This window comes from Lepidochelys olivacea, assembly GCF_965140295.1.
Source record: "Lepidochelys olivacea isolate rLepOli2 genome assembly, chromosome: 1".
Classification (NCBI taxonomy): Eukaryota; Metazoa; Chordata; order Testudines; family Cheloniidae; genus Lepidochelys; species Lepidochelys olivacea.
Window position 1 is genome coordinate 353,511,786 of NC_140411.1, and position 142,379 is coordinate 353,654,164.

At 53.0% G+C, this 142,379-nt stretch overlaps 2 protein-coding genes and 1 long non-coding RNA gene across 3 annotated transcripts; all 3 read left to right on the top strand.

Annotated features, from left to right (window-relative positions):
• The first annotated feature begins 525 nt into the window (after positions 1 to 525).
• LOC311522363 lies at positions 526 to 5,456 on the top strand. Its single transcript, XR_014712105.1, has 2 exons — positions 526 to 662; positions 2,866 to 5,456. It is a non-coding gene; the product is annotated as an uncharacterized lncRNA (long non-coding RNA).
• Positions 5,457 to 7,211: 1,755 nt separating this feature from the next.
• On the top strand, positions 7,212 to 94,387 carry GARIN1A (golgi associated RAB2 interactor 1A; the record flags this gene model as incomplete). The annotated part of the gene is made up of 9 exons (XM_084637349.1): positions 7,212 to 7,373; positions 9,158 to 9,342; positions 10,562 to 10,817; positions 11,520 to 11,659; positions 50,935 to 51,014; positions 51,662 to 51,759; positions 54,643 to 54,795; positions 57,394 to 57,514; positions 94,332 to 94,387. 9 exons carry the CDS (start codon positions 7,212 to 7,214, stop codon positions 94,361 to 94,363), a joined length of 1,227 nt encoding a protein of 408 aa, XP_084493475.1. The 3' UTR covers positions 94,364 to 94,387.
• Positions 94,388 to 104,280: 9,893 nt separating this feature from the next.
• Positions 104,281 to 118,310, top strand: LOC311515035 (C-type lectin BpLec-like; the record flags this gene model as incomplete). The annotated part of the gene is made up of 5 exons (XM_084617868.1): positions 104,281 to 104,347; positions 112,063 to 112,157; positions 112,955 to 113,095; positions 115,350 to 115,461; positions 117,985 to 118,310. 5 exons carry the CDS (start codon positions 104,281 to 104,283, stop codon positions 118,050 to 118,052), a joined length of 483 nt encoding a protein of 160 aa, XP_084473994.1. The 3' UTR covers positions 118,053 to 118,310.
• Positions 118,311 to 142,379: the final 24,069 nt, after the last annotated feature.

The window sequence follows — 142,379 nt, forward strand, 5'->3', positions numbered from 1 at the left end:
ACAGGTGCCAGGCTGGGGGCCTGCCAGGGAGGAGTGTTTGCATGCCAGAGTGCCTAGGGGCCCCAGCCGGGGAGCGGCCCCGGGGGCCAGCAGGCGCCTGCGGGAGAACGTGGGAGCGGGAGGAAACTTGGCAAGGGGCAAATGTAACCGAGCAGCGCCCAGGGACCGGCCTGCGCCCTGGGGAGAGGGGCCCGGCGCCCACACGCCCTTGGCCGGCTCCCTTCTCTGGGACACCTGTGCTGGCCAGGTGGGGCTGGCACCGAGCTCGGTGCCAGCCACCTCCCTGCCTTGCGCCGGGGCCTGGGCCGGGGCCAGCCCCCGCTCGCCTGGGTGACCCCCCCGCCGCAGGGCGGACCTGGGGGCGGGGCGGAGCCCCCGCCTGGCCCCGCCCCCGAGGGAGAGCGAGGGGGCGGGGGGATAAAGCCGCGGCGCTCGGCGCTGGGACGGTGCGTGTTGCGCTCGGCGCTGCTGGACGCGCCGCGCTCGGGGCGCGCTGCGGGGGGACCCGCGTCGGGCCGGCGGGGGAGCGGCTGCCGAGCCTGGGGGGCCGCGGGCTGGGGGATCTGGCCCGTGGGGCCGCCTCGCCCCGAGCGCTTGCCCCGGGGGGGCCGGGCTGCCCGTGCTGCCCGGGGGCTGCCGAGCCGGAGCCGGAGCCGGAGCCGGTGAGTGGGGCGGCCGCTTGTCCGCGAGGCGACGGAGGCTCTGCGGGGCGCCCCGTGGCAGCCCCCCCGTTCTGTCCCGGGTGATGCTGCTGGGCTGGTCGCCTTGGTTCCTGCCACTCTCTGCATTGCAGGGCCCCTTCCTCTGCTCGCCCAGCCGTGGGGCCCTGCCCCGTGACTCGGGCTCCGGGCTGCTGCGGGGTACGCGGCGTGCAGGGGACCCCCCGCCCCAGCTGAGGGGCGGAAGGCTTCAAAGCTGCCCTGGGGGAGGGCGTCTCTCGCTCCTGCCTCCGCTGAGCGGAGATGCGCGGGGCGAGCTAATGGCGCGGTGCGGGGCAGGGCTGTCCCAGCCGCTGGGTCGCTCCGTGCCCTTGCGGGGGCAGACGTGACCGAAGACCAGCTCAGGTCTGACTGTAAATCCCCCCGGCTGGCAGGCTGGCAGGGCGGCCGCACCAGCCAGCTCTCCGGTTGTCCTGGGGAAAATGGGTCTTCACAGCCTGCATTTGTAATGGGGGTGGGAACCTCCAAAACGGAGAGAAACTGGTTACAAAAGCTTCCCAGGCTGAGCCCATTGTAAGGGGCCCACAAACATCCAAGGGGTCCTGGTCGGGCTCTCTGAAGATCTGTAGTGGCAGCTTGGCCCAGGCCAGCGGCTGCTGTTACCCTGGTGGGGGCTTATTGAAGTCCACAGCTGGAGACACTCTAGGTCCCTTCCAGCCCTACAATTCTAGGAGAGGTCCTGTCCATCCTCTGCCCTCCTGGCAGGACTAAGTATTAGCTAGACTGTCCCTGACAGGTGTTTTCCAACCTGCTCTTAAACATCTCCAATGAGGGAGATTCCACCACCTCCCTGGGCAATTTATCCCAGGGTGTAACCACCCTGACAGTCGGGACGTTTTTCCTAATGTCCAACCTAAACCGGCCTTGCTGCAATTTACGGCCATTGCTTCTTGTCCTGCCCTCTGGGGTTAAGGAGAACAATTTTCCTCCCTCTTCCTCGTAACCACCTTTTATGTACTTGAAAACTGTTCTCATGTCCCCTCTCCGTCTTCTCTTCTCCAGACTGAAAAAACTGGGTTTGTTTAATCTTCCCTCAGAGCTCATGTTTTCTAGCCCCTTAATCATTTTTGTTGCTCTTCTCTGGACTTTCTCCAGTTTGTCCATGTCTTTCCTGAAATGTGGCGCCCAGAACTGGACACAATGCTCCAGCTGAGGCCTGAGCAGAAGAATTACTTCTTGTGTCTCGCTTAAAACACTCCTGCTAATACAGCCCAGAATGATATTTGCTTGTTTTGTTACACTGACTCGTATTTAGCTTGTGATCCACTATGACCTCCCAGATCCCTTCCCGTGGTACTCCTTCCTGGGCAGTCATTTCCCATTGTGTATGTGTGCAACTGATTGCTCCTTCCTAAGGGGAGGACTTTGCATTTGTCCTTATTGAATTTTATCCTATTTACTTCAGACCATTGTATTTCACTGCATTGTTGTGCAGGCTAGCCCAGAGGGGAGCGGCCAGGCAGGAGGAAGGCATTGCTGTGGTCCTAGGACAAGATCCCTGATCTAACTTGCTGACTGTAAGAATATTTCCAGATGGCTCACAGGCTACCTTACGGACCTAGCAAAGCAGACCTGCACTGCTTGCTGTAGCAGATAAGAACCATGCTACTCAAAGCTCCATCCAAGGAGCAGGGTTATGTCTGCGTCAGTACAGAAGGCCACACTCCACTGATCAGCTGCAGTGTAGCAGGCCAGTGAAGTCTCTGCATTCCCTTATACCCAAGATAACCCCCTACTTTTATCAACACCCCCTCTGGCTTGTTCTGTAATTACTTAGGGGCAAATATGAAATTCCATGTTACACACTGGATTGTAGACCATGTTTATGTACTTATTAGCAACAACTCTAAAGCCTATTTGAATGGGACTTTCCTTGGTTATCCTGAGTATGCTCTAGCAAGTCACATCCCCTCTTCCTCTGCCCTGTAACCGAATCAGGGCCATTCCAAGAATGTAGTCACGGGGTATCTGGTAAGCCAGAAAGGCTTGGCTTGCACTCCCCCACGAAAGGGTCCCCTACATGAAGCCTAGGCCGAGTTTATATTGCTAGCTGATAACTGTGATCCACTGACTACACGTGGGTCCTTGCCATTGAACGTGCAGTGAGTTCACCTAGTCGCTTACACTGATCTCTCTGGCCTCCCAGGAGCAGACTGGTGGTGTTCCAGGGACTGGGAGCAGAGTCCTTCCCTCCCCCAAGAACCGCGCAGGCTCTCCTGGCTGTTCCTGCCCAGCCATGCAGTGGGTGGTGAAACTCTACTTGCTGGGTGCGTTGCTGTCCCTGCTGTCGGTTCTCTTTGGATTGATGGACTCCCTGGACAGCCTGATGGCCCCTCAGGGCCTGGAGCAGTGCCTCTCCAGCCCATGGATGGAACCGGGGGGCAGCCTTGCTGAGGGGCAGCCGAAGATCCTCCAAGGACAGGCAAAGCGAAGGACAAACAAAGCCTTTGGCTCGTACCTCTGAGCTCTGGGGGGGCACAGGGACTACTCCCTGAGGGCTCACCGTGGTGCTTGGACTCTGGCTTTGGCTCTTCGGGGCTGGGTTGCTGGTGTGGCCCTTCCTGTGAGACGGAGGGCACCAAGCTTCTGGCCTGGTGGTGGCTACTCAGATAACGTCCCTGCTAAAATTATGCAGATGGCAGGGCCACCATGAGGCACTGGGGGGGTGTCCTGTGCACAGATCCCTCTCCAGCTCTGCACCCCTACCATGCAGAATGTCCTGGGGCAGTGGGGAATGGGAGGCTCCGTGTCTCCCCTTGGAGTGAATTCTGAGCCGTGAGAGCGGTGGGGGCTGCTGCAGAGCAGGGGCCTGGCATGGGTTTGTGGGGAGGGAGCTTTGGGGGGGGGGGGGAGGGGAGGAATCTTGAGCTCTTTGAGGCGCTGGTATTGCCCTAATGAAAGGCCTCTCCAAGGGTGATGATCTTGATCTGCTGTTCTAGTCCTTCATCCCCAGCTGCAAAGCTAGCCAGTGCTCTCCAAGGCTGGAGACGCCTTGATCTGCTCCCCCTGTGGGCACTGGGCTGGGGCTGGAAGAGAGGAGTCTGCAGCTGGTGTGCGCTGTGCAGGGGAGATGGAACAAGCAGCCCTTGTTAATGTGCCTCCGACCTGGCCTGGGAGGCCTCCCCTCCCCCTGGGGCCTGCTGTGAGCCAGCAAGGGAGGGACAGCTGCACGAGGAACCTCCCACTCCCTGCCCGCCTGCCTCCTCTCTTAGCAGCGCTGTGCCCCACTGCCCAGCTGTGAGGGGTCAGCTCTCCTGTCTCTGGGGCAGTGGCCTTCTGGGACCTGGAGCCCTTGATCCATTTGCTCCAGATTCTCTTTTCAGAGGGAAGAGGGGCCCTATCCGCTTTCCGGGGGGTGGGATTTCTGTGCAAAGGTGTCTACCCCCTTGCCCCACTGGCCGGGGCGTGTGCTTGCCCCTCTCTGCCTGGAAGGATGTTGAGTCTCTTACTGCATGTGACCTCCAGAATGCTGCGGCCTGGGGTTGCTAGAGTCTGGGGCACGCCCAGAGCACGTCTGTCCCTGCTTGTTGGAAGGGCTGCGGCAAGTGACCGACCCAGATGCCCTGTATTCATGGTGTTTCCAGGTGCCACTGGACAGCCCGGCCCCTTCCCCACCACATGCTCTGTCCCTGTGCTCTGTACATGCTGGGGGGGGTTGCAGAAGCTTCCTGCCTGCCCACACTGGCTCAGCCCTGGGATGGGAGCCACAGCGAGAGCCCTGCTGTAGACAAGGCTGCGGGTTTCCCTCTGCTCATGTCTGCGAGCCCCGAGCTGGCTGTGCTTGGGAGCTTCCTGGCCTCGCTAGCCAGCAGCAAGAGGCCCAAGGCTGGGCTTTTGCTTCTGGAGGGTACCCAGAAGTCACCTGCTACAGGACAGGCCCAACAAAGAAAGTAGCCGTCACCTACAGCCCCCACCTAAAACCTCTCCAGTGCATCATCAGGGATCTACAACCTAGCCTGAAGGACGACCCATCACTCTCACAGCTCTTGGGAGACAGGCCAGTCCTTGCCTACGGACAGCCCCCCAACCTGAAGCAAATACTCACTAGCAACCACACAACAAAAACACTAACCCAGGAACCTAGCCCTGCAACAAACCCTGCTGCCAACTCGGTGTCCCTTGAATAGATATACAGACAATCATGGGACCTAACCACATTAGCCTCACCATCAGAGGCTCGTTCACCTGCACATCTACCAATGTGATATGTGCCAGCAGTGCCCCTCTGCCATGTACATTGGCCAAACTGGCCAGTCTCTATGCAAAACAATAAATGGACGCAAATCAGACACCAAGAATGGTAACATTCAAAAACCAGTAGGAGAACACTTCAATCTCCCTGGACACTCAGTAACAGACTTAAAAATGGCCATTCTTCACCAGAAGAACTTCAAAAACAGACTCCAACGAGAAACTGCAGAACTGGAATTAATTTGCAAACTGGACACCATCAAATTAGGCCTGAATAAAGACTGGGAGTGGCTGGGTCACTACAAAAAGTAATTTTCCCTCTGTTAATACTCACACCTTCTTGTCAACTGCTGGGAATGGGCCACATCCACCCTGATTGAATTGGCCTCATTAGCCCTGACCTCCCCACTTGGTAAAGCAACTCCCATCTTTTCATGTGCTGTGTTTTTATACCTGCATACTGTATTTTCCACTCCATGCATCTGATGAAGTGGTTTTGAGCCCAGGAAAGCTTATGCCCAAATACATTCGTTAATTTCTAAGGTGCCACAAGGACTCCTCGTTGTTTTCACCTCAGTGTGATCATTAAGTGCCAGCTCCCCTGTCTGAAAGGGCTGGCTGGAGCCCCTCCAGCTCTGCCTCTGGGCTGCCCTCCCGCTGGGGCCTGGCAGGGCTGGGCCTCCATTAGTGCAGCTCAGGGGATCTGCTCCACGAGAGCAAACGCTGACAGTTTTCATGGTTGGTTGGGGGGTGGGGTGGAAATGCCTTTGCTGCAGCACCCTTTCCCCATTCCTGTGCGGGATGGGGTGGGCAGGGCTGGCTGGCAGCGGGGGGCCCTGGCCCCATTCTGTCCCATTGACGTGGGGCAGGAGGACCCAGTCCAAGCCCTAGTGCCTAGGAATTCGGGCAGGGTTGGACTCTCAGCAGACTTGGGGGTGGTTCTTTGCTTTCTGAGTAGGGGGATAATGTGTGGTGGTTTCAGGCGGGGGTGGGGGTGGGGGGGGGAGGGAGGTTCCCAGTAGAGGGACCTTGGCCAAAGGTAAAACGGCTCGTGTCTGAATGCTGTACCAGCTGCTGCTCCAGAGCTTCCTGAAGCCGAGCTCCTGGCACCCGCCTGGGTGTGGGGAGGCTCCCCTGTGGGGGGACTCTCGGCAGGTGGTCAGCGCAGGGGAAGCCGGCCCGGATCCACTGATCGTTTGTCTCTTGCCCTGCAGGGCCTGTCATGGGCTGTGGCTGCAGCTGTCTGGTGCTGTCCCCGGCCCCTCTGTTCCCCCACCCTGTGCACTGGCTGAGTGCTGCTGGGGTCTGGGGGTCCCTGCCTCTAGTTCTGGGGAAGGCTTTTGAGACTTGTTTCCATTGCGGGGTGGGGGCTGTAACACGAGGTTTATACCCCAGGGTGGGGGTGGGACTTTGTGGCTCCCTCTAATGCACAGAGCTGGAGGACTCCCTAACAGCGGCTGGGGTCCCTGGGTCTGGCTGGGAGCTGTGCTCCTGGCCGTAGGTGTAGTGTGACTTCTGTATGGGGGGGGAACAGCTCCAGTCAGGCCAATGGGGCTGCATGTTGGGTGGGGGGAAGGAGGAATTCTGCACCTGCCTGAGGCTTGCAGTGTGGCAGGAGGCCAATGCTCCATGCCCCCCAAGCTGCACCCAGGCTCCTGGCCTCGCTGGCATGCAGCTGGCAGTGCCTATGCCCTGCTCTGTTCGCTGTGGGGCTCTGCACCCAGCCTGCTCCAGGCTCCTGACGCAGGAATGGCCCCACCTCGCGGTGAGCCCTGGAGCCAGCCCGGAGGCCGGGGCCCGCAGGTGCAGGTGCGGCCTGGTGCCCCGCCAGACTCCCTCCAGCAGCCTGGGAGTGGCTGTTAGTGGGTCTCTCCTGCCCCGTAGTGGATAAAGCTGCTGGCTAGACACACACACGCCTGTTCACACGCCTGTAGGGGGGCTTCCCCTTGCCCTGCTGCCCCTCGGTTCTCTTCCACCAGCCGCCTCATTGCTCAATCCAGTGGAGAGCGCTCCTGCCCCTTCTGGCCGGCCGGCCAAGCCACTCCCGGGCCCTGCAAATGTTCAGGCCGTTCCCAGGCCCTAGCCAGGGCAGTCACCTGGCAGTTATTGTGACATCACAAACTCGGCTGCCTGCAGGCTCCCAGGCAGGTTGCAGATGGGGCCTTGCCAGTCTCCAGACATGCTCAGTGTAGTCCTGTCCCCGGCTGTGGGGCAGAGGAGCACTAGGAAAGCCGGGGGGGGGGGGCCGTAGCAGACAGAAGCAGCATGCTGTCTCTCTAACGAGCTGCTCCCGAGGGCTGCATGGCCGGCGGCAGGCGCTTCCACGTGAGCACGTTCCTGGCCCATGACCCAGCCTCGGGCGTGCACCTCGGGGTGGAAGGTGGGATACTCTGCCAGCTCCTCCGATCTCCAGATTACAACCTTTTCCCCAAGTCGGCAGTGTTTGAAAGTAATTTCATCCAGGTACTTCCACCTGGCCCAGACGGCCTCCTGCTGCTTTAACCGCCTTTGCCGGGCTGCCCGGCCTGCTAGTGTGGCACTAGCCGTAAACTAATGGCAAGCCATCCCAGGCTCAAACTCCCCTTTCGGGGCTGGATGGTGTCCCCTGGTGGGAGCCAAACTCCTGCGCTCCAGCAGATGTTACCCCCCCCCGTTTGCATTATGGTCCCAGAGACTGGGGCAGAGCCAGGATCTGAACTCACTGGCCAGGTGTCCTGCTCTAGGGCCTTGTGCTTCCTTCGCCAGGCCTGGCAGAGTCCCTGGGGTGGGTGGCAGGAGCTCTGCTGTGGTGGCATTAGGAGTCCCCCTGGGCACAGCAGCTGTGTCTTCCCGGCCCTGCTTGGAGGAGGGTTGCAGCTGTCCCGGGGTGTTGTCTGCGCTCCGAGGGCAGTGGGGGAAATGCAGCCCAAGTACCCACTGGGGGAGCCCTCTGCCCACAGCACAGGGGATGGGGGGAGTAAAGGCCTTTTCTGGGCTGCACTGGGACTCTCCCCTGGGACGGAGGGGGCAGGCCCAGTTTCTGGGGGATTGGGTTCTTTGGGGGCAGTTGGGGGTGGTCAAAAACGGAATGTGACAGTGGTCTGTAGGAAGATCTGTCCATCCCCCTCCAGCAGCCCTCTGTATCTATCTCTGCGCCCCTGGACATAGCCAGCCCCAGCCCCAGGTGTTCGCGCTCTCCTCCCTCACACACGCTAGCTGGCTAGGGCAGGTCCAGGAGCTCACGCTGACCGGGGGGTGGAGGGTTCCCCTCTCTGGAGTGCAGCCCGCACACCTCCCCTTGTAACCCACCTAAATCCATTACACATGCATGGCAGGCAATGAAAACACAAGTTAGAAGGATGAGATCATCAGAACCGACTGTCATCGGCTAATTAGAGAGCCTTGGGGCCTGGTGAATTAACTTTTTCATGGGTATCACCTATGCGCCAAGTTTGGTGCTGGGGAACGGACATAGATGAAGATCTCCAGGGCTGCAAGGTGGCAGCAGCCGTGGGACACACCGAGGGCATGCATTAGCGTGCTGTCTTGTCCCTTTTAGCAGCCTAGATGAGGGGCCACGTCGGAAACCCAACTGGTAACCAAGTTCGGAGCCGGTTGCTGGGGCCGTTTGGTGGGAGGGACTCACAGCCCAGAGGTGCCCAGCGATCCTTTGAGAATGGCGCCGGGAGCAGTGGTGCTGCGGCGCGTCTAACATCCCTTTCTAGTGGCTGGCCCGCTAGAGGATAACAGCCTACTGCTGCTTGTGCTGTAGGGAGTGGAGTTACTCTTTGCACACAAGTGGCATAGGCCTGTGGTGTGGTGCTGAAGGTACGGGGTTCAAACCCCGGGTGTGGGGATGGGGATAAGTAACCAAAGCTTTATAAAAGCTCTGAACCTCCACTCCCCCCATGTCCCAGTCCCAGGGAGAGAGGAGCTGAGCCTCCACCTTCCCTGTCAGCAGGCCAAGGGGGCCGGTTAGTGCCAGGGCTGCCAGCGGCTTTGCGATGGGGATGGTTTTTCACTGGGCACTAGCCTCAGACCCAGGGGAGCAGCGAGCTCTTGGAGCCCGGGGAAGCACCTGGAGGAAAGGCACCCTGGCGCCGGTGATGGGCTCCGTTATGTGACCGAGCGAACCTTGTGGGCACGTCCCCTCCACCGGGGCTTGGCACCAGTGGCTTGGCAGGGAACGGAGGTGGGGGGGTCCTGCAGCGTCTCAATGAGGATACATTTCCGTCTCCTGCTGTTGACCCAGGGCCTTCTTGCTGCAGGTGACGAAGCAGGGGAACTGGGTGGATATCCACAATGCTCCCACACTGGTGACCCTGGGGGTGACGTCCTCGGACCCCTGCCTGCCCCTCCCCAATGTGCTTCTGATCGCCAGGCTCGCCGTGCTGGGAGAAACCCCCCCTGGGAGGGCAGGCCAGCCCCAGGAGCCCTCCATGTCCCTAAGCAGGTGAGGAACGGGGTGGGGCGGGGATGGGGAGCCAAGCAGGGAGCTCTCTGGTCCTGGGATTTAGCTGTTAGCCATCTCAGGTGGAAAAGCCCATTGGGTCCCACTGAATCCCAGCCCATTTGGGCCAGGGCAGGACGAGCCCCTCGAGTGTGATTGCCAGAGCGGGACCCCAAACAAGTCTTAGTGACATGAACAATAGACCCCCAGTTCTTCCCCCAGGGCTGAGCCCTGCCTGGATCCACCCCCTGTCAGGGAGTGACAGGCCCCTGGCCCTTCCCCAGGACAACTCTTGTTATGTTCATAGCTCCCAAGACCTTCATACACCCTCACTAATGTCTCCTCCCAGCCTGCGGCAGGTGGGTGAGCTGTACTCTTAGCCCTGTTGTGCAGGTGGGAAATGGAGGCACAGACAGGTTAAGGGCTAATTCTGGCTCAGTGCTGGGAGAAAGCTCCCCCAGGAGGGCAGGCCAGCCCAGGAGCCCTCCGTGGCCCTTAGCAGGTGAGGAACGGGGTTGGGATGGGGAGCCTAGCCGGGAGCTCTCAGGTGCTGGGATTTAGCTGCTAGACATCTGAGGTGGAAAAGCCCGTTGGGTCCCACCGAATCCCGCCCCACTGGGGCTAGGGCAGGGCGAGCCCCTGCCCCTCTCCCACGTGCAGCCTGCTGACTCCAGTGCCCTGGCAGAGTGCGTGAGTCTGGGGGCCTGGCGTGCCGAGCGCTGCCCTGGCCAGCAGCTCCGGCCATGGGGTCTGGGGGAGCATACACTGTGCCTGTCACCTGTGTCCCCCGAGACACTCTGTGGCTCCGGTCCCCCATGGCTGGGGGCGCTGCCACTGTGCTGCTAAATCCGGGGGGCCCCAGCACACCCTCATCCTGCTCCTGCAGAGAGGAAGCCCAGAACCCCCCTGCCAGGCACCAAGTTGGGTCACTGCCATGCTGATGGGGGGGTGGCGTTTCCGTTAACCCTTTGTAAGCCAGCCCCTGTCTGGCCATTCATGCCGTGTCCCCTCCCTCATTAGCCGGTCCCTGTGCGGGGGGACGGGGCTCTGCAGCCAGCCCCTTTGGGGCCCCCTTCCTCTGAGCTCTCTGTGGGGCAGGCGTGGCCCTCCCGCTGCCAGACCCTGTCCACACCCCAGAGCCCGCGCTGGGCCCCAGCCACCCTCCAGCCGCTAGCTCCTGTCCCTGGGGACTCGGGCAACCTGTGCTTTCCCTTGGCCCTAGGCTCCTCCCGTTGAGGTACGTCAGACTGTCGGTCCAGGACAGCGGCCGGCGCCTGCTGCGGGTGCAGGTGATGACGGGGAAGGTTTATTACCTGCGGCTGCACCAGGCGCACCCTGACGCCGTTTTCACGCTCTGGAGCCGGCTGGCAGACATCCTGCAGCGGGGGCTCTCCATCACCACCAAGGACCCCTCCATCCACGTCCCACACAGCCTGGTGCTGAGTGTGGGCAGCTCCTCCTCCAGCTCCCCCGCCCAGGTACGTCGCCCCAGGCCAGCGACGGGCCCGAGGGGTGCAGGTCATTCAACTGCCCTGCCTGGAGGCTGAGCCTGACGGCCAGGCACAGGGGGCATTGGCTTCATAACTCCTGGGCTGTGAGGGCAGCCCATCTGGGGCTCTGGGGCCAGGGAGAGGGACAGGAGGTCTTATGGCCCCTCTCCGTCCCCACGTGCCGGAGGCCGGGATGCCCTGGGGGTCCCTCTCCGTCCCCATGTGCCAGGGGCTGGGATGCCCTGGGGGTCCCTCTCCATCCCCACTTGCTGGGGGCTGAGATGCCCTGGGGGTCCCTCTCTGTCTCCACATGCCAAAGGCTGGGGTGCCCTGGGGGTCCCACTCTGCCCCCACGTGCTGGGGGCCGAGATGCCCTGGGGGTCCCTCTCTGTCCCCACGTGCCAGGGGCCGGGGTGCCCTGGGGGCCCCTCTCCATCCCCATGTTCTGTGGGACCTGTAGGGGATCTGGGGGTCGAGTCTGAAGTCGAAACTGGAGTTGGAGGCATCCCAGGACATCCCCTCGGGGACCCCCAGGGACAGGTGAGCACTGAGTGGCGAGCTCAGCCCTGCGGCTGGAGAGTGCTAATTTCTCTTGCTCCAAACCATATAGACTGTGCCCTGGCGGCACAGCGACGGCTGCCTTACAAACACACGTCATGGTAAGCGTTACCCCGTGGTCTCCCCCTGCAGCTGGTGCCTGATTCCCCGCTGCCCTTGGGAGCCAGTCGCAGCGTGGTGGCGAGGATGGGCAAGCATTTGTCGGGAACGCTCTCCCATCTCTCAGGAGCAGCCTTGGGGAAAACGGAGAAAGACAGTTCGGTCCAGAGAAGGTAAAGGGACTCCCATCAAATATCCCAAACTCCCCTCCCAGAGCCCCTCTCTCCAGCCAGCGAGTGAAGGAGCCGGTCGCGCCTCCTGAAAGCAACCTGGCCTGAGCTAGGTGGGAGGAACCGAGGCTGGCGGTTACAGGATGGGGCACGAAAGGGCCGAGATGGTCCGACCGCGTTGCCCCCCACCCAGTGCAGCCAGGGAGGCAAACAGGCCCTGGCACAGACACGAACCAATGTCATTTCCCTTTCCCGAGACTCTTCTCCTGGAATCTTACGGCTCGGAGCAAATCTCCTGCCAGGGAAGAGGATTCGGGTGCCCCAAGCTGGTCAGGAGGTAAGAGGTTCCCCCATTTCAGCCCTTTCTGCCAGGAGTGGGGCAGGTCATGCAGGGACGAAGCTTGAACGCAGACTCACAAATTGCCTGTCACAGGGAGGGGCCAAGCCCTGGCGCAGAATGTGACTGTCACGCCGCCCTTGAAATGGAGCGAAACCCCTGCAGCAGCCTTTGGCTGCGTTAAAAGCCAGCAGAGATCTGGAGGGTAAGAGGGTGATAAGTGAGAGCGAACGTGAATTTGTTAAGAGCAAATCGCACCGAACCAAACCTCTTTGGCTGGGTCACTGTCCTAGTGGATGGGCGGGGAGCAGCAGACAGGACTTATCTTGATTTGAGTGTAACCCTTCTGCCCGTCAGAGTTGGCAGCAACAAGGGCCGGGTTCAATAATTAGGGGTTCCATTCCAATAACACAATGCAAACCGGCTCGAGCCCCCACCCAGTGACCTGGGAAAAATATATACCACCCCCGCTGGGCGCCTCCAAGAGGCAATACTTCCCCTCTCGCAAGCACATAGTCTGAGTGTAGCAAAAGTCTTTTAATAACAGAGAGAAACAATGTGGCATTATGTTGGGGAAACACCCCCAACAGGATTCATAACACAACCCATGAGCAAAAACAACCCCACCCCAGGCAAATTGGGGCATGCCCTTTTCCCTTTGGTTCTTGAGTCCAGCAACCCCAAAAGTCCAATGCCCCAAAAGTCTCTGTCCCTGGTCAGGGCAGCCCCAGAGTTCGAAAGTTTATCGGCGGAGCTTTACCTCCCAACCTGGGTGGAAATGGGACGGGGGTAAGAGGCACCTTACGTGATCTGAAGCTGACCGCCCCATAGCTCCATAGCGGCGCTCCGCCAGCCACCCCACGAACTCCTTCGCTCAGCTGCGCTCCGCTCCGTCAGCCGCCCCACGAACTCCTTCGCTCAGCTGCCCCACGAACTCAGCTCCACGGCCCACAAGCAGCTCCTGCCATCCACACACTGCTCCGCGTCGAACTGCTTCACCAGCCGTCCCGCAAACTGCTCCACAATATATCTTCAGGCTCCCCCACTACTTAACACAACACTCAGTGATTTCAGCTCTTAGGTGAATTCAGCTTGTAGCAGGGGAGCCCCAGTGCTGGTGCACTGTCAGCCCAAAGTCAGCTCAGCAGCCTATAACTAGACTTCTAATGAAATCAAAATTAGCTCTGATATTCCACAGTGGAGAGAGGAGGAAGTGCAATCAGCATGTAAGGCCCTCACCAAGGGGCCCATGCCACCAAGTACTACTACTTGTCCCCAGCCTCTCTCCATTCACACAGTTTTGGAACCCATGACCCTTGCCTAGCGAGTGCTACTTAGTTGATGGTGAATCCCTCCATCATAACAAAAGGCCACGTACAGTTCCAAGCACAGTTCCCATAATCAGGGTAATAACAATTTATTCTTCCTGCCCCAATAACAGAGACACTGGGGATCCCACAGCAGCCAAAGTGACCATTTGGGCAGCTATGGTCTCATTCTAGGCGTGGTGGGTGTGCCTATGCAAATGAGATCGGCCCCTGAAGTTCTTTTCCACAACTTGCCACACCTCACCACCAGATGTCAGGGTGGAGCTCATCCTGACACTGCTTACATCCTCCCCCCAGCCGAGACTTTGTCGTCCCGACAAATCACACTCCCTTTATACCAACTCATTGGTTTCCTCCAAAGGGCCTCAGGAAGCCCACTTTAGCTTCCACAAGCCTGTGTGCTAAATGTATTGGCTCCTCACTAGTCACCCCAGGTGCATCATAAGTTAACCGTTTCACTGGTCTTATCACCCTGTCTCGTCTATTGAGAATCTCTGTTGCCGAGGTAGGGGGAACATCCTCTTGAGTGACGGATGGAGAGGCTTCCCTGGAGGGTCCCTCGGCTACTGGCGTAGGCCCCTGCACTCCTAGTTCTAACGCTGGAGGGTCCAAGGTGCCCAGGACATCCTCTACCTGTCTGTCCCCATTGTCCAATAACCTGTGTTTGTCATCACAGGGGGGTCTCATCAGCAGCACCGGGGTATCAGAAAGGGGCCTAAATAGTTCCGCCATTGGGTTTAGGGCGGAAGAGGGAAAACTCTCGTTTGGTTCAGCTGATCGAGACTGAAATCTTGTCTCCATCCCAGGATACACCAGGGTTGTGTCTTCCTCCTCAGACTCACTCTCAGATGTGCAGAATAGGGGTAAGTTAGTTGCAGGGGGCCCACTGTCTGTGTTGGATGGCGGCTTTGGTCTAGCACCTCTGTTCTGCCCGGCGGCCCTGCCGTGGCCCATCTCACAAGGGGTGCTTACCAATTCCCCCACAGGGAGCAAAAGGTTTCTATGCACCGTCTTTATTTGCCCTGGACCGTCTTCAGGTTTGATCTTGTAGACCGGCAGATCTCCCAGCTTTTCCATCACCAGGTAAGGTATTGCCTTCCATCTGTCAGCTATCTTGTGTTTGCCAGCAATACCCAAATTTCGCAGCAGGACTCTGTCCCCCGGCTGGAGCTCCTGCGAACGCACTCTAGCATCATATCGATGTTTGTTGCGGTCTGCGTTCTTCCGAGCCGCAGCGGTAGCTAAGCGATAAGCATCCCGCAGCTTTTCTCTTAGTCGGGATACATACTGCTGATGAGTTTCATAGCTATCTCCATCCTCTGATACACCAAAGCACAAGTCTATGGGTAATCTTGGTTCTCGCCCAAACATCAAGAGATATGGGGTGACTCCCGTAGCATCGTTCTTTGTGGCATTGTAGGCATGCACCAGAAATGCGACATGCTGGCTCCAGGTTGCCTTCTGCTCTGGTCGCAAAGTTCCCAACATATCTAATAGGGTTCGATTGAACCTCTCGGGCTGAGGATCACCTTGGGGGTGATAAGGCGTTGTCCTAGACTTTTTAATTCCTGCTATCTTCAGCACCTCCTTCAGAAGGTGACTCTCAAAATCCCGCCCCTGATCAGAGTGTATCCGAGCCGGGAATCCATAGACTGAGAAATATTTGTCCCACAATACTCGAGCAACGGTGGTGGCCCTCTGATCACGTGTGGGATATGCTTGTGCATACCGTGTAAAATGGTCAGTCACTACTAGAATGTTTCCAACATTCCTCTTGTCTACCTCCACAGACAAGAAATCAATGCATACCAACTCCAAAGGTTTGTTGCTGGTGATGTTCTTGAGATATGCAGCCCTCGTGGGCAGAGTTTTCCTTTGAACACATCGAGCGCAAGTCTCACATTTCCTGCGAACATCTTCAGCCATTCGGGGCCAATAGAACCTACTACGAATAAGTTCCAGGGTCCTCTCCATCCCTAAATGCCCAAAGTCATCATGCAGGGCCCTCATGGCCAGGGCTCTGTACTTTTTTGGCAGTACTAGTTGTGCTCGTTGTTTTTGTAAAGGGTCAGTGGTCATTCGGTGTAGCACTCCCTGAATCAGTTTTAGTTTGGTCCATTCTCTCAATAGTAGTTTACCCTCCGGGTTAGGTGGGACAACCGCAGCTGGGCTTCGCCCCTCCCTTTTGGCAAGTAGTGTATCACGAATGTCAATATCTTGCCGCTGGGCTTCTTGCCAGTCAGCCGCATTGAGCATGGGCAAAGGAGATTGGTCTAATGCAATATAGTTCACCGAAGCAGAAGGCATGCATTCAGGGGGCAGGCCCAAAGCTTCTGCAACACATCCCTGAAAGCCTTCACGGGCCTCTGGCTCTCGGCGACTCACACTGCAAATAGCTCTCACTCCATCTGTGGGTATCACAGCAACTTCTGGAGCCTGCGGACGCCTGGACAATGCATCTGCATCTACATTGCTTCTCCCTGATCGGTACTGAATGCTGAACTCATAGCTAGCCAAGGCGGCCACCCATCTCTGCCCTGTAGCATCCAGCTTAGCACTTGTTAACACATAAGTCAGTGGATTGTTATCTGTCCACACCTGGAACTGAGCACCATACAAGTAGTCTCGAAATTTCTCAGTGATGGCCCATTTCAAGGCCAAAAACTCCAGCTTGTGGGTGGGATAGCGAGTTTCACTATCAGACAATCCTCGGCTGGCAAAGGCTACAGGTTTACATTTGCCTTCCACTTCCTGGTACAGGACTGCTCCCAGACCCTCCAAACTGGCATCAGTATGCAGGATAAATGGTTTGCTTGGGTCAGCAAAAACTAGGACTGGAGCATGAGTTAGGCAAGTAATGATTTCTTGAAAAGCCCTTTCACATCTCTCATCCCACCGTGGCCCAAATGGTTCAAAGGGGCCATAGTGTCTCTGCACAGGAGGCTTTGGGGACCTCCCCTTATTCTTGGACTTAGATTTGTTCTTGCTGGACTGATGTCCCCTGGTAAGATCGTTCAGAGGCTTTACAATCGTAGCATAGTTTTTCACAAATCTGCGGTAGTAGCCACTAAATCCAAGGAAGGTCTTGAGTTCTCTGTAGTTACTTGGACGTGGCCATGTAGTGAGTGCTTCTATTTTATCAGGATCGGTACTCACACCTTCTTGGGACACAATGTGACCCACATACTTCACTGAGGTTCTGCAGAACTGGCATTTGTCAATTGAAAGCTTCAGACCATAATCCTCCAACCTATCAAGCACTTTAAGAAGTCTTTCTTCATGCTCCTCTAAGGTTCTTCCAAACACAATCAGGTCATCCAAATAAACTAACACTTGCAGTAAATTCATGTCTCCCACAACTTTCTCCATGAGACGTTGAAAGGTGGCAGGTGCTCCAGAAATCCCTTGGGGCATGCGTTCGAACTGATAAAACCCTAATGGGCAGATGAAGGCTGTCTTCTCCTTATCTTCTTCTCCCAGAGGGATCTGGTAGTATCCACTTCGAAGATCCAACACAGAGAACCACTGGCTTCCCAGCAAACAGTCTAAGGCGTCTTGCACTCGAGGCATAGTGTACTGGTCGACCACCGTACGGCTGTTTAGGGTGCGGTAGTCAATACACATCCGGATTTTCCCATTCTTTTTGCGGACTACCACAATGGGTGAGGCGTATGGGCTGCGGGACTCTGTAATGATGCCATTCGCAGCCAGCTCCTGAAGATGATGTCGCACATCTTCCATCTCAGAGAGAGCAATCTTCCTAGATCTCTCCCTGAAAGGTCGAGAGTCATGTAGTCTGATATTGTGCTCTACTCCTTTTGCACATCCCACATCCCACTCATGCAGTGAGAAGACCTTGGATCTTTCACAAAGTTTCTTCCTCAGGCGATCTTTCCAGTCCTCGGACACTGGTGAATCTCCAAAGTCAAACTTTGCTGGGTCTATTGCCGAAAGTGGAGTTTCATACTGGGGTTTTACAATCGACTCAGGCTCAAAGAGGTCTGCTATCTTTTGTCCTTGCTTCACAAAAATATCACGACTCGTTTCATTAGCAATCAGTATAGTCACCCTTTCCTGGGCTTCAGCAGGTAGGGTTATGACTCCACTGGGGACCAGCACTCCTTCAGGGAGCTCTCCTCCCATCGGCTGCTCTATCATTGCTAACGTCCCTTTACTGCCTTTCAGACAGGTACTCATGACAAGCACTTCTTGCTCCGTCCTTGCAGGCACTACTAAGGGGGTTGTGCCCGCGTACTTCAGTGCCCCAAGCGGTAGCTCAGATGTGTCCCTTTTAGCGCTCTCAATTTTCCTATAGGCTTCAGCACAAAGCGTATGGATCATCAGGGTATTCAGGTACTGGTCCCCAGCCCGCCTTCTGCAGTAATCCGCGAGTACCTTGAAGAGACTGGAGTTGGTCCCTATCAGCACAGACACATCAGAAGTCCCTTTAGGGTCAGGGCATATTAAGGCAGCTGTGTCTACCTCTTCTCTTACCCCAGCAACCTCCTCTGGGAATTCCAGGTGCACTATGACATACCCTTGATAGGGGTATTCATCCATGCTGAGGCCACATAGGCCAAGGCCAGTCAGTGGCTGTATAGGCAGGTGCCTAAGCATCTGTTGGTAGAATGACTGAAATATAATAGTCACTTGAGATCCAGTGTCAAGCACTGCTTTACACTCCACCCCTTCGATCCTCACCATGACCTCTGCTCGAGGCCCTATCAGTCCTGCAGGGATCCCAGCTGGACAGTCTTTTCTGGGGGAATCTTCAAATCCTGCAGACCTGGGGGGTCCCCGTCCCCAGACCCTCTGGCAGCTACCGGATCTCTCCCAACTGATCCTCAGCTTTCCATACACTAAGGAGGGGTTTTCTTCATTACGGCACTTGGCAGCACTGTGTCCATCCTGACCACATCGGTAGCAGAAGAATTGACCTTTCCCCCTTCGCCTGGGGGGGATGGTGGCTCTAAGTGCGGGCTTCTCAATCGCCACAGTTTGAGGCTTCTTATTCCTAGAAGTCTTAACTCGGTCAACGGTACTTTGCAGCTCAGCTATCCGTTCCGTCAGGACCTGCATTTGTTGGGCAAGTTCCTCTCTGGTGCTCACCATCAGTACACTGGCCATTTGCAGTGGTGTTGTGCTGGCTGGCTCCGATGTTTGGGCTTCCCAAAACTCACTGGCAGCCTGCCTTTCTTCCTCCTCTCTGACCTCTTTTATCAGCTGGGAGTAACTTGGGGGATGTTCCCGTCGTTCTCTTAGCTGGAGATGAAGTAGAATCGGGTTCTGATACTGAGTTCCTCTTACAATTTGAGCCAGTCTGGTCTGATCCATCTGCTCAGCAGTCACTGCTCCCCTCATGACAGCTCTCTGAAGCAGTCTCTCCAGTCTCTGTATGTAGGCTGAAGCCTTCTCGCCCTTTTGTTGTCGGGAATTAAGGAACTTACAGTAGCTGTCTTCAGGGCCCTCTACGCTCCCAAAGTTGTGTTCAAGGGCCTCTAGGCAGTCCTTCACACTGACCCCAGGGTCAATGAGCTTCAGGGTGCGAATCACATCTAATGCTGGGCCGCCAAGGCTCTCTATAAGGCATCTTCGCTTTTCTGCATCTGGTACGGCCCACTCTTGCAGCATTTCAGTGGTATGCTCTAACCAGGGTTCAAACTCCTCCTCCCCAGCAAATAATCTTAACTTACGACAAGAGTCTGACTCAGCATGGGGCAGCACAACCTTTTCCAATATTTGCCCCAGAGCTTTTGTCCAATCATCAGCCGAGGCTGCAGCCTCCGAGCTAGAAGCTGCTGAGCCAGGGCCCAACAAACCTGACATATTAGCCATTATACAAACAGTAATTTCCTCAAAATATAAGCACAAACAAAAAAAAATATAAATTGTTTCCCAATGTAGTGGATCACTCAACAGGTGCTTGCGAGGGGTACTGACCCAGGCGATCCCGGACGAGCCCCCAAAAATGTAACCCTTCTGCCCGTCAGAGTTGGCAGCAACAAGGGCCGGGTTCAATATCTAGGGGTTCCATTCCAATAACACAATGCAAACCGGCTCGAGCCCCCACCCAGTGACCTGGGAAAAATATATACCACCCCCGCTGGGCGCCTCCAAGAGGCAATACTTCCCCTCTCGCAAGCACATAGTCTGAGTGTAGCAAAAGTCTTTTAATAACAGAGAGAAACAATGTGGCATTATGTTGGGGAAACACCCCCAACAGGATTCATAACACAACCCATGAGCAAAAACAACCCCACCCCAGGCAAATTGGGGCATGCCCTTTTCCCTTTGGTTCTTGAGTCCAGCAACCCCAAAAGTCCAATGCCCCAAAAGTCTCTGTCCCTGGTCAGGGCAGCCCCAGAGTTCGAAAGTTTATCGGCGGAGCTTTACCTCCCAACCTGGGTGGAAATGGGACGGGGGTAAGAGGCACCTTACGTGATCTGAAGCTGACCGCCCCATAGCTCCATAGCGGCGCTCCGCCAGCCGCCCCACGAACTCCTTCGCTCAGCTGCGCTCCGCCAGCCGCCCCACGAACTCCTTCGCTCAGCTGCCCCACAAACTCAGCTCCACGGCCCACAAGCAGCTCCTGCCATCCACACACTGCTCCGCGTCGAACTGCTTCACCAGCCGTCCCGCAAACTGCTCCACAATATATCTTCAGGCTCCCCCACTACTTAACACAACACTCAGTGATTTCAGCTCTTAGGTGAATTCAGCTTGTAGCAGGGGAGCCCCAGTGCTGGTGCACTGTCAGCCCAAAGTCAGCTCAGCAGCCTATAACTAGACTTCTAATGAAATCAAAATTAGCTCTGATATTCCACAGTGGAGAGAGGAGGAAGTGCAATCAGCATGTAAGGCCCTCACCAAGGGGCCCATGCCACCAAGTACTACTACTTGTCCCCAGCCTCTCTCCATTCACACAGTTTTGGAACCCATGACCCTTGCCTAGCGAGTGCTACTTAGTTGATGGTGAATCCCTCCATCATAACAAAAGGCCACGTACAGTTCCAAGCACAGTTCCCATAATCAGGGTAATAACAATTTATTCTTCCTGCCCCAATAACAGAGACACTGGGGATCCCACAGCAGCCAAAGTGACCATTTGGGCAGCTATGGTCTCATTCTAGGCGTGGTGGGTGTGCCTATGCAAATGAGATCGGCCCCTGAAGTTCTTTTCCACAACTTGCCACACCTCACCACCAGATGTCAGGGTGGAGCTCATCCTGACACTGCTTACATGAGTAAAGCTTTTGACACCGTCCCATGTGACATTCTCATAAGCCAACTAGAGAAATGGGTCCAGGAGATAAGTGGGTGGAGAAGTGGTTGAAAAACCATACTTAAAGAGTAGAACCACCAGTTAGCTATCAAACTGGGAGGATGTCTCTAGTGGGGGTCAGTTGTGGGGCCAGGACTATTCAATATTTTCATTAATGAATGGAGCAGAGAGTATGCCTATAAAATTTGTGGGTGACACCAAGCTGGGGGGGGGGTGCAAGCACTTTGGGGGACAGGACTAGAATTCAAAATGACCTTTATAAAATGGAGAATCGGTCTGAAATCAACAAGATGAAATTCACTATCGATAAGTGCACTTAGGAAGGAAAGAGCAAATGCACAAATACAAAATGGGGAATAGCTGAGTGAAGTTGGACACCATCTGGAAGAAGCATCTTCAAAAAATCAAACCCCTCAAATGGTATGAATCCAAGCCCTGCTCTCTCAAGCAGTCTAAGGTGATATGTTCGTCTACTCCAAATGCCTGCCAACTTCTCTGTGAGAGCCATCTTCAACTTTGATCCAATGAAAGAAGGCAGGAAAAGACCCTCTGGAAAACCAAAAACAGGATGGCTGGATGGCGTCAGACACCTGTCCCTCACGAGCATCCTACCCCAGACTTGACTCAGGACAGAACATCATGGAGGCATGTGACCGTGCTAGAGGCCTCAGGGTCCTACCACACCCCGTCCCAGAAAGAAGCAGTGGAAGTGAGTCCTGCAAGTGGCCTAGCGAGGCTGCGTGGGATGCAGCCCATCCGAGAGGGCTGCAGAGGGCGGCCAGGCTGGGCCCAGCAGGCCCATATAAAAGGAGCTGCAGTGCAGAGCAGAGCAATCGCTGCCATGAGCCAGAGACGTTAAGCTGCCTGAAGGACGCCAGGACCCGGACGGGAGCAATTGCTGGTGGGGACTGGGGGAGCAAGAGGGAGCTCTGGGCTGGCTGCTAGGACTCAGCCAGGACAAGGCCCTGAAGTAAGGGTGGAGAAGGTGCTGGGGCCGCAGGAAAATGGCCCAGGGAACTGTAGCAGTTTAGTTAAAGCCATGTGGCAGATGGCTGCTGTTCTTAGGGTCCCTGGGCTAGGACCTGGAGGCCACCGGGGAAGTGGCCTGGACTTTGATGCACACCTGGAAGGGGAACTGAACTGCTGAGTAGCCCAGCTGGAGAGCTGGGGCCAGAAAGGCCCGGAGGGGGCGAAGACATCGCCTCCAGGGAGGGAGCGCTGGGGGTACGGCTCAAGACCAGGCCCGAGACCATTTACAGACTGCTGGATTAACTAAGGACCTGAGCCCAGGGAGAGCTACAGGGAGAGGAAGGCCAACGGAGGGGTACGGAGATAGGCCCCCCGTTACCCCAGAGCGGGTTGGTTTGTATTTCCCATACAGACTGTGTGTGACTCGGACCGAGGGCGCTCGCGAGAGGTGAGTGCCGCCCTGTTACATGGCACGCCGTGCTTCTGCTGGCTTTGGGCTGTCCAAGGGATGGCACGAGGGCTAACCAGCAGCAGCTGCAAAGGGTCGGGAGTTCCAGCGGCTCACAAACTAAATATCAGTCAACAGCAGGATGTGGTTGCGAAGAGGGATAATATCACCCGGGGCCGTATTAACAGGAGGGTGGTACGTCAGTCACAGGAGGTAACTGTCCCGCTCTGCTTGGCACTGGGGAGGCCTCAGCTGGATACGGTGTCCAGGGCTGGGCCCTGCACTTTAGGAAAGATGGGGACCAACAGGAGAGAGTCCAGAGGAGAGCAACAGAAATAATGGAAGGTTTAGAGAACCTGAGCCATGGGGAAAGGTCAAACAAACTGGGGACATTTCGTCCTGAGAAAAGCGACCGAGGGGGGACCCGAGAACAGTCTTCACGTATGTTACGGGCTGTTATACGGAGGACAGGGATCAATCGGTCTCCGCGCCCGCTGAAGGCAGGACAAGCAGCAATGGGCTTCATGTGCAGCAAGGGAGAGCTAGGTTCGATATCAGGAAAAAGTTCCCAACTCTCAGGGTGGTTAAGCTCTGGAACAGGCTCCCAAGGCAGGCTGTGGAATCTCCGTCATTGGAGGTTTTTAGGAGCTGGTGAAGCAAACACCTGTCAGGGATGAGCTAGGTTTACTCGGTCCTGCCTCAGCACAAGGGCCTGGACTAAACAACCTCTTGAGGTCCCTTCCAACCCTACGTATCTGTGATTCTATGAACTAGGAAAGTGGAATGTTTTTAAATCATCAGGACCAGATAACTTGCACCCAAGAGTTTGAAAAGAATCGGCTGAGTTCATGCATTCTCTCCCTCCTGTGGTTCCCAGGGAAGCTGGCGGTGTGTGAGCGGTGCCGGGGGCGCAGGCCAAGCGACACAGGAGAGAAACCCAGCCTGAGGACAGCCCTGCGGTGGCTAGACACTAGGTGCCATGGACTCTGGGAACGAGACACACCTGCTGGGCTGCTGCCACTGTCCCGGCTCAGCAGCCTGGCAGCTGCAGGTCAGCAGTAGGGCCAGCGTCCCGAGAGAAAGTGCCTCCTGCACTGGGCTCTGGGGCAGGCGGGAGCACTGAGGGCGCAGAGGATGTGCCGGCTGCCGGGGCTGGTAGGGCCTGACTGGGAAATCCCAAATGTAATAAATACGTTGTGGCAGTGGAAGTGAGTTCACGCTGGCAGCTTCTGGGTGTTCTTTAGTGCCCTGTACCCCTGGGAACACAGCCTCCAACTCTGGGTTCTGGCTCAGAGCGGCCAGGGGAAACACCCAGGAGACACCTGCCGAGGAGCAGGGGAAAGCACCATTAGAGGCCCAAAGCCCCCTGGCTCACGCCACTGCCAGGCTGCGGGGACAGGCCCCTTCCCTGGTCCTCTGCCCTTCTCAGTGGGATCATCCCACGGTGGGACGGCTCTCACCCGCACGAGTGTTAGGGTACAGAGGTGGGTTGGGGGGAGCTGTGTGAAAAAGGCGCCTGGAATCCAGGTGTCACGGACTCACAGGTCGTGCCCATTCTTGGCCCCGTATGGTCTCTGGGGGGAACCCCCTTCAGTGTGACAGCCCTCTCTCTGTAGGGGGTTACCTGGAACCACAGCTCTGTGAGCCTTAGCACGCCTGTCTGTCGCCGTGGGCCCCCTCAGGGAGTCCCCTGGCTCTGGACCCCGGGGCCTCCACTCCCAGAGGGAATAATGCAACTCTGATCTTTAGACTGGAGTGACTCTCGGGCAGTGTAAAACAGGAAGGTTTATTGAGCATCTGAACCCAGTACAGGAAACTCTCAGGGCCTCAGGCCTGGCCTCCCTCAGCATGGTACATCTAAGTCTCCCTTGTATCCAGGTGGGCTCTGCCTGCTTCCTCTCTTGAGTCCCGAGCCCCCCCTGCTTCCCAGCTGGGCATCTGATGTCACCTGGCCCCCCAAGCCCCACCTCTGTCCTTTGTCCAGGTAAACAGGGTCCAGGTAAACAGGGTTGCCTGGGCCTCCTCTCCTCTCAGCCTCTCCTCTCTTCCGTCCTTTGTTCCCCACTGGCTGGAACTGGCTGGTCAGGTCACCGGGGTCCTCTCCCCACAGCCCTTTGTCCTCCCACTGGCCAGAACCGGCTGACGGCCAAGCTGGGCCTCCAGGTCGCCAGTCGCTTGGGTCTCCATTTTCCACGCCAGTGGTTGGGGTCCCAAGTTCCCTTGCTGGTCCTCTGTAAAAACAAACTCCCTCTCCCATCACCTCATTAAATCAGGAACACCCAGGGAAACTGAGTCCTACCCCCTCTGCATGCAAACCATTGGAAAAAACAAGAAAATCCCTCACTTCATCACATCTCTCCCCCCTTCGAGTGTGACTTAGCCAGTGACCTGGGGAAGTTCAGGGCCCCCGCTCCACGATAAAGCATCGCCAAAACATTGACACTCTGCCCCCATGGACCACCTCCGTGTCATACCCCTGGAGGAGCAGGCCCCACCTCAGGAGCTTGGCATTAGCCCCTTTCAGCTGGTGCAGTCACATGAGGGGCGAACGGTCAGTGAAGCGCCACCCAAATAGATACGGCTGCAGCTTTTTAAGGGCCCACACCATGGCCAGGCTCTCCTTCTCGATGGCCGCATAGTGCTGCTCCTAATTTTCTGGCAGGAACTATGGAAAGCTTTTGGGAAGCTCATGGGGTAAATCACTTGGTTGCCACTCCTTACCACCATCAAACAAATGGCATAGTGGAGAAGTTTAATGGAACTTTGGGGGCCATGATACGTAAATTCGTAAATGAGCACTCCAATGATTGGGACCTAGTGTTGCAGCAGTTGCTTTTTGCCTACAGAGCTGTACCACATCCCAGTTTAGGGTTTTCCCCATTTGAACTTGTATATGGCTGCGAGGTTAAGGGGCCATTACAGTTGGTGAAGCAGCAATGGGAGGGATTTATATCTTCTCCAGGAACTAACATTCTGGACTTTGTAACCAACCTACAAAACACCCTCCAAACCTCCCTAGCCCTTGCTAAAGAAAACTTACAGGATGCTCAAAAAGAGCAAAAAGCCTGGTATGATAAACATGCCAGAGAGCGTTCCTTCAAAGTAGGGGACCAGGTCATGGTCTTAAAGGCGCTCCAGGTCCATAAAATGGAAGCGTCGTGGGAAGGGCCATTCACGGTCCAGGAGTGCCTGGGAGCTGTTAATCATCTCATAGCATCCCCCACCTCCAACCGAAAGCCTAAGGTGTACCATATTAATTCTCTAAAGCCCTTTTATTCCAGAGAATTAAAGGTTTGTCAGTTTACAGCCCAGGGAGGAGATGACGCTGAGTGGCCTGAAGGTGTCTACTACGAAGGGAAAAGTGCTGGTGGTGTGGAAGAGGTGAACCTCTCCATGACCCTTGGGCGTATGCAGCGACAGCAGATCCCGGAGCTGTGCACTAGCTACGCGCCAAGGTTCTCAGCCACCCCAGGACTGACTGAACGGGCATACCACTCCATTGACACAGGTAATGCTCACCCAATTAGGGTCCAACCTTACCGGGTGTCTCCTCAAGCTAAAACTGCTATAGAACGGGAGATCCAGGATATGCTACAGATGGGTGTAATCCGCCCCTCTGAAAGTGCCTGGGCATCTCCAGTGGTTCTAGTTCCCAAACCAGATGGGGAGATAGGCTTTTGCGTGGACTACCGTAAGCTAAATGCTGTAACTCGCCCAGACAACTATCCAATGCCACGCACAGATGAACTATTAGAGAAACTGGGACAGACCCAGTTCATCTCTACTTTGGACTTAACCAAGGGGTACTGGCAGGTACCGCTAGATGAATTCGCCAAGGAAAGGTCAGCCTTCACCACCCATGTTGGGCTGTATGAATTTAATGTGCTCCCTTTCGGGCTGCAAAATGCACCCGCCACCTTCCAAAGACTTGTAGATGGTCTCCTAGCGGGATTAGAGAATATGCAGTCGCCTACCTTGATGATGTGGCCATATTTTCGGATTCCTGGGCAGAACACCTGGAACATCTACAAAAAGTCTTCGAGCGCATAAGGGAGGCAGGACTAACTGTTAAGGCTTAAGAAGCGTCAAATAGGCCTGAACAGAGTGACTTACCTTGGACACCAGGTGGGTCAAGGAACTATCAACCCTCTACCAGCCAAAGTGGATGCTATCCAAAAGTGGCCTGTCCCAAAGTCAAAGAAACAGGTACAATCCTTCTTAGGTTTGGCCGGTTATTACAGATTATTTGTATCGCAATACAGCCAAATCGCCGCCCCACTGACAGACCTAACCAAAAAGAAACTGCCAAATGCCGTTCAGTGGACTGAAGAGTGTCAGAAGGCCTTTAACCAGCTTAAAGCGACACTCATGTCTGACCCTGTACTAAGGGCCCCAGACTTTGACAAACCATTCCTAGTAACCACAGATGCGTCCGAGCGTGGTGTGGGAGCAGTTTTAATGCAGGAAGGACCGGATCAAGAATTCCACCCTGTAGTGTTTCTCAGCAAGAAGCTGTCTGAGAGGGAAAGCAACTGGTCAGTCAGTGAAAAAGAATGTTACGCCATTGTCTACGCTCTGGAAAAGCTACGCCCATATGTTTGGGGACGGCGTTTCCACCTGCAAACCGACCATGCTGCGCTATGGTGGCTTCATACCACCACGGGAAATAACAAAAAACTTATTCGGTGGAGTTTAGGTCTCCAAAATTTTGATTTCAACATCCAACACATCTCAGGAGCTTCTAACGAAGTGGCTGATGCACTCTCCCATGAAAGTTTCCTAGAATCAACTGGTTAAAATCGTCCTTGAGATGTGGAAAATATTGTTAGTCTTTATGTACTTGGTAGTATATTTAGAGGTGCATGTGTCTTATTAACTCTGTTTTTCCTAGAGCTCCAGGAAGAAATCCCAGCCAGCGTTTCACCCTATCTGTGATTTGGGGGGCGTGTCATAAATATAAAGGGAAGGGTAAACCCCTTTAAAATCCCTCCTGGCCAGAGGAAAAACCCTGTCACCTGTAAAGGGTTAAGAAGCTAGGATAACCTCGCTGGCACCTGACCAAAATGACCAATGAGGAGACAAGATACTTTCAAAAGCTGGGAGGAGGGAAAAACAAAGCCTCTCTCTCTGTCTGTATGATGCTTTTGCCAGGGACAGAACAGGAATGGAGTCTTAGAACTTAGTAAGTAATCTAGCTAGAGATTCTGTTTGTTTAAATGACTGAAAAAATAAGCTGTGCTGGAGGGAATGGATGTTCCTGTTTTTGTGTCTTTTTGTAACTTAAGGTTTTGCCTAGAGGGATTCTCTGTGTTTTGAATCTGATTACCCTGTAAGGTATTTACCATCCTGATTTTACAGAGGTGATTCTTTTACTTTTTCTTTCATTAAAATTCTTCTTTTAAGAACCTGATTGCTTTTTCATTGTTCTTAAGATCCAAGGGTTTGGGTCTGTGTTCACCTATGCAAATTGGTGAGGATTTTTATCAAGCCTTCCCAGGAAAGGGGGTGTAGGGTTTGGGGAGGATTTTGGGGGGAAAGACATTTTCAAGTGGGCTCTTTCCCGGTTATATATCTGTTAGACGCTTGGTGGTGGCAGCAATCAAGTCCAGGGGAAAAAGGAAAATAGTTTCTACCTTGGGGAAGTGTTAACCTAAGCTGGTAAGAATAAGCTTAGGGGTTTTTTCATGCAGGTCCCCACATCTGTTCCCTAGAGTTCAGAGTGGGGAAGGAACCTTGACACCATGTGACCATGTGACTGTCGCAGAGCCGAGGACGCCCCATCTGGTTCAGGTTATGACGAGTGTAAACCTAGAGCTGTCCTGCAAATCTGTGCTCTTATTTTATGGCCCTTTTCTCTCTAGTATTACTAAATCTGAGGTTTACAGGTGAGTTGGCTGTTGCTCGGTGCCATGGCAGGAACTCACCACTGGAGCACCCCCTAGCAGACCGGTGTGGAACCTCTGTTACATCTCTGCCTCAGTTTCCCCTCGTGGGCTTTCAGTACGTTCAAGGAGGCTTGAATGTAGTTAGCAATGCCCCGTCAGTGTTCTAGTTTATGTAAATGTGGTATATAAACAAGCCTGCTGCCGGAGTCCCCAGGCTTCTCCCCTGCCTGCAGCCTCTTCCCTATTGACTCAGGGCATCTGCTCCCAGGTCTGCCTGCCTGAGAGCTGTCTAGTCTCTCTCTCCTGGAGCTTCCTCTCCTTGTGTTCTGGGGGCTGTTCCTGGGCCTAGCTTCCTACCCAGCTCCCCTGAGGAGCTCTCTCCCCGGAGCTTCCTCTCTCCGTTCTGGGCCCCCCCGACTGAACCCTCATCATAAGCCCTTTATTAGGCCTAGGTGCTTGTTACTTCATTAACTGTCACCAGCTACTGAGCCAATCAGCTAGCCACAGGTGGATCTTTCTCCTTAGCGCAGCCTGTCCCAGGGAGGCTGGTGGCTGACCCCTCGGAGGGCCAGACCCCGGGACAGTCGGGCACTTACACTCCGACCACCCCAAAGAGACAAGAAGGGCTGGTAATGCAGTGACGCAGAAGAGCAGGAGTCCCAGCCTCAGGGCAGACTGTTAAGACCCAGGGCACAAACCCCCACACAGGCCGTGAGTTCCAGACCGAGGTCATGTCTACCTGGCAAAGTTTTGCCCATGTCCGTTACATCAGCCTGCGGCCGCTGCAGTTCAACTCCTTGCGTCGGCGGCGTGTGCACTGCCCAGGAGCGCTTGGGTCAGTGCAGAGTTTGGCACGCCGTGGGGAGGTAGGCCAGTGTGCACCCACCATCCCACGCACTGGCTTTTGGGTAGTTTGGGCAACGCATGGTGAGGCCAAAACAACGCGCTCAGGGTGCCTGGGAGCAAGCGGCCAACTTCCCATAATGCATGGCTCTCCATCCCATAATATCATCTTTATCCCATAATTTTCATGCCTATTTTCAATTTCCCACAGACCCGCACTGGACCTGTTGCAGTCCACCCTCTGTGACAGATGCGTGGAGCTTGCTCAGCTCTGCCCAGTCGGTGTGAAGGTGGCAAACACAGGACGCACGATCCTCTGGGATTTGCACAGCCGCAAGAAGAACCACAGGGAATGTGATGACTTCCAGGTGGTCGGTTTGCTGTGGGACGCAGCGAGAACCAATTCAAGGCTGCTGGCAGCTGTCACGCCGTCTGGAGTGTGGGCTGGTCAGGGAAGGTACATGACACTCGCTCCTTTAAGAGCAGAGGCCAGTTCAGAAAGCTGCGACAGGGCTGTGACTCCTGCCTGCTGCATTTCTCACAGGTCTCCTTCCTGATTTTCCACTTTTCCCCTCAGCACTCCAGCAATCTGGGTGTCTCTTTTCTTCCCCTTACTCCTTCTTGACAGGGACTCATCCACTTCTGACACCACGGAACCTGAGGGCATAAACCAAAAGAGCTGTGTCTTAAAGAGCAATTAGACAACTCCCTGGCCAGGAAGTCCTTCCATTTATTAAGCTCTCCTTGCAGCATGTCCTGGTCCCCTCTGGTAGCTGTAGAGGAACAGGAACTCTATAACTACTCCACACTGGCCTTTTCTTAGTCCTTACCCTACCTCGCGCTCTGCGTGTTTGCAGAGTCACAGAGTGCGCCAAACTAAAACCACCCGGGGAGCTCTCGGCAGCTTCCTTCCTTTTCTTTGAACATAGAAAATCAAACACTGTGGTATGAAGCATGTGGGCAGTGCCCTCTAAGCCCCGTTGCCAATTGTACCTGTCACGTACATCTGTACCAAAGATGGGCTGGCTCCAGAGCTTGGTTAAACACACCTGCTGTGCTCATCATAAGATCCTTTAATGCTTTGCCAGGTATGGCTAAGATCAGCTTAAATAAGGTATTTTACACACAGGGCCACCTCGTGGTTGGACAGTGTCATACAGTTTAGCATTCCATTCCACCTCCCTCTTTAAGTTCTGCATTCCGGCCATTTACCGTTGAGCTGTCACTGAAGTTCAGTACCGATCAGTCTGTAAAGTGTCTCTGAGTTGTACTGGTTTTCTAATTACACAACCCCAACACGTAACAACTTGGACATCAGACTGTCCATTAGCTGCAACAACTGGCTGTGGTCAGTTTGGAATCCTTGAGTCGTCTTCTTCTTCCACATCCACCCTCTGCAGAGTTTTCTTTGTTGATTGTTCTTCCTGAGCAGCAAACTGATGGTGACGGTTTCTGCTGACATCTCCACTGTCGGTTTCCATCCTGTACGATCTGGGCGCTGAATGCTTTTTCGTTACAACAGCTGGACTTGTCCATCCTTTTCCTCCATCCAATTTGACATGAACATGGTCACCAGGTTCCAGACCGGGCAGTTCTGTAACAGAGTGACGTCTGTTGTAAAAGCGTCCACACACTCTTTTAGCCTTTCCCTCCAACCTGGCCACTCCCTCCATGTCTGCCCACTTTGGAGATAGGTTCTTTTCCAAAGTTGGAAAGGTAGTTCTGAGTTGTGTTCCCACAGCGAGCTGTGCTGGGCTATAGCCAGTACCTGCTATTGGTGTTGTTCTGTAACTCAGAGGAGCAAGGGATGGATCTTCCTGCTGTAGGATTTTCTTGGCTGTGTGGACAGCTCTCTGAGCCTCTCCATTCGCTTGTGAGTAATGTGGGCTGTTAGTAATATGATCACAATCATATTTTGTTCAGAGGGACTTAAATTCTGCTGCAGTGAATTGTGGTCCGTTGTCTGTCGCTGTTTGTTCTGGAATGCTGAAGTGAGCAAAAGTGCACTTGAGTTTCTTGATAACACTGCAACAGGTCATGTCTTTCAAGTATATTATTTCTATATATCTGGAAAAATAGTCCATGACAACCAGGTAATGGCTGTAACAATGCTGCCTTTGGCAGGATATTTCTGAGAGTATCAATTCAGGACAAATTGCTTAGAGCAGGGCAGTTACAGCCCAAGGCTGGGGTTCCTTTACTTTTAAGGCACACCAAACCAGCCAAACAGAGAGGACTTGGGTCTCACCCCACAGGCTAACCACAAGTCACAGAAGCAATTCCCTCAGACACTCCAGTTTCCCAGTATCACCACCAGGGCCACTCGTTATGGGGATGAATGGTTATGAAAATCAATACCCCAGTAGAAGAAAAAGGTTCTCTCGATCCCAAAGCCCCAGACCCAGGTTAAAATACAAATCAGATCTTACCCACAAATCACGCTGTTGCCAGTCCTTTCGAATCTAAAATCTAAAGGTTTCTTCATAAAAGGAAAAAGATACAGACGAGAGCTAGAATCGGTGAAATGGAATCAATGACATACAGTCATGGCCAAGTTCTTGGTTCAGGCTTGTGGCAGTGATGGAATAAACGGCAGGTTCAAATCCAGTCTCTGGAGAACATCCCCAGCTGGGAGGGGTCATTCAGTCCTTGGTTCAGAGCTTCAGTTTGTAGCCAGGTTCCTCCAGAGATCAGAAGCAGGACTGAAGACAAAATGGAGGGGTTTCCAGGGCCTTTCCTATCCTCTGCCATGTGGAAGGATACCCCTTTGTTCTTACTGTGGAAATCATAGCAGCAAGATGGAGCCTGGAGTCACATGGGCAAGTCACATGTCTGTGCATGACTCAGTTCTTTACAGACCGACACCAATGTTTACATGTTAGTTTGAATGTTTCCAGGAAAGCTCAGATGTGGATTGGCGTCTCCCAAAGTCCATTGTCAGTTAAGAGTTTCTTGACTGGGCACTTACTGAGAATTGTCCTTTCTCAAGAAGCTGACCAAATGCTTCACTGAGGCTACTTAGAATCAAACACATTGAGATACAAGTACCTAGCCAAGATTCCTAACTTCAACTACAAAGATGATACACACATACAGACAGCATAATCATAACCAGCAAATCATAACCTTTCCATAGACACCTTACTGGATCTCCTTTGTACAAGATTTGGTGCAACTGTAGGACCTTGGTTGCAACAATGGTCTATATGGTCACAGTTCATGTCAATAACATCACAATGGCATTCTCTGAATTTGCATAAATCTGCAGCTAGTCTCTTTCAAGTTCTGTCAGGTAGAGGTGTCATTATTGAAGGTTCTTTGTGCTGTGTTAGTCTGTTAGTTCTGCAATGTTCATGTGTAGATATTTTATTCTTTATGTCCATGCTGATGCCCAGCCAGCACTCTGATTGGCTGGGCCTGTAACGCTGGCAGACCAGGTGCCAGCTCATGCCAACACCCCTAGATCTCAACTGAACACTGAGAAATACAGAGCTGGAACCAATCTGGCTCGCCTGTGTGTTAGTGCTCTTCTAATCGGTATTAGAGTTATAAAAATGTGATTAGACTTTATGAAATGCTTGTAAGTTGTACTGTACTTTAATCTCACTTATAATACCTGGATCCCTCGTTATAAGGGAATATTTGAGTGTTTGCTCTGTAACTGTAAATCACCAGACAGGAGAGGAGCATTACCGAGGGTGAAATACTCCCCCCAACGCAACTGCTGAATTTTCAACTTGAAGCAGAAGGGGGAAAGTTATAAAAAGCCCTAAACAGGAGACACTGTGCCCTGGTCTACACTACAGCATGACTTCAGTTTAACTACATCTCTCAGGGGTGTTAATCTACTGTGACGAAGTGGGACTGTTCTTAAATGTTTCCTCTGAATAGTGTGGGGGTGCCTCAGTTTCCCCTAGGCAGTTCTTAAGTATCTAGGTGGTGGGATAAGGGTGTATGATCATTGCAGAGCCCTAGAGGGCAGGTGTGTGCAGGGGTCTGGGCACAGAGAATGGCCAACACCCTGTTTCCTGGCAACTGGTGGCCTGGGCCCTTCCCCTCTGCAAGGTGAGAGCTGAAGGGTTGGAGAACACAGGAATCAGGTGACCTCCTGGCCCCGGAAAGGGACAAAGCCCAGAGGAGGAGGGGCTGGGGGAGTTTCAGTTTGGGGCTGGCCGGGACATGGAGTGAAGTGCAGACGTGGTTGTCTGGCTCACTGCCCCCAAAATGGACCCAGCTGAGGGGTCCTGTTCTCTGCACCTGCAAGCTCTGTGTTAGACCATGTTCCCGTCATCTAATAAACCTCTGTTTTACTGGCTGGCTGAGAGTCCTGTCTGACTGCGAAGTTGGGGGGCAGGACCCTCTGGCTTCCCCAGGAGCCCCGCCTGAGCGGACTCGCTGGAGGAAGCGCACGGAGGGGCAGAGGATGCTGAATGCTCCGAGGTCAGACCCAGGAAGGTGGAAGCTGTGTGAGCTGTGTGTCCTGCAGACAGGCTGCTCCCAGAAAGGAGACTTCCCCAGAGTCCTGACTGGCTTCATGGGGAGCAGTTCCAGAGCATCGCCCAGGGACTCTGTGACATCTACACCCTTGAGCAATGTCGTTATGCCAGCCTAAGCGCTGGTGTAGACAGTGCTATGTCGGCAGGAGAGTGTCTCTCACCGACGTACCTACCGCCTCTCACAGAGGTGGAGTTGTTAAGCTGATGGGAGAGCTCTCTCCTGTTGGCTTAGAGTGTCTGCACCAGAAGCGCTATGGTGCTGATGCAAGTTTCTAGTGTAGACAAGTCCTGTATCTTTTATGCTGCTTGTACTCCGAGAGTCAAGGATTAGTAAGCATCAGCAAAGATCCCCAGTACTTGGCCTGCGGTAGCCCTAAAGGACACCGAGAGCTTGCTTATGTAACTCTTCTGCCAGTCACAGTTGGCAGCAACCAGGGCCGGGTTCAGTACCTAGGGGTTCCTTTTCAACAATACAACACAGAACCGGCTCGAGCCCCCACCCTGTGACCTGGGACAATTACACACCACCCCTGGGTGCCCCTAAGAGGCCATACGTCCCCTCTCACACGCACAGAGTCTGAGTGTAGCAAAACACTTTTAATAAAAAGAGGGAAGTAACTCAGCATTAATTTGGGAAAACACCTTGTCACGGAGTCCCCGGGCGATGCTCTGGAACTGCTCCCCATGAAGCCAAGCAGGACTCTGGGGAAGTCTCCTTTCTGGGAGCAGCCTGTCTGCAGGACACACAGCTCCCCCGGCATCCCCCTTCCTGGGTCTGACCTCGGAGCATTCAGCGTCCTCTGCCCCTCCGTGTGCTTCCCACAGCGAGTCCACCCAGGTGGGTTCCTGGGGAAGCCAGAGGGTCCTGCCCCCCAACTTCGCAGTCAGACGGGACTCTCAGCCAGCCAGTAAAACAGAAGGTTTATTAGACGACAGGAACATGGTCTAACATAGAGCTTGTAGGTACAGAGAACAGGACCCCTCAGCTGGGTCCATTTTGGGGGACAGTGAGCTAGACAACCACGTCTGCACTTCACTCCATGTCCCCAGGCAGGCCCAAACTGAAACTCCCTCCAGCCCCTCCTCCTCTGGGCTTTGTCCCTTTCCGGGGCCAGGAGGTCACCTGATTCCTTTGTTCTCCAACCCTTTAGCTCTCACCTTGCAGGGGGGAAGGGCCCAGGCCATCAGTGGCCAGGAAACAGGGTGTTGGCCATTCTCTGTGTCCAGACCCCTGCACACCCCTGCCCTCTAGGGCTCTGCAATGATCATACACCCTTACCCCACCCCCTAGATACTTAAGACCTGCCTAGGGGAAACTGAGGCACCCCCACACTATTGAGAGGAAACATTATGTAAGCAGTGTCAGGATGAGCTCCACCCTGACATCTGGTGGTGAGGTGTGGCAAGTTGTGGAAAAGAACTTCAGGGGCCGATCTCATTTGCATAGGCACACCCACCACGCCTAGAATGAGACCATAGCTGCCCAAATGGTCACTTTGGCTGCTGTGGGATCCCCAGTGTCTCTGTTATTGGGGCAGGAAGAATAAATTGCTATTACCCTGATTATGGGAACTGTGCTTGGAACTGTACGTGGCCTTTTGTTATGATGGAGGGATTCACCATCAACTAAGTAGCACTCGCTAGGCAAGGGTCGTGGGTTCCAAAACTGTGAATGGAGAGAGGCTGGGGACAAGTATTAATACTTGGTGGCATGGGCCCCTTGGTGAGGGCCTTACATGCTGATTGCACTTCCTCCTCTCTCCACTGTGGAATATCAGAGCTAATTTTGATTTCATTAGAAGTCTAGTTATAGGCTGCTGAGCTCACTTTGGGCTGACAGTGCACCAGCACTGGGGCTCCCCTACTATAAGCTGAATTCACCTAAGAGCTGAAATCACTGAGTGTTGTGTTAAGTAGTGGGGGAGCCTGAAGATATATTGTGGAGCAATTTGCGGGGACGGCTGGTGAAGCAGTTCGACGCGGAGCAGTGTGTGGATGGCAGGAGCTGCTTGTGGGCCGTGGAGCTGAGTGAAGGAGTTCATGGGGCGGCTGGCGGAGCGGAGCGCAGCTGAGTGAAGGAGTTCGTGGGGCGGCTGGCGGAGCGGAGCGCAGCTGAGCGAAGGAGTTCGTGGGGCGGCTGGCGGAGCGGAGCGCCTCTATGGAGCTATGGGGCGGTCAGCTTCAGATCACGTAAGGTGCCTCTTACCCCTGTCCCATTTCCACCCAGATTGGGAGGTAAAGCTCCGCCGATAAACTTTCGAACTCTGGGGCTGCCCTGACCAGGGACAGAGACTTTTGGGGCATTGGACTTTTGGGACTTTGGGTGATTTGGGGTTGCTGGACTCAAGAACCAAAGGGAAAAGGGCATGCCCCAATTTGCCTGGGGTGGGGTTGTTTTTGCTCATGGGTTGTGTTATGAATCCTGTTGGTGGTGTTTCCCCAACATAATGCCACATTGTTTCTCTCTGTTATTAAAAGACTTTTGCTACACTCAGACTATGTGCTTGCGAGAGGGGAAGTATTGCCTCTTGGAGGCGCCCAGCGGGGGTGGTATATATTGGTCCCAGGTCACTGGGTGGGGGCTCGAGCCGGTTTGCATTGTGTTATTGGAATGGAACCCCTAGATATTGAACCCGGCCCTTGTTGCTGCCAACTCTGACGGGCAGAAGGGTTACATTTTTGGGGGCTCGTCCGGGATCGCCTGGGTCAGTACCCCTCGCAAGCACCTGTTGAGTGATCCACTACATTGGGAAACAATTTATATTTTTTTTTGTTTGTGCTTATATTTTGAGGAAATTACTGTTTGTATAATGGCTAATATGTCAGGTTTGTTGGGCCCTGGCTCAGCAGCTTCTAGCTCAGAGGCTGCAGCCTCGGCTGATGATTGGACAAAAGCTCTGGGGCAAATATTGGAAAAGGTTGTGCTTCCCCATGCTGAGTCAGACTCTTGTCATAAGTTAAGATTATTTGCTGGGGAGGAGGAGTTTGAACCCTGGTTAGAGCATACCACTGAAATGCTGCAAGAGTGGGCCGTACCAGATGCAGAAAAGCGAAGATGCCTTATAGAGAGCCTTGGCGGCCCAGCATTAGATGTGATTCGCACCCTGAAGCTCATTGACCCTGGGGTCAGTGTGAAGGACTGCCTAGAGGCCCTTGAACACAACTTTGGGAGCGTAGAGGGCCCTGAAGACAGCTACTGTAAGTTCCTTAATTCCCGACAACAAAAGGGCGAGAAGGCTTCAGCCTACATACAGAGACTGGAGAGACTGCTTCAGAGAGCTGTCATGAGGGGAGCAGTGACTGCTGAGCAGATGGATCAGACCAGACTGGCTCAAATTGTAAGAGGAACTCAGTATCAGAACCCGATTCTACTTCATCTCCGGCTAAGAGAACGACGGGAACATCCCCCAAGTTACTCCCAGCTGATAAAAGAGGTCCGAGAGGAGGAAGAAAGGCAGGCTGCCAGTGAGTTTTGGGAAGCCCAAACATCGGAGCCAGCCAGCACAACACCACTGCAAATGGCCAGTGTACTGATGGTGAGCACCAGAGAGGAACTTGCCCAACAAATGCAGGTCCTGACGGAACGGATAGCTGAGCTGCAAAGTACCGTTGACCGAGTTAAGACTTCTAGGAATAAGAAGCCTCAAACTGTGGGGATTGAGAAGCCCGCACTTAGAGCCACCATCCCCCCCAGGCGAAGGGGGAAAGGTCAATTCTTCTGCTACCGATGTGGTCAGGATGGACACAGTGCTGCCAAGTGCCGTAATGAAGAAAACCCCTCCTTAGTGTATGGAAAGCTGAGGATCAGTTGGGAGAGATCCGGTAGCTGCCAGAGGGTCTGGGGACGGGGACCCCCCAGGTCTGCAGGATTTGAAGATTCCCCCAGAAAAGACTGTCCAGCTGGGATCCCTGCAGGACTGATAGGGCCTCGAGCAGAGGTCATGGTGAGGATCGAAGGGGTGGAGTGTAAAGCAGTGCTTGACACTGGATCTCAAGTGACTATTATATTTCAGTCATTCTACCAACAGATGCTTAGGCACCTGCCTATACAGCCACTGACTGGCCTTGGCCTATGTGGCCTCAGCATGGATGAATACCCCTATCAAGGGTATGTCATAGTGCACCTGGAATTCCCAGAGGAGGTTGCTGGGGTAAGAGAAGAGGTAGACACAGCTGCCTTAATATGCCCTGACCCTAAAGGGACTTCTGATGTGTCTGTGCTGATAGGGACCAACTCCAGTCTCTTCAAGGTACTCGCGGATTACTGCAGAAGGCGGGCTGGGGACCAGTACCTGAATACCCTGATGATCCATACGCTTTGTGCTGAAGCCTATAGGAAAATTGAGAGCGCTAAAAGGGACACATCTGAGCTACCGCTTGGGGCACTGAAGTACGCGGGCACAACCCCCTTAGTAGTGCCTGCAAGGACGGAGCAAGAAGTGCTTGTCATGAGTACCTGTCTGAAAGGCAGTAAAGGGACGTTAGCAATGATAGAGCAGCCGATGGGAGGAGAGCTCCCTGAAGGAGTGCTGGTCCCCAGTGGAGTCATAACCCTACCTGCTGAAGCCCAGGAAAGGGTGACTATATTGATTGCTAATGAAACGAGTCGTGATATTTTTGTGAAGCAAGGACAAAAGATAGCAGACCTCTTTGAGCCTGAGTCGATTGTAAAACCCCAGTATGAAACTCCACTTTCGGCAATAGACCCAGCAAAGTTTGACTTTGGAGATTCACCAGTGTCCGAGGACTGGAAAGATCGCCTGAGGAAGAAACTTTGTGAAAGATCCAAGGTCTTCTCACTGCATGAGTGGGATGTGGGATGTGCAAAAGGAGTAGAGCACAATATCAGACTACATGACTCTCGACCTTTCAGGGAGAGATCTAGGAAGATTGCTCTCTCTGAGATGGAAGATGTGCGACATCATCTTCAGGAGCTGGCTGCGAATGGCATCATTACAGAGTCCCGCAGCCCATACGCCTCACCCATTGTGGTAGTCCGCAAAAAGAATGGGAAAATCCGGATGTGTATTGACTACCGCACCCTAAACAGCCGTACTGTGGTCGACCAGTACACTATGCCTCGAGTGCAAGACGCCTTAGACTGTTTGCTGGGAAGCCAGTGGTTCTCTGTGTTGGATCTTCGAAGTGGATACTACCAGATCCCTCTGGGAGAAGAAGATAAGGAGAAGACAGCCTTCATCTGCCCATTAGGGTTTTATGAGTTTGAACGCATGCCCCAAGGGATTTCTGGAGCACCTGCCACCTTTCAACGTCTCATGGAGAAAGTTGTGGGAGACATGAATTTACTGCAAGTGTTAGTTTATTTGGATGACCTGATTGTGTTTGGAAGAACCTTAGAGGAGCATGAAGAAAGACTTCTTAAAGTGCTTGATAGGTTGGAGGATTATGGTCTGAAGCTTTCAATTGACAAATGCCAGTTCTGCAGAACCTCAGTGAAGTATGTGGGTCACATTGTGTCCCAAGAAGGTGTGAGTACCGATCCTGATAAAATAGAAGCACTCACTACATGGCCACGTCCAAGTAACTACAGAGAACTCAAGACCTTCCTTGGATTTAGTGGCTACTACCGCAGATTTGTGAAAAACTATGCTACGATTGTAAAGCCTCTGAATGATCTTACCAGGGGACATCAGTTCAGCAAGAACAAATCTAAGTCCAAGAATAAGGGGAGGTCCCCAAAGCCTCCTGTGCAGAGACACAATGGCCCCTTTGCACCATTTGGGCCACGGTGGGATGAGAGATGTGAAAGGGCTTTTCGAGAAATCATTACTTGCCTAACTCATGCTCCAGTCCTAGTTTTTGCTGACCCAAGCAAACCATTTATCCTGCATACTGATGCCAGTTTGGAGGGTCTGGGAGCAGTCCTGTACCAGGAAGTGGAAGGCAAATGTAAACCTGTAGCCTTTGCCAGCCGAGGATTGTCTGATAGTGAAACTCGCTATCCCACCCACAAGCTAGAATTCTTGACCTTGAAATGGGCCATCACTGAGAAATTTCGAGACTACTTGTATGGTGCTCAGTTCCAGGTGTGGACAGACAACAATCCACTGACGTATGTGTTAACAAGTGCTAAGCTGGATGCTACAGGGCAGAGATGGGTGGCCGCCTTGGCTAGCTATGAGTTCAGCATTCAGTACCGATCAGGGAGAAGCAATGTAGATGCAGATGCATTGTCCAGGCGTCCGCAGGCTCCAGAAGTTGCTGTGATACCCACAGATGGAGTGAGAGCTATTTGCAGTGTGAGTCGCCGAGAGCCAGAGGCCCGTGAAGACTTTCAGGGATGTGTTGCAGAAGCTTTGGGCCTGCCCCCTGAATGCATGCCTTCTGCTTCGGTGAACTATATTGCATTAGACCAATCTCCTTTGCCCATGCTCAATGCGGCTGACTGGCAAGAAGCCCAGCGGCAAGATATTGACATTCGTGATACACTACTTGCCAAAAGGGAGGGGCGAAGCCCAACTGCGGTTGTCCCACCTAACCCGGAGGGTAAACTACTATTGAGAGAATGGACCAAACTAAAACTGATTCAGGGAGTGCTACACCGAATGACCACTGACCCTTTACAAAAACAACGAGCACAACTAGTACTGCCAAAAAAGTACAGAGCCCTGGCCATGAGGGCCCTGCATGATGACTTTGGGCATTTAGGGATGGAGAGGACCCTGGAACTTATTCGTAGTAGGTTCTATTGGCCCCGAATGGCTGAAGATGTTCGCAGGAAATGTGAGACTTGCGCTCGATGTGTTCAAAGGAAAACTCTGCCCACGAGGGCTGCATATCTCAAGAACATCACCAGCAACAAACCTTTGGAGTTGGTATGCATTGATTTCTTGTCTGTAGAGGTAGACAAGAGGAATGTTGGAAACATTCTAGTAGTGACTGACCATTTTACACGGTATGCACAAGCATATCCCACACGTGATCAGAGGGCCACCACCGTTGCTCGAGTATTGTGGGACAAATATTTCTCAGTCTATGGATTCCCGGCTCGGATACACTCTGATCAGGGGCGGGATTTTGAGAGTCACCGTCTGAAGGAGGTGCTGAAGATAGCAGGAATTAAAAAGTCTAGGACAACGCCTTATCACCCCCAAGGTGATCCTCAGCCAGAGAGGTTCAATCGAACCCTATTAGATATGTTGGGAACTTTGCGACCAGAGCAGAAGGCAACCTGGAGCCAGCATGTCGCATTTCTGGTGCATGCCTACAATGCCACAAAGAACGATGCTACGGGAGTCACCCCATATCTCTTGATGTTTGGGCGAGAACCAAGATTACCCATAGACTTGTGCTTTGGTGTATCAGAGGATGGAGATAGCTATGAAACTCATCAGCAATATGTATCCCGACTAAGAGAAAAGCTGCGGGATGCTTATCGCTTAGCTACCGCTGCGGCTCGGAAGAACGCAGACCGCAACAAACATCGATATGATGCTAGAGTGCGTTCGCAGGAGCTCCAGCCGGGGGACAGAGTCCTGCTGCGAAATTTGGGTATTGCTGGCAAACACAAGATAGCTGACAGATGGAAGGCAATACCTTACCTGGTGATGGAAAAGCTGGGAGATCTGCCGGTCTACAAGATCAAACCTGAAGACGGTCCAGGGCAAATAAAGACGGTGCATAGAAACCTTTTGCTCCCTGTGGGGGAATTGGTAAGCACCCCTTGTGAGATGGGCCACGGCAGGGCCGCCGGGCAGAACAGAGGTGCTAGACCAAAGCCGCCATCCAACACAGACAGTGGGCCCCCTGCAGCTAACTTACCCCTATTCTGCACATCTGAGAGTGAGTCTGAGGAGGAAGACACAACCCTGGTGTATCCTGGGATGGAGACAAGATTTCAGTCTCGATCAGCTGAACCAAACGAGAGTTCTCCCTTTTCCGCCCTAAACCCATTGGCGGAACTATTTAGGCCCCTTTCTGATACCCCGGTGCTGCTGATGAGACCCCCCTGTGATGACAAACACAGGTTATTGGACAATGGGGACAGACAGGTAGAGGATGTCCTGGGCACCTTGGACCCTCCAGCGTTAGAACTAGGAGTGCAGGGGCCTACGCCAGTAGCCGAGGGACCCTCCAGGGAAGCCTCTCCATCCGTCACTCAAGAGGATGTTCCCCTTACTTCGGCAACAGAGATTCTCAATAGACGAGACAGGGTGATAAGACCAGTGAAACGGTTAACTTATGATGCACCTGGGGTGACTAGTGAGGAGCCAATACATTTAGCACACAGGCTTGTGGAAGCTAAAGTGGGCTTCCTGAGGCCCTTTGGAGGAAACCAATGAGTTGGTATAAAGGGAGTGTGATTTGTCGGGACGACAAAGTCTCGGCTGGGGGGAGGATGTAAGCAGTGTCAGGATGAGCTCCACCCTGACATCTGGTGGTGAGGTGTGGCAAGTTGTGGAAAAGAACTTCAGGGGCCGATCTCATTTGCATAGGCACACCCACCACGCCTAGAATGAGACCATAGCTGCCCAAATGGTCACTTTGGCTGCTGTGGGATCCCCAGTGTCTCTGTTATTGGGGCAGGAAGAATAAATTGCTATTACCCTGATTATGGGAACTGTGCTTGGAACTGTACGTGGCCTTTTGTTATGATGGAGGGATTCACCATCAACTAAGTAGCACTCGCTAGGCAAGGGTCATGGGTTCCAAAACTGTGTGAATGGAGAGAGGCTGGGGACAAGTATTAATACTTGGTGGCATGGGCCCCTTGGTGAGGGCCTTACATGCTGATTGCACTTCCTCCTCTCTCCACTGTGGAATATCAGAGCTAATTTTGATTTCATTAGAAGTCTAGTTATAGGCTGCTGAGCTCACTTTGGGCTGACAGTGCACCAGCACTGGGGCTCCCCTACTATAAGCTGAATTCACCTAAGAGCTGAAATCACTGAGTGTTGTGTTAAGTAGTGGGGGAGCCTGAAGATATATTGTGGAGCAATTTGCGGGACGGCTGGTGAAGCAGTTCGACGCGGAGCAGTGTGTGGATGGCAGGAGCTGCTTGTGGGCCGTGGAGCTGAGTGAAGGAGTTCATGGGGCGGCTGGCGGAGCGGAGCGCAGCTGAGTGAAGGAGTTCATGGGGCGGCTGGCGGAGCGGAGCGCAGCTGAGTGAAGGAGTTCGTGGGGCGGCTGGCGGAGCGGAGCGCAGCTGAGCGAAGGAGTTCGTGGGGCGGCTGGCGGAGCGGAGCGCCGCTATGGAGCTATGGGGCGGTCAGCTTCAGATCACGTAAGGTGCCTCTTACCCCTGTCCCATTTCCACCCAGATTGGGAGGTAAAGCTCCGCCGATAAACTTTCGAACTCTGGGGCTGCCCTGACCAGGGACAGAGACTTTTGGGGCATTGGACTTTTGGGACTTTGGGTGATTTGGGGTTGCTGGACTCAAGAACCAAAGGGAAAAGGGCATGCCCCAATTTGCCTGGGGTGGGGTTGTTTTTGCTCATGGGTTGTGTTATGAATCCTGTTGGTGGTGTTTCCCCAACATAATGCCACATTGTTTCTCTCTGTTATTAAAAGACTTTTGCTACACTCAGACTATGTGCTTGCGAGAGGGGAAGTATTGCCTCTTGGAGGCGCCCAGCGGGGGTGGTATATATTGGTCCCAGGTCACTGGGTGGGGGCTCGAGCCGGTTTGCATTGTGTTATTGGAATGGAACCCCTAGATATTGAACCCGGCCCTTGTTGCTGCCAACTCTGACGGGCAGAAGGGTTACAATTAAGAACAGTCCCGCTTCGTCACACACCTAGGGTTCATAAACACAAACCATGAGCAAAAGACCCACCCCCAAGTAAGATAGGCAGTGTCCTTTTCCCCTCTGGGTCTTAAGTCCAGCAAACCAAAAGTCCCTTTAATGTGCCTGCCCCTTCTGTGCACCCCACTCACAGTTGCTGTGCCCTGGACCCTTTAAATCACTGCCAGAGCCCCGTGGCAGCTTCCCCTTTTCATAGAATCATAGCCTATCAGGGTGGGAAGAGACCTCAGGAGGTCATCTAGTCCCACCCCCTGCTCAAAGCAGGACCAACCCCAACTAAACCATCCCAGCCAGGGCTTTGTCAAGCCTGACCTTAACAACTTCTAAGGATGGAGATTCCACCACCTCCCTAGGTAACACATTCCAGTGTTTCACCACCCTCCTAGTGAAATAGTGTTTCCCAATATCCAATCTAGACCTCCTCCACTGCAAATTGAGACCTTTACTCCTTGTTCTGTCATCTGCCACCACTGAGAACAGCTGAGCTCAATGGAACCCCACCTCAGGTAGTTGAAAGCAGCTATCAAATCCCCCCTCATTCTTCTCTTCTGCAGACTAAACAATCCCACTTCCCTCAGCCTCTCCTCATAAGTCATGTGTTCCAGCCCCCTAATCATTTTTGTTGCCCTCCCCTGGATGCTTTCCAAGTTTTCCACATCCTTCTTGTAGTGTGGGGCCCAAAACTGGACACAATACTCCAGATAAGGCCTCACCAATGTCGAATAGAGGGGAACGATCACGTCCCTCGATCTGCTGGCTATGCCCCTACTTATACAGCCCAAAATGCCATTGACCTTCTTAGCAACAAGGGCACACTGCTGACTCATATCCAGCTTCTTGTCCACTGTAACCCCTAGGTCCTTTTCTGCAGAACTGCTGCCGAGCCACTTGTCCCTAGTCTGTAGCGGTGCATGGGATTCTTCCGTCCTAAGTGCAGGACTCTGCACTTGTCTTTGTTGAACCTCATCAGGTTTCTTTTGGCCCAGCCCTCAAATTTGTCTAGGGCCCTCTGTATCCTATCCCTACCCTCCAGCGTATCTACCTCTCCTCCCAGTTTAGTGTCATCTGCAAACTTGCTGAGGGTGCAATCCACACCATCCTCCAGATCATTAATGAAGATATTGAACAAAACCGGCCCCAGAACCGACCCTTGGGGCACTCCACTTGATACCAGCTGCCAACTAGACATGGAGCCATTGATTACTACCCGCTGAGCCGGACGATCTAGCCAGCTTTCTATCCACCTTATAGTCCATTCATCCAGCCCAAACTTCTTTAACTTGCTGGCAAGAATACTGTGGGAGACCGTGTCAAAAGCTTTGCTAAAGTCAAGGAATAACACGTCCACCGCTTTCCCCTCATCCACAGAGCCAGTTATCTCATCATAGAAGGCAATGAGATTAGTCAGGCATGACTTGCCCTTGGTGAATCCATGCTGACTGTTCCTGATCTCTTTCCCCTCCTCTAAGTGCTTCAGAATTGATTCCTTGAGGACCTGCTCCAGGATTTTTCCAGGAACTGAGGTGAGGCTGACTGGTCTGTAGTTCCCAGGATCCTCCTTCTTCCCTTTTTTAAAGATGGGCACTACATTAGCCTTTTTCCAGTCGTCCGGGACCTCCCCCGATCACCATGAGTTTTCAAAGATAATGGCCAATGGCTCTGCAATCACATCCGCCAGCTCCTTTAGCACTCTCGGACGCCATGCATCTGGCCCCATGGACTTGTGCTCGTCCAGCTTTTCTAAATAGTCCCGAACCACTTCGTTCTCCACAGAGGGCTGGTCACCTCCTCCCCATGCTGTCCTGCCCAGTGCAGTAGTCTGGGAGCTGACCTTGTTGGTGAAGACAGAGGCAAAAAAAGCATTGAGTACATTAGCTTTTTCCACATCCTCTGTCACTAGGTTGCCTCCCTCATTCAGTAAGGGGCTCACACTTTCCTTGACTTTCTTCTTGTTGCTAACATACCTGAAGAAACCCTTCTTGTTACTCTTAACATCTGTTGCTAGTTGCAACTCCAAGTGTGATTTGGCCTTCCTGATTTCACTCTGGCATGCCTTTTGCCCTGCCCCCCCATCAGTGGCCCTGCCGGTAGGCGGGCTGTGTACCGGTGGTCATTTTCTTACCAGGACACCATACTGAACCGAGCCCTCTGCTCTGGGTTCCCAGTCTCTAAAACCTACCTCACTCCTTGAGGGAGGGAGTGTCTCTTTAACTGGTCTTGGATCCCTTCTCTGCACAGGGACTGTGTCCTTCCTGGGGAAACTGGTCTGGTAGGGCTGAGATAGGGCCTCAAAGTGAATGGTGTGTGCATTGTCCCTGGCAGTGTCGGCTGAGAAGTGTGTATCGGGTTCCACCTCCCCTTTCCTGCTATTGAATAACTTAATCCCTGCACACAGTGATCGGGAACAGTGTTCACGAACCATGATGGGCAGCTCCGGAATTGTCACATGCTCATTGCTCACGTAACCCCTCACATCCGCGGGGCAGTCTGTTCTGGCACACGCGGTCAGAGCAGTGTGGGCAGGAGACAGGCCCCTGGGATAGAGGGGTCACTGCTCTGCTCTGGATGGCAAATCTGACTTTCCCGTCTGAAGTCCAGGCAGTTCCAGGGGTGAGGGCTTCACGGCCCAAGAGGCACCAATTCAGGCAGCACTGAAGGTGTTTTCTGTGAGAAAGAAGAACCACCACCAGCCGCAGCGGGGCGTCCAGAGGCCCCAGGGGTCTGAGGACCAAAACCTGATGTGGAGGAGGAGAGAGGTGACCAAATGAGAGCATGGCGCCTGTCCAGGCAGCATGGGAGAGCCAAAGCCAGCAAGGCAGCGGAATGAGCTGCTCTGTACAACTCCTGGGCCAGATCCCCGGCCGGTGTCAGGCAGTGACACGCCACTGCAGTAAACCCGCAGAGCTCCCTGGCCACCAGCTGAGGACCTGGCCACTGAGCTGCCCATCCTCTCCTCTGAGCCGCTGCGGCACACACTAGCCTGGACAATACGCCATCGTGTTACAGTGCGACAGGAAGGGCTGCTCCCCCACAAAACCAAGAACACAGGTGCATCCACCCCGAATGCACATCACCCCCTCCAGCCTCCCCCCACCCCTCCCTAAAGCCAGGGAATGGGCAGTCAGCTTTCAGCCTGGAAACGGTGAACAGCGGGTGAGCCCCTCACTCTGTGCCAGGGCTGGCCAGGAACGAAGGGAAGGCAATAGCCTCTTCCACCGTCCAACTTGCATCCGAGTATCTCTGCAGTGCTGAAATTAGCATCTTCTCTAAAATCCACAAGCCTAGTCAGAATGGCTTGAAATTTGGTAGGCCAGGTCAGGGCCTGGTGTGGACTCACGGCTCAGTCACGTGGGTAGCCGCTTGGGAGTATGTCAATTCTATGGGCTTGGCTGTCCCACCTGGAAGCACTGCCCTAGCAACTCGCCCACACTCCCTTCCCAGAGCCGGGTGTGAAACCAGGAGTCCTGGCTCCCAGCATCCTACTGCTCGCGAGCTAACAGCGGGGTGGCTGGCACAAGTGGCAGGGGGCTGTGATGCGGAGCTGAGGGTCCCTCATCCAGACCCTGCTCTGTGAGGGTACCTACGGTTCCACACAACCTCTGTCCTGTCAGGTGTGGCACTAGGAACTGGGAGCTTCCCATCACGCATCCCACGGGGCCCGCAGCGCGGCCCCTGCAGATCATCCATCCAGGGACAGAGCACGCCGGGCACTGCGAGTGGCCCTCTCACAGATCCAAGCAGACACCCCTTGCTGGCCACCCATGAGGAAGCTGTGAGGGGAAGCCAGGCCCCCGTGCTCAGCACCCCCCCAGCTGTGTTACGCTCCTGGAGCTTCAGCAGGCTGCAGCACAAACTCCTCCCTTGGTCTCTGGCACACTCCTGGGCACCAACTCTCCACCTGTTGCCCCGTCTCAGAAACGGGGCTTTTCAGCCATGCCCACACTTGGTCCAGTCAGACACCTTTGTGATCTTTTACACTTAATCAAGTAAAGCACAGAAGAGTACAGAGCATCCCAAACAAGTGAAGTGTACATCCTTGCCTCTGGCTCCTCACCACTCAGGGCAGGGGCCCGACTCCCCTAGGTTGTCCAGAGCCCTTGGAGTGATCTGGGCTCAGGAAAGCAAGCAGCTCCCTCTTCCCCTGGAAGCTGCTACATACTGGGTGACCTGTCCCTCCTGGAGCCCCTCATCTTGCTTCGGTGTCCTTGCCATCTCCTGCCCATGCTTCCGTCCTCTTTCTGTCCAGCCCCTTTTCTTGTGGGTTTAAACCAGCACAAACCCCAGACTGGCAGTGAGTTCTGTCATAGAGTTCGCCAAGTGTGAACTCCTCAGGCACTTTAACAGCCTTAACACACACTCACCGACAGTCCCTGTGGGTACTCCGATCCGTCATGCCACCCAGGGGAGCCTGCCTTGTGATAGATGGTCCCTCACACCAAAACTCACAGCAATATTCATGTTGCTCCCAGTCCCAAAGGACCAGTCCTTTACTCCAGGTCAATTGCACTTTAGACCTCACACCGAAGACAAGGCTTGTAGCCAATCCTATAATAAACTATCCACTGATTTATGAATCGGAAAAGGGAACAAGAGAGCTAGTCAGAAGATTAAAGCAGGTGAGCCAGGCTGACTACAACCATGTATTTGTCAGTGTTCAATTGATGCATGGGGACTTTGGCGTGAGCTGGCACCTGGCCTGCCAGCATCACCCCTACCCACTCCCGAGCACGTGGCCTCTTTTGTTCTCCTCCAGGTAACGTTCCACTGCTCCTACCTGCCCTGCCCTCCAGCGCAATCAGCTGAACGGGGTTTTCTAAGGCTGCAACTGCTTGTTATAACCTAGCCTTTTGTGAGCTTTAGGCACCATTATTAATCTTAAGCATTTCCCTGTGCGCCTGTGCGAGGTGTACGTGCTACCGGCCCTGTCGATTCACATACACGGTGGAACTCAGGATACAGCCGTCTTTCATAATACCACTTCCCAAGAGCAATCGGAATGCATGTGTTATTCAGAGGTAGCCCCACTTCATCACAGCCCCCTCTAGCCCCTGCCCCCATTTGCAGACACACAATCCCAGTTATGGAGGCTAACAATGCATTAGGGAATTTCTTACGATTACTTTCCCTTGGACCTGCCTCTGGCCTTGCAGGCATTTGTAAATGTTCACACAGCCTCCCTGAGAGGGCTGGAGGGATGCCAGCTCTGGCTCTGGGGAGTACACGGCATAATCCCAGCAAGCAGCTGACATGGGTGACTGGGAAAGAATTTCTAACAGCATGGAAAGAGCAAATATTTGTGCAGAAAGAGAGTGAAGAGCCCTTGGGGCAGCAGGATATCTGGGACAGGAACCTTCATCCTGGTGGCCCTTAGGGACCAGCCATGCTCTGAGCTGCTTGTGACCCATGGGCGACCAAAAGGGTCGAGCTAAACTACCTCCACCTGGACAGGCCCAGGCCCCGGCGAATTGGGCTCCCTGGCTCCAGTGTGATGGGCAGGGGCACACTTGGCTGGAGACCCCTCAGATACAGGCTCGTGGGAGTCCACAGGCCTCCTGATGGCGCCCCATCTCAGGGGCATAGAGCACCTGTTAGCAGAGACCCCGTGCTCCAGCTCACAATGTGCAATGCAAGTCAGCCATGACAAGTGTGTTTCTGCTCGCTGTGGGAGGGAGACAGGCGGGGAGCAGCTCCCCGGTGAGTAGGCGCCGGAGGAGGGGGCGGCTCCCTGGCAGAGACTGGCCCTTTGTTCGCTCAGCACCTCCAGCTGGCACTGGTGCAGCGGGCGTGCGGAGCGGGCGGGGAGGCGGAGCAGCCTAGCTAGCTGCGTTGAAGGACGGTTGCTCCCGGATCAGGCCGAGGGCAGGGTTGGTCTGGGAGTAGCCAGGGGATGCAGCCGGCCCCGTTACATCTAGACTCCCTGCCCAGCTGACCGAGCGCGGCCCAGCTGCTCCCAGAGGTCGCCAAGGCTCAGTGCTGTGCGCACCCTGAGGGCCCTCGGGGCAGGCTGGTCACGTCCCAGGCGGCTCCGCACACACAGTGCCCCCCCCGAGCCTGGCGACGGAGGGCGCAGAGCTAATCTCCTGCCAGCGTCAGACCGTCTCCTCCTGTGGGCTGGGGCGCGGCTGCGGGAGGGTGTCACACCAGCCTGGGAGCACCAGCCCTCACCTGGGTGGGAGCACAGGCTGCCACTGAGTGAGGGGATTAGCCGGGCCTCTGCTAACTCCTTCTGAGGGGACCCGGAAGGGGGCACGTTGATTTGCCTCTTGCAGCTGCACAATGTCACGTAGCGAGGCTGCCGCTGGCCTCACCCGCCCTGCGGAGTCACAAGTGCGAAGCTCTGCTGAGCTCTGCTCTGCCGCCCTGGAGGGGCCGTGGGCTGCCCTGGGATCCCCTTGGCTCTGGGTCTCACTCCCGCCCGGCCGGTGGTGGCGTGTCGCCTGGTCGAGACTGGGGCCTAGTTTATACCGGAGAAGGTTTGCCGGGGTGACGGTACAGGCGCAGACGAACCTGCAAACCCCCTAGTGTAGCTGCAGCCGCAGCTTAGACCAGCAAAATGTTCGTCTCCTGATATAGTTTATACCGATTCCTGGACGGAAATACAGGCTACCAGCTCCCTGCTCTGCTGGAATAACTGTGTCCGCACTGGGGCTTTGGCTGGAGTTAAAGTGCCATAAAAACCACCCTGACCACTGTTGCTAATGGCAAAAGTTTTAAGTGTAGATTTGGCCTCAGGCGGTGCCAGGTTTGACCCGTCCAGACGAGGGCTCCCACCCTTCCCTTGGGGGATGGTGCCTCAGCCCCACAGATCCTCCTGATCGTCAGCCTCGGTTCCCTTTGCCCTCAATCCCCCCGTGGCTCCCCATGTCCGTCCCTGCACCCCACAATTATTGTCCCCCCCTGCGGCCTACGCAGCCCCTCAAAGGCCCTGCCCAGAGGCACCTGGCTGCAGCAGCCTCTTGTGTCCGGGTGCAGCATGGGCTCCCACCAGTACAGGGCAGTGCTGGCGGCCAGGGAGCAGTGGGGAGCTAAGCCAAGACCAGACCCCTTGATGCATGAGACTTGCCTGGTGCCTGCTCCCCCTGGGCCCCAGGGCTGGGACTGCCCGACCCACCAGCAGAGTGTGGGGAGCAGCCGAGGGTGATAACGCCTCTCCAGCTGCCCCCTCCCCCCAGCCCTGCACCTCCCCCTTTTCCCCCCCAGCGGAGCAGATGGATGGGGAAATGTCCTTAATCTCTGTTTTTGCTGGGCTTGGATTACCTGGTTTGGCAGGTAGTTCAGTTTCCCTGTTCAGCCCCCTCCCTGCCCCCTTCCTCCTCCTGGGCTATAAACCCATCGAGACCAGCGCCCAGCACAGGCTGAATTCCAGTTCCCAGCTCTACGGGCCAGCCGCCCAGACAGACAGACAGAAGGACAGGTGAATCCCTGCCCCTCCCGTCCCTTCTCCCTGGGTGCTGGGCACTGGGTGGCAGCCAAGCCCTGTGACGGGGCCTCATGGCCGGACTTGCCCTGTGTGAGTCCCTGGGGCCGTCTCTGCCCCACCCCTTTCCCCACAGCGCGGCCCCCACACCCTGTCCCCTGGGTTGTGCTGAGCATCCTCTCCCTGGGGCTCCGCTCCCACGCCCCTGCCCTGCCCTGCCCTGCCCTGCTGGAGAGGAGGGGCAGGGGGAGCCACAGGCCGCTGGGCCCATGGGAACCAGCCCAGGGAGACGGGCCCCACACAGCTCCCTGCCCCATGGGGGGCTGTGAGCCTGGATCCCTGGGGCTGGGATCCCTCAGGACCCTTCCAGCCCGGCCAGGCCTCTTAGCAAACAGCCCAGCTCTGAAGCACCTCCCCCCAGGAAATGCCCCATAGTGGGGTGGGGTCACTCCCAGGGTGTCTCAGGCTCTCGTGGCCCCATCTCCCTGGTGTGTTTTCCCCCCAGGAGAAGCGAGAAGATGGGGCCAGTCACCTACTTCAGCCTCTGCCTCCTCAGCTGCCTGATCTTTAGCCCCTCGCTGGCAGGTGAGTCCCTGCCCAGCCCCTGGTGGGAAGTGAATTTACATCACTGCCCTGCCCCCAGAGCCCCTTCCCCACTGAGTCCATAAACCAGGAGCCCAGCCAGTGGCTCAGCACCCACCCTGGGAGACACACTGCCTCCTGCTACCCTGGAGCTGGGTGAGAACTGAGATGCTCGTTCCTCGCTGGGATTGCCTCTGTCCAAGGGATGCAGCAGGGTGGGGGACCCTGGGGTCTGGGGTCTGTATCTCCCCCTCAGCTGGGAATCCAGGAGCTCTTTCGGGCAGGTGCAGGGAGGGGTTCTCAATCCCCCCTCCCCACCCCACCAATGCACTGGCTCCTTCCCTGCCCCAGTGAGCCAGGGGGAAAGGAGCCCATGCCCCATTCAAACCCAGAGGCCCTGCCCTGCTGGGATCCCTGCTCAGGGCTGGGTTCCACGGGCCCCGTTCTGCCGATGTGGGGTCTGGGCAAACCCAGCTTCTTCCTGCAGCCCCAGAGCCAGGAGGGTCCTGCCCGCCAGACACAGCCCCAAACGGGCTCCCGATGTTATTCATGCTTATGGGAAAGCCACAGCTGTGCCTCTGAAACAGCCTCTAATCGCGGTGTCCTGTCCGCACCACTGCCCTCCCCTGCCCCCCCGGGCCCTCTCTCAGCAGGGGCACGAGCTCCATCCTGTCCCAGGGGCTGGCTGCACTTCCAAGACGACTGCTATGGATACTTCCCCAAGGAGGCAACCTGGAGAAGGGCTGAGGTGAGGGTCTGGGGACCCAGCTGGGGTGCAGGAGGGCTCAGCGTTAGGGCCCTAGGTCTTAGGGCTGCTCAGTGCTAGAGCACACCACGCCCTGGGGCTCCAGTCCTGTGCCCGGTGTGCCACGACTCAGAGGCTAGCACTGAAGGCATGTCAGCTCTAGGCCTGTAGCGGGATCCCCGGTGGGGCCCGACACAGGCCCAGGACAGGGCAGGTCCTGGGGCTGGCAGGAACGGGAAGGTGGCAGATACCCCCTAGCTACAGAGGCTTAATCACTTACAGTTCAAAGTGGGCAACCGCGGTTCTTGTTTGGCCTCTGGGCCAGGCCAGTCGCGAGTCAGGGCTCTGCAGGCCAGTGCCGGGGAGAGGGGAGCAGCGGGAGGAAGCGCTCCAGTCCAGTCTCTAGCCCAGCAAAGAGGCTGGTTTCCAGGACAGGATCAATTAGTGTCTCTCCCTGGGGCCCTGCCCAGCTGCTGCTGCTTCCCCATATGCCCCACACATCCCTGCCCCTGGCTGCAGTGTCCAACAGTCACAGCCGGTCCCACACGTGGCTCTGTCCACGACTCCTGGGCGCTCTGCTTTGAATCCAGCTTCCCTGCAGCTCCTGGATCCCCAGGCCATGGCTGCTTTCCCCATCACTCGTGGGAAGGGGGCTGCTGGGGAACGTAGCCCCTGCTTTCCTCTGGCCACCACACGCTTGGCATACGCTGTGTCTAACAGGGATACCCAGGATGACCTGGGCGCGGGTGGGGTCATGTCTCCCTCTAGCAGGCGGCTCAGGACGGGCCTGCTCCTTACTCGGTGTTACCAGAGCAGCTCCCTCAGCTCCGTCGGCGGGGCTGTGCTAAGGTCTCCGGTTCGATCCCCATTGCTGGCTGGTTTCGGGGCAGGTGGCCAGGGAGTCGTTCCCCAGGAGGTGTTTGAAAGGCAGCCGCCTTCCCCGTGGCGGGGAGATAGAGTCTGCAGAGCATACCGCTGTCGCTGGGCTAGTGTCAGAGAGAAAGGCAAACTGACCCGGGCTGGGGAAGCTCGGACAGGAATGGAGCTAAGCAGCAGCTCTGCGGGTGTTTATACTCCAGAAAGGGTCTAGAAGGGGCTTTTCTGGGCCCCACGGGTATCGTCTCTGGCCGGTTTCCAGACCAAATGTGCTTGCAGCTCTGGTGACGTGCTGGCTTTCTACTTGCCAGACGCAGACACAGCCTGGCAGCTGAGAGTCACGCTGGGCTCTGCCTGGTGACTTCAGCCTGGCCATAACGGCGGTGCAGGGTGCTTTGTGGTGTGGGGGGGCAGTCGGGGTTGATGGGCAGCTGGGTGCTCTGTGTCCTTGCTCTGTGGTCTGGGGGGGTGATGGGGGCTGGGTGCTCTGTGTCTCTGCTCTGTGGTCTGGGGGGACTGTGGGGGGCAATGGGGGGGCTGGGTGCTCTGTGTCTCTGCTCTGTGGTGTGTGTGTGGGGCAGTGGGGGGCGATGGGGGACTGGGTGCTCTATGTCTCTGCTCTGTGGTGGGGGGGCAATGGGGGGGGCTGGGTGCTCTGTGTCTCTGATCTATGGTGTGAGGGCCATAGGCTGGGGGTGCGGGCTCTGGTGGGGCCGGGGATGAGGGGTTTGAGATGTTGGAGGGGGTTCAGGGCTGGGGCAGAGGGTTGGGGTGCGGGAGGGGTGCAGGGTGTGGACTCTGGGAGGGAGTTTGGGTGCGGGAGGAGGTTCCAACCTGGGGCAGGGGGTTGGGGTGTGGGAGGGGGTTCAGGGTGTGGGCTGTGGGCGGAGTTTACCTCAGGCGGCTCCCAGAAGCAGCAACATGTCCTCTGGCTCCTAGGCACAGGGGTGGCCAGGGAGGCTCCGTACGCTGCCCTCGCCTGCAGTGCCAGCCCCACAGCTCCCATTGGCTGTGGTTCTGGGCCAATGGGAGCTGTGGGGGCGGTGCTCGGGATGGGGACAGCACGAGGAGCCTCCCTGGCTGCCCCTGCGCTTAGGGATGCAGGGACATGCCGGCTGCTTCCAGGAGCCGCACAGAGCCAGGGCATGCAGGGAGCCTGCCTTAGCCCCGGTGCACCACTGACCGGACTTTTAATGACCTGGTCAGCACACGCCAGGGTCCCTCTTCGACCGGGCGTTCCCGTTGAAAACTGGACGCCTGGCCACCCTACCACAGCCGTTGGGCAGGGGCACTGATCAGCTGTTTGGCGGATGGCTGGAGGCGCTCGGGGGAGGCTGGAGAGCAGAAAGCAGCGAGCAGCGGGCAGGCAGGCAGGGAGGCTGGGGAGAGGGGGCGGAGCGGGGGTGGGAAGAGGTGGAGGGAGGGCGGGGCCTTGGGGGAGGGGGTGGAGAGGGGGGGGCCTTGTGGCACAGCCGGGGCTGAGCCGCGACCGGGAAAAATAGAAGTCAGCACCCGTGTCTCGTTGGGATTCTTTTCCTTCTGTGGTTTTCAGTCAGTACGTTCCCAGCCCAGGGCATGGGTCGCACAGAGCATTTTCCACGGTGCCAAGCAGGCGGAGGTCTCTGGGGACAGATCCCCGGACCATGTGTAGCACTGATTCATGTTGGACAGTGACTGGGTCATGTGAAAACCTTTATCCCATATATTCCACCTGAATTACTACAGCAGGCCCCCTCTGAGGGCAGGGCGTGGTGCTCAGCATCTGGGCAGCTGGGGTCAGGAAGGGTTTGGCTCTGGGGTATTTCTGCAGAGTGGGGTGCAAGGAGGGATGTGCACAGGAGCAGGCCATGGCTAGGGGCTGGGGAGAGGCACTGGGGGCTCTCTCCCCTCACAGCCCTTCTGCTCGGGATGCTGCCTGGGGGAGGCAGGGCCACAGGTTCCTGCCAGGCGCTCTCCAGCTGCCGTCAGCAGTGGGAGCAATGGAGGGCACTGGCCTCGTCCTTGTCACAGGCTTGGTGTCAGATCTATGTCAGCGGGGCCCATCTCGCCTCCATTCACAGCGAGGAGGAGCACAACGCAGTCGCTGGTTTCGTTGCCCGCTCTCAGCACCATGACGACGATGACGGTGACAATGTCTGGATCGGACTCTCTACCTACGGCAGGGTGAGTGCCTGGTGCCTGCCCTGGCAGTGACTCCCCTGTATCTCTGCGGATTGTTTCCTTGCTGTGCGGTTAGCAGGGTAGTTATCACAGTTAGTAAATGTCGGCTCTATCGGAGTCTCTGGTGCCCGTGACCCTCTGCCAGCCTCTGCCTTGACCACTTCCCATGGCCCTGCCATGCCTGGCCCTGGCTCTTCTCTAACTAATCTTAGTTTCCACTCACAAAGGAATCCTACAAAAAGTGGGAACATGGACAAATAGCTAAAGATGAATACAAAAGAATAGCAGAAGCACGTAGGGACAAAATCAGAGAGTTTAGGTAAAAATGAGTTACACCTTGCAAGGGACAGAAAAGGCAGTAAGAAGAGGGTCTATAAATACATTAGGAGCAAGAGCAAGACAAAGGAAGGTGTAGGTCCATTACATAGCAGGGAAGGAGAGCTAACAACCGACAGCACCAAGAGGGCTGAGGTGTTTCATGCCTCTTTTGCTTCAGTCTTCTTTGAAAAGGTTAATTTTGAACAGCTGCTTACCACAATTAATATAAACAATAAGGGGAAAGAACACGAGCCAGAACAGAGCATGAACAGATTAGAAAATATTTAGATAAATTAGATGTATTCAGGTCAGCAGGGCATGGTGAAATTCACCCTAGGGTACTTAAGGAACTAGCTGAAGCAATCTCGGAACCATTAAGATTTATCTCCAGGAACTCGTGGAACATGGGTGAGATCTCAGAGACCTGGAGAAAAGCAAACATAGCACCTGTCTTTAGAAAGGGGAACAGAGGACCTGGGGAATTAGAGGCTACTCAGTATAACTTCAATACCTAGGAAGCTGCTGGAACAAATAATTAAACCCTCAATTTGTAAGCACCTAGGTTATATCTACTGAGCACTGTGAACCTAGGGTTAGTGGGACTGGAGTCAGCTGACCTGCGTTAGGGAACCCTGGGCTTGAGTGTCTATGTTGCACCTTGCTCACTTTGCCAGCCACCCACTTCTCTCTACCAGGATGTCTCCAAGTCCCACCACCTAACCCAGCTCTCAGTAATTTCAGCTGTTAGTGGGGGAAGCCTCCCTGCTAATGCACACCAGGCATTCTCTTGCATTAAAGACACTAGCATAAAACAGGTCCGATACTTAGCCTTAGGTAGTAGTGAATTAATCTCACTGGTGTGTAACACAACTTTCACTTGAGTCTTAATCAGCTTTGTTATTACATAGCAGAGAGAGGGGGGGGAAAAAACCAAACAGCATCTAGGACTATTAGGCAGGAGAGAGACAGACACCCACACTCTTCCTGTTACAAGTATCTTTCCCCTCCCCATCCTTCCTCAGAACTCATTGAGCTTTGGCACCCCTGTCCCCTGGCTAGCGAGTGCCATTTAGTTGTGGGTGAGTCCCTCAATCAGGGTTTGCCAAGTACAGTTCTGCTGCCCTTGATTCACACAACGAGGATAACAACACTTTATTACTCCTGCCCCAATAACAAAGAGACTGGGGATCCAACACCAGCCCCAAGTGACCATTTGGGCAAGCAGTCCCATCCTGCTGAGCACCTAGGCAGAGTGGGTGTCCATGCAAACAAGATCAGCTCCTGAAGTCCTCTTCCCCAGCTTGTCACTAGATGTCAGGGGAAAGCTCATTCAGCCCTGCTTACACTTATAATATTTGTAGATGACACCAAGCTGGGTGGGGTTGCAAGCTCTTTGGAGGACAGGATTAAAATTCAAAATGACTTTGCCAATTTGGAGAATTGGTCTGAAATCAACAAGATGAAAGTCAATAAAGATAAGTGTGAAGTATTTCACTTAGGAAGGAAAAATCTAATGCACTATGAACTGGGGAATAACCAGCTAGGCAGCAGTGCTTCTGAAAAGGATCTGGGGGTTCCAGTGGATCACAAATGGAATATGAACCAACAATGTGAAGTAGCTGTGAAAAAGGCTAATATCATTCTGGGGTGTGTTAACAGGAGTGTCGTATGTCAGACATGGGAGCTAATTGCCCTGTTCTGCTCAGCACCGGTGAGACCTCAGCTGGAGTATAGTGTCCAGTTCTGGGTGCCGCATTTTGGGCAAGATGTGGACAAATTGGAGAGAGTCCAGAAGAGAGCAACAAAACTGATCAAAGGTTTAGAAATCCTGACCTGTGAGGAAAGGTTAAAAACCTGAGCAAATTCAGTCTTGAGAAAAGAAGACTGCAGGGGGCACCTGATAACAGCCTTCAGATATGTCAAGGGCTGTTCTAAGGAGGATGGTGATCAGTTGTTCTCCATGTCCACTGAAGGTAGGACAAGAAGCAAAGGGCTTAATCTGTAGCAGGGGTGGTTTGATAGTAGGAGAAACTTTCTAACTCCCAGGGCAGTGAAGCTCTGGAACAGGTTCTCAAGGGAGGCTGTGGATTCCCCGTCACTGGAGGGTTTTAAGAACTGTCTGGACAAACCCCTGTCAGGGATGGTCTAGGGTTACATGGCCCTGCCTCTGTGCAGGGGACTGGACTAGACAACCTCTCAAGATCCCTGCTGGCCAGACGCTCGGCTGGTTCTGTGATCGAGAAGGTGCGTCACTGTGGTCTCCTCTCACCCATGTGACTGCAGAGGCGAAGATGGTCATGGACAGATGACTCAGAAGTGGACTTCGATGCTTGGGATAGCCACAGAAGCTACTCTTTCCCTTCCCTGAAGGTGGAGCGCTGTCTGGCGCTGGAGGAAGGCACAGGTAAGGAAGAGGCTCAGAGCCAGGTGTGTCAGTGAGGGAGCCCAGGTAGCTGTCTGGCCACACGGCCTCTGAGATGCTGACCGGGTGCTGGTCCCAGTCCCCAGTGTGTGGGTGTGGCACGTACACAGGCTCTGGCCCCTGCTGAGGGACTCTGCTGATGTGTTTAGGGCAATGGCCAGGAGCAGCTATTGTGTCCCTACTCCACCAAGTGGTGCTCCTGGGGGATGGTGGGGGGGGGGTGTTGCTCACGAGTGCTCGCTGTGTCGCTCCTGGGGGGGTGTTGCTCCTGGGGGGCTGCGTCGCGCCCGGGGAGGGGGCAGGTCACTCATGCATTGACACAGACGCAGGCTGCTCAGGAAAATGCCCCGAAGTCTCAGCGTGGTCAGGAATTGAGCATGAATGAGGGCTCCCATGAAACTCACAAGGGGCTCGTCCCAGTCGCTTGCTTAACGTCTCCGTCACCCAGCCAGGGAGCAGAGACCGGGCGTGTGATGCTGGTGAGCGGCCATGCCCCGAGCCTGCCGTCGGAGTTCAGAACCCACGAGCGATCTGAACCGGGAGAGCGGTTGGCCCAGCTGCCTGGTGAAGCTGAATGAATAATGGGGCGTGTGGCATGGGAGCCCTGGCTGATCAAGGGGGCACAATGTGTCTGGGTGTATCCCAGAGCTCAGTGCCCCCAGGCCACATCCCCAGACCAGGACCTGAGAGGCCTTGCTCTGCAGCTTGTGCACAAGTAGCAGTTCCAGGAGGCCTGGCCCGTCAGACCAGGTGCTGGCAGATGGGCGCAGCCAGGGCTGCCGTCACTGGACGGGGATTGGGAATGGGCGACAGGGGACGGATCACTTCGTTCCCTGCTCTATTCATTCCCCCTGGGGCACCCAGCACTGGCCACTGTCGGCAGACAGGAGACTGGGTTAGATGGGCCTTTGATCTGACCCAGTCTGGCCGCTCTTCTGTTCTTATAGAGTCAAACAGCAGCAGAAACCCACACCCAAGGGAACAGGGCCCTGAGAGTGGCCTGTTCCCCCCGCGGAGCTCCCTGCTGGGCCTGGGGTGCTGCTGAGGGGCTGAGCCCACCCAGCCCAACCCCAGGACTGTCCTCCCCTAAAAAAAGGAGGACTTGTGGCACCTTAGAGACTAACACATTTATTTGAGCATGAGCTTTTGTGAGCTACAGCTCACCTCATCGGATGCATTGTGTGGAAAATACAGTGGGGAGATTTATATACCCAGAGAATATGAAACAAGGGGTGTTACCATACACACTGTAAGGAGAGCGATCAGGTAAGGTGAGCTATTACCCGCAGGAGAGGGGGTGTGGGGTGTGGGGGGGGAGAAACTTTTGTGGTGATAATCAAGGTGGGCCATTTCCAGCAGTTGACAAGAATGTCTGAGGAACAGCGAGAGGGGGGTGGGGGGGATAAACATGGGGAAATGGTAACACCCCTTGTTTCATGTTCTCTGTGTATATAAATCTCCCCACTGTATTTTCCACTGGATGCATCCGATGCAGTGAGCTGTAGCCCACGGAAGCTTATGCTCAAATAAATTGGTTAGTCTCTAAGGTGCCACAAGTCCTCCTTTTCTTTTTGCGGATACAGACTAACACGGGTGCTACTCTGAAACCTGTCCTCCCCTAGGCGCTCTCTGGCCCGACTCAGCAAGAATACGACTGCCAGGGCAGCAGTGAGCAGGGTGGACTGACCCGGGGATGGCGTCTAGTTCTGCTGGGACTGTCTGCACGGGGGATGGGAGAGCAGGGGGTGACTCCACTGGGGTGAGGAGACCTGAGCCTGTCACCTGAGCCAGGAGGGGGTTGGACCCAGGTGACACCTTTGCCTGGGAATCTGGACAAAGGCTGGAGGAGGAGCAGGAGGAGGAAGAGTGAGACGGGGGAAGGGGGTGTCACGGAGACCCCCGGACAATGCTCTGGAACTGCTCCCTACGAAGCCAGTCGGGACTTGGGTGAAGTCTCCTCTCTGTGAGCAGCCTGTCTGCAGGACACACAGCTCACACAGCTTCCACCTTCCTGGGTCTGACCTCGGAGCATTCAGCATCCTCTGCCCTGCCGTGCACTTCCCACAGCGAGTCCGCTCAGGCAGGGCTCCTGGGGAAGCCAGAGGGTCCTGCCCCCCAACTTCACAGTCAGACGTGACTCTCAGCCAGCCAGTAAAACAGAAAGTTTATTAGACGACAGGGACATGGTCTAACACAGAGCTCGTAGGTGCAGAGAACGGGACCCCTCAGCTGGGTCCATTTTTGGGGGCAGTGAGCCAGACAACCACGTCTGCCCTTCACTCCGTGTCTCCAGCCAGCCCCAAACTGAAACTCCCTCCAGACCCCCCTCCTCTGGGCTTTGTCCCTTTCCCGGGCCAGGAGGTCACCGGATTCCTGTGTTCTCCAACCCTTTTGCTCTCACCTTGCAGGGGGTAAGGGCCCAGGCCATCAGTGGCCAGGAAACCGGGTGTCAGCCATTCTCTGTGTCCAGACCCCTGCACACACCTGCCCTCTAGGGCTCTGCAACAATCATTGTCATGGAGTGTGGGGGAGTCCAGGCCCTGCACCCCTCTTCCTGGGATTCGCCGTGACTCTCAGCCAGCCAGTAAAATGGGAGGTTTATTGGACAACAGGAACACAGTCCACAACAGAGCTTGTGGGTACAACCAGGACCCCTCAATCACGTCCTTCTGGGGGAGCAGGGAGCTTAGACACCAGCCCTGGGGTTCCCTGCGTTCCTCCACCCAGCACCAAACTGAAACCAACCCCCGCCCCAGCAGGCTCCCTCCTGCAGCCTCTGTTCACATTCCTGGGCAGAGGTGTTACCTCCCCCTCCCCCTCCCGGCTCAGGTTACAGGCTCTCAGGTCTCCCATCCCCAGTGAAACTCCCCTGCCACATTCCCAGGTCAACACTCTCCCCTCCCTGCTGCGTCACATCGTCACAATCATACACCCTTATCCCACCACCTAGATACTTAAGAACTGCATAGGGGAAACTGAGGCACCCCCACAATATTCAGAAGAAACATTAAGAACAGTCCCGCTTCGTCACGGGGGTTTTGGTTTCAGTTTTGGGCTGGGTGGAGGAACACAGGGAACCCCAGGGCTGGGGTCTAAGCTCCCTGCCCCGCAGAAGGACGTGATTGAGGGGTCCTGGGTGTACCCACAAGCTCTGTTTTGGACTGTGTTCCTGTTGTCCAATAAACCTCCCATTTCACTGGCTGGCTGAGAGTCTCAGTGAATCCCAGGAAGAGGGGTGCAGGGCCCGGACTCCCCCACACTCCGTGACAGCCGGGGCAGGGCACAGACACCCCCAGAGCAGAGGGGTCACGGTGTCTGAGGGGGGAACGTGCTGCTCTGCGCACAGCAGCCGGGAACACTGGGCAGGGACACATCCCCTCTGCATGGCGGCTGAGCCCTGCCTGGGACAGATGTTCCCATGGGTGTAGCCAGACCCAGGCGGGCAGGGCAGGGAGGGGGCCTGGCTGTGGGGCAGCTCGCTCAGCAGGGAGGAGGCAGCAGCCCGGTTCCTGAGTTGGTGCCCCCAGTCCCGGGGCAGGGCTCTCGCTCTCTCCTCTGCCCTTTGCTGGGGTGGGGGGCACGTGGGGTGGGGGAGGTAGGAGGAGTAGCACATGGACCAGGTGTCTCCCCTTTCACGCTGAGCCTCGGCATCTCTTTGTGGGATGGGGCTGCCCAAATCTGGGGTGCTCAGGGCTCCATCCCACCTTCCTCTTCCTCAGGCCATGCACAGCAGCTGGGATCTTCTCCGAGGGGCACGGAATGGGCAGGATTGGGGTCACTGTACAAGCAGGAACAGCCCAGCCTGCCCCACCCCACGGGTCATTTCTGTTTTTCTTTCTAGGTTTCATGACCTGGGTCAGCGAATTCTGTAAAAATAGAAACACATTTGTCTGCAAGTACAGGCCTTAGGGGAGGCAGCTCGCCTGCACCTGGGGCTCCCAGCACCTGGGCTGTGAGTGAATTGGGTCCCTCCGTCTCCCCGGGGACACCAGATCCCGTGTCCCTGGCTGCAAAGTCCCTTCGGCAAAGCATCGCTGTGTTACTCTGTGTCACTCCCGCTCTGCTCTGCCCCCTTTTTGGGGGAGGAGGGCGTCGACTGGGTAGTTTTACCCTGGGCTCCCCCTCTTGTCTTTGCCCAAACCCTGCTACCACCCACACCCCGAGCCCTCCCGCATGTCCTGCATTGCACTCTGAACCCCTGCTGGCTCGCAGGGCTGCGACGGCGGGGTGAAGCCCAAGTGGTGCCTTAGCTTGGGCTCCCACCCGCCCCCTTTGCAGTGAAGGCGCAGGCCGGGTGCTGACCATCCCGCAGTGCCCTTCCCACAGCTCCCCCTGACTGACACAAATGGCTGGGAATGAACCCTGGAGCATCTCAGCCCAACCCCCTGGGACATGTCCCAAGGCACACGAGGGCAGGAACAAGGAGCACACGGTCGAGCTTTGCAGTGGGGATGCTCAGACCTGTGCTAGGCTAGCCCGAGCACTCAGAGCCGGGTGCCGTCCCCCCTGAAGTAACTGAACCATGGCTGTCCCGCTGGCTCTCTCGTCTCCACCTCTTCAACACAGCGAAGCAAGAATAAACGTTCCCTTCAGCATTCAGTCCTGTGTGCGTCTCCTGGTCTCTGGAATGGACAGTTCCATGTGCCCCCGCCTCCCTCCTGAGCACCCCAGAGCCAGCCCCCGGGGGCGGACAGGGGATGAACAGGAGGGAGCATGGCCCTGGCCTTTTCGCTACAGCGCAGGACACTGGCATCCTCCTCTGCGTGCATTAGCCCCTGAGTCACAGCCCCTCCATCCCACCCCCTCTGCCCCTCCCTGGGCACTCAGCCCTCCTGGCCTCATCTCAGCGCTCTCCGGGGAGGGGCCTGTCTAGCCTGCCTTCAATGCACCACGCACATCTTACAGAGCAGGGATGACTGACTGAGCCAGGACTCCCGTGTTCCCTTCCCTGTGTGACCTGGAGAACAGCCCTTCCCCTCTCTGATATCACAGTCGTTGGTAGTCACATGTCTCAGGCTGGTGGGTTTGGCACCAGCCTCACTGGGCACCATGTGCCCGACCAGATTCCAGGCCGTGGCCCTGGCTGGCGTCTCTCGGCGCCCTGTAAACGAGCCCTGCAGCAAAAGCACAAGCTGACCCTGCGGCGCACAGGCAGAAACTTCTGGGGGTCAGAGGAAGAGGCCTTGAGTTGTGTTGACGTTGCAGCCCAAAGAAGGGGTCACAGGCAAGCAAGGGGGCTGGTTGGGGCGTTACACGTGTTGATGACGGGGCTCAATGAGTCTGGAGCAATTTTGTAAACTTGTCAAATGTTATCCATAAGTAAATAACGGGAGGCTTTTGTTTTGAGGAACTAACAATAGTTGGAAGATTCCTTATCAACAGTGTTGCCAACTCTTGTGAACTGATTGTGAGTCCCTGGCTTTTGGCACCTGCAGGAGTGACACGAGATGCTCCTCTGACCCCGTGGTTTTCAGGGCCGGGCAGGGCTCTGTGTGAGAGCCTCAAGCCTGAGGCCACTGGCTTGCTATTGTGCCCCTGCTCCACAAAGTGGTGCTCCAGGGTGGGGGGGCATCTTGCCACATCTTTCCCTCGCTTGCCCCGCTCCCTCCTCATCCTTCAGCCTCTTCCTCTCTGGCTGCCCTGGCACCCAGCTGACCCCTCCAGTTCTCCCAGAGCTCAGCTGCTCAGATCCTCAGCCTCACCCGAGGGCCTGACTGCATCCACTGGCTCCTGTTTCCCACCACAAACAATAGTTTGAATAGTTCAGAACCAGCCCGTTCCACACAGCGCAGTTCATGTCACGTTATCGGGGTCCCCCCCGGTTTGTCACACTCGCTCCTCGTATCTAGTGTGGAAGGAGATTTGGGCTCGTCCACACTCCGCACATCGCCCGGGGCTCAGCACGGCTGGTGGAGGGGGTGTCATGTCGGCGTAATGGGGCACTGGCGCTGGTGGGAGATCAATGTAAGTGTAGACACTAGGCTGATACAAGGCAGTTTCCATCAGTATCACTTTGGAGTGCAGACCAGGCCGCGAAAGCTAATGTGGATGAAGACAGGGTGTGGATTTAAGGCATAGTAGATATTCCTGCACAGGCGCACCTGTCCGAGGTGACTCTGAATCCTCTCACAGGTACCCTGGTTCTCCCACAAGCCGTGGGGAAGGGGCTCCTTGGTGTGTGAGGGCTCCCTGGGGAAGCCCACCCTGCAGAATGCTGTCAAAAGGGTACCAGCCACTCGGGCTGCCAGCCCCAGGAGAGACAGCCACTGCCAGGGGTGGGCAGGCTGTGGGGTCTGGCTGTCTGTCCTGCCCAGGTCGTTCTGCTGAGGGGTCCCACGATATCCGTAGCCACCCTCAGTGGTGGTGGCATCACGGTGGCTGCTCGTGTCTCTCCAGCTCCCCCCACAACATTTTTCCAGTCGTTTTTAACGTGTCCAAATCATCCTCATGCATCCTCTCCATGGGTGGGTGTTTGTGCCCCCTGAAATCCTCCCCTTCCCCCCACTTCAGATAGATCCATGCTCTGGGTACCGGTAACGGGTATTTCCCTAACTGGGGGCCAAATTGTATCTGGGTCTGCTACATCGGTCCGAGCAAGAGTCACCTGAGCACCCAGAACCTGCCAGCCTGGACCAGCGCCTCGTGGGCCCCCGTCAGGGTCTGACCTCACCTCGGTAACCTGCTGTACCGGGCTGGCAGCATCTGGGGCTGTGTATACGCCAGGCATTATTGTCCCTGCCTCCCTCTGGGATTTCACTGTCCTTGGGATCTCGCAGCCCGCTGATCTGTTGTGGCCTCTGCCGGCCCCGCAGCTGAGCTGGGTCCTGCTCCTGAGTCCTCCCCAGGCTCTGGATGATGCTGTCTTGTCTTTTTTTTTCAATTATTTTTATTTATTTGCAGTTCCAATAAACCATTAGAGAAACATTCTCCCAGCACTAACTGGCCAGTCCCCCCAAGAACAGGCTGGTCACCTGCACGGTCCACGACAGAAACTTGTCTTCAGCCTCTGCGAAGTGAGGCCAGTGGGCAGCAAGCCAGGGAGCAATGTCGCGCTTTCACCCTGTCACGGAGTCCCTGGGCGATGCTCTGGAACTGCTCCCCATGAAGCCAGTCAGGACTCTGGGGCAGTCGCCTTTCTGTGAGCAGCCTGTCTTCAGGACACACAGCTCACACAGCTTCCACCTTCCTGGGTCTGACCTTGGAGCATTCAGCATCCTCTGCCCCTCCGTGCGCTTCCCCCAGCCAGTCCGCTCAGGCGGGGCTCCTGGGGAAGCCAGAGGGTCCGGCACCCCAACTTCGCAGTCAGACGTGACTCTCAGCCGGCCAGTAAAACAGAAGGTTTATTAGACGACAGGAACATGGTCTTGCAGGTGCAGAGAACGGGACCCCTCAGCTGGGTCCATTTTGGGGCCAGTGAGCCAGGCAACCACGTCTGCCCTTCACTCCATGTCCCAGCCAGCCCCAAACTGAAACTCCCTCCAGCCCCTCCTCCTCTGGGCTTTGTTCCTTTCCTGGGCCAGGAGGTCACCTGATTCCTTTGTTCTCCAACCCTTCAGCTCTCACCTCGCAGGGGGGGAAGGGCCCAGGCCATCAGTGGCCAGGAAACAGGGTGTCGGCCATTCTCTGTGTCCAGACCCCTGCACACACCTGCCCTCTAGGGCTCTGCAATGACCATACACCCTTACCCCACCACCTAGATACTTAAGAACTGCATAGGGGAAACTGAGGCACCCCCACACTATTCGGAGGAAACATTAAGAACAGGCCCACTTCGTCACATCTCTCCCCCCTTCGAGATCGAACTGAGCGGGGTCACTTTACCCGGTGACCTGGGGAAGTTCGAAGCCACCAATGTTCCCATGGATGCCCCAGCATCTCTCCCATTCCTTGGTAGGAGTTACAGCAGGCCCTTCCAGTTTCACGCCCTCCCTTAGGTCGGGGGTGGTCGATAGCACTAGCAGGCTGCATGTGGGAAGGTTTCTGCAGCCCATGCCCTTTGGCCACCCCAAAACCCCAGGGGGTCAAACTGGGATTGGGTTTTCTCCGAGTGCTCCAGTCTGGAGGGCTGCAATTTGGGCTCTCTTGGTTAAGGGCCCCCATCTTGACCTGGGCCACATACTGTTCACTTACAGAACTAGCATGGAGACATCCCTTTCTCCACAACCTTGTCTCCCAACAAGCTGGCCAAACACAGCCACTTGGTTATAGGACGGTGTACCTTTCTTAACAGCTTTCACTCCATCTGAGACCTTCTCAAAGCTATCCACACTGGATCTTTCAACAGGAAAGTCAGTGGATCCATTCACAACAGAACATTTCTGGCTGTTAGGAACTGAAACTTTCTTGATTAAATCATTTTCACACCCTTCAGTTGCAGTAAACTGCTTGCAAAGACTCCATGAGGATTCCTTTCCCTAGGGCTTCTCTATGCAACAATTCACCCCTCCCAGAAATTCTGCTCTTACCCTCTTTACCTAGGGCTTGCTCTAGGGGAACACTTTCCTGAGCAACAACAGACTCTTTCTGGGTCTCCCTTACATCCAGAATCACCTCTGGCCCATCAGGCGGATTCCTACATAATCCCCTTTGAGGCAAACTTACAGACTTCCTAGATAAAAGGTTAGAAGCATTCTCCTTCCCTTTGCCACACACAAGTTCAGGAATCTTTTCCTTCTTGCTACAGGTTTCCACACCCTCAGTAGGTAACACAATCACACACCTTCATGCTCTCCTTGTGCCCTGGCTAGGATCTCACCCTGATTAGACAGAGTTGCTCCACCCTTTCCAACAACACACTAGCAACAGGCAAAATACAAGCACCAGAATTGTCTGGTCTCTGGGATTTTACATAGACCCTAACTGGATGCGACCTAGTTACAGGGCCATTCTCCCGAGCAGACAGAAACTTAGGACCCTTCCCTTCCTGGGCTTTAGCTGAATCCAGAACCAGCTCTGAGACAACTGCACGACCCTCAACCATCACAGGCTGAAAGGCCCCTTCTGTTAGCTCCACAGACAAAGAAGAGCCGGACACACTTTCTCCTTTACCAGACACCCAGGTTGGGATCTCATTCCCTTTGTCCCAGCACACAAGGCTGGTCACAGACAACTGCTTGGAGATCAGGGTAGCTCCCTCCATAGGCAAGTCAATACCCCTGACAGACAGAGACCCATTTCCTTCACTGTCCCAATTCTCCACCCAGCTAACAGGTAAGGTCCAGGGACTCTCATCTTCTGCTCTCCTCGCCTTCCCACCCTGCTGACTGGACACAGCCATCAGATCACAAGGCTGCCTAGGCTCATCCAAACTTTCCTTACCAAGCACCTTGCCACTCCCCACAGATCCCCTGCCCTGCCTGTGTCTCCCCCCACTCTGCTGGGGTCTCAGCTCCCACTGTGCTCAGCGCTGCCCTGGCTGTCCCAGTGGGGCAGGCCACTGCTTTCCTCATTGCATCAGAGCCAGGGAGAGTCCCCACTCTTGTGTGCAAGGGGGCAGGGAGCATCTCTCTGTCCCACCCAGCCCCAGGGGTCTGGTTACAGGCAGGCAGGTATCCTGAGCCTAGCGGCTCCTCCCTGCTGCCAGCCAGGTCATCTGCATTTTCACTGACCATTTCCCTCTCCGCCGATTGGTTCCCTGGATTCAAATTCAAACCCTTGGCAGTTACAGGAACAGGGCCTGGATCCTGTCCCAAAGAGACACAGTCACCCCACAACAGGGTCTCGCAGCTGGTGTCCTGGGGCACCCCAACGACCAGCCAGCCCCACTCCTCCTGGGTCTGCACAGGGATCTGGACCATAGGGAAGGTGAGGGGCTTCGTCCCTGGGACCCTCACACAGCTCACACAGCCCCTCAGCATCTGAGGCTGCACCACCCAGGGCCTGACACCAGTTCTCTCTGTCCCAGGATCTCGCCACCCCAGGAATGTCTCCCCATTGACCATCACCTTCCGCTCCCACTGGGGGTCCGAGGGGCCTGGCCCCAGGAAACTCCACACAGACATATAGGTTGGGGTCAGGAGTGGGAGCGTGTCCACCTCCCCACCCATCGGGCTGACGGAGTCTATGGCCTTGGGACCCAGCAAGGGAGCTAGACACCGGGGCTTTTCCGCAGGGTCCCCTTGGTTCAAATCGCCAGCCTGCTCAAAGGCAGTGAGGTGGGCATCCACACCCCCTCCCTCCTTAACCAGGGGCAGCAATTTAGTCTCGAGGTTCCCTGCGGAACTGGCCCCCCGGGGTCTATCCCCCCTCACCCCGGGGAGGTCCCCTAGGCCTCTCCGCTCCACCATCGCCAGTTCATGCTTCTGCTGCTTCTGCAGCTCTTTCTCGGGCTCTCGCTGTCTCTCACAGTCGTCTTGCTCTCTCAGACTCAGCTCCAATCCCGTCCGTCTCCGATCCCCCGATGGGGAACCCGATTGTGAAGACCCCCGTCTGGTCGGGGACAGGAGTTTTGGCGATGCCTGGCTCCCACTCCAGCTGCTCCCAGACCCTGCTATAGCCCCAGTTGGGGTCAGGAATCTGTTCCTTAGAGCGGTCATCCTCCTCCAGCTGCACGATGAACTGTGCTTTGGTGAACTTTCCAACGCTCAACCCTCTCTTTCTGCACAATGTTACAATGTCCTTCTTAAGGAGACGGGGACAGACCATCACTCCGCTCCTCCCAAGGTGTTGTGGACTCACAGGCCCGTGTGTTCTCAGCTCCCCACGGTTTCCAGGGAGAACCCCTAGCGTGCCAGCCCTTCTCGAGGTCACCACCTCTTTGCCAGGGTCGAGCTGCAGACTCCTCTGCCCCTTGGACTGCTCACTGCAGTCCCCAGGGGAACCCTGTTACTGCACAGTCCTTCTCGCTGGTCACACACTCCCAGGGGTTAACCGCCCCCCGAAACCGCTCCTCTCCGAGCCTTCAGCAGGCCTGGTCCTCGGCAATCCCCCTTCGTGTTACTGCTCCCCAGTCACTTACTGCAGGAAGCGCCATCCACGGGGTGCAGTACATCCCACCGCTGCCACCAGTTGTCACGGAGTCCCTGGGCGATGCTCTGGAACTGCTCCCCATGAAGCCAGTCAGGACTCTGGGGCAGTCGCCTTTCTGTGAGCAGCCTGTCTTCAGGACACACAGCTCACACAGCTTCCACCTTCCTGGGTCTGACCTCGGAGCATTCAGCATCCTCTGCCCCTCCGTGCGCTTCCCCCAGCCAGTCCGCTCAGGCGGGGCTCCTGGGGAAGCCAGAGGGTCTGGCACCCCAACTTCGCAGTCAGACGTGACTCTCAGCCGGCCAGTAAAACAGAAGGTTTATTAGACGACAGGAACATGGTCTTGCAGGTGCAGAGAACGGGACCCCTCAGCTGGGTCCATTTTGGGGCCAGTGAGCCAGGCAACCACGTCTGCCCTTCACTCCATGTCCCAGCCAGCCCCAAACTGAAACTCCCTCCAGCCCCTCCTCCTCTGGGCTTTGTTCCTTTCCTGGGCCAGGAGGTCACCTGATTCCTTTGTTCTCCAACCCTTCAGCTCTCACCTCGCAGGGGGGGAAGGGCCCAGGCCATCAGTGGCCAGGAAACAGGGTGTCGGCCATTCTCTGTGTCCAGACCCCTGCACACACCTGCCCTCTAGGGCTCTGCAATGACCATACACCCTTACCCCACCACCTAGATACTTAAGAACTGCATAGGGGAAACTGAGGCACCCCCACACTATTCGGAGGAAACATTAAGAACAGGCCCACTTCGTCACACACCCACCCTTGGTACAAGTCCTCAGGCTTGGTGGGGGGATGAGTCTGGCCAGCAAATTCCACCAGGCTGTTGGGTAAGAATCATTTTCCTTGTTCCCTGTAGAACTCTGTCCGGATGGGGCAGCTTGTCGAATGCTAGGATTGCTCATGTGTTTAGGAACTAGGCATTAGATACAGAGGAAGCCCCTTTCTTCCACCACCTTGACTTCTCTAGCAGAGGGTTAATTGGCTTCTGGTGGCTTTTATACAGTGCAGAATATTTGGGGAAATTCAGCACCCTCCCCCCGGGGGATTACCTGGCAGTAAAGTCCTAATCTTTGGACAGGTCCACCATGTGTGACGAAATCCACCCATTTTTTTACACTCTTCAGCATTTACCTGCCCAGCACCATAGAAGTATTTAAAGTGAAGGGAGGTTCGGTACTGTTGGGTGAGTGGCCCTTTAAGAGAGACATGGCCAGTGCATCTGTGAATATCAGCTGCATCCTAGCTGGGCTTAGGAGAAGGCACCTGGGCCATAGAAAGAGGCAGGAGAGGTGGGTGGGAGCTGATGAGGAGGAAAGAGGAGCCCTGGAGAGAGCAAGCAGCAGGGGAGAGCTGCTGGAGACAGGAGCAGTGGAGAGCTGGGAAGGGTTCGGGGACAGAGCTCCAGGACAGAGCTAATGGTGACCAGAGCCGGAGCTGGTGGAAGCTGGCCACAGCCAGGGGAGTCCTGCCAAGCTCCAGGAGAGCTTGTGCAGAGGCCTCTGGGCAAAGACCCAGCCTTGTCCGGGGAAGCCGAGCTTGGGAACAAGAGATGCTGGAGGGGGGGATCTCTGGGCAGGGCTCACAAGCAGGGAGGGCTGGGGAGTGGAACCCCACAGGGACCCCTCTCGGGGGAGCAGGGGACCTGGCTTGAGAGCTATGGTAGCAGAGTCATGGGAGAGGAGCGACTTGGGTAACTCCACTGCCTGGGTGGGAGTGTGGGGCCCTGAAACAGGAGCTAAGAAACTGTGTCCAGAGGGGAGCCTGGCTCTCGGCTGGCTGCCCCCGAAATGCCATCCCTGCAGGGAGGCTGGAGAAGGGCTGGATGGCTTCGGTTGTACTTTGCGGGTGGAGGAGCAGATTTATCACAAGCCCTCTCGTACATGGACAGGAATAACTGTACCCAGAAGTGAACTGGGCTTGGAGGGACTATCTTCCTTTTGTGCCCAAACAAAGGGGACACAGAGTCAGGTATGGGTTGTGCCCCGGGCCTGGCGCCGGGGAGGGGCTTGAGGAGGTGCTGCCGTCTTACACCCTGGTAAAGGATTTCAGTGGCGTTTCTTTTATGAGCGGGCACGTGGGGGCCACAACTCCAGATCCTGTCTCACCCTTTGGACTTGATTTAATTCCCAGGCCTGCCTTCCCCCGCCTCATGACCGTGCTTTCCCCCTTGACATAACAATTTAAACTGACGCTAGGGAAGGCGGCAAGCAGCCCCTCATGGGGCGCCGCGTTTTTCTGGCGGTTTTCTGCTCAGCTTTGCCTTTCTGTGCTGGTGGAGATGAACATTTCTCAGCTGCAGGTGTCGGGACGGTGGGTGGAGCTTTAGTAGCTTTTTCAAGCTGTTGAATCTTTTCAAGCAATCTGAACACAGCTGTGCTGACGCGGCAATGGGTTTTGTAATATTTTTATGAGTCCCATTTGTGCCTCAGTTTCCCCGACATGCTGCATTGTTCCCCTGTGGGTGGAAAGGGGATTGTTTTCTCTCCAGGCAGGCTCATACCCACAGGTGTGGGTAGCACCTGGCTGTCTGGGCCTTAGTCCCCATATCAATGGAGCATCTGAGAAGACAACGGCAAATCCAGTCACCAAGACATTGACGCCTAGCAACCAACGGAGGTGGACTTCCCCACTTCACTAGCCAAGGCGGCCAACTGCGTGTGGGGGCCCCGGAGGGAGAGGGGAGCGATGTGTTAAAGGGCCATTTGTTCAGCAGATGTTCCCCTCATTCATCTCTAGCAACCCCTGAACAGAAACAAGAACTCTCAGCTGGGTCCAACCTACTCTGTCTTTACACACAGGAGAAGGGGAATCAAATGCTGTCTAGGGCTCTGTATGCAGAGTCCACACCCCACAGTGGGAACACCTCTCCCCACCCCTCTCCTCTTCACTAGGATTTGGCTTCGCAAGCCAGCTTCAGTTTCTAAGGTGAACCCCCCCATCCGGGCTAACTATCATTCTGCTGCCCTGGATGCATCCAATAAGGATAAAAACGTTTCATCACGCTGGCATTAAAAGTGGTTTGTAGCCCAACACCAGCCAAATCTGATCGCTTTGGTAATTCAGCGCCATCTGCTGAACACCTCGGCAGAGGGTGTGTGTCTGTTTCTGAAGTCTTCTCCCAGCTTGGCTTTAGCTGCCAGGAGAGAGCTCCTTCAGAGCATGCTCACAACCCTATTCTCCGCAAAGTTTGCCATCTCACTCTTCACCCCCTTTTCCACATCATTTTGAGTATGTTGAAAAAGCACTGGTCCCTGCTACAGACCCTTGGAGGACACTGCTATTTAGCTCTCTCCATTTTGAAAACTAACCATTTGTTTCCTTTTGACCAGTTACTGATCCAGGAGAGGACCTTCCCTCTTATCCCATGAGCGCTTACTTTGCTTTGGTGAGGGACCTTGTCAAAGGCTTGCTGAAAATCCAGGTACACTATATCCACTGAAGCACCCTTGTGTGCATGTATTTTTGACCCCTGTAATAGATTGGTGAGGCATGATTTCCCTTTACAAAAGCTGGGTTGATTCTTCCCCAACATATTGTGCCCATCTGTGTCTGCTAATTGTGTTCTTTACTAGAGTTTCAACCAATTTGCCCGATAAAGAAGTTAGGCTTACCGGCCTGTCATTCCAGAGGTGATCCCGGCAATCAATTTTAATCAATTGGTGTCTCTTTAGCTATCTCCCAGTCATCTGGTGCAGAGGCTGATTTAAATGATAAGTTTCATACCACAGTTAGTAGTTCTGCAATTTCACATTTGAGTTTGTTACGAATTATACCTGGTAGGACACACAAATGCTGCGAATTATACCTGATTGCCTAGATTCGAACTGTGTGTGTCCTGAGGCACATAAACAAAGTCCACAACTGCAGAGTTCCCAAAAGACACTAAATTTATTACGCTCGAGCGTGGTGCCCCCCCGCTAGCCAGGAGTGGACCCCAAATACAGATTATACAAAGGTTATATACTTTTTAGCAAAGCATGTTGCCCTCGTGCATCAGAAACCTTAGCCAATAAACAAACCCTTTTCTTATCTACCACCTATCCCTGCTTGGTGTATTCCTCGTGCTAAACTAGCATGTTAATTACACAGCATGGTCCTAAAGCCATGCATCAATAACTTTTATCATCAGGATGGGAGGCCCCACATCAAAGGCCAGGAGATAGGGAGTTTAGGGACTGACAAAGAACAGATACTGGGAGTCAAGGCAGGCTGGAGACAAGGAGGAGGATTTTCACAGGAATGCAGTAGCTAAGGAACACGCCTCCTGGTGCATGATGTGCTTGCTTTTAGACAATCATGGGCTCCAAACCAAAATGGAGTCACATGTGCTAACTTTTCCTTAACAAGTTCCTTCAGAACTCTTTGGGGAATACCATCTGGTTCTGGTGACTTATTGCTGTTTAGTTTATCAATTTGTTTCAAAACCTCCTCTCTCGGCCCCTCAGTTTGGGACAGTTCTTCAAATCGATCAGCTAAAAAGAATGGCTCAGACGTGGGAATCTCCCTCACATCCTCTGCCGTGAAGATGGATGGATGCAAAAGAAGATGGATGCAAAGAATTCATTTAGCTTCTCCGCAACAGCCTTGTCTTCCTCGAGTGGTCCATTAGCACTTTAATCATCAGGCAGCCCCACGGGTGGTCTGTCAGACTTCCTGCTTCTGACATAATTAAAAAAAGTCGTGGTTAGTTTGAGTCTTTTGCTAATTGCTTTTCAACTTCTTTTTTGGCCTGCCTAATTATGTTTTTATATTTGCTCCTTTCTATTTTCCCTCAGTAGGATTTGACTTCCAGTTTTTAAAGGATGCCTTTGGCCTTGACCCTCCTCTTTTACCCTGTTTAGCCATGGTGCCACTTTTTTGATCCTCTTACCCCCAAATTAAAAACAAAATAGTATACATTTAATTCCAGCCTCTATTAGGGTGTTTTTAAAAAAGCTTCCATGCAGTTTGCAGGCATTTCACCCTTCGGACTGGTCCTTTTATTTTCCATTTAACTAACTTCCCCATTTTTGTGTACTTCCCTTTTCTGAAGTGAAATGCTGCTGTGGTGGGTTTCTTTGGTATTCTTGCCCGTCACCACAGGATGTTAAATTTAATTATATTAGGGTTGCTATTACCGAGGAATGCAGATATATTCGCCTCTTGGACCAGATCCTGGGCTTCACTAAATCAAGAACCGCCTCTCCCCCTTGTGGGTTCCAGGATTAGCTGCTCCAAGCATCAGTCAATAGTGTGTCCCAGGCCCCATCCAGTGCCCCCAGGGTGTATTCCAGACCCATTTAGTGCTCTATAGATTTCATGAATATCCACATCAAAAGGGGGGGGGAGGTATTGCAGAAGTTATTTTAAAGAAGTTGAAAAAAAGATGGTCACACATGGCTGATTACAGGGGACAAAGCTACGGCCCCGCAGTAACATGGCTGCGGCATAAAGTGGTGTTACAAGTCAGATTCAGCCTGTTCCCGTGCAGCCTCGGGAAGGAATTAGGGGGGGTTCTAAGGATGAAGCTAAGGGGGGGCCGACCCACCCTAATGCGGAGAAACAACTGGGGAAGGTGAGGGAAACGCCTCATGTCCCCTGAAGAGCCCTGCTTCCCTCCTGACTTGGGCTGGGGGCTCTGGCCCCACAGGGGGACAGAGACACAAGGAGGATCAGACCTCTTGGTTCAATCCCTGAGCTCAGAACCTTCCCCCTTGCTGAGGAGGAACAGGCTTCTCCTGCTCGGAGTGAGGGGGGCATTCCAGGCCCAGGTGACGGATGAATATTTACCCTGAAATGCCTGACTCATGCCAGGTAATTCCTAAGAAAGCCGTGCCTGCCAGGAGGAAGGGCCAGAGGCATGAACATTGCTGAGAAGGAGCTCGCGCCTGGGGACGGGGAAGTGAAATGTAGTTGACTTCGGTAACAGGAACTCTACTCCCCTTAGCTTCAGCATTTGCATGTCGCCCCAACAACCATGAGAAACTCAATCCTTCCTTGTGTGCCAATGCAAAAAGTGCTGTTTAACCCTGCCACACCTGACGAAAATGGCCAGTTATTTCCCCTCAGCTCACGCCTGTGTTACAAACACTAAAGCACGTGCACTGGGCTGCTCCCCAGCCAGCGTGAGCAGCCGAGTGCTCTGGGCTGATGGTGGGTTTACACCTGCTGAGGATCTGGCCCTCTACACTAGTTTTCAGATTTAAGTGTGGGCCATTCAGTTTGCCCAGGAGGGGTATGCAGGGGTGCACCAGGCCTCTGCTGCCCCTGTTGGAGGCCCTGTTGCCCAAAGAAGATGTTCTTTCCAGGGCAAACAGTGAGTTCAGACATCCAAGAATGGCCTAGAGTGCTGGGGCACCATTTCAGATTTTGCTGGGGGCCGGGGGGGGGGAAGGGGGAGAAAGAAGACTTTAACCGTGATTGCAGGGGCTACTTAGGCACCTGAAAAATCTAGGGTTTTCCCCCCCCCCCTCCCGATAATAACTTAGAAATTAGCTGACAGGAGCACTGTATCTAATTCAGGAGTGGACATACTTTTTGGCCCGAGGGCCACATCTGGGTGGGGAAATTGCATGCAGGGCCATGAATGTAGGGCTGGGGCATGGGAGGGGGTGTGGTGTGCAGGAAGGGGCTCAGGGCAAGGGGTTGGGGTGCAGGAGGTGTGTGGGGTGTGGCAGGGGTGCACGGTGCAGGAGGGGCTCAGGGTGCACGGTGCAGGAGGGGCTCAGGAGTGGCAGCGGTGTGCAACGGGGCTAAGGCAGGCTCTCTGCCTGCCCTAGCCCCACTCTGCTCCCAGAAGTGGCTGCCACCACATCCCTGCGGCCCCTGAGGGGATGGCGGGGGAGAAGGCTTTACACGCTGCCGTAGCCTGCAGGTACCTCCCCTGAAGCTCCCATTGGCCGCAGTTCCCGGTTCTTGGCCAATGGGAGCTGTGGGGGGCAGTGCCTGCAGGCGATGGCAGTGCGCAGAGCCCTCCGTCCCCTCCTCCCCACAGGGGCCGCAGTGCGGGCTGCTTCCAGTAGCGGTCCGGGGCTGGCAATCCCGTGGGCCGGATCCAAACCACTGATGGGTTGGATCCGGCCCATGGGCCGTAGTTTGCCCACCCCTGATCTAATTCCTATTTAAAAAGAGAAATAAATATTAGACCCACTCCCTTCGAATACTAACATGTTCTCACATCTTGTGAGAAGTCACTTAATGGACACTGGTTAGGTTTAAAATTTTAATGTATATTCTTACTTTGTTACTAACTCTTGAATACAACAATTGGAGCAATTGTAGAAAAGTCTGGAGGACTCTGTCACTTTTTTGCAGTTGACCAAGCATGGACTAGATCATTTAACTTTGGAAACATCCTACTAGGGCAAGGCCCCGTGAGTTTATACTGCATCTGCCTGGGGCTCTAGAGGTGTTATCTCACTACAAATAACAGACTAGAAACTGACCCTGAACAGGAGGGAAACTGACCCTTTCAGGTCACTTCCACAGTGTTGCCAACCCCAAAATGTTCAAAAATCATGAATTAGGGTCCCCAAAAATCATGAGATTGGCTTTAAAATCATGAGATCATGTAAAAAACAACAGATTTAAGGTTCTTTCTATTTGCCTTCTGCTTTTTGAGCCTTTTGGGTGCCCTGGGGTCACATTTCAAAGCTTTCTCCACAGCCACAAGGCCGAGAAACTTTATTTTTCTTTAAGAAGGAAGGCTGAAATCATCACATATCACTTGATACCAGGAGCTGGGGCTTTAAGGAAAAACAATCATCATCATGAGACTCATGACAAAACCATGAGAGTTGGCAACATGCTTTCCCTTCTGTTTAAAGGCTAGTTACTCTCCCGAAGGCTCCGAAACACAACACTCCAGTGACTGAGCTGCAGTTCTCACAGCAGAACACTTAAAACCAAACACCAAGAAGATGCCACGTTTTAAAGTTGAGAAAAAAAGTTAAGCTGCCCGTGGTATCTGAGGGCTGCGGCAGGCAAGAGAGGGAAACGAACAGGCAGAGGAGCTCCGGGCAGCTCTTCCTCTTGAAAGAAAGTTGGAGGGTCAAATCTTCAAGTCCTTAATCCAGTAAAACGTCTGTTGCCATCAGTGCCTCCGCTCATGGATATTAATATGTGCTTAATAACGACACACTTCATACTTAAATATTTGTGCCGTCTTATCCAGGGCTCCACAGGTTAGACACATGGACTTAAGGCCTGGTCTACACTGCGGGGGAGAAATCGACCTAAGAGAACAGCGTGGCTGAAGTCGACATACCTTAGGTAGACTTACCTGGCGTCCTCATGGCGCGGGGTCGACGGCCACCGCTCCCCCGTCGACTCCGCTTCCGCCTTGCGCTGCGGTGGAGTTCAGGAGTCGACGGCAGAGCGATCGATTTATCACGTCTACACTAGATGCGATAAATCGATCCCCAATCGATCACTACCGCCGATCCAGCTGGTAGGGTAGACGTACCCTAGGGGACTGCATTTACTGGCATATTCTGAACAGTGCTCAGCACAGACGATGTCTAGTGAATAATAGAGATCTGGACAATAATCATTGACTTTATGGACTCTGTGGATGCAGTTCCTATTCTTTGTTTGGGAATTGGCCTGGATACAACCAAAACCCTAAGAATTTGAGGCTTAAACACTTCTGATACTTATACAACACTTTCTCGTTCCTTCCTTTCTTCAAGCTCAGAGCAAAAAATGACCAAACACAATAGTTTTCAGTTGAAATGTAAAAATGCTCAGCCGCCATTGCTGTACAACCCAGCCTGGGGCCGAACCTGCCACCCCTTGGGAGTTAAGTGATCTCCTCTCATCTCACCTGCTCCATCCTTCCTGACCTCTGTGCTGCTTTTCATGCTGTCAGCCAGGACCTCCATCCCAGCTTCCTGGGATTGTTTGCTGGAGTCTCAGAACTGGCCACCTTGGTTTTGCTCCCAGCTATCAGAGTCCTCTTTTCACAGCAGGCAGCAGAGAGATAGGTAGGGAGCTAATCCTGAAAGACCCGAGTTTTACTCCTTGCATGGCCTTCTTGTAAGACCTCAGGCCAGTGCCTTAAGGATAGAGTTTCAAAACATTTTAGGCACCCAAAGATGCAGCTAGGCATCTAATGGGGTTTACAAAACACCTGACCTTCTAGGCACTTTTGAAGATCCCACTCAGTGACTAAATACCTTTGAAAATCTGACCTTTAGTCTGTGTGTGCCTCAGTGCCCCACCTGTACAATGGGGATAACAGCACTGCTCTACCTCACCGAGGGGCTGAGAGGAGAAGTCGGTTAGACCTTGTGAGGCGCTCAGATACTATGGTGATGGGGCCACATAAATGCCACAGGTAGAGTGGGAACCTCCGTACCACTGTTGGCCCCTCCCTTGCTTTTGGCCCCTTCTTTTCACCCACACCTCCAAATCTCCCCCTTTTCTGAATGGAACCTTGGCTGCGAGGGCTTGGCTGCATTTATCCTGAGTCCCCTGTGTTCTCTCTAAAACAAACCCTCCCCCCCAGGGATTTCAGTTTTACAGGCTAGACTTCTAGATCATTAATTTAATCACCAGCCCTTTCATATGGTAATCATCCTGCTTCTGTTTGTAAAAGAAACACTGGCTCCCTGCCCCAGGGGCACTGCTCCTCTGTAGAGCCTCCATTCCCATTAACGCTGTGCTGTGGTTAAGAGTCCCACCTGGGAGCTCATCCCCTCCTGTATGACACTCGGAGGGGGGAAACCCCCTTAAATTGCACCCCTGCTAGAGCAGCCACCCAGGATCAGATGTTGAGGGAACCAATGAGGTCTGGTCCTCCAGTGGCTAGAAGGGCTAGGGCCAGGCAGAAGCCAATCAGGGCCCAAAAGGCAAGATAAAAGGGCTTGCTGCTCATTCCAACGCCAGTTCTGGGTGAAGCTGGGGCGGGGGGCTCTTCTCATCTCAACTCAAGAGCCTGGTTGGAAGCTCTTGGGTTGAGCCAGAAAAAGACCATTTCATGTTTTAGAATGTAAAAATCAGGTGGCCTATTGAGTTAAATATTGACTTATTGCTGGGAAATCAGGGCGAGCTTGCTGCAGGAGATGCCCCCGGCTTAGCTGAGCCCAGGGCAACATCACCGAGGGCAAGAACTTAGTAAGATACCAAAAGGGATCGGACTCTGCTGTGAATAGCGAGACTCTCCAGAGTTAGAACAGCCACGGATGGCCTTCAGTGCTGATCTAGCCAGGCTCACTTCAACAGAGACACAGAATTTCACTGAATAGACACCAGACAGCTGCACCTACTCGAACTAATCCCAAAAGGACACCCAGCCCATCCAGACCTCCCAGCGCTACAACCCCGCCCCAGGGGAAGGAGGGAGATGGAGAAGGCACCAGCCTCCCTCTAGTACCTTGGACCCTGAGGTCCCTCAGGCAAACTCCCCTCCCCTTTTCCAGGTGAGGGTGCTCAGAGGTGGAGATAGTGATTTCCAGAGGGGTTGCCGTGGTTTCTAGGGAGTGGAGCTGGTTGGCCAGTCTGGTCTCTCCCTCGCTCAGGTTCGCTGTTCCTGGGTGTGTGGTTTAAGTGTCCAGGGTTCCCAGGATTTGCTGTAGGAGGAGATGCCTTTGGGGCAGGCAGGACAAGGAGAGTGGAGAGCTGCCCACTGCAAGGAGTGGCTCCCGTGGGAGGACAGCGATGCCGCCTGCTTGGGGGTGGTTCCGGGAGGGTTCAGTGCACAGCTTTCCCTTCCGAGAGAAAACACAATGTGACCTTCCCTCTCCCCTTGTCCGGCCTTTACTTCCCATCTCACAGCTCCCGCCTCCTTCTCCCCAGTCAGACGTAGCATGTCTCATCTGCTTTAGCCCCCGCTTACCCCAGTGACCCTGATCTCCCTCACACCCACTCTCAGCCCCCCTTACTCTTTTCCTTTCCGTCTCGCTAAGCTCGATGAATGCGCTGTCTACAGTCGCTCTCCGGAGTTCCTCTCCTCCATTTCCAGCCGAGCCCCTCTCCAGTCCAGCCTCTGCCTCTTGCACCCCACCGACACCACTGGCCTGGCACCAGAGTCTCTAGTGACCTCTGCCTAGCTAGAGCTCAGAGCCAGTCCTCCACCCTCCGTGCCCGGTCAGTCACTTTCCACACAGTCAACCATGCCCTTCTTGAAACCTTGGCTTCCCTAACTCCAGCCTCTCCTGGTTCTCCTCCTGCCTTTCTAATGGCTCCTTCCATGTGTCCTTTGGAGGATCCTCCTCATCCGCCCTCCAGCTTTCCATGGGGATTCCACAGGCTCTGTCCTTCGTCCCCTTCTCTTCTCCCTCTGCACCCTATCTCTGGGTAAACTCATCCACAAACCCCAACCCAACCGCCATCTCTGCCAACACCTCACGGATCTACCTTTGTGCCCAGACCAGTCATCTTCTGCTCAAAGGGGAATCTCAGCCTGTCCCGCTGACAGCTCCCCATGAATTCTAGCCATCAGCTCAAGCCCCACTTGACTACACAGATCTCCTACTCTTCCCCCCCCCACCCCGCCCCACTTTCCCCGCTACCTCCTTCCTTAACCCCCGGGGCCTCACCCCACCATGCCAGTCATGCTGAGCCATAACCTAAGAGCCATCTTTGACTCAGCCTAGCTGTGAGATCCTAGATGTACCTAGAACCACCCGCAACAATGTTTTTGCCCCATCAGGCACTGGGATTTCTACCCAGAATTCAGGGTGCTGGCAGACGCGGTACTGCATTGCTACACAGCAGCAGCTCATTGCCTTTTGGCAGCGGACAGTGCAGTCTGACTGGTAGCCGTCGTCGACGTAGTCCTGGGTGCTCTTTTAACTGACCTCGGTGAGGTCAGGGGCGCCTGGACAAACATGGGAGTGACTCAGCCAGGTCATTTCCCTTTTAAGTGTCGTCTCATGGCGATTCAGTCCTACCGGCAGTCTACTGCACTGTCTTCTAATGAGCAGCCAGGAGATGACGATGGCCAGCAGTCATACTGCACCATCTTCTGCTGAGCACCCAGGAGATGAGGATGGCTAGCGGTCGTACTGCACAGTCTGCTGCCAGCAAGATGTATAAAGATAGATGAAGTGGATCAAAACAAGAAATAGACCAGATTTGTTTTGTATTCATTTTCTCCTCCCTCCCTCCGTGAAATCAACGACCTGCTAAACACAGGGTTTTGAGTTCTATCCTTGAGGGGGCCATTCTGTTTCTCCTTAATGCAAAGCCACCCCCTTTGTTGATTTTAATTCCCTGTAAGCCAACCCTATAAACCATGTTGTCAGTTGCCCCTCCCTCCGTCAGAGCAACGGCAGACAATTGTTTCGCGCCTTTTTTCAGCACAGACGCCATAGGACTGGGAACATGGAGCCCGCTCAGATCACCGCGGCAATTAGAAGCCTATAAACACCGTGCGTGTTATCCAGCAGGATACGCAGAACCATAACCTGCAAGAAAAGCGAAACCAGGTGAGGAGGAGGCGACATCAGCGCGGTGACGAGAGTGATGAGGACATGGATATAGACTTCTCACAAAGTACGGTCCCCTGCAATGTGCACATCATTGTGTCAATTGGGCAAGTCCATGCTGTGGAACACCAATTCTGGACCCAGGAAACAAGCACAGACTGGTGGGACCGCATAGTGTTGCGGGTCTGGGATGATTCCCAGTGGCTGCAAAACTTTCACATGCGTAAGGGCACTTTCATGGAACTTTGTGACTTGCTTTCCCCTGCCCTGAAGAGCAAGAATACCAAGATGAGAGCAGTCCTCACAGTTGAGAAGCGAGTGGCAATAGCCCTGTGGAAGCTTGCAATGCCAGACAGCTACCAGTCAGTTGGGAATCAATTTGGAGTGGGCAAATCTACTGTGGGGGCTGCTGTGATGCAAGTAGCCAATGCTATCACTGAGCTGCTGATATCAAGGGTAGTGACTCTGGGAAATGTGCAGGTCACAGTGGATGGCTTTGCTGCAATGGGATTCCCTAACTGTGGTGGGGTGATAGATGGAACACATATCCCTATCTTGGCACCGGAGCACCAAGGCAGCGCGTACATAAACCGCAAGGGGTACTTTTCAATGGTGCTGCAAGCACTGGTGGATCACAAGGGACGTTTCACCAACATCAACGTGGGATGGCCGGGAAAGGTGCATGACGCTTGTGTCTTCAGGAACACTGGTCTGTTTTGAAAGCTGCAGCAAAGGACTTACTGTCCAGACCAGAAAATAACCGTTGGGGATGTTGAAATGCCTATAGTTATCCTTGGGGACCCAGCCTACCCCTTAATGCCATGGCTCATGAAGCCGTACACAGGCAGCCTGGACAGTAGTCAGGAGCTGTTCATCTACAGGCTGAGCAAGTGCAGAATGGTGGTAGAATGTGCATTTGGGCTTTTAAAAGCACGCTGGCGCAGTTTACTGACTCAGTTAGATCTCAGTGAAACCAATATTCCCATTGTAATTACTGCTTGCTGTGTGCTCCACAATATCTGTGAGAGTAAGGGGGAGACGTTTATGGAGGGGTGAGAAGTTGAGGCAAATCACCTGGCTGCTGATTACATGCCCAGAGAACTATAACACAAACTGCCTTTGAGCTACGCAGTGACTAACCCTCTTGCAGTAAACTAACAGGGGAGGTGTGACATTCTATACCTTGGATGAATGTACTGTCACCCCCATATTCCTCATTTTCATATCATCGTGATCTTATATATAAAGCATGCCTTGTAAGGTACCAGGGGAAAGGTTATGTACCAGGCTTGTTATCCCAAGGGGAGTCTCTGACATGTTTCAAACCAAATGCACTGCTTCAGGTAGAATAAAAAAAACAAATTTATTAACTACAAAGATTTTAAGTGAATATAAGTGATGGGGGAAAAAGTCAAAGTGGTTTCCAAAATAAAATATAAGCCCACAGTCTAAACTCTCAACCCTATTAGACTGGGCAACATCTAGATTAAGCAGTTTTTCTCACCGCACTGGATATTGCAGTCCATAGTATACAAGTCTGTTCCTTAAATCTGGGCCAATCTCCTTTGTTGGAGTCTTGTCTTCTTCTGAGTGTCCTGGTTGCTTGCGGCAAAGGTGGGGACAGGAGAAGGGCCCAGTATGTGTCCACTCTGCCTGTTTTATACCCTCAGTCCATGTGCTTGGGGAGCACAAGTCCAGTCATGTCTGGGGCCATTGCCGAGTCTCTCCAGGCAAGGTTGAGCAATTCGCCTGGCGTGGCCTCATGCAGGTGAGTCATTGCATTGTTACTCCCTGGCTGGACAATGGCTGTTGGTGGTTGTTTCACACCCTGCCCAGGAGTTGGTTACTTTTCTTGCTGTTGCCTCTGGGGAGCTAATATCTGGCTGATTCCCCAACTTACAGCATGTTTTAGTGACCACCGTACAACACAGTTCTCATAACTTCATCTGCATTAATGATAGACATCTGTGGACAGAGATATGACTTTCAGCAGGTCATAACCTTTCCCCTGATATATATAAGGCATGCCTTGTAGGTAAGATCATGATTATATGAAAATGAGGAATATGCGGGTTACAGTACGCTCCCCCAAGATATAGAATGTCACAATTTCTAAGGCATATTTCAATGTCTATACATCTTATACCTCTGAAATCTTCTTCCCCATGTAGGTACTGTTAATGGGGAATTGCTATGTCCTAGTAAAGAGGAGAGGATAGAAGTTCATAAAGTACTGGTAGGAGGTGAAGAGAAACAGTCAAATAAAAAAAAGAGAGAGTCCCATTCAATTACATCACATAATGGCAGACAGCCAAAAAGTGACAAATTTTAGAAGTGCTTGTATACAAATGCTGGAGATCAAAATATTGAGATGTCTGAACTCATGTGCCTCACATTAAATGAGGATACTGTTATACCAGGCATTATAGAAACTTGGTGGAACAAAAATAATCAATGGGACATGATAATACCAGGGTACAAATATATAGGAATGGCAGAGTAGGTCGTGCTGGTGGGGGAGTGGCACTGTATGTGAAAGAAAGCGTAGAGTCAAATGAAGTAAAAATCTTAAATGAACCAAACTGAACCATAGAATCTCTATGGATAGAAATTCCATGCTTCAATAATAAGAATACAGCAGTAGGATTATATATTACTGACCATGATGGTGACCGTGAAATGCTCCAGGAGATTAGAGAGGCTACAAAAATACAGGTTTCAGGGGGGTAGCCATGTTAGTCTGTATCAGCAAAAACAACAAGGAGTCCTTGTGGCACCTTAGAGACTAACAAATTTATTTGGGCACAAGTTTTTGTGGGCTAGAACCCACTTCATCAGATGCGTGGAGTGAAAAATACAGTAAGTAGAATATATATAGTATAGCATATGAAAAGATGGGTGTTGCCTTACCAAGTGTGTGTGTGTGTGTGGGGGGTCAGTGCTAAGGAGCCAATTCAATTAAGGTGGAAGTGGCCTATTCTCAACAATTGACAAGAAGGGGTGAATACCAAGGGAGGGAAAATTACCTTTATAGTGCTAACAAGGTCAAGGTAATCAAGGTGGTGTGGCAAATTGCCAGCACTACCATAATGGGTCTTGCACTTTCTCTTCTGTGCGGGGGGGGGGGGGGGGTTCTGGGCACCATTTCTTGCCCCTGAACTGGGGTATTAACTGCCACACTAGTGTCCTAGAGGAGGGGAGTGGAGAGGGAGGGACCCGGGCCCGCCCTCTACTCCAGGTCCCAGCCCAGGGGCCCTAGGGATAGCCGTAAACCACTTGAACTAGCGGTTCCTTCCCCTGGGCTACTTCCCTCTCCAGCCCTTCACCTTGTGGGGCTTCCTGCCCTCCCTCTGCACTAACCAGGTGTCCCTTTACCTAGGGTCCTGGTCTTCTTAGCCCACCACAGCACTTCTCCAAACTCTCCTCTGCTTCCCCCCCCCCAAACTGCTTTCTGCTCCAGCACCAATCCACTCTGCTTCAACTCCTTCCCCTGGCTGATTGAAACAGGGACTTTTTAACAGGTGGCTGGCTTCAGGTGCTTTAATTGGCTTCAGGTGCTTTAATTAATTTATAGCAAACTTTCTTCCCTCTACAGGGAATAAGGGGATTCCCTTCTGACTCTCTCCTGCTGCCCTCTGGCCATGCTGTATCACAGTGGCCCATTTCTAACAGTTGACAAGAAGGTGTGAATATCAGCAGAGGGAAAATTAGTTTTTGTAGTGACCCAGCCACTCCCAGTCTTTATTCAGGCTTAATTTGATGGTGTCCAGTTTGCAAATTAATTCCAGTTTTGCAGTTTCTCGTTGGAGTCTGTTTTTTAATTGTTTTTTGTTGAAGAATTGCCACTTTTCAGTCTGTTATTGAGCATCCAGGGAGACTGAAGTGCTCTCCGTCTGGTTTTTGAGTGTTACAATTCTCGATGTCTGATTTGTGTCCATTTATTCTTTTGTGTAGAGAATGTCCAGTTTGGCCAATGTACGTGGCAGAGGGGCATTGCTAGGGTTTTCAACTATCCCCATATTGACTGGGCACATGTCACCTCAGGATGGGATGCAGAGATACATTTTCTAGACACCATAAATGACGGCTTCTTGGAGCTGCTACTCCTGGAACCCACAACAGGAGAGGAAGTTCTTGATTTAGTACTAAGTGGAGCACAAAATCTGGTCCAAGAGGTGAATCAGATGAACACTCTGTAATAGTAACCATAATGTAATTAAATTTAATATCCCAGTTGGGGGGGTGGGAAATATCAAAGAAGCCCACCACAGTTGCATTTAACTTCAAAAATGGGAATTACACAAAAATAGGGAAGCTAGTTAAATGGAAATTAAAAGGTACAGTCACAAAAGTGAAATGCCTGCAAGCTGCATTTAAACTTTCTTAAAAACACGATAGAGGCTCAAATTAAATGTATACCCCAAATAAAATGATCTGGAAAAAGGGGTAACCAGTGAGGTGGCAAAATTTGCAGCTGCAAAGCTACAGGATAGTTAAGTCCCAGGCAGACTGCGAAGAGCTCCAAAAGGATCTCTCAAAACTGGGTAACTGGGCAACAAAATGGCAGGTGAAATTTAATGTTGATAAATGTGAAGTAATGCACGTTGGAAAGCATAATCCCAACTATACATATACAATGATGGGGTCTGAATTAGCTGTTACCACTCAAGAAAGAGATCGTGGTGTCATTGTGGATAGTTCTCTGAAAACATCCACTCAATGTGTAACAGCAGCCAAAAAAGCAAACAGAATGTTGGGGATCATTAAGAAAGGGATAGATAATAAGACAGACAGAAAATATCATGTTGCCTCTGTGACGAAGTGGGACTGTTCTTAATGTTTCCTCTGAATAGTGTGGGGGTGCCTCAGTTTCCCAAGGCAGTTCTTAAGTATCTAGGTGGTGGGGTAAGGGTGTATGATCATGGCAGAGCCCTAGAAGGCAGGTGTGTGCAGGACACAGAGAATGGCCGACACCCTGTTTCCTGGCACCTGGTGGCCTGGGCCCTTCCCCACTGCAAGGTGAGAGCTAAAGGGTTGGAGAACAAAGGAATCCGGTGACCTCCTGGCCCGGGAAAGGGACAAAACCCAGGGGAGGAGGGGCTGGAGAGAGTTTCAGTTTGGGGCTGGCTGGGACATGGAGTGAAGTGCAGACGGGGATGTCTGGCTCACTGCCCCCCAAAATGGACCCAGCGGAGGGGTCCCGTTCTCTGCACCTACAAGCTCTGTTTTAGACCATGTTCCTGTCGTCTAATTAACCTCTGTTTTACTGGCTGGCTGAAAGTCACGTCTGACTGCGGAGTTGGGTCACGAGGAGCCCCGCCTGAGCAGACTCGCTGTGGGAAGCGCACAGAGGGGCAGAGGAGGCTGAATGCTCCGAGGTCAGACCCAGGAAGGTGGAAGCTGTGTGAGCTGTGTGTCCTGAAGACAGGCTGCTCCCTGAGAGGAGACTTCCCCAGAGTCCTGCCTGGCTTCATGGGGAGCAGTTTCAGAGCATCGCCCAGGGACTCCGTGACAGCCTCTATATAAATCCATGGGATGCCCACACCTTGAATAGTGCATGCAGATGGTCATCCCATTTCAAAAAAGATACATTGGAACTGGAAAAGGTTCAGAAAAGGGAAACACAAATGATTAGGGGTATGGAATGGCTGCCGTATGAGGACAGATTAATAAGACTGGGACTGTTCAGCTTGGAAAAGAGACTCAGGGAGGATAGGATTGCGGTCTATAAGATCACGACTGGGGTGGAGAAAGTAAGTGTTATTTACTCCTCATAACACAAGAACTAGGGGCCACCCAATTAAATTCATAGGCAGCAGATTTAAAACAAACAAAGGAAGTATTTCTTCACACAACACACTGGGAGTCTGGGGAACTCATTGCCAGGGGATGCTGTGAAAGACAAAACTATAATGGGGTTAAAAAAAGAACTAGATAAATTCATGGAGGTCTGGTCCGTCAATAGCTATGAGTAGGGCCCTACCAAATTTATGGCCATGAAAAATGCATCATGGACCATGAAATCTGGTGTCTCCCCATGAAATCCGGTCTTGTGTGTGCTTTTACTCTATACTGTACAGTTTTAACGGGGGAAAACCAGTGTTTCTCAAACTGTGGATCCTGACACAAAAGGAGGGTGTGTGTGTGTGTGGGGGGGTGTCGCAAGATAATTTTAGGGGGGTCACAGTATTGCCTCCCTTACTTGTGCACTGCATTCAGAGCTGGGCAGATGTAGCGTGGCCGCGGTTGGCTCCGAAGGCAGCATACCACCAGCAGCAGCGCAGAAGGAAGGGCGGCGATACCAGACCAGGCCAGCCTTCCTTCTGCCTGCAGCTGGCAGCGGCTCTGCTTTCAGAGCTGGGCTCCTGGCCAGCAGCCGCCGCTCTCCGGCTGCCCAGCACTGATGGCCGTGCCGCTGCCAACAGCCGCGCAGAAGGAAGGGCAGGAGTAACACAACCCCACGACAATCACCTTGTGACCCTCCCCTCAACTCCTTTTTGGGTCAGGACCCCGACAATTCCAACACCTGGAAATTTCAGATTTAAATAGCTGAAATCATGAAATTTACGATTTTTAAAATCCTGTGACCATGAAATTGACCAAAATGGACCGTGAATTTGGTAGGGCCCTAGCTATTAGCCAGGATGGGCAGGGATGCAAAACCATGCTCTGAAGTGTCCTTAGCCTCTGTTTGCCATAAGCTGGGAGTGGACGACAGGCGATGGATCACTTGATAATTGGCCTGTTCTTTTTATTCCCTCTGAAGCATCTGGCACTGGCCATTGTTGGAAGACAGGACACTGGGCTAGATGGTCTTGCTGCCCTGGATTTGAGCAGTGTGTGTACCCCAAAATGTGAGTAAGGTAATTGCAACTATATCATGTGTACTCAGCCACCATGAATTAATAAAATAGAACACCACATAGCAGAGTGTTCATTTGAAAGCAAACTTTTAGAGGCAAGGTCAAAACTAGCTGGCAATTTCTGCTAATCAGTATGGGAGGAGGGGAAAGAAAAGTCAGCAATTGAGAGTGAAAACCTTGGTGGATGAGAACCTTGAATCTGGGTGCCCTTGATATAGAAGTATTATAATTAAGATTGTTAGGAATGTTTGTTGATAAGTAGTTCATTGAAAGTTAGGAAAAGTGATGAGCCAATAGGGGTCATTATGATTGATGTATCTTGAAGAAATTAGTTATAACAGACTAGCTAATACAATGTACTTTGGAGCAGTCCTCCGAAGCCATCTTGGGAGAGGATTTTCCTGAGACCTTTTCTCCCTGGTGGGTGAGAAACTGGACATTATGTACCCACTGTTAATTACTCAATATTGTGGCAGATTTTAGGTAGATATCTGGGATGTTCTAAACCTATAGCTTATGTCTGTGTGTGCTTAAATCTAAGAAACTGCAGTTTTAGATAGAGCACGCTTACTTTCTTTAATCTTTTATGAGACAGAATTGCTGTGTTCCCATTGATTTATTCTTGACATCGCCTGGAGTGAAACAGTTAAGTAGCCACTACTGTGGGTTCTGAAAACCCTGGGTAACAGGCTGACCCAGTGTGGCCATTCTTATGTACTTACAGACCATAATCATATCATCTCTTAGAATCATAGAATATCAGGGTTGGAAGGGACCTCAGGAGGTCATCTAGTCCAACCCCCTGCTCAAAGCAGGACCAATCCCCAACTAAATCATCCCAGCCAGGGCTTTGTCAAGCCTGACCTTAAAACTTCTATGGAAGGAGATTCCACTACCTCCCTAGGTAACACATTCCAGTGTTTCACCACCCTCTGAGTGAAAAAGTTTTATCCTAATATCCAACCTAGACCTCCCCCACTGCAATTTGAAACCATTACTCCTCGTTCTGTCATCTGCCACCACTGAGAACAGTCTAGAGCCATCCTCTTTGGAACCCCCTTTCAGGTAGTTGAAAGCAGCTATCAAATCCCCCCTCATTCTTCTCTTCCGCAGACTAAACAATCCCAATTCCCTCAGCCTCTCCTCATAAGTCATGTGTCCCAGTCCCCTAATCATTTGTTGCCCTCCGCTGGACTCCTTCCAATTTTTCCACATCCTTCTTGTAGTGTGGGGCCCAAAACTGGACACCGTACTCCAGATGAGGCCTCACCAATGTCGACTAGAGGGTAACGATCACGTCCCTCAATCTGCTGGCAATGCCCCTACTTATACATCCCAAAATGCCGTTAGCCTTCTTGGCAACAAGGGCATGCTGTTGACTCATATCCAGCTTCTCGTCCACTGTAACCCCTAGGTCCTTTTCTGCAGAACTGCTGCCTAGCCATTCGGTCCCTAGTCTGTAGCGGTGCATGGGATTCTTCCGTCCTAAGTGCAGGACTCTGCACTTGTCCTTGTTGAACCTCATCAGATTTCTTTTGGCCCAGTCCTCCGATTTGTCTAGGTCCCTCTGTATCCTATCCCTACCCTCCAGCGTATCTACCTCTCCTCCCAGTTTAGTGTCATCTGCAAACTTGCTGAGGGTGCAATCCACACCATCCTCCAGATCATTTATGAAGATATTGAACAAAACCGGCCCCAGGACAAAACAAAACCCTTGGAGCACTCCACTTGATACCGGCTGCCAACTAGACATGGAGCCATTGATCTCTACCCGTTGAGCCCAATGATCTAGCCAGCTTTCTATCTACCTTATCATCCATTCATCCAGCCCATATTTCTTTAACTTGCTGGCAAGAATACTGTGGGAGACCGTGTCAAAAGCTTTGCTAAAGTCAAGGAACAACACGTCCACTGCTTTCCCCTCATCCACAGAGCCAGTTATCTCATCATAGAAGGCAATGAGATTAGTCAGGCATTACTTGCCCTTGGTGAATCCATGCTGACTGTTCCTGATCTCTTTCCCCTCCTCTAAGTGCTTCAGAATTGATTCCTTGAGGACCTGCTCCATGATTTTTCCAGGAACTGAGGTGAGGCTGACTGGCCTGTAGTTCCCCGGATCCTCCTTCTTCCCTTTTTTAAAGATGGGCACTACATTAGCCTTTTTCCAGTCATCTGGGACTTCCCCCGATCGCCATGAGTTTTCAAAGCTAATGGCCAATGGCTCTGCCATCACATCCGCCAACTCCTTTAGCACCCTCGGATGCAACGCATCCGGCCCCATGGACTTGTGCTCGTCCAGCTTTTCTAAATAGTCCCAAACCTCTTCTTTCTCCACAGAGGGCTGGTCACCTCCTCCCCATGCTGTGCTGCCCAGTGCAGCCGTCTGGGAGCTGACCTTGTTAGTGAAGACAGAGGCAAAAAAAAGCATTGAGTACATTAGCTTTTTCCACATCCTCTGTCACTAGGTTGTCTCCCTCATTCAGTAGGGGGTCCACACTTTCCTTGACTTTCTTCTTGTTGCTAACATACCTGAAGAAACCCTTCTTGTTACTCTTAACATCTCTTGCTAGCTGCAACTCCAGGTGTTATTTGGCATTCTTGATTTCACTCCTGCATGCCCGAGCAATATTTTTATACTCTTCCCTGGTCATTTGTCCAATCTTCCACTTCTTGTAAGCTTCTTTTTTGTGTTTAAGATCAGCAAGGATTTCACTGTTAAGCCAAGCTGGTCGCCTGCCATATTTACTATTCTTTCTACACATCGGGATGGTTTGTCCCTGTAACCTCACTAAGGATTCTTTAAAATACAGCCAACTCTCCTGGTCTCCTTTCCCCCTCATGTTATTCTCCCAGGGGATCCTGCCCATCAGTTCCCTGAGGGAGTCAAAGTCTGCTTTTCTGAAGTCCAGGGACCGTGTTCTGCTGCTCTCCTTTCTTCCCTATGTCAGGATCCTGAACTCGACCGTCTCAAGGTCACTGCCTCCCAGGTTCCCATCCGCTTTTGCTTCCCCTACTAATTCTTCCCGGTTTGTAAGCAGCAGGTCAAGAAGAGCTCTGCCCCTAGTCAGTTCCTCCAGCACTTGCACCAGGACATTGTTCCCTACGCTTTCCAAAAACTTCCTGGATTGTCTGTGCACCGCTGTATTGCTCTCCCAGCAGATATCAGGGCGATTGAAGTCTCCCATAAGAACCAGGGCCTGCGATCTAGTAACTTCCATGAGTTGCCTGAAGAAAGCCTTGTCCACCTCATCCCCCTGGTCCGGTGGTCTATAGCAGACTCCCACCACGACATCACCCTTGTTGCTCAAGCTTCTAAACTTAATCCAGAGACTCTCAGGTTTTTCTGCAGTTTCATACCGGAGCTCTGAGCAGTCATACTGCTCCCTTACATACAGTGCAACTCCCCCACCTTTTCTGCCCTGCCTGTCCTTCCTGAACAGTTTATATCCATCCATGACAGTACCCCAGTCATATGAGTTATCCCACCAAGTCTCTGTTATTCCAATCACATCCTAATTCCTTGACTGTGCCAGGACTTCCAGTTCTCCCTGCTTGTTTCCCAGGCTTCTTGCATTTGTGTATAGACACTTGAGATAACTCGCTGATCGTCCTGCTTTTTCAGTATGAGGCAGGAGCCCACCCCTCTTGCGCTCTCCTGCTGGCGCTTCCTCCTGGTATCCCACTCCTTCTAATACCTCAGGATGGGATGCAGAGATAAAGTTTCTTGACACCCTAAGAGACTCCTTCTTGGAGCAGCTAGTCTTGGAAGCCCAAGAGGAGAGGCAATTCTTGATTTAGTCCTAAGTGGAGCTCAGGATCAGGTCCAAGAAGTGTAATATAGCAGTACGGCTTGGTAATAGTGACCATAATATATTAAATTTAACATCCCTGTGGTGGGGAAAACACCACAGCAGCCCAACATGGTAGCATTTAATTTCAGAAAGGGGAACTACACCAAAATGAGGAGGTTAGTGACACAGAAATTAAAAGGTACAGTCACAAAAGTGAAATCCCTGCAAGCTATGTAGAAACTTTTTAAAAGATACCATAATAGAGGCTCAAATGAAAAAAACTTTATAAGAGAACCAAAAAAGTGCCATCACGGCTAAACAACAAAGTAAAAGAAGCAGTGAGAGGCAAAAAGGCATCCTTGAAAAAGTGGAAGTTAAATCCTAGTGAGGAAAATAGGAAGGAGCATAAACACTGGCAAGTGAAATGTAAAAATATAATTAGGAAAACCTAAAATGAATGTGAAGAGCAGCTGACCAAAGATTCCAAAAGTAATAACAACATTTTTGTAAGTAAATCAGAAGCAGGAAGCTGCTAAACAACAAGTGGGGCCCCTGGACGATCGAGATGCTAAAGGAGCACTCAAGGCCTTTGCGGAGATGAATTCTTCGCATCGGTCTTCATGGCTGAGGATGTGAGGGAGATTCCCAAACCTGAGTCATTCTTTTTAGATGACAAATCTGAGGAACTGTCCCAGATTGAGGTGTCATTAGAGGAGGTTTTGGAACAAATTGATAAATTAAACAGAATAAGTTATCAGGACCAGGTGGGATTCACCCAAGAGTTTTGAAGGAATTTAAATGAGAAATTGCAGAACTGCTAACTGTGTGGTCTGTGACCTATTGCTTAAATCACCCTCTGTACCAGATGACTGGAGGACAGCTAATGTGACGCCAATTTTAAAAAGACGCTCCAGAGGCGATCCTTACAATTAGAGGCCAGTGAGTCTATATTCAGCACTGGGAAATCTGGTTGAAACTATAGTAAAGAACAAAATTGTCAGACACAGAGATGAACATAATTTGTTGGGAAAGAGTCAACATGGTTTTTATAAAGGGAAATCGTGGCTCATCGATCGACTAGAATTCTTTGAGGGGGGCAACAAGCATGTGGACAAGGGGGATCCAGTGGATATAGTGTACTTAGATTTTCAGAAAGCCTTTGACAAGGTCCCTCACCAAAGGCTCTTAAGCAAAGTAAGCTGTCATGGGATAAGAGGGAACGTCCTTTCATGGATAAGTAACTGGTTAAAAGTTAGGAAACAAAGGGTAAGAATAAATGGTCAGTTTTCAGAATGAAGAGAGTTAAATAGTGGTGTCCCCCAGGGGTCTGAACTGGGACCAGTCCTATTCACATATTCATAAATGATCTGGAAAAAGGGGTAAACAGTGAGGTGGCAAAGTTTTCAGATGATAAAGAACTACTCAAAATAGTTAAGTCCAAAGCAGACTGTGAAGAGCTACAAAGGGATCTCACAAAAATTGTGGAACTGGGCAACAAAATGTCAGATGAAATTCAATATGGATAAATGAAAAGTAATGCACATTGGAAAACATAATCCAAACTATACGTATAAAATGATGGGGCCTAAATTATCTATTACCACTCAAGAGAGAGATCTTGAAGTCATTGTGGATAGTTCTCTGAAAACATACACTCAATGTGCAGCGCCAGTCAAAAAAGTGAACAGAATCCTGGGAATAATTAAGAAAGGGATAGATAATAGGACGGAAAATATCATATTGGCTCTATATAAATCCATGGTACACCCACATCTTGAATACTGTGTGCAGATGTGGTCACCCCATCTAAAAAAAGATATATTGGAATTGGAAAAACTTCAGAAAAGGGCAACAAAAATGATTAGAGGTCTGGAACAGCTTCTGTATGAGGAGAGATTAAAAAGACTGGGACTTTTCAGCTTGGAAAAGAGACACTTAAGGGGGGATATGATAGAGGTCTATAAAATCAAGACTGGTGTGGAGAAAGTGAATAAGGAAGTGTTATTTACTCCTTCTCATAACACAAGAACCAGGGGTCATCCAATGAAATAAATAGGCAGGAGGTTTAAAAGAAACAAAAGGAAGTATTTCTTCACACAACGCAAAATCAACCTGTGGAACTCTTTGCTAGAGGATGTTGTGAAGGCCAAGTCTATAACAGGGTTCAAAAAAGAAATAGATAAAATTCATGGAGGATAGGACCACCAATGGCTATTAGGCTGGATGGGGAGGGATGGTGTATGACATTCTGTACCTAAGGGGAACATCCAGCACCCCCATGTTCATCCTTATAATATGATTGTGTGGTATCTAATGCAAAGTTTGTCATGTCGGATGTCTTCAGAAGGCTCGTGATGTACGGAGCATTGTTGTTATGGTAATATTATAGTAATCGTAGTTATAGTAATGTTACAGGTTGTAATTTCATGTATATAGTTATGAGGCTGAAAATGTGTCCTCATGGCTTAAAACAAGACCAGGCAAAACTCTCCAGGAACAGAGGGGCAGTTCACACCTCATCAGGGCATGTATGGGACAAACCCAGCCCAGCCTCACAGGAACAAAAGATGCTGGCCTAGGCAACAACAAAGGATTTGTTGGAGTCTGAGTGCATCACACCCCATTCCTTTGGTCAGTATGGGACTGCAATGAGGTAATGCTCACCTGACTGTGAAGGGGGTGGGGGCAAAGCCAAGAGGGAAGAAAGGACATGATAAACAGGAGAGATGTTTACCATGCTCTTCCTCTCTCTCCATCCACAGACATCACCACCACCAAGCGACTGAAGCGCTGATCAAAAGGGAGAGCCTGGCTGAAGGGCAACCAGCCAGCCTGTGGTAAGAAGCATCTAAGTTTGTAAGGGCACTGAAGGTGTTAAGATCAGCTTAGAATGCATTTTGCTTTTATTTCATTTGACCAAATCCAACTTCTTATGCTTTGACTTATAATCACTTAAATCTATCTTTCATAGTTAATAAATTTGTTTGTTTATTCTACCTGAAGCAGTGCATTTGGTTTGAAGCGTGTCAGAGACCCCCCTTGGGATAACAAGCCTGGTACATATCAATTTCTTTGTTAAATTGACAAACTCATATACGCTTGCAGCATCCAGTGGGCATAACTGGACACTGCAAGGTGGAGGTTCCTGGGATTGTGTCTGGGACTGGAGATATTGGCTAGTGTCATTCGGTTGCGCAATCCAAGGAGCAGCTGACATGCCAGAGGCCGTGCGTGACCAGCTCAGGAGTGGGGGTTCTCACAGCAGAGCAGGGTCAGGCTGCCTCCCAGAGTCAAGGATTGGAGTCACCTAGCAGATCACCGGTCCAGATAACACCAGAGGGGAATGTCACAGGGTGCCCCGGGTCTCAGGGCTGTGCGGCTCAGGGCTCTCATTCCTTAATGTGACCCTTGATAGCAGGGCACTGTGGCCCATTGGCCAAAAGCAATACTCCAGCCCCCACTGTCAGGGCAGTGTGGCCCATTGGCCAAAAGCAATACTCCAGCCCCCACTGTCAGGGCAGTGTGGCCCAATGGCCAATGTCCATACTACTGGCGAGCTGGGCCACCACCCTGGGGTGGGTGGTGGCCAGGATAGGGGGATCCGGGCCCTCCCTCTCCATGGGTCCTGACCCAGGAGCCTGTCGGTGGCAGGGTTGCCCACCACCAGCTCAGCGGGGTCCGACCAAAACATGCCGAGCCTTGGTCAGGTTCTATCCCATTTCCCCACAAAACCCCACTGGGTCACTTCCTACCCGAGCCCCTGGAGTCCTCCATCTCTGGGGATCTCCAGTCTCGCCCTTCTCTATGACATCCCGTGCCGGTGTGTTGGGGTCCATCTCCGACTGGCTGGCCTTCGTGTCTTTGAGTGCAGGCGGTCCTCCTTCGGGAGCCGGCGACACACCTCCTTCCCCACCAGTGGTCAGCCCAGACCAAGCTGCTCTGCCAGCTTTTATATCCTGCTTCCAGCTGGAGCACGCCCAGCAGACCTGGGGTGTGTGTGGCCTCCTCAGCTAAAAGAGAAGGGTTAACCCCTGCTGTACCAGTGCGGGGCTGATACAGCCCATCACAGGTCTCTCGGAATAAACATTTTAAAATCAGCAAGGCCAGATAATTTGTTCTAAAACAGTTGGCCGAGGAGATCTCTGGCTTGTTGATGTTAATGTTTACTACATCTTGGAATACCATGGAAGTTCCAGAAGACTGGATGCTAATGTTGTGCCAATATTTGAAAAGGGCAAGCAAGATGACCTGGGTAACTACAGGCCAATTAATCTGACAGGAGTCCCAGGTGAAATTATGGAAAAGCTGATACGGGATTCAACTGATAAAGAATTATAGGATGGGAATATAATCAACACCAGTCAACATGGTTTTATACGTAACCCCCTGCTTGCTTGGAATAGTGCGGTGTCCCCCTGTAGTGGTGGCTAGGCCAGCTAGAGATTGATGAGCCTGCTACAGCCTTGGCTAACAGAGATGTGTCTTTTAGTTAATGAAGGAGCAGCTTATGCCTTTAGTTCCAGAAGTCCCAGGTTTGACCCTGCTGCTGATGCCCCGTGTGGGTCGGCGTTGCAAGTTGGAAATTTCTCTTACATTCAGAATTAACTGTGATGTGAGATTCATTTCACTTTGCTTTCTGGATATTTTACAGAACTAGTATCCTACCTGGGACTACCTCTGGAGCTAGAGAGTGATGTTCTTGGCTAATGGAAATGTGTCTTTTATCTCAGGCAGTAGCCAGCTCATCAATCTCTGTGTCCAGGTGGGCAGAGCCAGATCTGCCTTGCTCCTCCCACCAGAAGTGGAAAGGCAGGACAGGAAGTATAAAAGGTGGAGCCTACAGCTCAGTTGGGGCCAAGACAGTAACATCCTGCTCACTCCAGGCTGCTGACTTCGCTGCCAAGCCAAGAGACACCCTGCTCCTGGAGGAACCTACATCTGCAGGGGAGCTTCTGGGACTGCCACTGCCCACCTACCCTGGGGAGACAGAGGCCACCCACTGATCCAGCTACACCCCGAGGGGAGGGCCCAGGGACAGCCGGCTCCAGGCTGGCTGCATTGCTGCCTGAACCCAGGTGAGTGTGTTGTGGCTGGATTCCCCGCTGACCCAGTGGCGGGACACTCTGCCATTGTTAGGGCCCTGGGCTGGGATCTGGTGGAGTTGGGTGGGTAGAGATCCCCCTACCCCCTGCTACCCCACCCTAGGTGGCAGTCTCCCCACTGTAGCCCAGGAGGCTGGGGTTAGCCTACCATCTGCCGAAGCTAGGACAGTAGCTCATTCACTGGTCTGCCCTGCCTTAGGACTGGAGCCCTAGGCTGTTTGGTGCCCTGCCCTGCCTAAGTGACTAAACCATCCACTGCTCTGCCCCTGCCTGAGGGCCAGAGCCTAAAGACTGTTTGGGGTTTGGCACGTTAGGGCAGTTGGGACACTAGTACCAGGGTTGATAATTCTCCTGAGACTAGGCAGTGACCCCAACAGCATAGTGAGACAGTGTGGCCCTCCTCCGACCCAGAATGGGAGGGATGACCACAAGACCACTACATACCACTACAGGGGGACACAGCACCACTCTGAGAAAGCAGGATGTTACATATAAGAAATAGGTCCTGTCAATAAAACTGATTTCAAATACAGGTTTGGTAGATACAAGTAACTGTTTCTAGATATAATATACTTAGAGAGACTTGACACGGCTACAGCAACCCTGCATATAATATACTAAGACCTTTGTGAGGCCTTTGACTTAATACCATATGAAATTCTGATTTAAAAATTAGCACTATACAGTATCAATAGAGTTCCTGTTAAGTGGATTAGAACTGGCTAACTGTCAGATCTCAGAAAGCAGTTGTCAACGCAGAACCATCACTGAATGGGGTTCCAGAGTGGTAGCCATGTTAGTCTGTATCAGCAAAAACAACGAGGCATCCTTTTGGCACCTTAGAGACTAACAAATTTATTTGGGCATAAGCTTTCGTGGGCTAAAACCCACTTCATCAGATGCATGGAGTGGAAAATACAGTAGCAGGTATATGTACACAGTACATGAAAAGATGGGAGTTGCGTTACCAAGTGGGGGGTCAGTGCTAACGAGACAATTCAATTAACAGTAGAATACCAATGGAGGAAAAATCACTTTTGTAGTGGTAATGAGGGTGACCCATTTCAAACAGTTGACAAGAAGGTGTGAGTAACAGTAGGGGGGGAATTATTATGGGGAAATTACTTTTTGTAATGACTCATCCACTCCCAATCTTTATTCAGGCCTAATTTGATGGTGTCCAGTTTACAAATTAATTCCAGTTCTGCAGTTTCTGAATGGGGTGTTTCTATAAGAGTCTGCAGGGATCGGTACTAGGCACAATGCTGTTCAGCGTTTTCACCAATGATCTGGGAGTGAAACATGAAATCACTGCTGATAAAACTTGTGAATGACACGGAGATTGTCCGTGTGGTGAATATTGATGAGGACATGGCAGTCATACAAAATGATCTGGATTGTTTGGTAAGCTGGGCCCATTCAAACAAAATGGGTCAAATGCAAATTCATATATCTAGGTATAAGAACTGCCAGCCACACCTAAAGCATGGGGGCCTGTGTCCTGGAAAGCAGAGACTCTAAAGGGATTTAGGGGCCATAGCAGACAAGCAACTCAACTCAAGCTCCCAGGGTGCTGCTGTGGCAAAAGGGGCTAAGGCAACCCTTAGGTGTATAAACAGGGGAGTAGTGGGTAGAAGCAAGGAGAGTGTTTTACTCTCTATATGGCACTGGTGAGGCTGATATTGCAACTAGTCCTGTGTTCCGTATGTTTAAAAGGATGTTGAAAAATTGGAGAGGGTGAAGAAAAGTCATGGGCCCCACAGGCACACCCCCTTCTTACCCTCAGTGGCCCCTCTCTGCAGCTCCCAGCTGTTTCCTGCTGCCTCTCCCCATAGTCACAACTCCCAGCTTGTCAGCCCAGCCACACCATGTGACCAAGAGGGGACAGCAAACCCTGGCAAAAATCTGGGGGGAATGTGACCCCATGCGTCACCTCTGACTGGCTGCTTTATGGAAGATGTTTTAGCCAAACACAAGTTGTTGGGTTCAGTCTGGGGGTAGCTACATTAAGTCACCTGATGTGTGATATACAAGAGTTCAGACTAGATGATTAGGTGATTATCTGGCCTCATATGCTATGAGTCTCTTGACCTTAGTAAGGTAGCTAAGCATCATTTGTGACAGGTTGTCATCCTTGGGATGCAGTCTGGGAGCTGTTGGAACCACTGTGCCCCCTAACAATGCAGCTGGGCTAGCCTTTCTTATGCTGCTCCGCTGATGATACACAGCCAGCCTCTCCAGGGACTGTTATCACCCAACAGACAGCAGGTGGCGCCACACCCCCAACTGAGTTACCTGAGTGCTTTACCTGAGCCACTTATGGACAAACAGGAGACACCAGCCAATTTCCCAGCTCCCCAGCCCTGCACCCCTACTGGAGTATAGACCCAGAATTATACCGTCTTGCACTGCACAGGGATCGATTCGGTGGAAGCTTATTAATATAGTTTACTCCCCCCTCGATGTGGGGAAGATATGCAGCAAGTCTATGTTAACCAAGCTGAGATTTTCCCATACACTTCACTCAAAACACATTGGTTAAGATAAAACATAAAACAAGTAGATAGATTAGATTTTAAGTGATTATAAGTGATACAAACAGATCAAAGCAGATTACCTAGCAAATAAACAAAAACACAAGCTACTCCTAATATACTAGATAGATGGGGTTTGAATTAGCAATAGTTCACCCTGACTGATGATACAAGCAAGCTTGCGTATTCTTAAGGCACAAGCTGCATCAGCCTTGCAGCTTGGGTTCCCCTCCTCCATTTCAAGTCCTTTGTCTTCCAGAGCTTCTTTCAGGTGTTGAGTCATGGGGGAATGAAAACAAATCATGATGTCACTCCCCACCTTATATACTGTCTCCATATGGCAGGAACCCTTTGTTTCAGCAAGCCAGGTTCCCAGCCCAGTTTATGGAAAAATACAGGTACCAAAATGGAGTTCAGTGTCATGTGGTCTGGTTACATGCCCTGGCATGTCTTGCTGAGTCATAGCAGCTGTTATCCACAGGCTGTCTGAAGCATTCCCAGAAAGGCTACGTTTTTCCATGGTCCATTGTTGATGGCCCATCAGCACTGTCTAGCTCAGGGGTGGGCAAACTTGTTGGCCCCAGGGCCATGTGGGGGTTGTGAAATGGTACAAAGGGCCAGGTCAGGAAGGCTGTGCCTCCCAAAACAGCCTGGTCCCTGCTCCCTCCCACTTCCCACACCCTGACTGCCCCCCTCAGAGCCCTCAACCCATCCAACCCCCCCTGCTCTTTGTCCCCTGACTGCCCCCTCCTGGGACCCCCCCACCCTGACTGCCCCCCGGGACCCCGCCTCCAATCCAACTCCCCCCCTGCTCCCTGTCCCCTGACTGCCCCGACCCCTATCCACACCCCTGCCCCCTGACAGGCCCCCCAGGACCCCCACATCCAACCCCCCATTCCCCATCCCCTGACCGCCCCCCCAAAACTCCACCCCATCCAACCGCTCCCTGTCCCCTGACTGCCCCCCAGGATTCCCTGCCCCCTTACCAGGCCGCTCAGAGCAGCAGGACAGGCTTATTGGAAAGCCTGGGAGGTGGGCAGGCACAAGCCATGCTGCCCGGCAGGAGCGCCAGAGTGCTCCCTGCACGGTGGCATGGCTGCAGGGGAGAGGCGGGGGCTAGCCTCCCCGGCTGGGAGCTCAGGGGCCGGGCAGGATGGTTCCACAGGCTGGATGTGGCCCTTGGGCCATAGTTTGCCCATCTCTGGTCTAGCTTCTTCATTGTTGAACCTGAAAGGCTCATTGTGGGTGTTATGCAGAGTAAGCTCATTTGAAATACAGACACATAGTCAATATTCATAACTTCAGATACAAAAATGATACATGTATGCAAATAGGATAATCATATATAGCAAATCATCACTTTTCCATAAACACCTCACAGGGCACATTTTGTACAAGATGCATCATAACTTTGTAATAATCAGATCATAATGATACCAGTATGATGAATATGGGGTATAGTGTCACATCATTATCCCCATTTTACAGCTGGTTTGGGAAAGCACAGAGCCTGGCACAGCTGGATGAAGGGCCCCGTGGTCTGGTGGCTGAAACATGGGTCTGCCATGTCGGAGATCAGGGTCCTGTTCCCAGGTCCACCCCGACCTTCCTGAACAATGTTTAGCGAGCTCTCTGGCTCCGTGCCTCCGCTACTGACAGTGTCTGTACAGGGCTGGGTAGGAGGAGCTTGCGGGGGGAGAGGCAATTTCACCCCAGAATTTCCTTTGCGAAGTAGCCCTGGCCAGTTTAGAAGTTGACAATGAAAATCTTCTGCAGATTCTTAGCTCCATAAGTGTCCCGGAAAGATAATTGTGTCAGGGGTTCAGATAATATCAGTTCCTTAAGTGGTTTACTGGTTCTGCCCTTTAAAACTTCCTCTTACATAAATCAATGTCAGAAATGGACCCGTTTCAAAGTACCTGGTGTAATGGGACCTGAGGGCAGCTGGAAGGGTGAAAGGGAAACATTAGCCACTTTGCAAACATTCCGAGGAAGCCTCCTTTAAATATCCTTTAATCTCCAAGTATTTATTGCCATGCAAACATCCAGAAGACGTGCTAGAATCGATGAGGAAGAGCCCTCAACTTTCAAAATCAGCAGGATCCCAATTTGCAAATTGTTCCAATGCTTTTCTTAGCTCCTCTTGGCTCCAACGTGACTTGGACTCCAAACCCCAAACTTGTTTGATTATCTAGACCTGGCCAGGGAGCATTTGGGTCTTTCTGGAGGTTAAACCTCAGTTTCGAAATCACTGCAGAGCCCTGCAGGGCTGAAAAGGCATAACCCCGCCTGTAATAATGTCCATGATTATCATGAAAACAAACTGATCTGTGTTTGTTATGGTTTGTGATGACTGATTATACTTCCAGTCCCACCTCCCTGGGTCAGGGCAGCCAATCCCGCTGGCTCCTGAGGGAGCTGGGGACAAAGTGGGGAGCACTTGCCTCTGGGCATGGCTGGGGCCAGCACCGGCCGAGCAGAGTCCAAGGAACCTGCTCCTGGCACTAACCCCCACCCCAGCCTGTGCCCAGCTCAGGGCCCACCGCATTCTCCCCACCCCACCCCTGTCGGGCAGGGGCTCTGTCTTTCTCCTTTCGTGCCTCCTGCCAGCACGATTGGCTGCTCTCCTTGGCAGGCAGGCCCAGGCGGGGAGTGGGACACAGCCACTTCTTGCAGGGCTGAAGCTGACGCCTGAGAGAGCCCGGCTGGAGAGGTGCCAATGGCAGACCACGGTCTCTGCTTCCCCCTCAGGCCCCGCTGCTGGGGACAGAGGTCGAGGGAGACAGAGGGCAGGTGTGGCGGGAGAATGGAGCCCCTCTCTCTCCCCCCGGCAGGCCGAGCACAAATCTCGGGCGCAATTGACCCTGCATGCCCCCGCAGATGCCTCACCTAGGTTGTGACCAGCCAGACCTGCTGTCAGTCCCAGGAGGTGACCGTGGTGCTAGGCAGCCTTTGCCCTGCTAAGCTGGTCCCTCTGCCTTTTGTCGACAGCGGTTACACGCCAGTGGTTGGACACAAAGTTGGTGGCATCCTTTGGTTAGCTTTCTGCCACCCCCTTTGGCATTCCAGTCCAACACACGGGGGAAGACACAGAAGAGAGACGACAACCAGCGCTCACACTCAGAACAGAGATTGCAGCCTGGCGAAGATACATCCAAAGCGTTCGTCACTTACTATAGAACTCATTGACGGCACAGACAGACTCCCTGGCTCCTCACCCAGGCTCCTGGCCCAGCCCTAACGAAGGTGGGTGACCTTGGGGTGAGGGCAAAGTATTGTCAGGATCAGACACTGGCTAAGGGATGGGAAACCCAGAACAGGGTTAACTGGGCAACGTTCACCATGACAGGAGATTAACAGCAGGGCCTCAGGGTTCCCGACTAGGTCCTGTGTTGTTTCCTACATTTCTTAATGATCTGGAAAGGGGGGTGCGCAGCAAGGCGGGAAAACGTGCAGACAGCACAGAGTTATCGCGGTTAGTCAGGAGAAGAGACTCAATGTGCAGCTGTGGCCAAAAAAGCAAAGGCTGCTGGGATGCATGAGGGATGGGATGGAAAATACTACGGAAACATTACAGTGCTGCTCTGTAGATCAATGGCGTGGCCTCGTCTGGACGCTGTGCGCAGTCTGGGTCAGCCCCGAGGGTGGAGCAACGTCCACATGGAGAGAGATTGACAGATTACCTGACAGAGGTGACGCATGACAGGAGACATGCAAAATATACAGAATAACAACTGCTCTAGAGAAGGGAGATTGGGAATGTCTGTTCAGCCTGTCTCCTAACACAAGCACACGGGGACAGGCCAGTACTGAAAAGCACCAGAAAGGAAATACTTTTCTCACACAGCATGTAATTAGACTGTGGAACTCACTGCCACAGTATATTATTGAGGTCAATAGCTTAGGAGGGTTTAGAAAATGTCTCGATATTTACCTGGATAACAAGAACATGCAGAGTTCTAACAGTGAGGATAAAACTATCCCAGAGCTCAGGCTGACCTATAAACCCTCCTGCTTCAGGGCATGAGCTGCGTGCTGAGCATTGGGGGTCAGGCAGCGTCTTCACCAAAGCAGGTTATCTCCCATGAGGCAGCTGGTCCTGGCCATGGCCGGAGACAGGAGACTGGGCTACAGAGCCCCGGGATGATCCTACCTGAACCCCCGGGATGGGAAAGAACTGGCTGCAGCCTGGCCGAGGGAGACGGCAGCAATGTGGGGGGAGGAAGGAATCAGGTTTGTGCAGAGGCTAAGGATGGGCCCGTTACCCAAAGCCTCTGCCTTTGATCTCACCCTAACAAAGGCTTCCTGATGGTCCCAGTTCAGCTGAAGGGCGGGTCACAGAGTCTCTGTTTGCTCTGGGTTGGGATCCTTGTATTTGCCAGCTGGGCTGATTTGCATTTTCAGCGTCCTGCCCCCCCTTCTCTCCCCCACACCACACCCCCAGTATGTCTATAAATACCCCTGGGAGAGAGCACCCTGTACAGGCTGAGCTCCGATCCTCATCGCTCCAGACCAGCCACCCAGACAGACAGACAGACAGGTGAGTCCCTGCCCCTCCCGTCCCTCCTTCCTCCTCGCTGGGTGGCAGCCGAGCCCCGTGATGGGGCCTCATGGCCGGACTTGCCCTGGGTGAGTCCCTGGGGCCGTCTCTGCCCCACCCCTTTCCCCACAGCGCAGCCCCCGCACCCTGTCCCCCTGGGTTGGTGCTGAGCATCCTCTCCCTGGGGCTCCGCTCCCCACGCCTCTGCCCTGCCCTGCCCTGTCTTGCCCTGCGTGGCTGGAGAGGAGGGGCAGGGAGAGCCGCAGGCTGATGGGCCCATGGGAACCAGCCTAGGGAGACGGGCCCCACACAGCTCCCCTGCCCCATGGGGGGCTGTGAGCCTGGATCCCTGGGGCTGAGGGCTGGGATCCCTCAGGACCCTTCCGGCCCAGCCAGTCCCCTTAGCAAACAGCCCAGCTCTGGAGCGCTTCCCCCTGGGAAATGCCCCATGGTGGGATGGGGTCACTCCCAGGGTGTCTCAGGCTCTCATGGCCCCATCTCCCTGGTGTGTTTTCCCCCCAGGGGAAGCGAGAAGATGGGGCCAGTCACCTACTTCAGCCTCTGCCTCCTTGGCTGCCTGATCTTTAGCCCCTCGCTGGCAGGTGAGTCCCTGCCCGGCCCTTTGGGAATTTAATTAATTTCCCTCGTCTCTCCCAGAGCCACTGCCTGTCTCCTGCTGCTGGGGGTCACTGCCCCAGGGGGAGCCCAGCCCTGCAGCCCCCTCCCCAGGGAGTGGGTGAAAGAAGGTGGATGAAATGCCCCCCAGGGTCGGCTCTTCCCATGAGGGTTGGGTGGGGCCAGTCCCTGGGCAACGGGCGCTTAGCCCCCGTCAGCTACAGGCTCCCACCCTGCCCTCCCGTGGTCCCCTGCCACTGGCTGGATGTGTCCCCACGGGGTCCCTTTCCAAGGGCTGGTCATGGCTCTGCTCCCGCCCTGGCTTCTCCCTCATCCGGCCTCTGATCCCAGCTGGGCTGTCTCATTCTCAGCACATCATCTGTCCATCACGTCCTTCTCCTCTAGACTGTCCCATTCCCTACTCTTGCTGGGATACAACTCTACCCCTTCCCTCTGTGACCCTGACCCTGAGAATCATAGAAATGTAGAACTGGAGGGGACCTTGAGAGATCATCTAGTCCAGTCCCCTGCACACCAGGCAGGACTTAATAATAACTAGACAATCTCTGACAGGTGTTTGTTTAACCTGCTCTTAAAAATCTCCAGTGATGGAGATTCCACAACCTCCCTGGGCAATTTATTCTAGTGCTTAGCCACCCTGACAGTTAGGAAGTTCCCATTGCTTCTTGTCCTGTCCTCAGAGGTTAAGAAGAACAATTTGTCTCTCCCCTCCTTGTAGTAACCTTTTATGTACTTAAAAACTGTTCTCATGTCTCCTCTTAGTCTTCTCTTCTCCAGACTAAACAAATCCAATTTTTTCAATATTCCCTCATAGATCGTGTTTTCTAAACCGTTAATCATATATGTTACTCTTCTCTAGACTTTCTCCAATTTGTCCACATCTTTCCTGAAATGTGGCCCCCAGAACTGGGCACAATGCTCCAGCTGAGACCTAATCAGCACGGAGCAGAGCGGGAGAATTACTTCTCGTGTCTGGCTTACGACACTCCTGCTAATACAGCACAGAAGGATGTTCCCTTTTTCTGCAACAGTATTATACTGTTGACTCAGATTTAGCTTGTGGTCCACTATGACCCCCAGATCCCTTCCCGCAGTACTCCTTCCTGGGCAGTCATTTCCCACTTTGTATGTGTGCAACTGATTGTTCCTTCCTAAGTGGAGTACTTTGCATTTGTCCTTATTGAATTTCATCCTGTTTTCTTCAGACCATTTCACCAGTTTGTCCAGATCATTTTGAATTTTAATTTTATCCTCCAAAGCACTTGCAACTCCTCCCAGCTTGGTACTGTCCACAAACTTTGTAAGTGTACTCTGTATGCCATTATCTAAACCACCAATGAAGATATGGAACAGAACTGGACCCAGAACTGATCCCTGTGGGACCCCACTCATTGTGCTCTTCCAGCATGACTGTGAACCACTGATAACTACTCTCTGAGAATGGCTTTCCAGCCAGCTATGCACCCACCTTAGAGTAGCTCCATTTAGATAGTATTTCCCTAGTTTGTTTATGCGAGATGGTATCAAAAGCTTTACTAAAGTCAAGATATAGCACGTCTACCACTTGCTCCCATCCACAAGGCTTGTTACCGTGTCAAAGAAAGCTCTCGGGTTGGTCTGACAGGATTTGTTCTTGACACATCCATGTTGACGAATACTTATCACCTTATTATCATCTAGGCATTTGCAAATTGATTGCTTGATTATTTGCTCCATTATCTGTTGGGGCATTGAAGATAAATTGACTGGTCTGTAATTCCCCAGGTTGTCCTTATTTCCCTTTTTATAGATGGACACTAGATTTGCCCTCTTTCAGTCCTCTGGAATCTCTCTCGTCCTCCATGAGTTTTCAAAGATAATCGCTAATGGCTCAGATATCTCCTCAGTCAGCTCCTTGAGTATTCTAGGAAGTATTTCATTAGGCCCATGCAACTTGAAGACATGTAACTTGTCTAAGTAATTTTGTTCTTTCCCCTTTTAGCCTCAGATCCTACCTCATTTTCACCAGTGTTCACTACGTTTTTTCAACATCTTTATTAATGATCTGGATGATGGGATGGATTGCACCCTCAGCAAGTTCACATATGACGCTAAGCTGAGGGGAGAGGTAGATACGCTGGAGGGTAGCGATAGGGTCCAGAGTGACCTAGACAAATTGGAGGATTGGGCCAAAAGAAATCTTCTGAGGTTCAACAAGGACAAGTGCAGAGTCCTGCACTTAGGGTATGTCTACATTACGAAATTAGGTTGAATTTATAGAAGTCAGTTTTTTAGAAATTGTTTTTATATAGTCGATTGTGTGTGTCCCCACACAAAATGCTCTAAGTGCATTAACTCGGCGGAGCGCTTCCACAGTACCGAGGCTAGAGTCGACTTCCGGAGCGTTGCACTGTGGGTAGCTATCCCACAGTTCCCACAGTCTCTGCCGCCCATTGGAATTCTGGGTTGAGATCCCAATGCCTGATGGGGCAAAAACACTGTCGCGGGTGGTTCTGGGTACATATCGTCAGGCCCTCCTTCCCTCCCTCCCTCCGTCCGTGAAAGCAACGGCAGACAATCATTTTGCACCTTTTTTCCTGGTTTACCTGTGCAGACGCCATACCACTGCAAGCGTGGAGCCCGCTCAGCTCACCATCACCGTACATCTTCTGGGTGCTGGCAGACGTGGTACTGCATTGCTACCCAGCAGCAGCAACCCATTGCCTTGTGGCAGGAGATGGTGCAATAGGCCTGAAAACCATCGTCATTGTGTCCCACGTGCTCCTGGCTGCCTTGGTAAGGTTGGTCAGGAGCGCCTGGGCAGACATGGGCGCATTGACTGAAATAGGAGTGACTCGACCAGGTCATTCTCTTTAGTCCTGCCGGCAGTCCTTTTGCACCATCTTCTGCCGATCAGCCAGGAGATGAGGATGGCTAGCAGTCCTATTGCACCATCTGCTGCCAGCCAAAGATGCAAAAGATGGATGGAGTGGATCAAAACAAGAAATAGACCAGATTTGTTTTGTATTCGTTTGCTCCTACCTCCCTCCGTGAAATCAATGGCCGACAATCGTTTCAGTGAGGTCTGTCAGGGGCATCTTGAAAAGTTTAATGGAGATTCAGTCCTGCCTGAAATACCTGGGGGAGGGATAGTTCAGTGGATTGAGCATTGGGTTGAGCATTGGCCTGCTAAACCCAGGGTTTTGAGTTCAGTCCTTGAGGGGGCCATTCTGTGTGACAGTTGTTTTTGTTTCTCCTGGATGTAAAGCCACCCCCTTTGTTGATTTTAATTCCCTGTAAGCCAACCCTGTAAGCCGTGTCGTCAGTCGCCCCTCCCTCCGTCAGAGCAACAGCAGACAATCGTTCCGCGCCTTTTTTCTGTGCAGACGCCATACCACAGCAAGCATGGAGCCCTCTCAGCTCACTTTGGCAATTAGGAGCACATTAAACACCACACGCATTATCCAGCAGTATATGCAGCACCAGAACCTGGCAAAGCGAAACCGGGCGAGTAGGTGACATCAGCGCAGTGACGAGAGTGATCAGGACATGGACACAGACTTCTCTCAAAGCAGGGGCCCTGGCAATGTGGGCATCATGGTGCTAATGGGGCAGGTTCATGCTGTGGAACATTGACTCTGGGCCTGGGAAACAAGCACAGAGAGGTGGGACCGCATAGTGTTGCAGGTCTGGGACGATTCCCAGCGGCTGCGAAACTTTCGCATGCGTAAGGGCACTTTCATGGAACTTTGTGACTTGCTTTCCCCTGCCCTGAGGCACAAGAATACTAAGATGAGAGCAGCCCTCACAGTTGAGAAGCGAGTGGCAATAGCCCTGTGGAAGCTTGCAACGCCAGACAGCTACCGGTCAGTCGGGAATCAATTTGGAGTGGGCAAGTCTACTGTGGGGGCTGCTGTGATGGAAGTAGCCAACGCAATCAAAGATCGGCCAATATCAAGGGTAGTGACCCTGGGAAATGTGCAGGTCATAGTGGATGGCTTTGCTGCAATGGGATTCCCTAACTGTGGTGGGGCCATAGACGGAACCCATATCCCTATCTTGGGACCAGACCACCAGGGCAGTGAGTACATAAACCGCAAGGATGTTGTTTGAACGCCAGCAAACATACACTGCAATGCTTTGTTCTGCAATGATTCCCGACTACGTGCTACTGGCCTGGCGTGGTAAAGTGTCCTACCATGGTGGATGGAATAAGGCTGCCCTCCCCAGAAACCTTTTGCAAAGGCTTTGGGAGTACATTCAGGAGAGCTTTATGGAGATGTCCGTGGGGGATTTCTGCTCCATCCCCAGACACGTTAACAGACTTTTCCAGGAGCTGTACTGGCTGTGAATGCCAGGGAAAATTAATCATTAAACACGCTTGCTTTTAAACCATGTATAGTATTTTAAAAGGTACACTCACCAGAGGTCTCTTCTCCACCTGGCGGGTCCAGGAGGCAGCCTTGGGTGGGTTCGGGGGGTACTGGCTCCAGGTCCAGGGTGAGAAACAGTTCCTGGCAGTCGGGAAAACCAGCTTCTCCGCTGTCACGGAGTCCCTGGGCGATGCTCTGAAACTGCTCCCCATGAAGCCAGGCAGGACTCTGGGGCAGTCGCCTTCCTGTGAGCAGCCTGTCTTCAGGACACCCAGCTTCCAACTTCCTGGGTCTGACCTCGGAGCATTCAGCCTCCTCTGCCCCTCCGTGCACTTCCCCCAGCAAGTCCGCTCAGGCGGGGTCCTGGGGAAGCCAGAGGGTCCTGCCCCTCAACTCCACAGTCAGACATGACTCTCAGCCAGCCAGTAAAACAGAGGTTTTATTAGACAACAGGAACATGGTCTAACACAGAGCTTGTAGGTGCAGAGAACAGGACCCCTCAGCTGGGTCCATTTTGGGGGGCAGTGAGCCAGACAACCACGTCTGCCCTTCACTCCATGTCTCCAGCCAGCCCCAAACTGAAACTCTCTCCAGCCCCTCCTCCCCTGGGCTTTGTCCCTTTCCCGGGCCAGGAGGTCACCGGATTCCTTTGTTCTCCAACCCTTCAGCTCTCACCTGGCAGGGGGAAAGGGCCAGGCCATCAGTTGCCAGGAAACAGGGTGTCGGCCATTCTCTGTGTCCAGACCCCTGCACACACCTGCACTCTGGGGCTCTGCAATGATCATAGATCCTTATCCCACCACCTAGAACTGCCTAGGGGAAACTGAGGCACCCCCACACTATTCAGAGGAAACATTGAGTACAGTCCCACTTCGTCACATCCGCTTGCTTGCTGTGAGCTATCTTCCTCGTCCCCAAAACCTGCTTCCGTGTTGCCTCCATCTCCATTGAAGGAGTCAAACAACATGGTTGGGGTAGTGGTGGCTGAACCCCCTAAAATGGCATGCAGTTCATCATAGAAGTGGCATGTTTTGGGCTCTGACCCAGAGCAGCCATTTGCCTCTCTGGTTTTCTGGTAGGCTTGCCTCAGCTCCTTAAGTTTCACACGGCACTGCTTCGGGTCCCTGTTATGGCCTCTGTCCTTCATGCCCTGGGAGATTTTGACAAATGTTTTGGCATTTTAAAAACTGGAACGGAGTTCTGATAGCACAGATTCCTCTCCCCATACAGTGATCAGATCCCGTACCTCCCGTTCGGTCCATGTTGGAGCTCTTTTGCAATTCTGGGACTCCATCATGGTCACCACTGCTGATGAGCTCTGCATGGTCACCTGCAGCTTGCCACAGTGGCCAAACAGGAACTTGAAATTCAAAAGTTCGCGGGCCTTTTCCTGTCTACCTGGCCAGTGCATCTGAGTTGAGAGTGCTGTCCGGAGAGGTCACAATGGAGCACTCTGGGATAGCTTGCGGAGGCCAATACCATCTAATTGAGTCCACAGTACCCCAAATTCGACCCAGCAAGGCCGATTTCAGCGTTAATCCCCTTGTCAGGGGTGGAGTAAGGAAATCGATTTTAAGAGCCCTGTAAGTCGAAAAAAAGGGCTTTGTCGTGTGGACGGGTGCACGGTTAAACCGATTTAACACTGCTAAATTCGACCTCAACTCCTAGTGTAGACCAGGGCTTAGAACTGAAGAATCCCATGTACTGCTACAGGGGAGCGACTGGCTAAGCAGCAGTTCTGCAGAAAAGGACCTAGGGGTTACAGTGGACAAGAAGCTGGATATGAGTCAGCAGTGTGCCCTTGTTGCCAAGAAGGCTAATGGCATATTGGGCTGCATTAGTAGGGGCATTGCCAGCAGATGGAGGGACGTGATTATTCCCCTCTATTCGGCACTGGTGAGGCCACATCTGGAGTACTGTGTCCAGTTTTGGGCCCCCCACTACAGAAAGGATGTGGACAAATTGGAGAGAGTCCAGCGGAGGGCAACAAAAATGATCAAGGGGCTGGGGCACATGACTTACGAGGGGAGACTGAAGGAACTGGGGTTATTTAGTCTGCAGAAGAGAAGAGTGAGGGGGGATTTGATAGCAGCCTTCAACTACCTGAAGGGGGGTTCCAAAGGGGATGGAGCTCGGCTGTTCTCAGTGGTGGCAGAAGACAGAACGAGGAGTAATGGTCTCAAGTTGCAGTGAGGGAGGTCTAGGTTGGATATTAGGAAAAACTATTTCACTAGGAGGGAGGTGAAGCACTGGAATGCGTTACCTAGGGAGGTGGTGCAATCTCCATCCTTAGAGGTTTTTAAGTCCTGGCTTGACAAAGCCCTGGCTGGGATGATTTAGTTGGGGATTGGTCCTGCTTTGAGCAGGGGGATGGACTAGATGACCTCCTGAGGTCTCTTCCAACCCTAATCTTCTATGATTCTATCATTCTAAGCTAGATGTCTGATTGCTACTAAACTTTTTGGTGAAAACTGAAACAAAAGACATTAAGCCATTTCCACATTTTCTGTTCTTGTCTTTCCCCCCAACTGTGAAGAGAAATGCCTCCACAAGTGTTCCCTTCCCCTCTGCCCCAGCACCACAGATCCCTGCTATTTCTCCTTTTTATGCCCTAATTGCATCTCCGTAGGCACCTCTCTCTCCTTTCCTCCTCCTACAATCCCCCAGCTCCTTCCATCCAGTACTGGGCCCCTGCTCCCAATTTCCTCTCTGATCCCAGTCTGTGCCAATCCCTTACTCCCTCAGCTTCACCCCTTGCTCCTGGCTGTTCCCTTCATCTTCCTGCCCCTCCCCCTCCATTCCAGCTTCCCTGCCCCCACTGTCCTGCGTGGCCCAAAGGGAGAGGGGGAGAAGCTCAGGGTGGCAGGAATTCCCTCTGCCCAAGGGCTGCACCAGAATGCGGGCCACTGTGGCTGGCAGCTACATATTTCCCCCCTTCCCTTGGGCTGGGAGTCCAAGGGGCTCCCTGGGGCAGGGGCAAGGGCAGGGAAGAGCTATCAGTCACCCCATAATATGGGGGCTCCTTCCTTTCTCCAGGAAGCCATGGGAAAGGAGCCCACCCCCCATTCTGACCCAGAGGTCCTGCCCTGCTGGGATCCCTGCTCAGGGCTGGGTTCCTGGGCCCCCGTTCTGCCAGTGTGGGGTCTGGGCAAACCCAGCTTCTTCCTGCAGCCCCAGAGCCAGGAGGGTCCTGCCCGCCAGACACAGCCCTAAATGGGCTCCTGATGTTTTTCGTGCTAATGGGAAAGCCACGGCTGTGCCTCTGAGATAGCCTCTAACCGCGCTGTCCTGTCCCCACCACGGTCCCGCTCAATCCCCTCTCTCTGCAGGGGCACGAGATGTGACCTGTCCCGAGGGCTGGCTGCTCTTCCAAGGCAACTGCTATGGATACTTCTTCCAAGAGAAAACCTGGATAGAGGCTGAGGTGAGAGGCGGCGACGGGGGGTGGAAGCAGCGGGGCTCAGGGGCGCTGGGCTGGAGCCGGAGGCTGTGGGGATGGGGAGGGTTAGGCTCAGTATCAGAGTCAGTGAGCGGGGCTGGGCTGGGGAATCAGCTCTGGTGGGAGGCGTGGGAGCCCAGGGCTGGCACATTTCACACTGCCCCAGCCAGAGCCCCGGGAACAGGCTGTGAGGGATCAACCTGCCCTGGCCAGGCTGGGGAGCAGAATGCAATGTAAACTTAGCTCCCGGTGGGGCGTGATCTCCTCTGGACCCAACGCGCCTGTCCTGTGCTGTGTCTGCCAGGGATGGCCTGGGCCAAGTGGGGTCCCGGCTCCAGAGGGGCTGCTCCTTACTCGGTGTTACCAAAGCAGCTCCCTTGGCTCTGGGGGCAGGGCTGTGCTGAAGGTCTCCGGTTCCATCCCCATTGCTGGCTGGCAAGTGGCCAGGGAGTCACTGCCCGGACCTCATGGGTGGGCTGTGGCCCCGTGTAATGCTGGGGGGGCCCTGGGTGCATGTGGATGTGACCATGGGGCTGGGAATTCCCTGTGCTCGTGCTCTGGAGGGGCTGGGGAAACTGTGGTTCCTGTCATCCACATTCACAGGAGGAGGGAGGCTTCTCCTATTGGTGCTGGGGGTGGGGAGAGGCGCTAACAGGGGGTCCTGTCCCCTCACAGCCCTTGCTGCCCGGGGGAGGCAGGGCCCCAGAACAGGGCTGGACTCGCTCCTGCTGCTCCCTGCAGTGGGGCTGGGGGGTAACTGGTTTTGTTTCTTCTTGGCCCAGGTTGAGTGCCGGCACCATGGGAACGGGGCCCATCTCGTCTCCATTCACAGTACTGGAGAAAATAATGTGTTGGCTCTTTATGTCAAGCGGTACCACAGAAGGAACAGTCCCGTCTGGATCGGACTGTTGGATCTTGAGGAGGTGAGTGCCCGGTGCCCGCTGGGCCCCTGGCAGCCCCCCCGTGCCCCGGGTTCTGTTTCTCTGCTCAGTGAGGTGGTTGTTTGGGGCGGGGGTGCCACCAGAGCAGGATTTCCATTGGAACGGGGTGAAAAGGGGCTGTAACCGTCTGGGTTTTCAGTCACCGGATCGATCCCCAGCGCCCGGGGCAGAGTATAAACTGCTGGTATTAATATTCACATTCGTTACACGAGCGCCCAGGGACCCCCACACCGGCCCGTTGTGCTCAGACCGTACACGCCTGGCACGAGAGTCAGCCCCAGCCCCACACGGACGAGACGTCTAGACGAGGGCTCGTGGAAAGGGGCAGCCACACGGGCAGGGCGAACAATGCCAGGGCAGCCGAGCCCTGGGAGTGCTGTCACTCTGGGTGTATGCGTCCTCAGGGTGGGCTTAGTGATGGGGGGTCCCCTGGCCAGAGGCGCTTCAGCTCCAGGCCTGTAGCGGGATCCCCGGTGGGGCCTGATACCCACCCAACACAGGCCCAGGACAAGGCAGGTCCTGGGGCTGGCAGGAACGGGAAGGTGGCAGATACCCCCTAGCTACAGAGGCTTAATCGCTTACAGTTCAAAGTGGGCAACCGCGGTTCTTGTCTGGCCCCTGGGCCAGGCCAGTCGCGAGTCAGGGCTCTGCAGGCCAGTGCCGGGGAGAGGGGAGCAGCGGGGGGAAGCGCTCCAGTCCAGTCTCTAGCCCAGCAAAGAGGCTGGTTTCCAGGACAGGATCAATTAGTGTCTCTCCCTGGGGCCCTGCCCAGCTGCTGCTGCTCCCCCATGGGCTCGGGCAGGACGCCGGCAGGGATGCTGTGTATGGTCATGTGTGTGGCGTGGGACTTGCATGAGGACAAATCTTCTATGTAATCCACACAGCCAGCTGCGGAGGCTGGACGGGCCGTTTCGGAGAGCTCTGGGCGGTGGCACGTGGTGGGTGCGGCTGGCCCTGCTGCCCGGCGGGAAGCCGGAGAGCAATGCACCGGTGGTACCGATGGGAGACGGGGGAGCTCTGCGGGCAGCACTGCTGGGCCGCACAGACGCTCCCTGCTGCAGCCGCTCCTGTCTGGACCAGGGCACGGGAGAGGCTGGTGCTTCGGGGGCAGCGTCGGAGCAGACCCCTGCACGAGGCTCCCTGCAGCCGACAGGCTGCCACTTGCTAAACACGCCCGGCTGCTCTTGGCCTCCTCACTTCTCACTGTGATCAAATGCCAGAGACAGAGACCTCCTGGCCCACCCCTCGGGGCGTTAACAGAGCCTGGGGCAATGTCAGCACGGCCTCTGCCCCTCGGCAGCTCCCCCTGCGCCCACCCACTGAGGAGCTGCCTACCGAGGGACATGGCCCCATACAAAAGCCTGGGGAATTAATAACAGGGAAAGGTCAGGGTAAGGAAGCCAGGACCAGGAGCAAGCTGAGGCGGCCAGGACTGAGCAGGAGCAAGGCTGGGAAACAAGCAGGAGCAGGACATGGAGCAGGGCTGGAGCAGGACAGGAGCACGAAGAGGAGCAGCAGGCACAGGGAGGATCGCGGCCGTGGCATGAACACACTGAGCAGCCAGAGAGCTGCTGGGCTAAGAGCCGGCCAGCTGCCCTTCCTGCCCAGGCAGGTGGTGCAGTCAGTCCGGTGGCCTGCAGCCGGCTGGCTGCGCGGGTTGGGTTGCCAGGTGACTAATTCTGCTGCAGGCCCTGATCCCCGACAGTGCGAACCCCAGCTTCATCCAGCGCCCCCGTCCCCCAGAACTAACGCCGTGATCTCTGCAGCGGGGAGCAGAGTAACTCTCCTGTGGATGGGCTTTGGGAGCGTCGTCGTGTTGGTCGGTGCACACGGGAGAGAACGGGTCAGCAGCGTGGGTCTGCGGGACAGCGCGTGGGATGACGCTGCCGTGGTTGCCTGTCGGGCTGGGCTGGAGATGGACGTGGAAGCTGAGGGCAGGTCGGGGTGCGCTCCCCTCGGCGAAGTGGGGATGGCAGGGGCAGGGGGTGCTGGAGACTCTCCCTTCACTTGCTATTTTCATGCTTCCGAGGGCTTGGGCTGGTCCTGGTGTAACTTCAGCTGCCAGTAAGTGTAGCCCTGGTTGTCAGCGCTGACATTTCACAGCAATGATCAATGTCTCCAGTGTCACTGGGCAGCCTCTGCCCGTGCCCTTCCCCTGGCCCCTCGGCTCCGGGACATGTCTCTAGCTGTGTAATCTTGGGTTTTACAGGGGCTCTGCTCTCCTTTGTCTCTGCAGAATCAAAGCTGGAGATGGGCCGATAAATCCCTGGTCAGCTTCAGTGCTTGGGATAACGGGCAACCTGATAATCAGAACCTAAACGAGGCCTGTGTAGTGTTAGAAAGTCCAGGTAAGTCGGTGGATCAGACCCACATGCACTTACAAGGGGAACCCTGGCAGTTCTGTGACCACACAGGTCCTGAGATACTGATCCGAGTTGTCCGCAGCGCGCTCTGGGGTGCCGATCCCTGCTCCTCTCTCTTCCCTGCCCCATGCTGGGAGGGCAGTCAGGAGAGAACCCCTTGTCTGACCTGGTAAAACTCCTACTTACCAGATCCCCTGCGTCAGTTCACATCTCTGCTCCAGTGACAGGCAAGAGAGACGTGTGTGTACACACACACACCCTGGCCCCAGAGGGGGACTCTGCTGAGCTGTTAAAGGGGGATGGCTCTGAGTCACTGTTGCACCCCTGCTCTGCAAACACTGATCCAGACAATGATGTGGGCACCGAGCTGCATTTGGCCCCCTTGCGGGGTCGTGTTACTCACAAGCATTTGCACACATGCCGGCTGCTTGTGAAAGTGCTGCACCATCTCGGAATGTCCACAGACTGAGCACGAATGAAGGTTCCCAAGGAAACTGGCACCGGGAGGGGATCGTTCGCAGAAGCTGCAGCCAGGGAGCAGACCCCGTGGCAGTAGCATACGTGACCGAGGGCTCACGGCGCCAGTGGGGAGGGGAAGAAGTTCCAAATAGCCCAGACGGCGGCAGTGACTAGCCCAGTGGTTTTCAACCTTTTTGTATTGGTGACCCCTTCTGCACAGCAAGCCTCTCAGTGTGACCCCCGTTAAACGTTCACAAGGAGAGGGGTCATTTAATGTAATGGGGTTCGGGGCTGTCAGCCCCACAGAGCTGACAGCTCCCTGCCCCCATGTAACCACCTTGCAACCCCATAAGGGGTCCGGATCCCAAGTTTGAGAACCTCTGGACTGGCCAGTGTTAGTGGATAACGAGGGGTCGCTTTGCAGACAGGTTCTGAACAGGAGAGGAGCGAAATACACAATGAATCCCCTGCCTGGCCCTGATCACTGAGTGCTGTGTCCGCACGGGGCCTGCAGTGCCAGTGGGTGTGGGGAGTGAGGGGCAGGGTCGGGGCTCAGACCAATTCCATTTATCACTGGGACAGGCCTGGGCTTGCCATAAGCCGGGTGTGGTAGACAGTCACACGCTATAGTAATAAGCAGCCAATTGACCATTGGGCTCTGTAATAATTGATTAACGTTTTACTAAAACATTAATTCTTTGTTACTTTTATAAACTATTCCTAAATTGCACCCATATAAGGAACATGGAAGTCCCAAAGCCAAGGAAAGTACTAAGGCTGCCTATGTAACCTTAACGGAGCCCCTGGTACGGGCGCATCATGATACGGTCTTGAGTTACAGGCTCACTGTCTGTCAGGCCTGATGCCAGCAGATGGGCACAGCCAGGGCCGCAGTCACTGGACGGGGCTAGAGTCAAACAGCAGCAGAAACCCGCACCCACGAGGAGCAGTAGCACATGGACCAGGCGTCTCCCCTTTCACGCTGAGCCTCGGCATCTCTTTGCAGTGTTATGCAGACAAAACCACACGGGATTGTTTCAGGGGACAAGACAAGATGTCACGTTTATTATAACACAATTTGATCTATAACCACTAGCTAATAGCTAATACTTACTTACACACACCCCCCCCCAAATGTTCTGCAGCTGCTGAATAGCTACCAGTCCTGAATGTAGCTTGGGCTCGTGGCGGCTAACTGGCCAGGAAAGCCGGGCACAAGGGAGGGCTGGGACTCTATTGGGCATGCACCGATGCCCTTCCATGTTGGCAGCAGAATGTTACCCTCCAAAGTCTTCCATCTCCCCCATCCTTTTTGTAGGCTTTAGTTTGAATCCAGAGTCTATCGGTCTTGCTGTGTCACTCTGCCTCTGGGTCCGGTGTGACTGATCCCCTGTCAACTGCAGACATGACTTGCAGCCTAGGACCTGGCTTTGATGTTTCTTCAATTGTACCTTTGTTCTTTTCTTTTGAGGGTGGACTCCTCTTCCTTTGTCAGGGCTGTTGTCTGCATCTTCAGCCGTTGGGTGTTTACACTTTCTTTCATCAGGACAGGCTGGGGCTGGAGGTTGATTCCATCATCCGTACATACCTCATTCCCACATCTAAACTACACTAATCAGATTACAGCAGGGTTTTGCAAAAATGGAGTGAGCATTTTAAAATGGAGTTTGGGGCAAGTTAAAGGAATGACAAACAGTGAGCAGAAGCTACAATGTTGAAGCAGTGCAAATTTCAGTGATTTAAGAAGCAATTGGCTTGAAAGTGAAATTCAATTAGCCAGTTATTGGGGTAACCAATTAGCCAGTTATTGGGGTATGAATGAATGTTGTTTAATTCATAAACTTTGCTTATGAAGTTATATGAATAAAGTGAACAATTAAAAACAATTTCATTGATCAGTTTTACAGCAGGATGGGGCTGCCCCAATCTGTGCACAGGAGCTGGGATCTTCTCCGAGGGGCATGGAATGGGGCAGGGTTGGGGTCACTGTACAAGCAGAAATGGCCCACCCTGCCCCACCCCATGGGTCATTTCTGTTTTTCTTTCTAGGTTTTCAGAAATGGCATGATTATCCCTGTGAACACAGACACTCTTTCATTTGTAAGCGCAAACCCTAGGGGAGGCAGCTTGCCTGCACCTGGGGATTCGGTCCCTCTGGCTGCCCTGGGGGACCAGGTCCTGTGTCCCCGGCTGCAAAGCCCCTTTGGCAAAGCATCGCTGTGTTATGCTGTGTCACTCCCGCTCTGCTGTGCCCCCTTCTCTCTCTGTCGCACCTCTGCTCTGCTCTTCTCAGCAATCTCTGCACAGTGACGTGACAATAAACTTGCCCTGGAGCATTCAGCTCAGTGTGTGTCTCCTTCCTCCTGTTCCTGATCCTGGCCTGGACACTTCCATGTGTCGCCTGGCTCCAGCCTCAGCACCCCAGAGCTAGGGCTTCAGGGGCAGGAAAGGGAATGAATTAAGAATGGGGAGGGCCTGGCCTTCTGGTGAAAACATCGCTGCCCCTGAGACACGGCCCATGCGCCCTGCTGCCCCCGCCCCCGGGGGCTCATCCCTTCTGTCCTGTTTTGGGGGTAAAAGAGAAGCGTTAGTGGAGATGGGCTGGAGCTGGAGTTCCTCCTGTCCAAGTTTGGTTTGATCCCAGGTGGCGTTCGGAGTTGCCAGTGGCACTTGGGATGGTGTTTTAGGCCCACTCTGGTCAGGATGTTTTCAGGATGAGGATGACGAAGACCAGGAGACGGTGCAGGCAGCAGCTCTGATGAGAAGGCTGGCGTCGGTGCCTTTGTCTGCGTCCCCGGGATTCCTGCTGAAGTGTCTTTGTGGATAGCAGAGTCACTGGTCCGTCCGCCCGGCATTTTAAAGCCTGTGGAGAGAGCAGGAATACAGAACCGAAAAGACGGAGTCAGGACTCCAGGGTTCCAGTCCCAGCTCTGCCGGAGGCCTCTGCGTGACCTGGGGAACATCCCTTCCCCTCTCCCCTGCCATGTTTATCTCTGTCCCTGACTGACGGGGGCCTCCTCTGCCCCCAGCCTTCATACAGCCTCTCTCAGAGCGTCCCCTTGTTGTGCTGGCCCCAGGTCTTTCCTCCAGGAAAAGGGGCTCTCCTGATTCAATCCCATTCAAATAGCAGCTAGAATAGTCACCAAACTGGCAAACCAAGTTTCTTCGATTTCAGCTTTAAAACCTAACTGGCCTCCTGGCAAAGCCACAAACGTGAGGCCTGTTCGGGGTACCAGAGGTAGGGGACCCGCACAGTACAGCTCCTTTCAAGGAATCCAATGGTTTAGCACAAGCTGGACAAACTCAGCCCTGTGTATGTGAGCGGGATCTGAATGGGCTCCCCTCTGCCCTGTGGGGATGAGCTGGGGGAGCAGACCTCAGGAGCAGACCGTATCTGACACGCCTGGGCTGCCTCGGTGCTCGGCAGACAGACCTGCTTTACCACAGTGCTCAGCTGGGCTGTTCCGGGTTAGTCTGGGACGCGGGGTGTGAAATGTTGTTATCCTCATTGTACGAATCCAAGGCGGCAGGACCGTACTCACCCTGCCTGATCGACCCTCACGCGCTGGGCGGGGCGAGTGACCCCAATCCAGGACGAGCCCGAGGGGGTGGGGCCAGGTGTTCTCTCCTGCCGGGGCTGGGGACTCTGTTTAAAGACAACGTGATCAAAGACAGCACAGAATGCAGCAGCAGGGGGGTCCCCCACTCCCCAGGGAACGCACTAAGCGCCGGGCTAATTGGCAGAGCCTCAGAACTCAGCGTCGCAGCTCGAGGCAGAAGCGGGAAACAGCAAATGGGGCAGAGCCAGCGACGAGCCCACGGCAAAGGGGTCGGGACAGAGACAGCAGCGACAGTGTGAGCAGCGGCAGCCGGGCCATTGCGCAGCACCCCCGGGGCGGGAGGTGAAGCCAACGAAGACACCCCTGAACTGTGGGACTTCCCTGTCGTGGGAAACCAATGGGGCGTGGAGGGGATGGGGCAGTGTGCACTCAGGGACATTTGTCCATCCAACAGCCAGACTGCAAGGTGGGAAACTGAGGCAAATGTACCCAGGGAATGGTCCCACTCTCGTGGGGAAGTTTCCTGGCTTCTGTGCTACCCTGATGGAATTGGAGAGTGAAAGGATCTGAGTCCCCACCCCGGATGCCTGCCTGCCCTCATTGTGGATAGCTCTTTGAAATCATCCACTCAATGTGCAGCGGCAGTCAAAAAAGCGAACAGAATGTTGGAAATCATCAAGAAAGGGATCGATAATAAGACGGACAATGTCCCACTGCCTCTATAGAAACCCATGGGACGCCCACACCTTGAACACTGCGTGCAGATGTGGTCGCCCCAGCTCAAAAAAGATATACTGGACGTGGAAAAGGTTCAGAAAAGGGCAACAAAAATGATTAGGGGCATGGAACAGCTTTTGTATGAGGAGAGATTAATAAGACTGGGACTTTTCAGCTTAGAAAAGAGATGGCTAAGGGGGGATATGATAGAGGTCTATAAAATCATGAGTGATATAGAGAAAGTAAATCAGGAAGTGTTATTTACTCCTTCTCATAATACAAGAACAAGGGGCCACCAAATGAAATTAATAGGTAGCAGGTTTAAAACAAACACAAGAAAGTATTTTTTCACACAACACACTGTCAATCTCTGGAACTCCTTGCCAGAGGGTGCTGCGAAGGCCAACACTATGATGGGGTTCAAAAGGTAGCTAGATAGATTCATGGAGGACAGGTCCATCAATGACTATTAGCCAGGATGGGCAGGAATGGTGTCCCTAGCCTCTGTTTGCCCGAAGCTGGGATTGGGTGACAGGGGACGGATCACTTAGAATCATAGAATCATAGAATATCAGGGTTGGAAGGGACCCCAGAAGGTCATCTAGTCCAACCCCCTGCTCGAAGCAGGACCAATTCCCAGTTAAATCATCCCAGCCAGGGCTTTGTCAAGCCTGACCTTAAAAACCTCTAAGGAAGGAGATTCTACCACCTCCCTAGGTAACGCATTCCAGTGTTTCACCACCCTCTTAGTGAAAAAGTTTTTCCTAATATCCAATCTAAACCTCCCCCACTGCAACTTGAGACCATTACTCCTCGTTCTGTCATCTGCTACCATTGAGAACAGTCTAGAGCCATCCTCTTTGGAACCCCCTTTCAGGTAGTTGAAAGCAGCTATCAAATCCCCCCTCATTCTTCTCTTCTGCAGGCTAAACAATCCCAGCTCCCTCAGCCTCTCCTCATAACTCATGTGTTCCAGTCCCCTAATCATTTTTGTTGCCCTTCGCTGGACTCTCTCCAATTTATCCACATCCTTCTTGAAGTGTGGGGCCCAAAACTGGACACTGTACTCCAGATGAGGCCTCACCAATGTCGAATAGAGGGGAACAATCACGTCCCTCGATCTACTCGCTATGCCCCTACTTATACATCCCAAAATGCCATTGGCCTTCTTGGCAACAAGGGCACACTGCTGGCTCATATCCAGCTTCTTGTCCACTGTCACCCCTAGGTCCTTTTCCGCAGAACTGCTGCCTAGCCATTCGGTCCCTAGTCTGTAGCGGTGCATTGGATTCTTCCATCCTAAGTGCAGGACCCTGCACTTATCCTTATTGAACCTCATCAGATTCCTTTTGGCCCAGTCCTCCAATTTGTCTAGGTCCTTCTGTATCCTATCCCTCCCCTCCAGCGTATCTACCACTCCTCCCAGTTTAGTATCATCCGCAAATTTGCTGAGAGTGCAATCCACACCATCCTCCAGATCATTTATGAAGATATTGAACAAAACCAGCCCCAGGACCGACCCTTGGGGCACTCCACTTGATACCGGCTGCCAACTAGACATGGAGCCATTGATCACTACCCGTTGAGCCCGACAATCTAGCCAGCTTTCTACCCACCTTATAGTGCATTCATCCAGCCCATACTTCCTTAACTTGCTGACAAGAATACTGTGGGAGACCGTGTCAAAAGCTTTGCTAAAGTCAAGAAACAATACATCCACTGCTTTCCCTTCATCCACAGAACCAGTAATCTCATCATAAAAGGCGATTAAATTAGTCAGGCATGACCTTCCCTTGGTGAATCCATGCTGGCTGTTCCTGATCACTTTCCTCTCATGCAAGTGCTTCAGGATTGATTCTTTGAGGACCTGCTCCATGATTTTTCCAGGGACTGAGGTGAGGCTGTCTTGATGATCACCTGTCTGTTCATTCCCTTTGGGGCACTTGGCCCTGGCCACTGTCAGAGGACAGGATAGTGGGCTGGATGGACCTTTGGTCTGACCCAGTCTGGCCGTTCTTATGTTCTTATGCCCTCGAGGACTCCACTTCCCTCTCCCATGCGGCAGAGTCCTTGTCACCCTGACAAGGCTGGGCCCAGATTCCCTGGGGTACTTGACCATGGGAGACTCAGGATGGAGCGAGCGTGTCCCCTCTGAGGGGTAATCTCTGCTCACCAGCCACTTCCCTGACCCAGCAATCGCTGCATTGAGTTTAAACCACACACAACTTATTAAACAGCAACTGCAAAAAATGAGGGGGAAATGGAAAAGGTGGAAGGATCCAGGAACCCGCCTGATGGGCCAGGGAATACCACAGACTAGGGTCTCTGGGACTCTGGGATTCACAGCCTGTTCCCTACATTTCCAGGCCCTGGCTGCGCTGCGGTGACACTGCGGGTCAGACACCTGTTCTGGCAGTGCCCAGATGCCCTCAGGCTGCAGGTGCTGGGACCCTTCTCCCCAGCATTGCCCCCCCCATCAGGTTTATCCCGCCCCCCCCCCCCGAGTCTGGCCTGCCAGGGCCTCTGATCTGGTGACGTCTCCCTGTGCTGGGTCCACTGCCCAGGGCCCCTTCGCTCTGCCCAGCTGCTCACCGCACTTGGCTCCAGAGTTACTGGTGTAAGCTGAGTCTGGATGAGCTCTCCCCTGACATCGAGTGGTGAGCTGGGGAAAAGGACTTCAGGAGCTGATCTCCCTTGCATGGGCACTCCCACCCTGCCTAGGTGCTCAGCAGGATGGGATTGCTTGCCCAAATGGTCACTTTCAGCTGGTGTGCGATCCCCAAGCTCCTTGTTATTGGAGCAGGAGCAATAAAGCCTTGTTATCATTGTTGTGTGAACCAAGGGCAGCAGAACTGTACTTGGCATGTCCTGAGTGAGGGACTCACCTGCAACTAAATGGCACTCACAAGGCATGGGACACGGTTCCAACACTGTAGTGAGTTGAGTGTCATCTTCAGTTCTTGGGTAACCCTGCTGCCAGGCCAAGTTGATAGCAGCAAGGGCTGGGTTCAGCACACAGGGGTTCCCTCTCAAAGCAAATGCAAAACTGGCTTGAGCCCCCACCCAGTGACCTGGGAAAATCTTACACACCCCCTGGGCGCCTCGAAGAGGCAATAGTTCCCCTCTCGCAAGCACGGCATCTCGGTGTAGCAGAGACATGAGGTAAATGACATCAGCATTAAATTGGGGAAACACCCCAACTAGTGTTCATTAACCAAACCATGAGCAAAGACCCACCCCAGCAAATTGGGCCACGTCCTTTCCCTCGGGTTCTTGAGTCCCAGAACCCAAACGTCTCTTGAGTCCAGCAAGCCACAAATCACCCAAAGTTCAAAAAGTCCAGCCCCAGAGTTCAAAAGTTCATCTGCAGAGTGTTGCTCCCCAGTCTGGCTAAAATGTGCCTGTGTGTGGGGGGAAAGAGGTAACGGGCACCTTACGTGTCCTGAAGCTGACTGCCCCACAGGGCTCGGCTCTGCTCTGCTCTCTCACAACCGGCTCCGCTCTGCACAGCTCGCCTCGCCGTCTCACGAACGCTCCGCCAGCCTAGCCACGAACAGCACCACTGCACTCCAGTTCTTCTGGCTCCCCACTGCTTGACAGAGCGCTCAGTGATTCCAGCTCATGGGAGCCTTAGTGCTGGTGCACCAGAAGGCCAAAGTGAATTCAGCACAGTACCTGTAGCAAGACTCTTAATAGACCCAAAACTAGCTCTGACATTCCACAGTGGAGAGAGACAGAGGTGCAATGGGTGTGTCAGGCCCTTACAAAGGGGCCCACACCACCAGGTACAAATACCTGCCTCAAGCCTCTCTCAGTTCACAGAGTTTTGGAACCCATGTCCCTTGCCTAGCGAGTGCTACTTAGTTGATGGCGAGTCCCTCCATCATAACAAAAGGCCACGTGCAGTTCCAAGCACAGTTCCCATAATCAGGGTAATAACGATTTATTCTTCCCGCCCCAATAACAGAGACACTGGGGATCCCACAACAGCCAAAGTGACCATTTGGGCAGCTATGGCCTCATTCTAGGCGGGGTGGGTGTGCCTATGCAAACGAGATCAGCCCCTGAAGTTCTTTTCCACAACTTGCCACACCTCACCACCAGATGTCAGGGTGGAGCTCATCCTGACACTGCTTACATCCTCCCCCCAGCCGAGAATTTGGCGTCCCGACAAATCATACTCCCTTTATACCAACTCATTGGTTTCCTCCAAAGGGCCTCAGAAAGCCCACTTTAGCTCCCACAATCCTGTGCGCTAAATGTATTGGCTCCTCACTAGTCACCCCAGGTGCATCATAAGTTAACCGTTTCACTGGTCTTATCACCCTGTCTCGTCTATTGAGAATCTCTGTTGCCGAGGTAGGGGGAACATCCTCTTGAGTGACGGATGGAGAGGCTTCCCTGGAGGGTCCCTCGGCTACTGGCGTAGGCCCCTGCACTCCTAGTTCTAACGCTGGAGGGTCCAAGGTGCCCAGGACATCCTCTACCTGTCTGTCCCCATTGTCCAATAACCTGTGTGTGTCATCACACGGGGGTCTCATCAGCGGCATAGGGGTATCAGAAAGGGGCCTAAATAGTTCCGCCATTGGGTTTAGGGCAGAAGCGGGAAAACTCTCGTTTGGTTCAGCTGATCGAGACTGAAATCTTGTTTCCATCCCAGGATACACCAGGGTTGTGTCTTCCTCCTCAGACTCACTCTCAGATGTGCAGAATAGGGGTAAGTTAGCTGCACGGGGCCCACTGTCTGTGTTGATTGGCGGCTTTGGTCTAGCACTTCTGTTCTGCCCGGCTGCCCTGTCGTAGCCCATCTCATAAGGGGTGCTTACCAATTCCCCCACAGGGAGCAAAAGGTTTCTATGCACCGTCTTTATTTGCCCTGGTCCGTCTTCAGGTTTGATCTTGTAGACCGGCAGATCTCCCAGCTTTTCCATCACCAGGTAAGGTATTGCCTTCCATCTGTCAGCTATCTTGTGTTTGCCAGCAATACCCAAATTTCGCAGCAGGACTCTGTCCCCCGGCTGGAGCTCCTGCGAACGCACTCTAGCATCATATCGATGTTTGTTGCGGTCTGCGTTCTTCCGAGCCACAGCGGTAGCTAAGCGATAAGCATCCCGCAGCTTTTCTCTTAGTCGGGATACATATTGCTGATGAGTTTCATAGCTATCTCCATCCTCTGATACACCAAAGCACAAGTCTATGGGTAATCTTGGTTCTCGCCCAAACATCAAGAGATATGGGGTGACTCCCGTAGCATCGTTCTTTGTGGCATTGTAGGCATGCACCAGAAATGCGACATGCTGGCTCCAGGTTGCCTTCTGCTCTGGTCGCAAAGTTCCCAACATATCTAATAGGGTTCGGTTGAACCTCTCTGGCTGAGGATCACCTTGGGGGTGATAAGGCGTTGTCCTAGACTTTTTAATTCCTGCTATCTTCAGCACCTCCTTCAGAAGGTGACTCTCAAAATCCTGCCCCTGATCAGAGTGTATCCGAGCCGGGAATCCATAGACTGAGAAATATTTGTCCCACAATACTCGAGCGACGGTGGTGGCCCTCTGATCACGTGTGGGATATGCTTGTGCATACCGTGTAAAATGGTCAGTCACTACTAGAATGTTTCCAACATTCCTCTTGTCTACCTCTACAGACAAGAAATCAATGCATACCAACTCCAAAGGTTTGTTGCTGGTGATGTTCTTGAGATATGCAGCCCTTGTGGGCAGAGTTTTCCTTTGAACACATCGAGCGCAAGTCTCACATTTCCTGCGAACATCTTCAGCCATTCGGGGCCAATAGAACCTACTACGAATAAGTTCCAGGGTCCTCTCCATCCCTAAATGCCCAAAGTCTTCATGAGGGCCCTCATGGCCAGGGCTCTGTACTTTTTTGGCAGCACTAGTTGTGCTCGTTGTTTTTGTGAAGGGTCAGTGGTTATTCGGTGTAGCACTCCCTGAATCAGTTTTAGTTTGGTCCATTCTCTCAATAGTAGTTTACCCTCCGGGTTAGGTGGGACAACCGCAGCTGGGCTTCGCCCCTCCCTTTTGGCAAGTAGTGTATCACAAATGTCAATATCTTGCCGCTGGGCTTCTTGCCAGTCAGCCGCATTGAGCATGGGCAAAGGAGATTGGTCCAATGCAATATAGTTCACTGAAGCAGAAGGCACGCATTCAGGGGGCAGGCCCAAAGCTTCTGCAACACATCCCTGAAGGCTCTCACGGGCCTCTAGCTCTCGGCGACTCACACTGCAAATAGCTCTCACTCCATCTGTGGGTATCACAGCAACTTCTGGAGCCTGCGGACTCCTGGACAATGCATCTGTGTCTACATTGCTTCTCCCTGATCGGTACTGAATGCTGAACTCATAGCTAGCCAAGGTGGCCACCCATCTCTGCCCTGTAGCATCCAGCTTAGCACTTGTTAACACATACGTCAGTGGATTGTTGTCTGTCCACACCTGGAACTGAGCACCATACAAGTAGTCTCGAAATTTCTCAGTGATGGCCCATTTCAAGGCCAAGAATTCTAGCTTGTGGGTGGGATAGCGAGTTTCACTATCAGACAATCCTCGGCTGGAAAAGGCTACAGGTTTACATTTGCCTTCCACTTCCTGGTACAGGACGGCTCCCAGACCCTCCAAACTGGCATCAGTATGCAGGATAAATGGTTTGCTTGGGTCAGCAAAAACTAGGACTGGAGCATGAGTTAGGCAAGTAATGATTTCTCGAAAAGCCCTTTCACATCTCTCATCCCACCGTGGCCCAAATGGTGCAAAGGGGCCATTGTGTCTCTGCACAGGAGGCTTTGGGGACCTCCCCTTATTCTTGGTCTTAGATTTGTTCTTGCTGGACTGATGTCCCCTGGTAAGATCGTTCAGAGGCTTTACAATCATAGCATAGTTTTTCACAAATCTGCGGTAGTAGCTACTAAATCCAAGAAAGGTCTTGAGTTCTCTGTAGTTACTTGGACGTGGCCATATAGTGAGTGCTTCTATTTTATCAGGATCAGTACTCACACCCACTTGGGACACAATGTGACCCACATACTTCACTGAGGTTCTGCAGAACTGGCATTTGTCAATTGAAAGCTTCAGACCATAATCCTCCAATCTATCAAGCACTTTAAGAAGTCTTTCTTCATGCTCCTCTAAGGTTCTTCCAAACACAATCAGGTCATCCAAATAAACTAACACTTGCAGTAAATTCATGTCTCCCACAACTTTCTCCATGAGACGTTGAAAGGTGGCAGGTGCTCCAGAAGTCCCTTGGGGCATGCGTTTGAACTGATAAAACCCTAATGGGCAGAGGAAGGCTGTCTTCTCCTTATCTTCTTCTCCCAGAGGGATCTGGTAGTACCCACTTCGAAGATCCAACACAGAGAACCACTGGCTTCCCAGCAAACAGTCTAAGGCATCTTGCACTCGAGGCATAGTGTACTGGTCGACCACAGTACGGCTGTTTAGGGTGCGGTAGTCAATACACATCCGGATTTTCCCATTCTTTTTACGGACTACCACAATGGGTGAGGCGTATGGGCTGCGGGACTCTGTAATGATGCCATTCGCAGCCAGCTCCTGAAGATGATGTCGCACATCTTCCATCTCAGAGAGAGCAATCTTCCTAGATCTGTCCCTGAAAGATCAAGAGTCATGTAGTCTGATATTGTGTTCTACTCCTTTTGCACATCCCACACCCCACTCATGCAGTGAGAACACCTTGGATCTTTCACAAAGTTTCTTCCTCAGGCGATCTTTCCACTTCTTGGACACTGGTGAATCTCCAAAGTCAAACTTTGCTGGGTCTATCGTCGGAACTTGAGTTTCACACTGGGGTGTTACAATTGACTCGGGTTCAAAGAGGTCTGCTATCTTTTGTCCTCGCCTCACAAAAATATCACGACTTGTTCCATTAGCAATCAGTATAGTCACTCCCTGGGCTTCAGCAGGTAGGGTTATGACTCCACTGGGGACTGGCCCTCCTTCAGAGAGCCCTCCCTCGGTCGGCTGCTCTACCACTGCTAATGTTCTCTTACTGCCTTTCAGGCAGGTACTCATGACAATCACCTCCTTTTCTGTCATTGCAGGCACCACTAAGGGGACCGGGCCTGCATACCTCAATGCTCCCACCGGCAAATCAGGCATCACTCTTTTTGTGTCCTCAATTTTTCTGTAGGCTGCAGCACAATATGTGTGTATCACCAAGGTATTCAGGTATTGGTCCCCTGCTCGCTGTCTGCAGTAATCTGCAAGTACCTTAAAGAGGCTGGAGTTGGTCCCTATTAGCACGGACACCTCAGAGACACCTCTAGGGTCAGGGCATATTAAAGCTGCAGTGTCCACCTCCTGTCTTACCCCAGCGATCTCTTCTGGGAATTCCAGGTGTACAATGACATACCCCTGATACGGGTATTCATTCATGCTGAGACCACACAGGCCAAGCCCTGTCAAGGGCTGTATAGGCAGATGCGTAAGCATCTGCTGGTAGAAAGACTGGAATATGATAGTCACTTGGGATCCCGTGTCAAGCACTGCTCTACATTCTGTCCCTTCAACCTTTACAGTGACCTCTGCTCGAGGTCCTATCAATCCTGGTGGGATTCGGGTGGCATGGTTCTTCGCAAGGGAGCCTCCAAACCCTGCAGGCCTAGGCGGCTCCCTCCCCAGGCTCTGGGGCCGTTTCCCGACTTTCCCCAGGTGGTCCTCAGCTTTTGGTATACTAGCGAGGGATTCTCTGCATTCTGACCCCTGGCAGCAATGTGCCCATCCTGGCCACACCGGTAGCAGAAGAAGGATTGCCCTTTCCCGTGTTGCCGGGGTGGGGCAGAGGTTCTAAATGTAATCTTCTGGACCGTGGTAACGGGGGGTTCCTTGTACTGAAGTCTTTGCTGAATCGATAGTATTCTCTAGTTCAGCCACTTTCTGTGTCAGGACCTGCACTTGTTGGGTAAGTTCCTCTTGAGGATTCACCATCAGCGCCTTGGGCATTCATACGGATGTTGTGGCAGTTGCCTGGGGTGGCTGAACCTCCCAAACCTCACCAGCTGCCTGCCTCTCTTCCTCCTCTCGGACCTCTTTTATCAGCCGAGAGTAACCCGGTGGATTGTCTTGGTGCTCCCTTAATCGAAGGTGGAGAAGGATTGGGTTCTGATATTGAATTCCCCTCACGATCTGAGCCAATCTAGTCCGGTCCATTTGCTCAACCACTATTGCTCCCCTCATGATGGCTCTCTGTAACAATTTCTCCAACCTCTGTATATAGGCAGAAACTTTCTCTCCCTTTTGTTGCCTGGCATTGAGGAACTTGCAGTAAACATCCTCTGAGCCCTCGGTTCTCCCAAAGGCGTGATCAAGGGCCTCTAGGCAGTCCTTTACCTTGACTCCAGGGTTACTGAGCTTCAGGGTGCGAATCACATCTAGGGCTGGCCCCCTGAGGTACTCTACTAGTTGCCTTCTCTTTTCAGCATCAGGTGCTGCCCACTCCTGCAGCATTTCAGTGGTGTGTTCCAGCCCGGGTTCAAATGCTTCCTCCCCAGGCATTGGGGTGGGACCCCCAGAAAACAACCTCAGTTTACGATAGGGGCCTGACTCAGGGTGGGGTGGCACAACCTTCTCTAATGCTCGCCCCAAAGCCTTCACCCACTCATCAGGTGATGGAGCAGCCTCCCGGGGTGGGACTCCTGGGTCAAGGCCCAACAGACCCGGCATATCAGCCAAGGTCTTCCCCTCTTTCCCCAAAAAGGCCGACATTTTCTTTAAAAACTCCACTTCAGAGGCAGAGGCTGGTGAGGGCTGGCTCCCAGTAGTTATTACCTTCCACTACCATCTTCCACTGCTATCTTGCCTGGAACCTGTAGAGGGTCCACAGCCGTCGACGGCTCACACAGTACAGCAAAATTTCCGTCCTCCCTCACAAACATGCACCCACGCATTTTACACTTACTCAGGTACTCAGTGGATGCCCTTAAGGCAGGCTCTATTGAGCCTTCATCAAACGCCTCCGGCACCCCGGTCACCAGGACACAGTTCCTAGGGTTAATATTCATCCCCTTGCACCAATCCTCTAGCAAGTGTAGGGCCATTATACAAACTGTAATTTCCTGGCTCCTGGGTCCCACACCACTGTGGTGCCTGGTAGCTCCAAGATCCCTTTGCTCATGGGGCTGGGCTGCTGTAGAGTCCCCTCACCCCCCGGGCAGCTGGTAGTTGCAGGGAGTCCCTGCTTCCCATTGTGGGTGGGAAGCTGCGGGGGTCCCTCACTCTTTGTGGCGGCTGGATAACTGCAGAGTCTGCCAGCCTCCCTGCCATGGCTAGGCAGATGCAGGGTCCACCAGCAGGCTTCTGACTAGGGAAATACAGTATATTCCAGAGGTGCAAGTCTGGTGGCTTGTGATATTTGCTGGTGCCCTTCTCTGTGTGATTTGTGAGTGGCTCAGGGAGCATTCACGCAATCTTGCTGTGTGTGGGACTCCACCTGCTGCTGTGTTAAGTGATAACTTGACCTGGAGGGGTTTGTTGTTTGTCACTATCAAAGCATTGTGAGAAGCAGCTCAGACTGGGGTCACAGTGGTACCCCAGTTCCAGGTTGTACCCCGGGGATCCCATCACAATGGATTCTTCATCAGTGTGTTGGGTTGGTCGGGAGTAGGGGTGGAGCACTGCCTGTTTCCAGAAGAAACCAGCAGCTAGTGTCATCCCTGTGACACAGCCATATCCTCCACCGCTGCTGGCCTGACAGTCATTGGATCACGTTCATCTGCGCTCTGCTAACTGATGAGCCCATTATTAGACATTTGTTCCCTATATAGATATTTAGAGACTGTACTCAAGTCACCCATTAACTTTGTCTTTGTTAAGTGAAATAGATTGAACTCCCAGAGGTCTATCACTCTATTGCAGCTTTTCTAATCCTTTCATCTTTTTAGTGGCTCTTCTCTGAACCCTCTCCAATTTATCAGCATCCTCCTTGTATTGCGAACATCAGAACTGGACACAGGATGGCAGCAGGAGTCACACCAGGGCCAAATACAGAGATAAAATAACCTCTCTACTCCTGCTTCAGATCTCCCTGTTTATACACCCCAGGATTAGAATAGCCCTTTTGGCCACAGAGTCACACTGGAAGCTCATGTTTGGCTAATTATCACCCATGACCCCAAAATCTCTTTTAGAGTCACTGCTTCCCAGGATAGAGTCCCCCATCCTGTAATTATGGCTGACATTCTTTGTTCCTTTTCCCTAGAGATCACGATGGCTGGAGATGGGGCAATGACTGTGGGTGGCCAGCGCTCCGGGGTGATTCTGAAAATTCTCTTTCTCAGGTCTTGTCTACACTGCAATGTTCTGCCAGCAAAAGTTTTGTTATTGATCAAAAGGCAGCATAAGAAAATCAGTATTGGATGTTCACAATACACTCCCTCTGTGGGCAGAGACCATCCATACTTAGCCAGGAATAGGGCACCTGGCTCAGAACCAGAAAAGGTTCAGAAAAGAGCAACAAAAATGATTTAAGGCATGGAACAGCTTTTGTGTGAGAAGAATTAATAAGATTGGGACTTTTCCGCTTGGAAAAGAAACGACTAAGGAGGATATGATTGAGGTCTATAAAATCATAACTGGTGTGGAAAAAGTAAATAAGGAAGTGTTATTTACTCCTTCTAATTGTAAGCAGAGTCAGGATGAGCTCCACCCTGACACCTGGTGGTGAAGTGTGGCAAGTTGTGGAAAAGAACTTCAGGGGCTGATCTCATTTGCATAGGCACACCCACCCCGCCTAGAATGAGGCCATAGCTGCCCAAATGATCACTTTGGCTGCTGTGGGATCCCCAGTGTCTCTGTTATTGGGGCAGGAAGAATAAATTGTTATTACTCTGATTATGGGAACTGTGCTTGGAGCTGTACTTGGCCTTTTGTTATGATGGAGGGACTCGCCACCAACTAAGTAGCACTCGCTAGGCAAGGGTCATGGGTTCCAAAACTCTGTGAATGAAGAGAGGTTTGGGGATGGGTATTAATGCTTAGTGGCATGGGTCCCTGGATGAGGGTCTTACGTGCTAATTGCACTTCCTTCTCTCCACTGTGGAATATCAGAGCTAATTTTGATTCCATTAGGAGTCTAGTTACAGGCTGCTGAGCTGAGCTCACTTTGGACTAATGGTGCACCATCACTGAGGCTCCCTTCCTACAAGCTGAGTTTACAAAAGAGCTGATCTGACCAAGAGATGAAATCACTGAGCATTGTGTTAAGTAGTGGGGGAGCCTGAAGAGATATTGTGGAGCAATTTGTGGGACGGCTGGAGCACCATGTGGACTGGCTGATGGAGTAGTTCATGGGACGGCAGGAACTGCGTGGGGGACGTGGAGCGGAGCGGAGCAGTTTGTGGGATGGCGGGAGCTGCTTGTGGGCCGCAGAGCAGAGCCGAGCGAAGCAGTTCATGGGGTGGCTGGTGAAGGGGAGCGGAGAGAAGCCCTACAGAGCTGCGGAGCGGTCAGCTTCAGATCATGTAAGGTGCCCCTTACTTCTCTCTCTCCCCCACACCTCCACCCAGGTTAGGAGGTGAAACACTGCATATAAACTTTCAAATTCTGGGGCTGACCTGACCAGGGACAGAGACTTTTGGGTCATTGGACTTTTGGGACTTTGGGTGATTTGGGGTTGCTGGGATTTAGTCAGTGAGGATATAGGGATTCCTAAAGAAGGGCAATGGCATTTTGGGCTGTATAAGTAGGGGTATTGCCAGCAGATGGAGGGATGTGATCGTTCCCCTCTATTCGACATTGGTGAGGCCTCATCTGGAGTACTGTGTCCAGTTTTGGGCCCCACACTACAAGAAGGATGTGGAAAAATTGTAAAGAGTCCAGCGGAGGGCAACAAAAATGATTAGGGGACTGGAATACATGAGTTATGAGGAGAGGCTGAGGGAACTGGGGATGTTTAGTCTATGGAAGAGAAGAATGAGGGGGGATTTGGTAGCTGCTTTCAACTACCTGAAAGGGGGTTCAAAAGAGGATGGATCTAGACTGTTCTCAGTGGTAGCAGATGACAGAACAAGGAGTAATGGTCTCAAGTTGCAGTGGGGGAGGTTTAGGTTGGATATTAGGGAAAAATTTTTCACTATGAGGGTGCGAACTAACTGGAATGCGTTACCTAGGGAGGTGGTGGAATCTCCTTCCTTAGAAGTTTTTAAGGTCAGGCTTGACAAAGCTCCGGCTGGGATGATTTAGTTGGGGATTGGTCCGGCTTTGAGCAGGGGGTTGGACTAGATGACCTCCTGAGGTCCCTTCCAACCCTGATCTTCTATGATTCTATGATTCTATGAAGGACAAATGATACGGCTAGATTTTCGCTGGAACGTTTCAAGGGAGACTATGCCAGGCTGGGGAAGACGCTTAAGGAAATCGAGGCTCAGGTGATCTTTAGTGGGATTCTGCCTGTTCATAGAGAAAGGCAACAAAGATGTGACAAGATTATGACTATCAACAAATGGCTCAGGCACTGGTGCTATAAGGAGGGCTTTGGGATGTATGGCCACTGGGAGGCATTCATGGACAGAGGACTGTTCTCTTGGGATGGACTTCATCTGAGTAGGGACGGAAATAGACTTCTAGGATGGAGGCTGGCACAATTGATTAAGAGAGCTTTAAACTAGGAATTTGGGGGAGATGGTAGGGAGATGTCCAGGTAATCTCCACGCCGGATTTTAGCATTGACAGGAAAGAAAACGAAGTAGGAGAGGATACAGCCATGGGTAGGAGAATGGACATCAGGAGGAAGGGTAGTGTACATACCAGTCTAATAGGTCATTTTGGCTGCAGAATGTCTGTGCTAATCAGGCACAGAATGTGAGCGAGGCCAAACAGCAAAAATGAAGATGTTTGTACCCTAATGCGAGGAGCCTGGGTAACAAAATGGAGGAACTAGAGCTACTGGTGCAGGAAGGGAAACCAGATATTCTAGGGAGAACAGGAACAGGGTGGAATAGTCGTCACGACTGGCGTACGGGTATTGCGGGGTATGTGCGGTTTAGGAAAGACCGAAATGAAGGTAGAGGTGGTGGAGTAGCACTGTCTATCAATGAGGAGGTCGACTGTAAAGAAATAAGAAGCGATGGAATGGATAAGACAGAGTCCGTCTGGCCAAAAATCACATAGGGGAAGAAAACTACTAGAGTCTCCCTTGGGATAGAGCTTGGGGTGTGCTATAGACCGCCGGGATCCGATGTGGATATGGATAAAGAACTCTTTAATGTTTTTAATGAAGTAAATATTAATGGGAATTGTATGATCATGGGAGACTTTAACCTCCCAGATAGAGACTGGAGGACGAGTGCTTGTAATAATAACAGGGCTCAGATTTTCCTAGATGTGATAGCTGATGGATTCCTTCAGCAAGTAGTTCCTGAACCAACAAGAGGGGATGCCATTTTAGATTTGGTTTTGATGAGTAGTGAAGACCTCATAGAAGTAATGGTTGTAGGGGACAGCCTTAGTTCAAGTGATCATGAGCTAACTCAGTTCAAACTAAATGGAAGGATAAACAAAAATAGATCTGTGACTAGGGTTTTTGATTTCAAAAGAGCTAACTTTAAAAAATTAAGGAAATTAGTTAGGGAAGTGGATTGGACTGAAGAACTTGTGGATCTAAAGGAGGAGGTGGCCTGGAATTACTTCAAGTCAAAGCTGCAGAAGCTATCGGAAGCCTGCATCCCAAGGAAGGGGGGAAAATTCATAGGCAGGAGTTATAGACCAAGCTGGATGAGCAAGCATCACAGAGAGGTGATTAAGAAAAAGCAGAAAGCCTACAGGGAGTGGAAGAAGGGAGGGATCAGCAAGGAAAGCTACCTTATTGAGGACAGAACGCGTAGTGATAAAGTGAGAAAGGCCAAAAGCCATGTAGAGTTGGACCTTGCAAAGGGCATTAAAACCAATAGTAAAAGGTTCTATAGCCATATAAATAAGAAGAAAACAAAGAAAGAAGAAGTGGGACCGCTAAACACTGAGGGTGGAGTGGAGGTTAAGGATAATCTAGGCATGGTCCAGTATCTAAACAAAATACTTTGCCTCAGTCTTTAATGAGGCTAATGAGGATCTTAGGGATAATGGTAGAATGACAAATGGGAAGGAGGATATGGAGGTAGATATTACCATATCCGAGGTAGAAGCGAAACTCGAACAGCTTAATGGGACTAAATCAGGGGGCCCAGATAATCTTCATCCAAGAATATTAAAGGAATTGGGACATGAAATTGCAAGCCCATTAGCAAGGATGTTTAATGAATCTGTAAACTCAGGGGTTGTATCATATGACTGGAGAATTGCTAACATAGTCCCTGATTTTAAGAAAGGAAAAAAAGTGATCCGGGTGTAACGATGCTGGTTCTGGCGGGACCCAACTGAGAGTGCCCATTCAGGACAAATTGCTCAGAGTAGGGCAGTTACAACCCAAGGCTGGGGTTTTTCCACCTCTAAGGAAACCAAACCAGCCAAACAGAGAGGACTTTGGTCTCACCCCACTGGCTAACCACAAGTCACACAAGCAATTCCCTTAGACACCCCAGTTTCCCAGTATCACCACCAGGGCCACTCGTTATGGGGACGAATGGTTATGAAAACCAATACCCCAGTAAAAGAACAAAGGTTCCCTCGATCCCAAAGGCCCAAGCCCCCAACCCAGGTCAATATACAAATCAGATCTTACCCACAAATCATGCTGTTGCCAATCCTTTAGCATCTAAAATCTAAAGGTTTATGCATAAAAGGAAAAAGAGAGAGATGAGAGCAAGAATGGGTTAAATGGAATCAATGACAGACAGTGATGGCAAAGTTCTTGGTTCAGGCTTGTAGCAGTGATGGAATAAACGGCAGGTTCAAACCAAGTCTCTGGAGAACATCCCCAGCTGGGAGGGGTCATTCAGTCCTTGGTTCAAAGCTTCAGTGTAGCCAAGTCCCTCCAGAGGTAGGAAGCAGGTTTGAAGACAAGATGGAGGAGCTGCAGCAGCTTTTTATAGTCTCTTGCTGTGTGGTCTCTGCTTTCTTTGTCCCAAAGACAAGCTGCCTATCACACGGCCTGGAAATACCGCAGAGTTCTGTCCGTAGGCAGGTCCCCGCACACCTTGCTGAGTCCCAAGGCGTGTCTGTCTTCTCTCAGCGGGTCAATTAGAATCGTAGAATATCAGGGTTGGAAGGGACCTCAGGAGGTCATCTAATCCCATTCCCCTGCTCAAAGCAGGACCAACCCCCAACTAAATCATCCCAGCCAGGGCTATGTCAAGCCTGACCTTACAAACTTCGAAGGAAGGAGATTCCACCACCTCCCTAGGTAACGCATTCCAGTGCTTCACCACCCTCCTAGTGAAATAGTGTTTCCTAACTTGCAACCTAAACCTCCCCCACTGCAGCTTGAGACCATTGCTCCTTGTTCTGTCATCTGCTACCACTGAGAACAGTCTAGATCCATCCTCTTTGGAACCCCCTTTCAGGTAGTTGAAAGCAGCTATCAAATCCCGCCTCATTCTTCTCTTCTGCAGACTAAATATCCCCAGTTCCCTCAGCCTCTCCTCATAACTCATGTGTTCCAGTCCCCTAATCATTTTTGTTGCCCTCCTCTGGACGCTTTCCAATTTTTCCACATCCTTCTTGTAGTGTGGGGCCCCAAACTGGACACAGTACTCCAGATGAGGCCTCACCAATGTCAAATAGAGGGGAACGATCACGTCCCTCCATCTGCTGGCAATGCCCCTACTTATACAGCACAAAATGCTGTTAGCCTTCTTGGCAACAAGGGCATGCTGTTGACTCATATCCAGCTTCTCATCCACTGTAACCCCTAGGTCGTTTTCTGCAGAACTGCTGCCGAGCCATTCGGTCCCCAGTCTGTAGCGGTGCATTGGATTCTTCCGTCCTAAGTGCAGGACCCTGCACTTGTCCTTGTTGAACCTCAACAGATTTCTTTTGGCCCAATCCTCCAATTTGTCTAGGTCCCTCTGTATCCTATCCCTGCCGTCCAGCGTATCTACCTCTCCTCCCAGTTTAGTATCATCCACAAATTTGCTGAGAGTGCAAAGCACACCATCCTCCAGATCATTTATGAAGATATTGAACAAAACCGGCTCCAGGACTGACCCTTGGGGCACTCCACTTGAGACCGGCTGCCAACTAGACGTGGAGCCATTGATCACTACCCGTTGAGCCCGACAATCTAGCCAGCTTTCTATCCACCTTACAGTCCATTCATCCAGCCCATACTTCTTTAACTTGCTGACAAGAATACTGTGGGAGACCGTGTCAAAAGCTTTGCTAAAGTCAAGAAACAACACGTCCACTGCTTTCTCCTCATCCACAGAGCCAGTTATCTCGTCATAGAGGGCAATTAGATGAGTCAGGCATGACTTGCCCCTGGTGAATCCATGCTGACTGTTCCTGATCACTTTCCTCTCCTCTAAGTGCTTCAGAATTGATTCCTTGAGGACCTGCTCCCCGATTTTTCCAGGGACTGAGGTGAGGCTGACCAGTCTGTAGTTCCCCGGGTCTCTGTCTTCCCTTTTTTAACGATGGGCACTGCATTAGCCTTTTTCCAATTGTCCGGGACCTCCCCTGATTGCCATGAATTTTCAAAGCTAAACCCAGCCCCACCCTTACTTCCCTCCTGCTTCTGGCTTCAGATCTGGCCCCCATTATCCAGGTGCCCAGCACTGAAGGCGGTACCCCCCCGTGCAGCAGCGTGGACACAAAGAGAGCGATACGTCCCGTGCCACTCCTCTGTCCGTGCCGCTGGCTACAGCGCTGCCTTCAGAGGTGGGTGGACAGCCAGTGGCCACTGCCGCCTGGCCGCCCATCTCTGAGGGCCGCGCCACGTCGAGAAGCAGTGCAGAAGAAATAGCAGCCGTACCTCCCTCCCTGCCTTCCGCGCTGCCGTGGGCAGGGGCACCGAAGGAAGTGCGGCCTCGCCGTACAACGCCACCCTTACTTTTGAGCTCCTGCTGGCCGCGGTGCTGCTTTCCGAGCTGGTGGCCAGCCGGCAGCCACTGCTCTCCGGCCACCCAGCTCTGGGCGCAGAAGTCAGGGTGCGATATAATACCTCGCCACCTGGACGTCCGAGCTGTTGCTAATGGCGGCGCTGCCTTCAGAGCTGGGCAGACATCCAGCGGCCGCCACGCTCCAGCCGTCCAGCTCCGAAGGAGCCCACAAATAAGGCTGGCGTGGCCTACCCGTGCTTCTGCACAGCTGATGATGGCGACGCTGCCTTCAGAGCACGGCGGACGGAGAGCAGTGGCTGCTTGCCAGGGCGTTCACGTTGTTTGCGGTGTGGGAGAACTATTCTTTTAATCCCATTCCTGTCCCATGGGGTGGAATGGCAGGATTAAAAAAAGGTCCCACTCAGGACTCTAGTCAGGGGTTCCAATATGGTTGCTCATCCCGGGTGCTAAAATTCCTAGTTATGGCACTGTTTGTGGGCACCCTGTCTGCGGGAGCTGGCAAAAGCCCCGTATCGTGGCCTTGATGCCATGGCCATGCCTGACTATTGCCGTCTCAGTCACCTTAGCCAAAACCCAAGAGTGCTTTCGCTGGGAGAAAACCACACGGAGATCCTGATCTTGAGCACTGGCCCAGACGCTTTAGAAATGTTGTCGGCTTTGACTCCAGCCAGGACCGTGGTCTGGGTGGCCAGTGGCTGAGAAGACGGTGCTGGGGTAGTTCTCACAGCTCCTCCTGGCTGTGGGGCAGGAGTGGTTAGTGCGGCCTGTCCCCAAGGTACTGGCTGATGTGGCGAGCCTGGGGGAGAATTATAAGGCAGCTGCTGAATCTCTGAGGCCTGAAGCCATGGTAGGGAATTCTGGGACATGTCCTGGAAGCCGCCAAAGCCAGCATAAGTCACGTAGTGTCTAGAATGACACTGTGTTGACTCTCTATGTCAACCTAAGCGCCACGCCCTCTGCGGAGGTGGAGTTATTAAGTCGGCGTAGTGGGTGAGTGACATCGCTGGGAGAAACGTTTTAGTGTAGATGCTTACAGAGTTAGGTTGACCTAAGCAGCCTTGCGTCGACCTAACTTGGCCGTGTAGACCATGCCTTACGCCATCACGGTTAACATAACCTGAGACCATGGGGTTCCGGTGTTCTCGGTAAGATTAATTCATGCAGCGTCCTACAAGCATTTCATAAAGTCTGAACACGACACACGTTCTTGTAGCTATAACACCTCGTGTAACAACACGAACCCCCGGATGCGCCGGACTGGTTGCCAGCTATGCATTAGTCAGTGTTCAGTGGGGCCCGGAGCCGTGGCCTGAGTTGGCATCCGCTCTGCCTGCGTCACAAAGCCTCGTAGAAAAGGTGCCTTTCCCAAACTCTTGGTGTTTTGAACAACTATTTAAAGCCACCACTAAACACAAAGCAGAAGCCAGCAGTGGCCTTGCACTGCACAGCAGCAGCTGGCCAAGGCTAACGCAAAGGCCAAGCCATACTGAGCTGTATTGGACCGCAGGGAGAGTCAGGGGAAGCTGGCTATCCCAGAGAGCAGCGAGATCCTCCCCCCTGCCAGGGCAAGGAGCCAGCACTTTCTTATCTCAGCTCATTGTCCTCTCGGTCTGTTGCTCACTCAGGGTCGGTCCTAACTGGTCACGACGGTTGCATGACTAAGGGAATTGCAATTGTGGCAGCAACTGTCACCTCTTAATGGGGCAATAAAATGGCACCTCCCATAACGGTCTGTGCAGGGGAGCTCTGGGCCTGACTCCTCGGCCCGTATCCCTAGCAGCGTGGGGTGGGTGCTGATCAGGACGGGGAGAGGCTGGCTCCCTGTCGGATGTTCTAGAAGAGATGTGGGGCACTGGGAGGGCAGGATCTGGTGCCCGTCACAGGCCTGTGGTGCTGCCTGAGAGGGATGGCGGAAGCCACCTCAGTGCAATGCCCCTGCTCCATCTGGGAGGTGGGACAGCAGGACCCTCTGGTCAGTCGTACCTGGTGCTGGGGGGTAACTTGAGTATGGCTGGCCCTGGAGCCTGGGCAGGAAGAGATCGGCCCTCAGAGCTCCCAGTGCCAGGTGGTGGGGCCCTGGCCTGTCTGCATAATTGAATCAGCTCCCGAACTCTGGGGACCTTGGGCTGTTCCCACCACTAACCAGGACACCCTGGTCTCCTCAGCGACTCCCAGAGGGGCTGTTCCAGGAATCAGTCCCTTATGGCTATGAGCGATGAGGGTGGGTGACATTTGCCCTGTAACACAACGTGGGTGTCAAACAGCCAGCAAATGAATGACAGCTCCATGCAGAGGCAGAGCCTGAGCAAGTTTTTGGGGAGGAAAAGGTTTTCAGCAGAAACCCTGGGGCAGCAGGATATTACAGCACCTGACCCCTGGGACGGGAACTTTCCCATGTCCCCTTAGTTAGCCATAGGAACCACATTGATGTCATGAAACAGCCTGCTAGATGGAATTGTCTCAGCCAATAAGAGCCCAGATATACTCATCTCTTACATTGCTATAGAAATACCTGCTCTTCCATGATAGAATGTTAATTAGCAGCTGTTAAAGAGAATAATTTTTAATTCAGCAGCACTGGATAATTGGCACCCAAGAGTATTAAAAGACATGGCCAAGGAGCTGTCTGAAGCACTAATGTTGATTTTTAAGAAATGTTGAAACACTGAGGAACTTTTTGGAGGACTGGAGGAAAGCGAATCTTGTGCCAATATTTAAGAAGGGAAATGGGATGCCCTGGGTAACTATATGTCAGTTAGCCTGACACTGATTGGGGGCAAAATAATGGAAAGACTGTTCTAGGGTGCTGTCATAAATATAAAGGGAAGGGTAAACCCCTTTGAAATCCCTCCTGGCCAGGGGAAAGCTCCTCTCACCTGTAAAGGGTTAAGAAGCTAAAGGTAACCTCGCTGGCACCTGACCAAAATGACCAATGAGGAGACAAGATACTTTCAAAAGGTGGGAGGAGGGAGAGAAACAAAGGGTCTGTGTCTGTCTATATGCCGGTCTTTACCGGGGATAGACCAGGAATGGAGTCTTAGAACTTTTAGTAAGTAATCTAGCTAGGTATGTGTTAGATTATGATTTCTTTAAATGGCTGAGAAAAGAATTGTGCTGAATAGAATAACTATTTCTGTCTATGTATCTTTTTTGTAACTTAAGGTTTTGCCTAGAGGGGTTCTCTATGTTTTTGAATCTAATTACCCTGTAAGATATCTACCATCCTGATTTTACAGGGGGGATTTCTTTATTTCTATTTACTTCTATTTTTTATTAAAAGTCTTCTTGTAAAAAACTGAATGCTTTTTCATTGTTCTCAGATCCAAGGGTTTGGGTCTGTGGTCACCTATGCAAATTGGTGAGGCTTTTTATCCAACATTTCCCAGAAAAGGGGGGGTGCAAGTGTTGGGAGGATTGTTCATTGTTCTTAAGATCGAAGGGTCTGGGTCTGTAGTCACCTAGGCAAATTGGTGAGGCTTTTTACCAAACCTTGTCCAGGAAGTGGGGTGCAAGGTTTTGGGAAGTATTTTGGGGGGAAGGACGCGTCCAAATAGCTCTTCCCCAGTAACCAGTATTAGTTTGGTGGTGGTAGCGGCCAGTCCAAGGACAACGGGTGGAATATTTTGTACCTTGGGGAAGTTTTGACCTAAGCTGGTAAAGATAAGCTTAGGAGGTTTTTCATGCAGGTCCCCACATCTGTACCCTAGAGTTCAGAGTGGGGGAGGAACCTTGACAGGTGCAAACAATAAAGAATCAAGGCATGGCAGCATAATTACTGGCAATTAGCATGGGATTTTGTTAAGATTACAAATATGGTTGATAAAGGTAACTTTGTTGACATGAAAGACTTCGACTGTGTAAGGTATTTGGCTTAGTCCCAATGGACATTCTGATTAAAAACCTACTACAATATAAAACCGTCAATGTCACTCATACTAAATATGGTAAGAACTGGCTAACTAATAGATCCCAGAAGGTACCTGTCAATGGGGAATCACCATCCACCAGGGGTGTATGTAGCAGGGTCTTGCAGGGATCAGTTCTCAACCCTATGACAATCAATATCTTCTGCAATGATCTGGAAGATAATCTAAAATCACTGCTGGTGATATTAGCAGGTGAGAGAAGAATTGGTGGAGCGGTAAATAATGGTGGGGACGGGTCAGTTCTACAGATCTGCTCTAGTGAAACCAGACGCTCTGG